This window comes from Castor canadensis, chromosome 10 (assembly GCF_047511655.1).
Source record: "Castor canadensis chromosome 10, mCasCan1.hap1v2, whole genome shotgun sequence".
Lineage (NCBI taxonomy): Eukaryota > Metazoa > Chordata > Mammalia > Rodentia > Castoridae > Castor > Castor canadensis.
Window position 1 is genome coordinate 77,894,562 of NC_133395.1, and position 144,179 is coordinate 78,038,740.

Sequence of the window (144,179 nt, forward strand, 5' to 3'; positions counted from 1 at the left end):
CTTCCTTATGTGGGGAAACTGAGGCATGGTAGTGAATGTAGAGGAGGGCTTGGAATCACGAGGGTCTGTGCTGTGCTTCACGGGGGCTTTTCCTCCCTGAGGCTCCTCTTCCCAGAGGTGCCTCCTGGATGCTCTTCTGCCAGCAAGTGCAAGTTTCCAGAATCCTGGCTCCATCACCTGCTCCTTGACCTTGGACCAGATTTGTGAACCCACCGAGCCTCAGCTTCCCCAACCAGGAAATGGGGTTGGTCGTTAGCCCATGTGATCATTAGTTGTCATTCCATAGCAGCCCAGAGCCTTTTGACCTGGTCTGGTTGATTTCAAAGCTTCCAGTGCTTTGCTGGCCGATTACTGGCTGTAACAGCCTCATTCTGCAAAAATCACACTGGCTTTTACAGGTCTTTACGGGAAGGAAATAGGCTAATGCACTGTTTCCCCATATATGTCAGTAGCCCAATCTCTCTCTAATGGGCACAAATTGCAGTTTTAAAACCTAAACCATGAACTTAAACTCTCTCACAGACATGTGCAGGAGAGGCGTCTACATCCTATGCTCCAGTGAAAATCAAGACAGAAAAAAATATCTGGCTCTGCCTCCCTCTGAATAGCAGACTGAAAAGCAGGGGTGTTGGGGTGACCATGACCCCAACTGAGCGTGTCCTGCCTAAAGGTGAGTGAAAGGGAGAATTTAGGAACACTTGGTTTCAGAATGTGTAGTAGCTCCTAACACAAGTCTACTACCCTTTGATACACTTTGCATTCCCCAGTTCTGCAAACCCAAGCTGGCTGCCATGGGACATGCATGGCAAGCCTTAGGTTCAGCCCAAAGGTCAGAGGACAGAACTCCAATGCCACAGACAACTGACCTCCCAGCCTGAACCACCTGTCCTCTTTCTCTAAGCCCTCTGTGGGCTGAGGTCAATGTTACTGTCTTTAATAAAGAGTTTCAAGTCAAGAACTCCTGGTGAGCTAACACCTCCCATGGACCCAGCATTGTGCATTGCTGTCATTTCACTGGAGGCACACAGAGTCCTATGAGGTATACACTATACCAATTCTACAACTGAGGAACAGGTGTCAATGTGATCACTCACCCAACATCACAATTGGTGAGTGGCAGGACGAGACTCTCAGCCAGGGTGTTCTGACTTTAAAATCACACTATTAATCTCTCTGTCATCCATGGCCATGACAAAGCACTTGTATATTGGCTAGACAATATAAGAAGGACATTTGGTGCCTAATCCAGTCACTATGGAGATTATCATTTTGCTTGCTCTCTGTGAGTCAAAATAAACCTTTCCTCTCTGACTTGATTGACTCAAGTATTTTGTTACAGTAATGTAAAGCTGCTTTCTGTCACTGAACTGTATACCCCATGGGGACAAGAAAAATACCCACGTTCCTCATTATTTACATTACAAGTGCCTGGCACAAAGAAGTAGTCAACTAAAAATCTGTGAAATAAATGAATGACTTAGTAAAGAGGTGAAAATCACTGATGGGGCACACCCATAGCGTCACGGATAGGCTTTTTGCATTTCTACTGGTATTTTTGAACATTGCCCCTGGAGTACATTGGTGAATGGCCTCCCTCCTTTTGGATGCTTTGTGGTCATTGGATGCTCCAGAATAGGCCACCTAGCACTTGATACTAGTGGTCCTCACTTTCTCCTAATAGCAGAAGAGGCCACACCTAGTTCCCATAAGAGCCTGTGAACAGGGTCCAGCTGGAGGGAGGATGGAACAATGTGCCCCTGGCCCTTCACACACTACAGCTTCCAAATGGTAACAAGAATTTTCTAAACACTTAAAAAAAATCAGTCACCTCCTGTGTTAGTCATTTTTCCATTACCTGAGATGATCAGCTACAAAGAGGACAAATGTATTCAGCTCATAGTTTCGGAGATTAAGCCTGTGGCTGGCTGGCCCCATTGTTTGGTGACAGCTTCCTCCCTGAAAGGCGGTTTCCCTCATAGCCAGGAAGGTGTCCCCTTCGAGGTCATGACTCTATGACTGAACTTCCTTCCTCTATGCCCCACCTCTTTTTTTTTTTTTCCTTTTTTCTCTTTTTATTTATTCATTTATCTGGCGGTACTGGGGTTTGAGCTCAGGGTCTCACGCTTTACTAGGTAGGCACTCTACCACTTGAGCCACTCCACCAGCCCTTGTTTGTCTTATTTGAGGCATGGTCTTGCTATGTAGCCCAGGCTGGCCTTGAACTCACAATCCTCCTACTTCAGCCTCCTGAGTGCTGGGATGCAGGTACATGCCACCATGCCAAGTTAGGCCTCACCTCAAAGTTTCCACCACCTCCCAACAGCATCACAGGCCAGGACTGAGCCTTTAACCCAGGGGTCTTTGGGGACACATCTGAACCATAGCAACTCCCAGTCACTCATGTCATGGAATGGAATGAAGCTTACACATCTCTTGACTCGTTTATAAAATGAGATGTGGTTCTCCATTTCCCTGCTTTCCCCAGTCCCATGAATTAAAAAGGCATCTCCAACAGATGTGCCAACCATACCTGGAAGAGCCCTGTATGGCCTGATGTGGGGAGCTAAGTCTACATTTAACAGCTTATTTTACTCCTAGGACATTTGCGCACCCCCAACCCCCACCAAAAACCTCATGTTGAAGTTTGACTTCCAAGTAGTGGTATTAAGAGCCAGTGAGTCCTAGTGGGAGGTGTTGGGTCATGGGGTGGAATCAACCTTTCTCTTGGGCGTTCTTGCTCTTACAGAACTGGATTGTTTACCTAGAGCAGGTGGTGATAAATCACCTTGTGCTGTCTTTCTTCTGCAGGTGTCTACATGCTCCTCCATTCTCTGACTTGCTGGAGGCAGCATAAAGCCAAGCAGATCCCAGCACCAGGCTTTTGGACTTCCCTGCCTCCAGAACCGTAAGTAAAAATAAACCTCTTTCCTTTATAAGTCACCTGGTTTCAGGTATACTGTTATAGCAACAGAAAACAGACCAAGACACTAGAATCCAGTCAAGCCTAAAGCAATATGCCAGGATGTCAAAGCCCAGGTCCCAGAAGCAAGTGCACTAAGGGACTAGCAAGAAAGAAAAGCAAGCAGCCAAATATCCTCTCCTTGGACCGCATGACCCCAGTCTCCCCTCTGCAGTTCAGGAACTGGTTCTGGGCCTGATCCTGCTTGAGCCAGTCCCCTCACCCCTCTAGGCCTGTTCTCATTTGAATGGTGGGCACTTGATAATTCCAAATTCCATTCCAGTTCTTAAGAACACTAACGAAAAGTCTGTGACTTCAGGCCCATACTAATTCTTGGCTATACTGGAATTTTGTGCTAGATTCAGAATGTATTTATCAGAATACAATGTCTGCTTAACTTAGTTTCTAATCATTATGGATTGAGGGGGGAAAAAACAGTTTACCTCTCTTCAAGAGCTATCACACAAAGACAAGCGGGGTAGGATGCATTTTGAGGACTGAGCAATTCCTGGGAGTACAGTGTAGACCTTCGAGAGACGTGATGGTGACCCTGAATGTGGCAGACACCCAGTGAGGCAGGAGTTGAACCAGGTACAGATAGGTGAGCCTATTCTTCATCACTTTTCCCACCCAATGGCAACAGTCATGGAGCAGTTCTCCATTTAATTCTTAAAAACTTAAGTCACACACCAAGGCATTTTTGTTTAACTGAATTTTCCGATTAATTTGGATCCAGCAAATAGACTTGGTAAATTGAGATTTTATTGTCAAAGATAATAGGCACAGTTAATTTTGATTTATTGCAATTGTTAAGGCTTATCGATCCAGAGCAGTTGACTTTTACGGTAGTTATGACTTCCCTAAAGGGGTTCACCAGCAAATGCTTGATAAATCCCAAGGAGAAAGCCACCTTGGGAGACCTGGAAATGTGTTTTTAAACACTTAGTCCTTTGTTCACCTGTTGTGAAGTAGAAAGAAAAACCTGACCCAGAAAGGAGAGGAAGCTCTGTTCCCTTAGCTCCCTGTCATTGCTGCTGTGTTTAAATGTCTGTCACCTGCTGCGAGCAAATTACATCCGATAGAAACGACTTTGGAATGTTACATTTCCTAGGAAGTGTTTTCTTTAAGACAGTGCATGGTGATCTCATGCGGACTGTGTGACAGCCCTTTTTGGCTGCTCAAAGAGAGAGAAAGAAGATGGAGGCACCTGGCCTGACTTTGGGATTAGAAGGGGAGAAATGAAGCCCACAGAAAGGGGACATTCCTCCCAGGCCTTAGGAGGGAAGGTCCTCCCATTTCAGGACAATGAGCCTGGGGACAGGAGAAGGAGGCTGGAGTCCTCACTGGGGAGAGATGAATAATACATGGAAAGAAACATGAGCATTCTTTCTGTTCTAATCGGAATCATGAGGCATTTTACAAATTAACCACTTTTCTCCAGCACTTACCATATTGAGTGGCGCTAGGTACCACCATCAGGGCCGACGCTGCCATCTGCATTTAGAAAATTGCCTATACATTTATTAAAGTGAAATTCACCCATTAATTAATGCTGTTCTCCCTGAAGACTCTCATTAGCACATTGAGCTAATTACTGAAACCACAGGCCCAAGGGTTGGTGGGTTTTTTTTTTCCCCCCATTGCACTAAAATTTGCTCCAGCCTTACCTATACAGGATTTAAAAAGAGATACAACAGAGTCAGAATAAGCTTTGGAAACAGGAATTAAATCATCTTTCAGACCACCGTTTCATGCTGCCCTTTCTCTCTGTGGGAGGCATAGGCAGCTGCTGTTTCAGTGAGAAATCTTTTTAGGGTGAGAGTCAGCTCTGTGGTCACTGGGCGTTCAGCTGCTGGGCTTGGATGGCCAGAAAATCAATTCAGAAGGACCACAGGCTTGTGTCTGTTCAGTGCATCCTCTTCTCCCCTCCATCCCTGTGGCTCCATTCATCCTTTTCATGCAGCAGAAATTGTGGAGATTTTAACTGATACAAATATTTCTAAGGCTTTCTGCTAAAAACATTTACAACATCTCAGGAAGGAGGCATCAGAAGGGTGGGACCTAGCATAAGAGGAAGAACTGCTGAGGAAATGCTCCTATTTGTTAGCCTTAGTGGTCCTTGGTGTTTTAAGAACCTTACTGACTCTAGCACACCAGAGGCCCTGGGTTCTATCCACAGCACACACAAAAAAAATAAAAGGGTGGTTTGTTCAGTTACCTCATCTAGCACCAAGGACTTTGCAGATGTGGCTAAGGATTTGAGATGGGAAAGCATTCAAGTGGCTCTGATGGTCACAAGTATCCTAAGAAGAAGACAGCACGAGATTAACCCAGAAAAGTGAAGTGGTGATGGAAGCCCGAGGTTGTGAGGAGGGGTCCCCAGCCCCCGGAATCTAGATGCGCTATAGAGGCTGGAAAAGGCAAGCAAACGGGATCTCCCCTACAGCCTCTAGAAAAGCCAGCCTGGAGTCTAGCTGAGAGAAACAGATTTTGAACTCTGGCCTCCAGAATGTGAGAGAATAAATGCATGCTGTTCTCAGCCAGTTAGAGTTCATTTGTCACAGCAGCTACACAGACTAATATCCCAGGTCACTGTCAGTGAGCAGAAAGGGAGCCACGTGTTGCCTTCAGCACCCATGCCACGTCCAGAAGACACTCCCAGAGCTGGCCTCTCTTGCCTTGACAGACGGGCTGGCAGTAGTATGGGAACTTTTTTCTATCCACAGCAATAGCTGCCTATAGCAGTCACTGAGCTTGGTGACAGGAATGACTGCAGTTACCTGAACTAAAACTTTCTATTACCTCTGAGCCGAACACACTGCAGCCTCTGTTTCCCCACCTGAAAAGTGGGGTACTTACCTAACTCTCACTGGGTAGTGTGTGGGAAAATGAGGCCATGCACATCAAACCTTCAGTGCATGGGGACATTCTGCATACCACCTGTCCCACTCCTATCCCCTGCCAGGACAGCTTTCCTTAGTAGCTCCGGGCCACCTGTGCCAGAGCCTGAGCTGCCAGCATAGGAGATCTCCACTCAGGTAGAGGCGTAGAGTCCCTGCCTAGCAGGCACAAGCCCTGAGTTCAAACCCAGTACTGCCAAAAAAACCTAACAAACAAAATACAAAAACCCACTCAAATCTATATAAGTCCCAAAGTTTCAAATAAGCTGGATTATAGTGGAGGGAACGGTGAATGTTCACCGGGATGAAAGCAGCCATCCACGCAGCTGTGCTGGGAGACAGTTTGGCAACTTTCCTCATTAATAACAGCAATCTCCCTAGGAATTTCTCCTAATAGAATAATCAGACACGCAATCAGCAATTTATGCACACAGCAAAAGAATCTTTTTTACAATTTTTTAAAAACTGAAAGTATATTTTGCTGAGATGAAAAAGTTCATATTTTTCCAGTGAGCAGTATGTTACTTTTATAACTAACAACTCATTAAATCTTTTGTTGCGGGGAGGCGAATCTGGGGTTTGAACTCAGGGCCTCGTGCTTGGTAGGCAGGCGCTCTACCACTTGAGCCACACTGTGACCCTCATTAAAAGTCTTTAAAACAATCTTAAGGGCAGAAAAATCAAAACTGTTTTCTCAGAAATAATAAGGTTCATTGTACATATTTATTCACAAATAGAAAAACAGGTATTTCCTACGTTTGCAGGGAGGTTTTTTAATTTTGTTTGTAGTTTAATAAATATATTTGAAAATGTATTTTCATCAACATCAGAAATTAATATGTGTAACTTCCCCAACTTCAAAAGAGGTGTGATATGTCGCAAGCTTTGTTTCCTTTCTGCCTTGTCCCATGAGTATTTTCAACCTCTGTTGAAGTAATCAAGATGTTTGGGCTTATGTTATTATTACTTTGTATGTTATGCCTTTTCTATTTTAAGAATGCTTTTTTAAATACACTAAATTTAGCAACCATACTATCAATAATTACTTACCTGCAGGTTCGATTGTCTCTCTTACCTCCTTTTCTGAATTATTTATTACAATGCAGTTACGTTGTCGTTGAGATTTTTACTGCCGTCCCCTTTTGTTTTTACATGTGGGCAGGAGGTTACACACACACGTGAGCTCCCTCTCCACTGTTTCCTCTTGGGACTCGAGGGACAATCTCCCAAACTTCTAGCATTTGATGTTGTAGATCAGAAGTGGGATTCTCTTTTCTACAAAGATATTGTTTTTCTGTCTTGAAGCTTATAAATTTTTCTACTTGACCTTGGAATTGAGAAATTTCATCTGTTTTTATCTGTATAGTTTTTTTTAATTCCTACTTGGCATTCAGTTGTTCTTTTTCACTAGAAAACTACTATATCTTTTCACTGATTTTTTTTCCTTCTATTCATTATATTCTCTCCTCGTGAAATGCTTGTTTTGCAAGTATTGGTTACTCGGGGTTTTCATTTCATCATTTCTCGTGCTTTCCATCTTTTTCCCCACCTCTAATCTACTGATTTAGCATTCAGCGGAATCACTAGTCAGTGTCCTTTAAGATGTTTTGTCGGGGCTAAGCATGGCAGTGCATGACTGTGGTTCCAGCTACTTGGGAGATGGAAGTAGGAGGATTGTGGTCTAAGGTTGACCTAGGAAAAGCACAAGAACCTATCCAAAAAAAACCTAAAAACAAGAGGCCTGGAGGTGCAACTCAAGGAGTAGAGTGCTTGCCTAGCAAGCAGGATGCCCTGATTTCAGTCCCCAGTAATGTATATATATAGTATGTATATACGCACCTACTTTATAACTTCCACTTGTTCTGCAGTCTGGAAGTAGTTTGTCCCCCAAGGAGTCATAGCTGGAAGCTTTGTCCCCTGTGTGGTGATGGTAAGAGGTGATGGGACCTTAAAGAGATGGTGGTGGTATAGGCTCATGTAGTCTCTGGTCAGAAGATTCCCAAATTCTTTCTGCCCCACGTGGAAGGACGCAAGCAGGACACTTGGGTATAGTAGGGAGGTAGTGGAGTTTATTAAGAGTTATGGAAAAAGTTACAAACATCCGTGATGAGCCAGATAGGAGGCAGAAGCGGAGAATGCATCTTTCTCTGTCCAGGTGCTTTTCAAACCTGCACTAACCAATGGGAAGGGAAGAATCTGGTGATAATGACCACCAATAAATGAGTGGGGAGGGGCACGATGGTCCCTGGGCTGAGTAGAGTGTGAGTAACCTACCCATATTTGCGATTGAAAAGAAGGCTCAGAAGAGAAGAATGTTCAACCAAAATACAATATCAGATCATGTATCTGATATTAGTCTGCCTCAGTGGGACCTTTTTGAGGTAGAACCTGGTGGAAGGTTATTATTAGGTCATTGGGGAATTGCCTTCAGAAGGCATTAAGGTTTTCTTGTGGGACCCTGGTTAGTTCTGTAGAGATGGTTATTACTAAAAAAAAAAAAAAAAAAAGACAAGACTGGCCCCTTTCCACTCCCTGGGTTCCTGTCTCGCCAGGTGATTTCTCCTTCTCTCACACACTTCCACCATGATGCTATCTGCCAAGATGTAATGCAGCCAGAGAACCCTTGAAAGAGCTGAAGTCATGCTTTGTGGACTTTTCACTTCCAAAATCATGAGCTAAATAAACCGCTTTTTTTATGCATTACCTAGTCTCAGGTATTTTGTTATAACAATGTAAAACAGACGAAACAACCTATTTATTTCACAGGGTTGTTCATATTAAATACACGATGTGTGTAAAGACATTCTTGCTGTGATAGCTACATAGTAAATTCACACATCTATTATTATTATTCTCATATCAGAATGTCTCAACATTTCTTTTCTACCAATGGTATGTTTTTCAGATATCTATTTCTGCCACAGATTTTCCAGCACCTGCAGAAAGAATCACATGAAACATGTTTTTCTGGATGGTTTAGCAAACGCTAACATACTTTCTGATTTGTAGAGCTGCTGCAGGAGGAAGTGGACAATCTAACTAAGAAGCCCAGAGGGCTCCAAATGGATCAACACTCCAACCACTGTTCCCTCAATTTAGAAATTTTGTACAAATCAAGGACAAAAGGGGGCTCAAATTGAGTAGAGGAAAGTGAAATAAAGTTTTTCTGAAAAAAGGGGGATTCAAGTCTCATGTGCCAAGTTCACAGCAGGGGCCTAAGCATTGGTGGACTTGACTTCAGAGCGGCATGTGGCTGATGGTGGCAGTAAGTCTTGCCCAGTGTCTGTGGCCTAGAGAGCAGTGGATAGGCATTCCTTCTCCTCCCCTCCCCTCTACACCTAGCCAAAGGGTATCCCTCCATGGGTTGTCCTGGCCTTAGGAGGGTACAGGACTACTCTTTAACAGCGACACCATGTGGCAACAAGAAGAAACTGCAGGGCTGGAGCTGGGGACTGCAGTTTTATTACCTTGTTATCTTGTCGTCTTGGAGCTGAGGGTTGATCAGGTCTTCTTGGACAATCTGCCCACTTCCGGGCAGGAAGGGAATTTTGAGAGGGACAAATTGGGCTTTCTGTTCAAAGGGTCTGGGTGCTCCAAATATTAATTTTTTAAAGAAGAATGTGGAAGAGGCATGATCATATTTTTACACTGTACTTATAAAGCAAGTCTGACAATTCACATCTAAAATTTTAGCCAACCACTTAGCAGATTGCTATAACCTACTGATACAGTATTTTGGAAGGATAATTAGAGATTTAAGCTATTTATAATATAATGTCTATTTTAAAAACCAGAGTATAAAACTGTACGTACGTATGGCTCAGTATGTCATATATTAATCTGTCAAAATAGGATCATATGAACAAGAGGTACCAGAGATGCTCTGGGTTGCGGGTCTGGGTGGTTTATGTCTTATCAGCATGCACCAGCTAGCAGCATTGGCCTTCCTTTCGCCCAAGCTGACTTCAGCTTCAACGCTGAGGCCCTCCCCTAATACCTCCAATTCTCTACAGCTGGGGGCAAGGGGAGGTCTCTCTCTTTGTTTTCTTTAATTCCTGCCTTGACTTATAAAAAAGTCTGCAGGCTACATGTTTACCACGCAGAAGAGTAGTATAAGGAGAGCTTCAGATGCTTCGCTCCTTTATCCTCCTCCTCAGGGGAGAAGTGGTTATCTGCCTGGCAGGGCCGTTTATTTGGGATCTTGGGAGAGGGGAAAGTCCACCTTGGCCAGGGACAGACTAGTTTTCAAGGCAGCTGACCCTGTGTGGCTGTCAGACTATAGCTGTTCTCAGGTGGTGACACTTGAAGGCAGGCCCTGAGTGGCTGGCAGCCTGAAGGAGCAGTGCCTCATTTATAAAGACACCTGCAGGATCCTTTTTAGCTGATGTAATGTTTTCATCTTTGCACTTTGGCAGGTTATGCAGATTAGAAAACAATTTACCTGGCATGACTCGAGTACACCGAACAGGCAGGACATTGGGAAGGAAGGAAGCAAGGGAGCTGGCAGCACACAGAGCCTTTGGCCTGAGGACAGAAAGTGTCAGGTCTGAGGCTTATTGGACTTCAGACCCCCTGTTCCTCTCACCCCTGCTCTGCTGGCCATCACTGGCCACAGGTCCACCGGGTTTGTCATGGGAGGCAGGCACTGGTGGAAGGTAATGGAGGATGGGAGAAGCTGAGCCATTCCTCCCCTTGCTCCACAGCCCCTCCACGGCTTGGACCCCCAAGAAAGTCCTGCCAGGGCTCCTGCTTCTTCTGGGGTCACGCACAGTTCACTGCCTTTGTTCCTGTAGGCTGGAACAAATAAGTGGCAGTGACTTCTAGTTATTGATTAGATCTCAGTGGCCTCATGGTGCCTCAGTGGCCTTCAGCTCTTTCTTTACTCTTGAAGTCAAATTCTTTTTGTTTGTTTGCTTGTTTTTGTTGTTGTTTTTGTTTTTGTGGTGTTGGGGCTTGAACTCAGGGCCTACACCTGGAGCCACACCACCAGCCCTTTTTTTTTGTGATGGGTTTTTTTGAGATAGGGTGTCGAAAACTATTTGCCTGATCTGGCTTCGAACAATGATCCTCCTGATCTCTGCCTCCTGAGTCACTAGGATTACAGGCTGAGTCACTAGCACCCTGCTCAAGTTCTTCTATTTATTTCTCTCTGTCTTAAATACTTGGAGACATTTCCATTTTCTTGGTTGGACTTTGAATGATAATATCTGCTGTGTTCTGAATGTGTCCTCCATTTCATGTATTGAAAACAATAGCCAGGGCTACACTGTGGGGAGGTGGGTACCTCTGGGAGGTGTACCATGTGAAGATGTAGCAAGAAGGCCTTCCCAGATGCCAACACCTTAGTCTAGAACTTTCCATCCCCCAAGACTGTAAGAAATAAACTGTCCTTTAGAAATTTCCCAGTCTCCAGAATTCTATTAGAGCTGAACAAAGTGAACCAAGACAGCCTCAGCTTGATTGTCGCTTAAAGCCTGAGCATGGCAGTCTTCAGCTGTTGGGTGGAAGGGTGGCCTGTGCTCTCACTGTCAGACCTAGGGTGTGATGAAGGGGGCTGAAGTATGTGAGAGGTCCAGATAAACATTCCTAAGAAAGTCACACCAGTGGCAATGCCATCCTCCACGACCACGGCCCTCCCTTCTTCCCTGTCACCACTCTTATCTCTCCTCCAACCTCAGGTATTAATGGCATATTTTATTTCTCCAGGGCCTTGCTCTAAGCTGGCAGTTAATTAATTCCTCTGGAAATGTCGTCCAATGACTACTTAAGAATTAACCAGTTTCAAGGGTATTTTTATAGAAGAAATAAAGTGTTTATATCTTTTCTGATTATAAAAGTAATAAAGGCTCTTATAGACAGACATCTGAGTTAAACATATATTAAAAAACTAAAAACAGTTATATTTCCAACTCCCCAGAAATAACCCCTTTTAACTTCATGGTTGTGAAGGTTTTTTTATTGTCTTTTTAATGTGTGAATGTTGGTGGTGTGGCATGTTTATAACTGAGATTCTGTCTCACACACTTCTGGACCCTTGCTTTTACCACTTAAGAAGCAAAGGCTCTTTGAAGCCAGAAAAGCCCTACTTCCCACCCCATAGCATGAAATTAATTCTGTTTAACAGACAAGGACCTGTGTCTCCCTCCCGAGTGCTGGAATCTGGTACAAAGAAAGGATGGATTTGGAGGCAGACTAACAAGCACCACATACAGAATCCAGGAGCAGTCCTGAGTGTGCACACAAATCAAGTGACAGTGACAATGTGGCTTTTGGGGGAAGTGGGCAGCTACAACTATACTACCTCTACTTTACCTGAAAGAGGAATGTGGGGGCTGGGGATATAGCTCAGTGGTTAAGTGTTTGTCTAGCATGCACGAGGCCCTGGGTTCAATCCCTCGTACCACAAAAAAAAAAAAAAAAAAAAAAATCACTCCCTCTTGGAGGTGGAGGTGGGGCTGCCGTGGTGAGTGCCATTTGCAATGGGCAATGGTGTGCACACAGGGAGAATTCAGAACCCCTTGAGAGTCTGGGGCTTCTGAATCCAGGAATAGTTCATCTGAGCTTTAGTTTGTAATTTATGGAGAAAAAAAAAAAAGCCTTTTGGATGTGATATTGCATATAATTACACATAGCACACAGAGGGACAGGACTAAAGTCTCCACCTCCTTCACAAAGATGCAGGTGTCTCCCCCCCTTGCTGAGCCTTTCTGGTCTATGGAATGTTCTGTCTAGGGTGATGGCCTAGGGGATATTATGCTAATAAAAAGCAAGAGAAATGCTGGAAATGATTTGCATAGGAGGCACCTGCCCCAGCAATGCTTGAAGAGGAAGTCCCCAGGGAGGCGCCCCACATAATGGGCCTTCCTTTGTCAGCCCTGGCTCTGAAAGAAGTGGCTGAGCCTAGAAAAAAACAACTTCCCAGTTTCTCTCTATCCCAGGGAGCGCTGGCAAGGCTTGGGACCAACGTTTGCACTTGAATGTTCTTGCCACAACTGTGTGTGAATTTGCATTGTACTCTGTGCTAGGAATTCTAGAACACCCCCCTGGACTCTGCCCCCAGCGACATCCAGTTGCCAAGGGTGGTGGGGTAGTGGGGGAGAAAAAGGTGTCCCCAGACACTGGTACGTTTACACAATCATGCTGAACCTTCATCCTGGTGGGGGGCGTTCCAATACCAAGCTACCAGCTACTGGGGATACTACCTTCCAGCCCCCATCTTTCATTAACGTCAGGGACTATGGCTGAAGGCAAGCTTACCTCGTTTTTATTGCTGATGGAGACAAAGAGGGTATGTGGGTCTTGCAAAGGGGTCTCTGAACCCCGGGTTCCAGAACCTTCCACCATCCTTTCTTCAAAGGAAATGCCACCTCACCTGTGAGCCAGTACAATTTGGGGTGTTTATGGGAGGGAATGTGTCCTGATCCAAAGCCTGCTTCGGACTGGAGCTGGGGAAAGAGGAAAGGACAGCATCATGGAGCATCTGCCAGGTTTTTTGTTCTGTAAATTCTCCCCACCCCACCCCCACACCTACCTGCTGGACAGCCGCCACTGTCCTGCCACTGCCCCTTGGACGCAGTGGAGGACGGAAGCTGAGCAAAGCTAGGAGCCTCTCTCAAGGTCAAGGAGGCTGAGGTCCACATCCAGGTCAGCCTGGCGTTCACGTTCCTCACGCGCCTGTCTGTTGAGCTGTCAGTCAGCATTTTGCTCAAGGCCAGGACTGCAGGGGAAACAAACACAGGGCTTGTGGTGGAAGCAGGTCTCCGAGAGATCCAGATGTGCAATGACAGGTACGGGTGGTGCTGTGAGGAAACCGAGAGAGGGACCTGCACTCCTGACCTGGGTGGGACCCCGGCTCTGGCTGAGCCTGCAAGGTGAGTTAGCCAGGCAAAGAGAGATGAGGGCAGCCATTCAGGGCCAAGCCCTGCAGACCTGGAGGGAAGGTGGAGAGACTGTGCAGAGGTGCACTGCCTGGCTAGCTTGGTAAAGACCTGGGTTTATCTCTGTTGCAGGGACATAATCAGATCAGTTTGTCAGTTCTTTTCATTTCTTCGGCTTACTGTTTGTTTGTTTTGAGACAGGATTTCAGTTTATAAGCCCAGGCTGCCTCAGCCTCTCAAGTGCGGGCATTACAGGCGTGTGGCATCACACCCAGCAGATTAGCATTTAAAAAATGTTAAAACAACCATGTCTGTCAACAGAAGACTGGATACACAGGGCTGACGTTGTGGCTGAAGCACTTGAGTGCCTGCCTAGCAAGCATGAGGCCCTGAGTTCAAGCCCCAGTACTGAAAGAAAAGGTGAGAAAAGAATGCATACACAAGCCGGGTGCCAGTGGCTCCTAGCTCCTCAGGAGGCAGAGATCAGGAGGATCTCGGTTCAAAGCCAGCTTGGGTAAATAGTTCATGAGACTCTATCGCAAAAAAAGTCCTGATGGAGTGGCTCAAGGTGTAGGCCCTGAGTTCAAACCCCAGTACTGCAAAAGAAAAAAAAAAAGAATGGATACACAAAATGTGAAATATTACTCAGCCTTAACAAGGAAGAAAATCTCGTCACAGGCTACAACTACATGATCTCTAAGGACATTATGCTGAGTGCAGTTAGCCAGTCACATAATGACTGATAATGGTGTGATTCCACCTACCAGAGCAGTCAAATTCATAAGACACACAGTAGAATAATGGTTGCCAGGGGATGGAGGAATGGGGAGTTGTCATCTGGCAAGATGAAGAGTTTTGGAGATGAGTTATGCCACTGAACTGTCCACTGAAAAATGAAGATGGTGACCTTTATACTATGTGTATTTCACCACAATAATGAAAGAACAGCCCAGCTGCCAAGCAGAGAGCGGGTGAGAGGGAAAGCAGAAGGGGAGACTTTTCAGCAGGCCAGGTGAGAGAAAATATTCTGTGCATCTGTCTCCTCAGAGGGAGATCTCTCTGCTTCAACCTTGGCATTTGTCACAGTGAGGGCTGCCTCCTTCCACAGTGAGCACCTGTACAAATTCATCAGAGGGCCACCTGTGGGCAGGAGGCTGTGGAGAAGTGGATTCTACCTTCAGGTGCATGCACTGGGCTGTCTACACAACAGGTAGGCTGGGCTGGGCCTCCAGCACCAGTCATCACAGAACTTTGAGGATGAAGCAATAAACTGCAGCCAGTGTCCCCAGGGAACCACCTGTGGCAAGTGCCTTCCAAAGTTTTCAGATTTAGGTTGTTTAATATAAAAATGACTAAGTGATGCTAGCCATGGGTAGGTCCCCAGCACATGGGGAGCCCATGGGAGATTTGGCTACCCCAAGCTCCACCAGACCTTCTTGGGTCTCCACACCAGGATGGAGGGGCCCTCCCCACGCAGCCCTGCAGTCCTCCTAGATGTTTTCCCTGGGTGTCCGAGGTTGGCCTCCTGGTAGTGAGGCAGTTTATTAACGAGAATAAATACTGGTTTTAAAAAACCTATGCGATAGTAACTCTTTATCCACAGTTTCACTATCCACAGTTTCAAGTACCTAAGGTCAACCATAGTCTGAAATTATCAAATGGAAAATTCTAGAAGAAAAAAATTCGTAAGCTTTAAATAACTTTTATTTCAGTGTATTGTTAGAATTGTTCTATTTTATTACCAAGTGTTGTTAATCTCTTACTTAACTAACTTATCAATTAAACTTTACCATAGGTGTGTATGGCTAGGAGATATATATGTATATATATATATATGATTTGGCACTGTCCAGGGTTCCAGCATCCTCTGGGCATCTCGGAGAGTACCTCCCAGAGCTAAGGGGGACTGCTGAATAAGCCTTGTTCTCATGGATGGACAGCGTTCTGACTCAAGAACAAAGATGATATGATTTTAGAGACTTCCCCAACAACAGAGCAACTCTTAGTTAGTGCATGCTATTAGCCTTTTCACCCTGCCTTCCTTTCCCATCCCAGCAGCACCACCTGGCTCTCTGGGTCTTGAGGATGAGTGAAGTGGTGGGAAAGAGAGGCCTGAGGCATGTGTGCCTCTATCACAGACAGGCACAGATACCAAGGTGACCAAAGGCTCAGACCCAATTTTCCAGGCTGTGAGGGACAGGACAACTGTGAGGTTACAACTTCTGTAACCATGGGCAGGTCATATTGCCAGCCTGGGCGTCAGTTTCTCCATCTCCACACAATTCCCTCCAATACTCAGGTCACATACCACCCAGAGGGCATGCAACAACCCCCAAATCCAGGGAGCACACACCAGCTACTCCAGCGAACTGATTGTCCTCGGATCCCAACACTGGAAAATCCTCAACTGAGTCATTTCTTCCAACTCTTCCATCTCCCAAATGACTTTCCCTCTGCATATTGGGGTCCAACTTTGCCTCTTTGCCAGAGGGCAGTGAGGCAGAGTGTGAGGAACGTGGTTTGGGAGTCAGACAGAGGTGAGTTTAGAATTCTGAGCCAATCCTTGTTAGCTGTGTGATATTGTGCAAACTATTAACTTCTCACCTGGAAAAAAATGAGGATGAAACAGTATCTGTCAGGACCATCGTAAGGATGAAAAATGACAGGAGAACCACTTAGCTCAGTCATTGGAAGTGGCATTGTAGCATGATGGCTAAAAGCCCACACTCTGAGGCAGGCAGACTTGGATTCAAATCCACTTCTGCTTCTAGCTAGAAGGCTGAAGATAGCATACACTAAATAAGAGTTGCTCTGTTGTTGGGGGAAGGCTTTAGCTGTGTGCAGGTTAAAAGAGGCTTTCATTTTCACATGGGTTTTGAGGACAGTAGCCACAAATCAGAGTGCATCTCAGTGCTCTGAGGTACAAAACCAGGGTGCAGGAAACGTGATCTGAAGGAGTGAGTTTCACCAAAATGTTCTGCAGGCAAACCTTCACATAAGATCAAAACTTTCATCCAGCCTAAATAATCTCAGTGTCTTCTTTAGGAAGTAGATGGTATCTGCAGTTGGATTCTGTGACCACAAAGCCACTTGAGAGGAACCATATTGTTTCCAATAAGGAAGCCAGTGTAGACATCTGGGACCTCTGTGGCTGTCCACAGGGCCTGAGGTTGCTATAGTAAACCCAGCTGGGATTACAGATGTGTACCACCACTCCTGGCCCTGGATTTCTTAACTGAAAAGCAAAAAAGGAATCCCAAAGAATTTAAGGGAAAAATGTGGGTGCTTGTTTGTTTGTTTGTAGTGCTAGGGATCAAGCTCAGGGCCTCTTGCATGTCAGGCAAGTGTTCTATCACTGAGCCCCCCTACATGGGAGGAAGTTCTACCTACCACTTATTTTTAAAAATAGAACAAACAAAAAACAACAGAATCCTAAGCTGAGTGCTAGTGGCTCCTGCCTGTAATCCTGGCTACTTAGGAGACTGATATTGAAGATCACAGTTCCAAGCCAGCCTTGGCAAACAAGTTCTCAAGACCCCCTAACAATGGAGAAACACTGGGTGCCATGGTGCACGCCTGTCATTTCAGCTATGGCAGGAAGTGTAAAAGGGAGGATTGCAAACCAGACTGGCTTAACCAGAGCAGAAAGGACTGCAGGCATGGCTCAAGTGGTAGAGTGGATGCCTTCCAAGGGTGAAGTCCTGGGTTCAAATTCCAGTACCACCAAAAAAATTAAAACACAAACAAAAAACAGTATACCATCCATTTCTGGTCTTTTTTGTTACTCCTGTCACCAGAAGAAACTGTAAGGTAAGAACTATGTACAGTCAAATTTGACTCTATGAGCCTGTTGAAGGCAAGCCTGTGACTTCTCCATTGTATGCCCAATTTTTTTCCAGTTCTTCTGTGCCCCTCCATCACCCAGGGGGTGGGGGTGAACTCTGTATTCAGACCTGACACTATCCATCCCTTTGTTGGCGACTGGTGAGTGCTTAGCTGAACTCAAATCTACATCAGTCCCCAGAGCAGGACTTCCTCCTTCAAAACCTTCTGTCTCATCTTCTTCTCTGATACATTAACTCTTTTGTTGAGTAATTATTTTGAGGACTTCCATATGTGATATGTGCATATATCACATATGGAATATATATACATATTTCTGTTTGTATATATATTTATTTATAACAGAAATGATAAACTCAGAAGGTTGCAACCAATTATTAAATTAGATTAAAGTTGTTCATTATAATTGAACTCCATAGCATTTCAAAAATCAGTATTTTGAAGAGCAGTTTTAGGCATCACACGCACAGCATTGCCACAACTGACGTCTTGCACAGCGTGACACCTTTGTTATACTCCATGACGCTACATCAACATTGTCACCTGGAGTTCATGGCTTACACTGGGGTTCACCCTTCGTGTATATTTGATGGGTTTGGACCAATCAACGTGGAATGATGTGTGTTCACCATGACTGAATCACGCAGCACGGTTTCACTGCCTTAAAAACTCTCTGTGTTCCACCCATTCATCCCTAACCACCAACCACCACTGGGCTCCCCAGTGTGGCATTTTCCAATATGTCACAGGACTGAAATCAATGGCACACTGGCTAATAATCTAACAGTTAGTCAGGAACTGAAGCAGAGTGGCAGGTCCGACGTGGTGTGACATGAAGCATCACTCATTCTCCTCATGCTTGTATCTTACTCTACAAAATGAGAGGGGGGAGCCAAATGCTGCCATGCCTCGGTATTCAGGTGGATAAAAATTCACTTGACTCTACGAGCCCCCTGAAGCAGGGCCTATGACATTCTTCTCCACTATGTGCCCAGCTTCTAGAACAATCTCTGAAACACAGTGAGTGCTCAGAACTGCGTGTCAAATACTTTCTTTTCACTTACGTTATTTTCATTTAATGGTCATAATTTATCAAACATTAAAGTCAATTAAAACACAATATCTTCTCAAGTCAAGCTATGTATTTTTTTTCTCTCATGGTGCTAGGGATCAAACCCAAGGCCTTGCATATGCTAGACACAAATATAAATTTCATGACTCTTCATCATGACCCTAGTACTTTCTCTTCTCTATCAAAAAGTGCAAAAGTGACCAAAAGGTACAAGTGTGTCAGGAACCATGTATGTGATTAATAACTCAGATAATGGGATGGCTGAAAAAGGGTAAAAATTTATTTAACAGCTACTGAACTGATACCATTTCACAAATACAGAAAACTGGAAAAACTCAAGTAGCACATCCCTTGACAATAGACATAGTTACATAATTAAATCCCACCACACTGTGTTTCAAAGAGTAAAGACTCACTAAGGAAGTAATTTCTACTTCCTTCCTGACTTATTTTTATAAATTTCTAACAGGCAAAGTTCTTAGTTCTATCTGAAGTTTTCTATGTTGTCACATGAAAATTAATTTAAGAAGGTGCTATGTAAATACAAAATCCTATCCATTAAGATTGGTTTATTTGTATAAGAACGATTTCACATATACAAGTGGTGAACTTCAGGTCTCAGCATGGCATTTGTGTGGTTGTCAACAGCAGCCCTTACTCCGTCAGTGACTGGGACTGGGTTGTTGAGAGAGCCATCATTCTTTGTCTGGTGGCCTTACTCCTTTTTTGCCCTCCTTTTTTACAGGATGCGTTCTGTAGTCGTCCACTGAACACTGCAGCAGGATGTGTACACATCATACATAACATTCATGTATAGGCAGATTTTTCTTTTTACTGACCTCCCCTTGACCAACCATACAGAGTAACCACTGGTCTTTGCGACCTCTGCTAAGCATAGTCTCCCTGATGTCCCCAGTGTGGGGCACCCTGAGCACCAAAGCCTGTACTCTGCATACACCTGCATACTTCTCTCACTGTGCATTATTCTCTGGCCAAAAGTCACTTGTGTTTGTCCCCAAATCCTTTCTTCCTAGTCATACTAGATATTAAAGGGCTTGTGGAGTGGCTCAAGTGGTAAGAGCACCTGCCTAGCAAGCATGAGGCCCTGAGTTCAAACCACAGTGCCAACAAAAAAAATAAATAGACACATACAAGATATTATAATTACACAATTTAATTAAGTACAGTCACATGTTGAAAATAATAGCTCTGTCATTGCTGGACTGCATATACCCTACCACGGTGGTCCTGTGAGATCACAATATAGCCAGGCTATACCATATAGGTTTGTGTCAGTATACCATAGAATGCAGGCACAATGACAAAATTGCCTCATGACTCATTTCTCAGAATGTCTTCCTGTGACTGAGGGATGCAGGACTGAATGACATGTGTCATTGAATTGTGAGGGCAGAAAGAAAAAAATAAAATAAGCCACAGATCTCAATAACAAGGGAGTTGCTAAAAATAAAGACTCCTGACGTAGACAGTCATGGTAGGGAGACGGTTAAGAACCTGGGGAGGGCACATGTCATCACTCTACATCCTTGTTTCCCAAGTGTCTCTGCTTCTCGCAGTGTTCACAGGCGTGATTATGCAAAAGACAAAGTGAAACTCCACGCAGCAAAACAAGTGTTGGCTGTACAACAAAGGGCAAGCAAATAAATGCAGCTGTGCATTCTCTAAGTAAAACCAAATATTTAAACGAGTATGCATTTTTTATCACTGGTTGAGTCACACAAGGAGGCTCGTACTGCTACCTTTTAAAAATGGGGTTACCATTCCCATGTGTTTGACGTATCACAATTCAGTAAGCTCATAATTAATTTTTGCTCTATTAGGTAGTGTAAGTTTAAAAAACACAGCTACAATGGACATTTGTTCATGCATTTTTGCTTGTAGAAAGGCTAGAAACACCTTTCTAGGGTTTGGTAAACGCTCCCTCTGGCTTTTCAATATCCTTCACATTTTCCATATCCTTCATATTAGTGGATTCCTGGGTAACCAGCTACCCCACAGCTTCGTGCCTTAAGCAAGCACGGATCTGAGGGCCGACCACGACTCAACACTACTCACACTCGGGGGGGTCCCACTCAGCTGCAGCAGAGCCTCTGGGCATGTCCCAAGAATTTGCTGTGAAATCTCCACATTTCCGACTGCTTTCTGCAAACAAACTGCGCAGGTAGAAATAGGGGGCAAAGCAGAGAATTCAAAACCATGTCGGCCTACACTATCTCCCCACCTCCTCCTTGCCCCAGTGCTATGTGAAGGACAAGGGATAAAAGCATCAGGGGTCCCAAGTCAGAACACTGCCCTGAAAAGTCAAGAGAGAGGTTCCGGGGCAGGCCAGGAACCCTGCTTTAGCTGGATGTGACTCGGCTCCCAGGTCCCCCCTAAAGCAGTGGGAGTAGAAAGCCTAGGAATAGCTTTTATTCTGTGCTCATCTGATCCCCACAGCTGGGTGTGCAGTTAATAATTACTGCTTTCTTTTTTAAACACTACTTGAGCAAAGCTGTGGTGTCACCAGGAGAGGAGGCGACTCTGAAAGGAAGACCAAGATGCATAAATAGACCCATCAGAGCACAACAAAGCCTGTGCTGCGACCTCCATAGAGGAATCAGTATTTCAAATGAGTCTCAGTGCCTCTGGGGACATAATGCCAGCCTAACCACCAGCCATCATCTCCCTCCTCCGCACTGCGTTCTCCACGGGCCACACCTCCTGCCACCAGCTCCCTCCTCCTCACCTTCAAACAAAAGAACAGTGCCAGAAAGTCCGGATATCACTGGAGAAGTTCTCCAGTAGCATTGCCACGTCATACTTGGCTCTTGGTTGAGAACTTCTAGAAGGAAAGCTGGTCTTGACAGAGGCTATGCAGCAACCCTGCACTAAGTTGGCAATAGCTTAGGAATGTCATTGGATGCCCTGTATAGCTATCCTTATCTCAACCAGCAAAAACCCTTGTTCCTTCCTATTATGGCTTATACTCTCTCTACAACAAAATTAGAAATAAGGGCAAAATAGTTTCTGCTGGGTATTGAGGGGGTGGGGGGAGAGGGAGGGGGCGGAGTGGGTGGTAAGGGAGGGGGTGGGGGCAGGGGGGAGAAATGACCCAAGCCTTGTATGCACATATGAATAATAAAAGAAAAAAAAAAAAGGAATGTCATTGGAGAGTCCCAAATGATCAACCCCTACAAAAGCCACTTCCCCCACCTGCAGAGCAGAGAGAAGAGAGGTGGAGACAGCCATGGGTGGAAAGTAGCATTAAGATACAGGAGTGAAGCCAGGCACGGGTGGCTCATGCCTGTAATCCTAGCTACTAGAGATCAGGAGGATAGAGGTTCAAAGCCAGCCTGAGCAAATAGTTTCGTGAGAACCTATCTCGTGAAAGTGAGGGTTTTTCCCTCACAAAAATAGGGCTGGTTGAGTGACTTGAGGTGTAGGCCCTGAGTTCAAGCCCAAATACCACACACACAAAAAACAAAGAAGAAAAAGAGAGTGAGCTGGGCACAGTGGCTTGCACCTGTAATCCAAGCTTCTTAAGAGGCTGAGATCAGAAGGATTGTGGTAGTTTTGAGGCCACCCATGAAAAAAGTTTGAGGGACCCCATCTTAACCAGTAGCTGGGTACAGTAGTACATGCCTGTCAGCCCAGCTACAACAGGAAGTGTAAAATACGGGGATCACAGTCCAGGCCTAGGCAAAAAACGCAGGCTCTATCTCAGGAAAATAAAAAAGAACCAAAAAGGGCTAGAGGTATGGCTCAAAAATGGTAGAGAGTCTGCCTTCTAAGCACAAAGCCCTGAGTTCAAGAACCAGTACCACTGGAAAAAAAATTTAAGAAAAAGGCATGGGAGTGGAAAGCCCTGCATAGGGAGGCAATTTCAGTCAGGAACATCAGACATGACTTTCTCGTGCCACTTAGTCTTGTCCGTTCGGGCTTCAGCTTCTTTATTTGTCCTGTGCTGTGTGGGTGACTCTTTCGTAGAGGTTCCCACGTCACCGGTTCATAGAAACGCTGAGCCTGCCCACCCTACAGCACAACCATAATTTTAACCTGACACAGTCTCTCTGTTCACATCACTAGCCTCAGTTTGCAGAAGTAGGAAGAGACAGAGACATTCAGTACTCTGCGCCAGGTGAGCACGAACAACGCCAAGACAGAGCCCGTGCTCCCGAGACCAGTCCAGAAGGGCTGCTCAGTGTTCCCACTCCCAATGTCCTGAGCAGCCCCATTGTTTCAGTTTGGTTTTCCCAAAGGACAGCAGCCACGACTATGGCCGCCTGCCTGGTAGTGTGCATAGGTGATGCACCATCAAAATCAAGCTTTTCAAACAATACTGTCACAGGAATGTCGCTTACCCATTTCCCCTGCTCTGTGCCCCCAATTCTAGATGCAGTCACCAGAGCTGCACCATCAATTTCAGTTATAGATTATTACCAATACTGAGCAGGGGCCTTCGTCCTTGCTCACGTTACAATAAAGAAAGCGTTGGTTGAGCGTTATTGGATGTCCTCTCACTCATTGTAGAGGCCACTGAATAGAATTTTATACCACAAACTGCAGTGACAAGCATTGCCCATTCGGACACTGCTTTTCTTTGTCACTGTCATTTCTCTTCTCAGGAAATCTGGGTGGAAAACCTTGCTACCTGGACTCAAAGAATGGCCCCTCTTTTGACTTGTCTTTGCCTTTCTTCTCCATCCAGTTCTGGGCCCCTCGCTCCCTACCTCTGCCCATCTGTTGCGCTGGGTTTCTCTGGAGTGTGACCTCTGGGGAAGCAGTGGTCACCACGCCAAACACAGGAACTTGGGCTTTGTTCTCTAACACAGAGCCTTGGTGGTCATGGAGTAAATATTTACTGAGTTTAATGTTTGCAGGCCAGTTCTACAGCATACATTGTGTCTTCCATCCGAAAGGCAAAATCCATCTTCTCAAGAGATGTACGGAGGAAAAAAAAAAGACAAATTCTAGCACAGCACTGTGTTTTTATGAGGACATCCCGACCCTCCATCTCGTCTCCTCCTCCTCCCTCCCTTATTTCATTCTTGACTTCTATCGATGGGGATTCAGGTGCCCTTACTCAGATATAGAAATAAAACACTAGTTTAGGAGCAAAACCAAATATAAGACATTTTACATTCCAACCTGAGAAGTTCGTAGTAGAGGCAGTGACAAAATGCTGAGAAGGGACCTCCATGTGGAGAGTGGGGGAAGGCTTCTCCTGTGCGATCTTGAAGGACATAGTGAAGAAGCAGGAAGGCTCCCAAGCAGAAAGGCCAATGGGCACAAAAACGTGACAGCCAGAGAGAACATTCTGCAAGAGCAATTCGGTGGGAATGGGCTGTGGATGGGAGGAAGAGTTCGGAGAACTGAAAATGTAGGTGGGTAACGGTGTCATGTTGGCCTTGGAGCAGGATTTTGAAGGGTGAAAAAGTTCCTTATGAAGGATACATTGTCACTGAGGACAGCAGCTGTGTCTTGGCCTCCCCATACTTTCCTATTTACGGAATGAATGAATGCACTGCATCCACATTGGTGCTTCTTGAACTTTAGCATGCATCCAAATCACCTGGGGCCCTCCAGTAGTCTCAGAAGCTGTAGGTCTGAGGAGGAGCCTGCCTCCACCGGGCCTTTCTAATAGCCTTCCCGGTGAAGCTGGTGCAGCTGGTCCCTGGACCATGCTTTGAGTAGCACTGGTTAACATAGCACATCTCCCCTTCAGTTTATGTGCAGAAGTCAGAAAATATTCCGAGTATTTTAAGGAGACTTTTGATCAGGAGATTAATGATATCTTATATTTGTATATTGCTTTAGAATTTCCAAACCATCTCATCCATTTTTGACTCGTGCAATTCTGTGACACTACGGTCTCATGTCACAGCTGAAGAAGCAGGGACTCCAGAGAGTCAAAATTGCTTGTGCAAGGATGGCACAGCAGGTAAAAGTGTAGAACTGGGAATTAAATCCAGATCCTTCAGCTCCACAATGAGCACAAATAATTTGAGAACAAAGAGAATACTGTCATAAATATTTCTTCACCCCTAACAAGTTCTGGAGTTTCAACTCACTTTAAGAAAGACCTGGGTATATATTCAGTTTAATAAAACGTTACTATGAGTACATAAATAATATAGTTCACCTGTCATTTGTAGTATAGTTAGGAGAGTATAGCCTCTGGAGACAAATCTCCTATATTCCAATCCCAGCTCTGCCACTTCTCCGTTGTACAGATGTGGATAGTGACTTAATTTAACCTTTCTTGCCTCAGTTTCTTATTTATGAAAATAAAAATAATGATAGTCTTAACCATATGGCTTCTTTTCATTTGTTTGTTTTTTTGAGACAGGATCACACTATGTAGCCCAAGCTGGCTTAGAACTGCACCTGCCCCAGCCTCCAGGGTGCTGGAATTACAGGCATGTGCCACCATGCCTGGCTATAGGGTTTTTTTTTCCATTTTTTTATGAGAGCTTAGAACAGGGCTGGAAAACATAGTCAGCTCTTTATATGTGTGTGTGTATGTATATTTATATATGTGCATATATGTGTGTGTGTGTGTGTGTGTGTGTGAGAGTATACAATATAACATTATTAATATGTTCCCTAAAGCCATTTCACCTTCAGCCTGGGGCTGGGTGGGATCTGTAGGAGGCCTGAATTCAGACAAAAGACTCCTGGGTGTTGCTGCTCAGGTTTCTGATCCAGAATTCACTTTCTCAAAAACAAGGTAGAATTCCTCCATCCAGAAGACCAGAAGTGTTCCTGAGAGGAACTGGCTGTCCTTGTCTTGTGGGCCTAAAAAGCCCAAAGTTTCCCAGGGCAGTGAGAGGCAGGTTCTGGGGTAACCAGGCAGTGCAGGGCACCGCAGTGGCTGCCATCCTCGCCCCGAGTATGTACCATTGCTGGTTGTGGGAGGTTTTGTCCGGTTATAGTATCATTTCCACAAAGGCACTGAAGCTGAAAATTAGACAGCTGGGGAGGGTGACACAGAGCATTCAATGCCACCACCTAGAGCACCGCCCAGAGCAGGGAAGTCAGGATGAGTGCCAACCTCCATTCTGGGGCTGAGGCTATCAGAGCCTCCTTCATTAGTCCTCTCTGTTGACAATTCCTCCGGGTACAGTGCTGCCCACCTCAGGAAACCTGAGAGTCATTCACCTGTGGTGAATTAGCGACAAAACTCACCAACCATTTATTTAGTTCTGTTCTCAGATGCCTGATTCCCAGTCAGTGCGATACCTTTGGGACACATAGGAAGTATGCTACGGTAGGACTGTGATGGAGACCTTTCGACTAGTGAGGCCACACTTTCACTCCAAAGTCTGCTGAAGGAACAGAAATTCTGGTGAAATCTGTAGGGCTGATCAAAGACGGCTCTGATGGAGCACGCAGGCTCTCTCACTCCTCGCCTAGGACCGACAGCATCAGCTCTGGTTCTGACCCTCGCATGAGAACATTTTTAACAGTTATTAAGAAGAAATCTGTCTTCCTGGGGGAGAGAATCCCCCTTCACTATCTTATGGGCTAATTTAGAAAAGGAATTCCATCTCTACTCAGGCTGAATTTATAAAACTTCTCTCAGTGAAACTGATTCCTATACAAACCTAAAGCAAAATTATAACTGTCAGTTTTCACTTGACCTAAAAACAGCAGGAACCAAGACACTTTAAAGTTATGGCATCCTTTTTTTTTTTTTTTTTTTACCATACATGACATGAAATTCTGCTGCAACTCATTTCTTTTTTAATTGCTAAGGCCAGGGATGAAAATGTGAGTACCCTCAGACCAATGGGCTAGGAACTCACTAGGGAAACATGCAGTCTTTAGATGAATGAAGCTGGAGCTGGGCACCAGTGACTCACACCTGTAATCCTAGCTACTCAGGATCAGGAGGCAGAGATCAGGAGGACTGCTGTTCAAGGCCAGCCAGAGCAAATAATTGGCAAGACTGTATCTCAAAAATACCCAACAGGAAAAAGGGCTGGTGGAGTGGTTCAAACAGTACAGCACCTGCCTGCCAAGCAGTAGACCCTGAGTTCAAACCCCAGTCCCACAAAAAAAAATTATCAAACCAGTGAAGCTGGGACCTGAGCACCTGGTTCCAAGGCTACAGCCCCATGTCATTTTGGCAGCCACACTGTACTTTGAATTCTCCATTTTCCTCTTTGCTACCTAACAGTATTAATGTGTTCGTCTACCCAGGCTTTGTTTTTGTTTTTTATGGTGCTGAGGATGAGGGAACCCAGGACCTCACACATGCAGGGCAAGCGCTCCACTGGAGAGCTGCACCCTCCAGTCCTTGGCCTGTTTTGTTCTCCCGGCTACTCCATGACCTTTCTTTGGGAAGCAGTTCCTACCCTCTGTGGACAGCCTCACTCATGTGTGAGTCTTCCTGCCATGCTCAGGGTGTGCAGGGAGCAGATGACAGACTTTCATAACCCTAACCAGGTTTAGGTGAGATGCCACCACCTGGGATGTCAAATGTGACTCAGTAGTTCTTTCTCTCACTCCAGGAGCGAGTGAGCTACAGGCCAGTCTCCACCCATTCTCACTTGGAACACACAAAACCACATCAGTAAAACCAGTAGGAACGTCTATGACGGCCAAGCCAGACATGAAATCTGCCAGTTATGTAGAGAAAATGAAACAAGTGGTTAGTCTGGATTTTCTACCGCATTGTGAACCAGATCTGATCTTTCTGGCTTGGGTGTAGCTACATTAACCCAAGTTAAACATAGGTGATCATTTAATTACCATTTGACAATTAACATGAGGATGTTCAATGTAGGTTGCAGATTATAGAGCCTATAATGTAGTAATTAAGGCAAGAAAATTCCAAGTCCTCATTGTTACTCCTCTGGGAGACACAGGCTTTCTCCGTGACTTTTCATTAGTTGTGTAGACTTTCTGTGCTTCTATCGCAATCGTTGTATGTGACTAGTTGTAAGCATACTTTGCTTAGAAGTTTGTTTCAGCAAAAGACCCTATCTCAGCAGACCTTCCCAAGAGACCTAAGTTTTCTCCTACAATCACTAGGCATTTACCTAAAGGTTTCTAGCTAAGCACCTCATCTCAAAGCCAGGAGAGGAAGGGGAATCTAGCTCAGATAAAAGCCTGTACCAGAGCACACATCTCACTCACACAGGTTATTTCAGGGACCATTTGAAAAGGCTTTGTTGACTGAGAGCAGGTGGTTCATGCCTGTAATCCTAGCTATGTGAGAGGATGAGATCAGCAGGATTGAGGTTTGAGGCCAGCCTCAATAGATCATGAGACTCCCCTATCTCCAAAATAACTAGGGCAAAATGTACTGGAGGTGGGGCTTGAGCAGTAGAGTGCCTGCTTTGCAAGTGCGAAGTCCTGAGTTCAGATCCCAGTTTTGCCAAAAAAAGAAAAAGAAAAGGCTTTGCTCTATATTTTACACCCTACAATGGTTTAATATTTACTGGTTGCAATGAACAGAAAGTTACCCACTTAGAGACAGGATATAAAGACTGGTGAACCCCACCGGGGCTGGAATTAAAAAGGTAGATTTGACTGCAGTAGAAAAGCACAATTCCTCTCTCATGTTTAAGAAACCTAGGGGTTCTGAACCTCAGAACCATGGTGTGCCATGGTGCCATGACCTACTTTTTTCTGTCAGTGCTTTGCTAGGCCTGATTTCCATCCCTTGGTGTTCCTGTCTGCTAAGCTCACACTGATCAGCCATCATGTCCTCTTTCCAATCAGCAGAAAGGAAGAAGGGGACAGGAAGAGCACTCTCTCCCCTTTCTGGGACTTTCTGGACACCAATCTCTGCTTATTTGGCCATATAATACACCACCTAAACTGGAATCCTTGTGAGAGTGAAACAATGCTATTACGAATTCTATCAGGACAACAGGCATAGACCAGGACTATCCAAGGACATATGAAGTGGCTCTCCCACTTCATATGTTCCATTGGCCAGAGTCTGAGCACATGCCACATCTTTCTGTAAGGGATTATTCTGGGCAACCATGGAAAGAGGAAAACATATCTGGTTAGTATCCGTGCACAAGTGCCATGTGACACCCAACTAATTTCCCAATTTCAATTGCAAGTTGTAAATAGTCTAGGGACTGGTATCCTTTGGGTCAGGCTTGTCTCCTGGTCTAACTGGCTATGACAGGACATTGGGGTGTTAGGCACCCCTTTCCCCTGAGTACAGGAGCACAGACTCTGAGAAAGGGGCCTGGGCAGGGCAGGCAGAAGGACTGACTAATCACTGCAATAGCTATAGATATATTGCAGAGGGTGATAAAGACATGAATGGAAAACCACATTCAATTCAGCAGACAAGTCAAGTGCCAATGGCTCACGCCTGTAATCCTAGCTACTCAGGAGGCAGAGGTCAGGAGGACCAGGGTTCAAAGCTAGCCCAAATAATTCCTGAGACCGTATTTCTAAAACAGCCAATACGAAAAAGGGCTGGCGAAGTGGCCCTCAAGTGGTAGAGCACTTGCCTAGCAAGCTTGATACCCTGAGTTCAAACCCCAGTACTGCAAAAATGAAAATAAATAAAAAATAACAGGAAGCCACCCAAGGTGTTTTTGTTTTGTTTTGGGATTGTTATTGTTGATTACTTGGTGTCTTGTTTTGTTTTGTTTTTTAGCAAGGAAATGATATGAATGAAGCTTTGCTATGACAAGCCTACCCCGGCAGCAGGGTGGGGGCTGGTTTGGAATAATAAGATGAAATGAAGATAAGAAGGGCCCTTAGACAATGGTTGCATCAGGCCAGGTAAGACTGAATTTAACTGTGAGCAGAAGGGGAGATACTGAAAAGCTAGCTAGACGTTATAGCAACAAGAAGGGGTGTAGCTGATAGCACAAGGGCAAAAGGGAAGTAGGAACAGCTAGAAAAAGTAGAATTACAAACTCAAAACCCACGAAACAATGGGTCATGGAGTTAGTGTAGTAGCATTTAACACAAGTGCGGCTGGATTATGTATCGCCCTTTATTAATATACAGTCATAATGATACCCCCAGTTCTTAAAAAAATCATTATACCTTCTTTCAGATGGTGAGAAAGTTTGCAACCTATTATGTAAGATACTTTAATTCAAAATGTCAAGAATAAAAAAGTTTTATATTCATTCATTCAAGAGGCAAGCTTACATGTCTGGAAGATTCTTTGACACAAAACAACTTATTTCCCAAATAATGAATTGAGTTCTCATGCTACCTGGAACAAACGTGTTTTCAAACACACATTACAGTTCAGCAGGTAGATGTGTCAATTACACTCACCTTGCTGACTGCAAGGTAGAAAGCATGGCTCTGGAGACACAATGTCAGCATGTTCAAACTTCTGCTAAATGAATGTCTAAAATTCAAACAAGTCAGGCCTCTTGTTTATCTGAGACATTCCACTAAATAATACATGAGGTCTTAGTGCGATGATCACTCAACAGGAGTTCAGGGTAACCAAATGTTTCAATTGAGAGGTGAGTATGTAGGTACATGACTCTCTTTTGGAAGACCACTTTCCATACCAGCTCAGTCTGCGAACAGAAAATGTGTGACAGATGAATCATGAGAGCACAAGAAGGAAATATTCAGAAATATATGGCCATCGTTTCTTGCTCACATAGAAATGCAACGAACAACTCATTCTGCTCAGTATTGCTAAATTTTTAGAGAAATACACCCATGGAGACTTAAGGCCTCTTTGGTCATTTGAATGACAACTGGGAAGTCTATTACTAGGACTGCTAAGAAAAACACACACAAAGAATCTTCTAGAAATCTGAACCTCTGCATCTGACTGATGAAGCGGCCCTCTATCTCTAATGGGGATTTTTTTCAATGTCCCTCACAGATTATTTTTGACTTAGCCAAGCAGGGAGTCTATTTTAAAGCTCCCAATTTGAAAATCAAGGAAGCTTTATAAAGCCCTCCACCTGCACCTCTTTTTAGGAACACAGTTCTTTATTCTCTAAAGGATGAAAACCTCCAGCATGTAAAAACTTTGTTAAGCTGTCACTATCAATAGGGTTAAGAAAAAAATAACGGTGGACAAAGAAGAAACAAATTGCATCTTCGAATAAGTTTTCGTGAAGCTCTTGTTAAAAGCTATAACCTCTGATGTTAACTAAATTTAACCCACTGTGACCCTTGAGGTGACCTTCACCTCGCCTTTCTTTTGCTTCCTGAGGCTGTTGGAGAAAACTGACCCCAGCATTGGAATAGCCTTCTCTGTAGAGCACAAAGGCCCAGCCTTCCTGCTACCCTGACAGGAGGCCCTGTGCCGACCGAGGGGTCAGCACCTGTGTTGAGAAGCAGGTGACAGTGGCCTGCCCGCATCCTTCTAGAGCAAGTTCTAAGAATGTCTACCCTTCAACTATCACGCTGCAGTTTCAGGCATTCAAGCCAATGAAGTTCAGTTTTCCTTTGTGAATGCAGACTTTACACAAATTAATCTATTGCTGTTCAACTGACTGTAAAATTAGTAGATTTACTGTTGCAAAAAAGAAGAAAAGAGGAAGAAAAACTGTGAGCTTTCATTTCCACTTTGGCAAGGTCACGGATGAGTCCTACGCTGCCAACAAAGCAGCCTTTAAAATCTTTGCAGAGGAACCTAGCAACTTTCAGGCGGAAAGCGGCCAAACAATGTCTCCAATGGACATTGGAAAGTCTCCCCTCCACAGTGGACAGGGAAACCCCACATCAGCACATGGGAGGAACTTTCCAAAATGGAATAATTGGCCTTGAGTTCCGTTTGCCTCAAAGGTGGCAAGCAGCGAGGAGTACAAATTTGCCCCATTGCTGACATTCTATTTGCTGTCCTTAGGTAGCTAGGCACTGGAAGATATCCATGTGGGCATTTAAAAATAGCACTGATTGTATACTCACTGTAAAATGTGAACTAATAACTTGGTCCTGTTTTGCTTTGATTTTCATAGTAGTAAACGCTGAACACTGAACATCTTAAAAGGTTTCACGCGTTAGTTTGTCATTGTTCTGCGTGATGTCCTATAATTGCAGTAAGAATTACTTTCATTAAATGTCTCAAGGAGACCCAAGTTAAGGGAAATACTCCCTTCAACACCTTCAACATGGCTCTGTTGTTTTTCCAAGGGAGACTTTTCAACCTATTTTCTGCTTCATTCAGTAGCAATGTGGTGAACTTAGGTTATGCAAAGGGAAAGATTCCCAAGATGTGAGCCGAGGAGCTAAGTGTCCTCACCTGGAGTTTCTGTTCTGTTTTGAAACTGTATGGATACTTACCTGTTTGGAGAGGATTAGCCATAGTCTGCCTGAGGATAAATGGTAGAGATTCCATACAAAGACCTCCAAATTTAATAGTTTATGGTAATAGACACATGCTATAGGGCTGAAATATCCTCAGGGAATTTATATGAGTTTCCTAATACTCAGCCAAAGTCCCTTGTGCGTCTTGCTTTCTGTGTCCTTTTGACAAGTTGATAAAGAAAAACTAAGCAGAGCATGGATCCCCTCAGCTGGAGCTGCTGCCATCCAAGATAACTGATCTCAGCTAGATGGAGCTGACGCTGCAGAGGATGGCACACATAACAGACTTCAATTCCCTCATTTTAGCAAAACTTCCCTGATAAAAGCTTATCATCTTATGGGAGGGTAGTAGATAAATTAACTGTAATTCATAAAGTTCTTGAAGAATATGCTGAGCTGGGCTGTGCTCAGTGGCTCACATCTGTAATCCCAGTCACTTGGGAGGATTTTGGTTTGAGACCAACCTAGGCAAAAAGTTAGTGAGACCCCCCATATCAACAAACAAGCTGGGTGTGGTGGCTCACAACTATAATCCTAGCTATGCAGGAAGCGTATGTGGAAGGATCAAGGTCTGAGGATGGCCCTGGGCAAAAAGTAGTTGGCGGGGAGAAGCTTCCTGGTGGTCTAGTGGTTAGGATTCATCCCTCTCACCACTGTGACCTGGGTTTGATTCCTGATCAAGGAAGCCTTTCCTCTTTCTGGGCACTGGTGGCTCACACCTGTAATCCTAGATACTTGGGAGGCTGAGATCAGGAGGATAGCAGTTGGAGGCCAGCCCTGGCAAACAGCTCATGAACCCCCATCTTCAAAATAACCACAGCAAAATGGACTGGAGGTATGGTTCAAGAAGTAGAGTGTCTGCTGCAAGAGCACCTGCTTTGCAAGAGCTAAGCTGAATTAAAATCTAGCACTACCAAGGAAAAAGGCAGGTACAATCTAAAGCAAAAAGGGCTGGGGTGTGGCTCCAGTGGTAGAGCACCTGCCTTGCAAGTGCAAGGCCCTGAGTTCAAACCCCAGCACTGTCCAAAAAGAAAAAAGAATATGCTGAATATGCGAACCCACACAGGCTTTGCAGCGTCTTCATAACTTCACAATCAATCCAGAAGTTTTACTAGTGTAAGATTTGCTCTTAAAATTAACCGTTACAGTCATTGTGGCAACATGAAGACACAGCCAGGTGTTACGAACTTTAAAGAAATGGCCCGTAGACTAATTCCTCTGTGGGAAGGATATACTGTACCTCAAGGACCAGAGCTAAGCAACGGAGTTGAACATGCCTCCCTGTTTTGGAAGGTTCCCTGTGTGTCAGTGGGGAAGAGATGGAATTCTGAAAGCTAACAAAGAGACAGTATTTCCATCAATCCTTCATCAGAAAAAACCCCCAATACATCCACTGAGAAAGTTCATAGACCTGCTATAGAAAGTGACATGGACATTACTCTGATGAACAACACAGAAGTTTTAGAGTCACCAGGACTTGGGGTCACTTGTGTTTGAACACAGGGCCTTGAGCTTGCAAGACAGGCACTCTACTGTTTGAACCACACCCCCAGCAGCCAGGATTAGAATATTACTGAGCTATGCATTTTTTTAAATCATCGGTAGAAACAGTGACAGCTGGGAAAGCTCTATACACGTCTGAGAGTCCTGTTCTACATACACAACGGATCAGTTTACAGATGTGTGACACTAGAAAGGTACCTAAGGAAGGACCGTAGTGCAGGAAGAGGGCCTGGAGGAGCCAGTGGCCTGCTGTCCACACTGTCTTCATTCAAGGACCTTCACAGTCTGAAACCACCACCCTGAGCTCAAGGCTCTCAATGACTCTTTCCACCTGGAAGCTAACGCAGAGTTCAAGAGATGAAAAGGTTAGGTTCTCTCTATCTGAGGGTATGTCTGTAATGTTCCTCCCTTTTCCACTGGTCTCCTCTCAGGGGCACTACCCCACCACTCTGAGGGGGATGGGACACCTGACAGTGGCAACAGCAAAGCTGCCCAAATCATCTCTGGACACATGGGACCTCCAAGGAGCTTCAGCTACCAGGGACAATTTGGTTTGAACATCTCCAATTCATAATTATACCAAATTGTAAACCCTTAGTCTAGCCATTAAATGCTTCCATTCCTTCCACAGATTTGACTTCCTATTTTTCAGGGAGGAGTAACTCCTTTGCTCAGTCACTACTTTAGTATATCAGCATAAGGGATATTTAGGGTGAAGAGCACCAACTCTGGCACCAGACTGCCTGGGTTCCTTTTTCTTCTCCTCCTCCCCCACCAACAGCAGGGCTGGGAGGTGAGGTCAGGGTCTCATACATGTTAAGCAAGTGCTCTACCACTGAGCTACATCTTCAACCTCTTTTTCTTTTTTGAAAAAATTCTTGGTTCTGCTATTGATTGTATGACCTTGGGTAAATCAAATTCCTCATCCTTCAATTCCCTCACCTCGAAATGAGTAGTAATAAGTGCAGTCACACATATAAACACAGGCACTTGTAAGTGTTGAGCATCTACCATTTGCCAAGGCACTGTACTACTGACTCATCCTTACATCTACTCTTACATCTTAGTACTAAAGAATTAAAATGAATCTCTAATTCTTCATTTAACTGGTTGACATGCAGAAGCATTAGCAAATCCTGGCCTTTGGGTCACATACAAGAATTGCTTTAAGGTTTACCACATCACAAATTATGAGTGTCTAATGTGCCAGGCGCTGTGATTTGATGAGGAAAAGAGATGAGTTCGTGCTAAAGAGAGGGCATTAATGGGAAGGGGAAGGAAAATGAAGAAAGAAGGTGATTATGGTTAACACTTTCTATACAATTTATGAATATGGAACATTCAAATCTGTTGAAATCACGGTAAGACCAGGACTAAGGCAGAAAGGAGAAAAATGGAGGTGATGAACCTCCATTTGGGTATACAACCTGTGTGTGTGTGTGTGTATGGAAATGTCACAATGAAACTCCCTGTATAACCATCATAAACAAAAAAAATGTCTGGTTTTAAAAAAAAAAAAAAAGTGAAGGACAGGAAAGCAAAACCAGTCTGTGGGAAGGTTGGTACCGGCAGGTATAAGGAAAGGGTGAGGAACGGAAAACGTGATGGAGGTACTTCTACTTACAAAAATAGAACAGTGAGACCTGTTGAAACTGTTCTAAGAAAGAGGGATAAAGGAGAAGATGGAGGGGTGAATCTAACTTAGATATAATGTAATCACTTTTGTAAATGTCACAATGTACCCCGGAAACAAATATAAAATGCTCATACATACATAAAAGAAAAAAGTTGGTCTTTGTTCTCAAATAGCTATTTCCTCATCTGCACCAACAGTATTACCTTGACATGAGTAATACTGCAGATTGCCCTAATTTAAGGAGTTTTTTGATGAGAATTAAACAAGGCGGCATGTTCCAGTGGACTACGCGTAGGCAATAAGCATTTCCCTTCAGAGTAGGGCCTTAACGGTTCCCACATTAGGTGGCTTCATTAGAGTCCCGACTGCAGATTTTCAGGCTGCCACTGAGGACTGTCCTGCCGACTTACGGAAGGGCGGGAACACAGGTATCCCAGTCAGGAGCTCAGTGCCACAAGGCAGGGCCCCAAAAGGGAGCAGGGGAGAAACCAGGGGCGTGGACTGCTCCCGGGGTTTAGGACTGGCTCTTCTGTGACTCTGGCAACTCAGCAAATCACCCTGCGCTAGTGACGCATTAGAACTTCTCCCAATTCTAACAGCACTGAATCTGACGCCCGGATCCGTCTCCTTTGGCGTCTCAGGAACCGCGGTCAGGAACCCAGAACTCGGTATGTGTTGGGGGAATCGAGCTTGCCCCTTGCTACCTGGAACCCAAGAGAAGCCTCTACTTTCCGAGTCTGTTTCCTCACCTGTAAATGGAGGGAGGGGGAGGAACGTGCTCCGTCACTCATGAGACCGTTATGAAACACAGTAGTAAATATTAAATAAAATTTTATTTAAAAAACATTAGGGTTAAGGTAACTAGTGGAATTATGCTCTGATTTCTGCAAAACTAGACATCTCACCTCTGGGCAGCAGAAGTCAGGTAAGCAGCAACTTCCCTGCAGTTCCTTCCCCACGTTTACTGCAGTTTTGGTCGGAGGAATTTATCCCACTAGGGCAGAGGCGCAGTTCCCCACGTCACCTTTCCTTTAAAGGACCCGGGAAGCCACGCCCACTACGGAAGGCGAAAGGGCCTCAAGGCCGAGCTCGTTCACGGGCTCCATCCAGACATTACCAATCGCCGACTCAGGTCCAGGTAATGTTAAAAAGTGAGGGGCTCGGGCTGCGAGGGGCCTGCGGCGGGTGAGGCGGCCTCAGGGGACGTGCGGAGGAAGCGGCGCTGCGCTCGGCCGCGACCCCGGAAGGTCAGAGCCACCCCGACCCGCCAAGCAGAGGGTGGGGAGTTCTCCCAGACCCTGCTGCGGCCCGGGGCTTCAGCCGGGCTCGAAGGCATTTTCGGGTCCTGGCTGGTGCCCAAGATCCCAGAGACGCCGAACGCGAATGAGACGGTGGCCTACGGTGCCCTCCCCGTTCCGCCCCGCTTCGCATTTCGGCCCCTTTTCTCGACCGCACGCTGCACGCCCCGTTCCTCTCCCGGGGCGGGCGTGGCCTCCGCTGCGGCTCGCGATCGTCCAGCCCCACCCGGAAGCGCTCGCGGCCGCGATCTAGCTGCGCGGAGGGCGCCTGCGCCTGCGCAGAAAGGCCGGCCGGTCCCTTTGCTGCCAGCTGTCAGTCACCGCGAATCCTCTGTGACACCCGTCGTGGGGTAACTGGGATTTCTTTTTCTTTTTAGTTCCACTTATCATTTAGTAGGTTCCATGACATAAGACTACTGAAAGAAATAAAATCAGTTTTCTTTTTTTTTTGCGGTACTGGGGCTCGAACCCAGAGCCTCATGCATGTTAGCCAAAAAATCAGTTTTCTTACTGAGAAGCCGCAATTCCTAGTTCGTGTTAGGAAAGGCGCCATTACACAGAAATGCAGAGGGTGGCCGCAGGAATATTGAGAGTCAACTACTTTTCACGTGCAATGTTAATGAGTGTATTACACTATCGTTCCCTGCTTCACGGCTGACGGTCCAGCCAGGGGACAGCAGCAATAAGATAATCACAAAATTGTCATTGGGAGTGCCGTAAGGCAAGGCTAAAACGAATTTATGGAAGCATTTAATCTTAAACTCAAAAACCCAGTGGAGGAAGGTGGCGGGAGATCTGGCTTGTTTGGGAGGTAATCTGGGTTTCCCAGCCGAACTGGGGAAAGTTATTTGAAGAGCGGAGTGTGCTCTAGGCAGAAAGCCCGGGGCGGGTGAGGGAGGAGACTTTTGGCCTGGTGAAGACCCCGGTCTTTACTCTCGGGGACTCAGGCAGGGGCTGGGGGTGGTGACCCAGTGCAGCGAGGAACACTGATGGCCCCGCCCGACTAGAGATAGACGACCTTAAACCAGACTGGTGGCAAAGGACATGGAGAGAGATTGGGTGGGTTCGAGTGGGATTTCGAAGTAAATGAGACTTCGTATTGGATTGTCTATGCAAGCGAGAGAGAGAGAGACAGAGAGAGAGAGACAGAGAGACAGAGAGAGACAGCGAGAGAGAGCGAGCAAGCAAACATACGTGATGGGGACGTTTGCCATTGGTAACAGTCATGCAGGTCCCTGAGATAGGGACCTGGAGTTCATGACCATTCAGAAGATTAACATACAGAAATAAGTCCAGCTTTTAGTGTCAGGTCTTTAGCTCTGGCTTTACAAGCCTTTATAAACATTTATAAACAAGCTTCTAAAACATTGCTGGATGGTTACTATTTCAACTTTATAGCCAAAGAAATGTGCTTAAAATTTACCAAAAATATATGTGGGCTTTTCCCAAGGTTCTAAGGTAGAGTTCTGGCTCTCCAACAGTTCAGCCTCATTATGGAGAGTGCTTTGTGCTCTCAGGAGCAAAACCAGAGCCAAGGGAGCCACGAAGGCTTTGTAACCACAGTGCAATCCTTTGGAATTAAGGCTTCACAACCCAGGCAGAGGGTGTAGTTTTTGAAACGCCTCTGAGAGGTGGGGGAGAAAGAATTCTTAGAGTCATAGAAGTTGCCAAAATTAATTTCACAATTATGTAGGCCAGCTAGAATCTCTGTAGCTTTGACCCATCCTCCCTGGAATGAATAGATATCAGTATGAGCTTGTGAATACCAACCGTACTGGGAAAGAACAGTAAGTGAGCAAATAACACAGATCATTTTCATTTCTTCAGTCTGCATAGCTTCAAAATGCAGGTGAGTGGCTTAACTTCTTACAGGATGGTATTCTGCACCCATTCACTCCTCGTATCTACTAAACCACATATTTAAGTCATGTTCCAGAAGTTACATTATTAGTACCTCATGAAAATATAAAATAATATGTCATAAGGACAATGCAAGTGTCCTGTAGAGCAATAATCATTTAGTCAGTTTTTTTTTAGGTTTAAAAAATGTTCCTGACAGCTTTATTCATAAGAGCCCCCAAAACAAGCAAACTAGGTATTTATAAATAGGAAACTAGATTTTTTTTTTTCATAGTGCTATTGGAGTTTGAACTCAGGGCCTCACGATTACCAGGCAGGCACTCTACCACTTGAGCCATTCCACCAACCCAGGAAACTAGATTTTGAAACTAGTATGTTCTTAACTGGGATACTTCAGAAATGAAACAAAACAAACTAATGGTACAGCAGCAGGGATGACTCTTAAAAGCATGCTGAAATGCCTTACAACAAAGACTGCCTACTATTTAATTCCATTTATATGAAGTCTTAGAATAGACATGAAAAATAAGAACAATGGTTGCCTTAGGGTGTATATGGAGGTTGACTTGGGAGAGGCCTGAGAGAATTTTCTGGGATGATGATGGGGATGTTGATAGGAGCTGGGTTACAAAGGTACTTGTCAAAACTAATTTTAGATGAAGTACTTAAGATTTGTACATCTGATTGTATGTAACTTTGCCTGAAAAGAAAAGAGAATTAAAAACAAACATTTAACTTGCATTATTCATATGCGTGGTAGTGTTTGAGGATGAAATGTGCTGATATCTTCAACTTCTCTTGAAATATATCAACACATAAACAAAATGAATAGAAAGAGGAATAAATACTTGGATCGCTTCGTGTTAATTGTGGATTCTAGGTGATAAGTACTGATTGTTCATTGTGAAGTCCCTCAGCTTTTCTGTATGTTTAAACATTTTCATGATGTAATGTTGAGGGAAATCATCCTCTGATGAATACTGTTCTTTTTAGACAACTAGACATTAATATGAAAATGTAAACAACACACTCAAATCTCCCCTGAAATACACAGACCATAGAGAGAGAGATGCATATTTGTTTCCTACTTTATGGCCTTATATTTAAATCACTTCAATTTCTTATTGAATGTGTGGACAAATATTAAAATAACTGTGTCATTTGCAATAAAGCAATTGACGTTTTATTCAGACATCATTATAGGAGATTAGTGAGATGCCTAATAGGCATCCTTATTCCTCTTCCTGGGGTGTTTCAGTGATTTCCTCTCAAGTAAATAAAGAAGAAATAAAAAGAAATCATGTGTTTCTTCAGTGCCGGGTCAGCTGCTGAATTTAAAGCAGACTTACTCCATGCATGACTTCAGTAAGGTCCGGGTAATCATCATATCAGAAATGGATACCCTACACTACAAAATGAAGTAAGTTGTAGGTAACTGTCAGTCATTGACTTTAAGATCTTTGGCTTTTAGAATATTATGGCTGGCTCAGACAGTATAGTCTTGGGAGTAAGTGGGAGCACATGCCACACTATCATCTTGAGAACATAAACATCTTTCTTTTGACTTATACTACTGGTCTGTTCAGCCTCATATTGATCTGATAGAGGAAGCAAAGACGATTCATGAGAGAACCTCTATTTTATATCAATCTTGAAAAGTGAAGTGTAATCTCAGACGCCCTAGTTTAGACTATCCTTGAGCCCATGTTATAATGTTTTATTACTCATTCTCTAAAATTTCATCTCTCTCTTTCTCGTTCTCCCTCTTTCTTCCACCCACCCACCCTCTTTTCTGTCCTAATGCAGTACTTCTTTATGGGAGGGGCAAGAAGAAACATTTATGTGTTGAAAGCATCCATATGATGCTGGCAGGTTTCTGAGAAACTCTGCTGTAATACAGACATGTTGACCTTTAACAGGTAATGTATACATTCTACTTCAAATTGCAATCACCATTTATAATGGTGAGACAGTTTTAGACTGTGATTTAATGAAAACTGCATAGAGAAATAAAAGGCAATATACAGAATAAAAAATTCAGAATTTTAAGTTTATAAACTCCTCATTTGTAGGTCACTTAGATCTAGGCTTGAAACTAATGAAGGGAATATATTTATAAGGAGCATGAAACCAGAATACCAATTTATTCAATTATAGAACTTACAGGTTGGAAGAGTCATATTGACATAACTGGCGAACTTTTTCCTCCCTCTAGGCATTTGATTCTTTCTCTTTAAAACTTTAATTATGAAAAAAATGGGCATACAAAAAAATTGAAAGACTAATATTTGAAGACCATGTAACCAGATTCGGCAAGTGTTGCCATTATCGCATTGTCTAACTTAATATTTCCTGCAGAACCGTCTCACAGTGATAGGTGTCATGATTCTACTTTCAGCATTCATTTTGTTGAAATTCCATTTTCACACTATGACAACTGATAGCACTTCTCTAATACCTAGTCCACATTCACATTTCCTCCTTATGCCCAGTATGTCTTTTCAGCTGCTTTTCTCTTCCAACACATTGCGTTTTATAATTATGTCTCCTTGATTTTTTGTTCAGGAATAGCCTCCCCTTTCCTTTTCATTCCTGTTGATACTGACTTTCTTTAAGATACCAAGCTAGTTGTCCCACAGTCTGGATTTGTGAGACTGTTTCCCTGTGGTGTCATCCTATTTGCTTCTCTCTGAGTCTGACCCTGGTTCTCCTGGATACTGGAAGCTAAGTCTAGAGACTGCATCAGGTTCAGGCGACACCTTTTTGGCAAGGCTGCTTCATGGAAGATGCTGAGATGCTGGATACTTGGTGGAGCTTCACATCAGGAGGGACACGAATGGTTGTCCCACCCTTAGTGATATAAGTCTGACCTTCAGTGACAGCTGTCTCCTCTGCAGAGTGTGTTTTTACCTTTTTTGATCTGGAAGTAGTCTGTGGCTTACCATGTGGCACCAGCTTTCTGCCTAGTGATTTTTGTAGCTGTGTTGCCTGAATCAGTGATTTCATTGGGTGTAGCAAAATGATAATTTTCTAATTACTTTTACTTTTCTTCTCCATTATTAGCTCTTGTTTTCCTTTAAAGAAGAGCTTTTCCTCATCAACAAGACACTAGTACAGTTTTTCCTAAAAAGGTAGGATAAATGCTTAGCTCTTATTAAATTACTGATTTGCCAGTTTTCAAAGTAAGGAGCCAGCATGTAATATTACACACAGTTATGACAAATTATCATTCCCATTGAATTTTTCATGTTCAAAGTGTTGAAATGAATTAATCATTTTTTCTTTAATGTTTAAATTATACCACATTTAACCAGTGGGAGTCCCTTTGTGCTGCCAAAGTATAAATGAAATATCAACAAACAAAATTATAATACTTTCAGAGATATCTGAAAACTAGGTATCTATGATAGAAAAGCAGGGTCATTCATTGGGATAATATTTTATAATTATTACAAAGGTAAAAAGCGTAGCTTGCTGCCAGTGGCTCATGCCTATAATTCTAGCTACTCATGAGGCAGAGATCAAGAGGATCATGGTTTGAGGCCAGCTCAGGCAAATAGTTTGTTAGACCCTTTCTTGAAAATAACCAACACACACACACACACACACACACACACACACACACACACACACACACAGCTGGCAGAGTGACTCACGTGGTAGATAGAGTATCTGCCTAGCAAGTGTGAGGCATTGAGTTCAAACCCTAGTACTACCAAAAAAAAATGTGGGTACCTCTTAGAGCTGCACACTGAAGTCTTTCGTTGATGGTTGTGGGGTGGCTATGAAATGAGTTTGGCCACTTGCCATTTATTATACACTGCTACTCCTTCTGTACATGTTTGAAATTTTCCTAATAAGGAATTCTAAAGTTATGAATTTATGTTATTTGTAATTCAAATTTAACATGGGTTTTCCTTAATTTTGTGTTTGTATTTTGAAGAAACATATACATCTTCAACTGTGCTAAACTAAAGCCAGAGTTTAGCTACAATTAAAACTTAGCCACAGTGACCTGCTTCATCAACTAAATCAAGGAAATGTAAAGCTTTTTAAATTTTAAATTAAAATTTGAATAATGGTAAAGAAGTTGGAGAAAACACACTATTTCTGAAATACTTCGTATTACAGGTATGAAACGAATACTTCCTCATAGAAAATTGGGAAATAATGATAATTAGGAAGAATGGGGGAAAATAACTCTTTATCTTCTACCTCAGATAACCAGGGTTTTCATAAATTTCTTTCCATCTTTTCCTTTGTATAGTTTTTTTAATTTGCTTACATAATGTGTGAAAAAAAAGTCCTACAATTTGAAATATTTTCTACTTTAATATGTTGGAAATTTGCTAAACAAGACACATTAGCTTTCATTCATTCCATTACTGCTTAGGCAAAAATGCACTTAATATTTAAATAATTGATACACATTTAGTAATATAACTACACGTGGCAATGTATAGATCCTTGTTGCTGATAAGAGTCTTTGGGAAGAAACAAAACTATAATTTTAGACATGAAGTTTACTGAGTTTATAAATTCCTTATAGTTCACTATTATCTAGTACTTCGGTGCTTAGTAAAATTGGGGACTTGATGTTGCTACCATTTTTTGCGATGATGAACGAGAACACATTCTTTTTTGATTGCTTTGGATTCTGCTTTTGGTTTGGGGGACTGCTGTAGTTTGGGTCTTGAACGGTCTACAATTTGGTGAAACCTTTAAGAGGTGAGACCTACTGAGAGACTATTAGGTCACTGAAGGTGTGCTTTCCAAGGGGATCATGCACTCCAGCCTTCCCCTTTCTCTTTGGTTCCTGGCCGTGGGGTGAGTGGTTTTGCTTCACTGTGTGCTCTGACCATGATGCCCTAGGCCTGGAAGCAATAGGGTCAACTGATCATGGACTGAAACCTCCAAAACTGAGAGTCAAAATAAACCTTTTCTCTTTATAAGTTGTGTCTCTGTGTATGTGTTGACAGACAGCTGACTGACATAGGGGTTTCTTCCACTAATAAAGATCTGACTTTTTAAATTATTATTATTAAATAGCAAGTATTTCAGTTCTTTAAAATCTAGCTTGCTCCCCGCTTAGACTTTTACAACATCTATAGCTGGAGTTCCCAGCTAAGCGACAACTATGTATTAACTTATCCCATTCACTGTACTGAATCCTCATTACAGTGACTGTGAATCCTCATGAAGGCTGGTGACATCAGAAATGCCAGCTAGGAATGTGAAAGGTGCAGCTTGTCAGTATGGTGTGTGCTGGTGGGGAGTGGTACATCTGAGGCTTAGAAGTCACATGTTGCAGGTACTGCCATGCCTCCATGGCTGTTTCCTTTGCCCATACGTCTGTTTAGCAAGGACATATTGAATGGGCCCTTGGCTCATTGGGGAGCACAGTAGTGAACAAAATAGCCAAATTCTGTTATCTCATGAAGCTTACATTACAGTGAGGAAAGATAATGAACATCTGTGCAAATACACAGGCAATGTGTCATGCAGGGGTAAACATGATGGAGTTGTTAAAAAGGCCAGGTAGTGGGCTTGAAAGTGATGGGGTATGAGAGGTCAGGGAAGCTCTTGCCAAATTTGAGCAGAGACCTGAAGTTTGTGAACCCTCCCCAGCTGCCTGAGGGAAGAGTGTTTCAGGGAAAGGGACCCAGAGAAGGGACATGTTTAGTGTTTCTAGGAAACAGTAGGAGGCAGCTGGGCTGCATTACAGAGGAACAGCAGGTCGTCACATGGACTTGGCTCTTACCTGGAGTGAGATGGGAGCCAGCAGGCAGGGTTGCGAGCACAGAAGGGACATGATATGATGTTTACCATCCTGTCCATCCATCCATTCATTCGTTTATTTTTGTGCAGCTGGTAATGGAACCCAAGGCCTCACACATGCTAGGCAAGTGTTCAGCCACTAAGCCACATCCTCAGCCCTGACATACACATTTTAAAAGGTTATTAATTCCAGAAGCACAGGCAGGAATAAAGAGATGTTGGTGGGGAGGGTAGAGGAACTCACACTGTGATCCAGGTGAGTGATGATGGTGGGTTTTGAGCCGGGTGATGGCAATGAGGAGGTGAGAAGGGCTGGATATAGGATACAATTTGCAGGTAGAACAGTAAAATTTGTTGGAGGGTCATTGAGAGAAAACAGAATCCAGAATGTCTTTGATGTCTTTGGCCTGAACAACCAGAAGGATGTGTCACTGTTCTGTGAAATAGGGAGGCTGGGGGTGGGGGGAGGGGAGCAAGTCGATCAAATAATCAAGAACTGAATCTTGGAAATATTGACTGGAAGATGACAGTTACTTATCTAAGTGGAAATGTTGGGTAGGCAGTTAAGTCTGGAACTTAGGTTTGGAACTGAGGAGAGAAAATGAAGGCAGAGCTGTAAATTTGGGTATTAGCAAGCAAGGTAAGGAGGAAGTGAAAATGTACACATCCATACTTTCAATTTACTATCCTGTTTATTGTTTTCATTTCACTCACTACCATGAGGGGTGAGGGATGATGGCAGAATGGGACAGGGGGTTGTACAGCCCAGTGGGACCAAAGCCAGGGCCAGAGGTTATTTCTAGTTTTAAACACCCCAGGCAATTCTCACGCGTGCGGCACAGGGGCCATGCTTTGAGAAGTGCCACCTCCTACTGGCCTCTGTCATCCTTCACAAGTCACACCTGTCCGAGGTCTCAAATTTCTAGCATTTCTCAGTGAGTCCTAAGTGAGATGGGTGGCTCCTCTCACTCCTTCAGTCTGTGTTTCTGTGATTTATCAAACATGAATGGAAGGTGAGAGACACTTATAAAGGCATAGAAGCGATTAAAAAATCAAATTCTTTTAAAGTGTTACACCATCAAGTAAAATCAATACCATCATAGATGCCTAATTTGCAGTCAACATTCGCCAGTGATACCTGCCTACCTGGTTAGTGATTTTTGTAGATTCTGAGGTTGGCACTTTGATTTGTGTCAGGGTCGTTCCTTTCTGACAGTGGGTCAGTTATCTTGTTGGAGAGTCTTCCCTTCTATAACAGTGTTATCTTTTATATACCATCAAATATACTGATGAATTATTAGAACCTTATGAATTGGCATTTATGAATCAGTAGGCATTTTATTTATTGCATCCTTGTAAAACCCTCAGAATGATCTTTGCTTTTGGAGTTGGCACTATAAGATTCATGGGAAAAATAGTAAATGAGATCATGAGTGGAAGAAAGTAAAAAACGAGAGCACTGTTCAATGCTGGTTTTCTCCTATAACCAGTTGCACTAGGGATGGTATCACCATGAGTTGGTTTGGTCACAGTCATTCAAAAGTCCTTTTCAGTGCTGTCAGCTTCCCACACATGAGTCTGGTCATCTTGAGAGCAGTATTTCCATAGCATTCACAGATGAGTCTTCACAGCTTTACACATGCCCTGCCGATGTACCATGATATTGGACAACAGGGAAAAATGAATTTTAATGAATGTTTTCATTACTTTCTTAGGATGGCTGCTTTTCTTCTAAAGAGGTTAATGCTACAAACTGTGAAAACTGAAAATAATTGTATCAGAAGATGTTTTAGTAAACACGTCATGCAGAAAACAACCCCAGTACATTTGACCCTGATTGCTTCTGCCCCAAGACTGACCTACCTAATTCACACAAAAGGTTTTAATCCTGCTGAAGACACCCAGGATGAAAAGAAAAAGAAAAAAAAGAATGATACCACTTTTACTAACATCGGAAGGAAAATTAGTGAGCGTATCATTCGTGTGATTGATGAGCAGGGCAGTGACTTGGGAGTCATGCACCGGGCAGACGCGATCAGACTCATGGATGAGCGAGGCCTGAGGCTGGTGCAGAGGAGTGCCACCTCAGAGCCCGCGGAATACCAGCTTATGACAGGAGTGCAAATCCATCGGGAACGGCTCAGGCTCAGAGACAGCAAAAAGGCCAGACCAAAAACTGGTAGGTTATTTTGTTGTTTGCTCCCTGGATCCTTTAGGACTACAAATTAGTTTAAATTCTGGCATTTCCCAAGGTACCTGAGACAATGGGAAATGAAAACTGGAAAAGCTCAATTTTCCAGAACCTGTTTCCTTTTTCATCCCTCACTTACATTCATTCCTTTTTTCCTTCACTTTCTCTTGATACCTGTCTCTACTATGTCTTCCTTTAAAAGTACATTAATGAGGGAGAAACAACATGAACAAACCAAAACGATGGAAACTTTCCCATCCTGTAGCCTTGGCTTCAAGTGCTATGGCAAGCACAGTGGCTGATGACTAATGAAATGAGATTTGGAAATGAGTTGGAACCCACTTCATTGTCCTATCCTATGCCTTTTGGTTTTTCAAGCACCTTTTAAATTCTGTAGGAATTCACAGAACATCTTTCATGCCACAGTGCTTTATTACAGTATTGGTAATAAGGCTCACTTGCATACTTGGCCAGTTACCTTCCCAGACACTTATCAGTGAAGACTCACAAAGGCCATGACTTGGATATTAAGTGAAGATGTGCTTGCTTTTCATGGTTCTCAGAAAACGTTCACCATTATGGAAGATTGCTTGGTGGGATGTGCACTGGAACAAGGGTGAGAGATTGGTCTCAGTGCAGCCATCATGAGGCTGTGTGCCTTGAGGAAAGAACATGTTATCTGTAGCTCTGTTTTATAATGCCACATAAGTATTTAGAAGGGCCAAACCAGAGGGGCTGGTGGAGTGGCTCAAGTGGTAGAGTGCCTGCCTAGCAAGCATGAGGCCCTGAGTTCAAATACACACACACACACACACACACACACACACACACACACACACACACACAAAGAAAAAATACTTTACAGACTAGAGAGGATAAGGACATCAAAATATCACTCTAAAAATGGTGATGGAGTAGAGAAGCTTGGAGGAGTTACAGTCAGTACTTTGTTCTGATGGAAACCCAGACCCAAATGGTAGGAGTTGTGAGGAAGCAGGGAGATATTTTGAAAATTTTATTTCAGAAACTTAAAAGTATACAGAAAAAAGGTAATATATTAAAACACTTGATACCCATCATCCAAAATGAACAAATCTGGCTGTTTTTTCAGATTTTTAAGCCAAACCATTACAGAAAAGTTGAACTTCCCTCCCCAGAGGTGATACTGCTCTTTCTCATGGATTTAGTGTTAGAGCCAGTGTTAAACTCATTGCACACAGATGTATTCATACACAGTAGTGTGTGAAAGTTATAGATGACACACTGCAGTTTGCAAGATCCATGCTCATGTAATTTATTGTAATCACCATGGCAGCTCATAAGAATATATGAAATTTGTTAATCTGTGTGCATGACACTGGGCTGGCACCCAGCTTTCCATTATTATAAACACTTGTGCATACTCTAGGTTCCATGAACCTAAATGGGTCAAGTTGCTCCCAGCAGCAGTATGTGAATTTTTTTTTCAGACATGAGTTGTCTTAAAGTATTAATAATGTAATTTTGTTCGTTTCTCATAATTTTCTATGAAATTTTTCTCTACACTGTCACCTACACTTGGTACTGTCACGCTGTAATTTTTGTGATGCTAAGAAACCATCAGCTATTGTGTTAATGTGTTTTCTTCCACCAGTTGAGCTTCTTCTCTGTAAACTGCCTATTCATGGCCCTTTATTTCTCTTGGTTATTCTTCTGGATTATAGTTCTGTTATATGTGATACAAAAACCTTATCAGATTTTAAATAACCTTTCTTGGTAGGCAGTTGGTGTGCTTATATCTACCTCTCCCACTTAAAAAAAGCATTTGCTGGCCAGTGAGGTTGAAAGTCAGATGAGGACCATTTAAAGCCCCTGTGGCAGCTTAAGATCTTACCAGGTATGTTGCCAGTTCAAGTTGACTAATCAACAGTCCTGCCACCAAATGTCTCTAACCAGGACCAACCCTGACAAAGGAAGTAACTTTTTCGTCAAATATTGGACAACATGATTTGGACACAAAGAGTAAACAGATTCAACAGTGGATTGAGAAAAAACATCAAGTTCAAATTACCATAAAGAAAAGAAAAAACACAGATGAGCCAGAAAATAAAATGGTAAGTAACAGCAGGTATGAGTAATTACTTGTGATTTTGTTTCCTGATGTAAAAATATAATTGTAGAAAATCTGGGAAAATTACTAAGTAATTCTACCTAGTAATGCTAACAGCTTTCCAGTTTTTCAAAATGCAAGCATACTATTTTTTTTATTAAACATCTTTTGCCATATGAGGAAACTATATACTACTTATTTTACAAAGTGTAGAGTATCTAACCTTTAAAATAAGAACAACTTCTTTGCAGGTTGTCTCTTAGTGCTTACAAGAAACAGCTGAACTGTTTTCTAGATAATGTTACAGTTTAAAATCCTAGGGAGTTTATGGGCTGTCTGTCCCACCTCTGAAGTTGATAACTTTATGACAGTGCAGCTGTGTTAGACTCACTTAGGCTGAGAGTACAGTCCAGCTGATTCAGAACTGCTGGAGCCCCAGGTCTCTATTTTTTTTAAATCACCCCAAGTAACTATGTGAGAATTAGGTGTTGGGAACTGTACTGGGCAGCAACTTTTAGAAGAGGCATAATGCCAAGGCCCAAATCCAGAGCTTGTGTTTTTGAGAGAGGGCAGGCTGCCGTCAAATGTAGCTGTGGCAGAGTGGTGGAACATCAAGCCTTTTCTTGTGTTAGTTACATGGACTTACTATACAGATTTCAATCAGTTAACCAGATATTTGAATTTAGTAGGAAATCATTTAAATAGCAGCAATTGAAGGATGCTGGATTTTGTGCATGTTTGAGTATCAACACTACAAAACATCAAAAGTGCTGATTTTAAATTAATCTTGGACTGTTTTCCTTTTTAGGAGGAGATACTTAACCAAATACTCCAGACAATGCCTGAAACAGCCACCTTCTCAACCAGGCCACAAGCCATTAAAGGAGGAACAGCCTTAACATGTGTTCTTCGTCATCTGAGCAAGAAAGAAGAGAAGACACATAGAGAGGCTCAAGAGACCCAGCAAAGAGACACTTTGAACAAAGAAAATGGAAATGACAGGGAATCAGATGTTCTCCATCAGTAATTTTAATAAAGAAAAATAGGTTTTTTAAGTTCTGGTTTTTTTGTTTGTTTTTTTTGGTGGGACTGGAGTTTGAACTCAGGGCTGCACACTTGCAAAGCAGATGCTCTACCTCTTGAGCCACACCTCCAGCCTTAGAAGAGGCCAGGTGATTCCTAGTGGAGAGTAAGTATTGCAACTGTGGAGAGCACTTTATCTTCCACACAATGCTGTGTGTCTCCATTGTTAGACAAAGATGAGTCTTGCTCCTGTTTCATTTTAGGAGGGATGTATCCACTGAGGCGAGATGCCAAACTCCGTTTTTCATGAGAACGTTTTACCTTTGGGAATAAGGAAGAGAGACAAGTAGAATTCAAAACCAAAATCATCTGTTTTACAATAGTTGTGCACAGCGACATTGGGGCAGACACATGCACAGCAAAGCAGTTGGGAATATTCTATAGACTGGACTAGCTGTTAATAGTGTTGGTTTTAAAGTTAAGAGCTTGCCTGAGTAAGTTTTGACTTACTTTGAGTTTCATTTTCTTCTTGTCAGGATCATGTACAATGGCATGTCTGGTGAGACTTTGCTACAATGAAGGAAAAAGAGAAATGCTGTTTTAAAGACCTCAACATTTGGTAGCTATTAACATGAAAATGCCATAAGACATTTAAATAAATCGTAAACCTTCTTTTTGTCATGTGTTGTTTGGATATTTGACTTCTACTCAATTCCCCAACCAGAGCTAAGGAGAGAATCTGCCTTCAGTCTTTGGCTTAGTGATTTTGACAACCCTTTCCAGGCTGCTCACCATGATGACAGTGCTGCCCATGTCAGTTCACAGGTGTTTCCTAATAGTCTGGGCTGTGCTGAGCAGCTGCAATTCTCTCCTCAGTCTCTATTATAATTCATGGCAAGAGCCTTAAAGACACCAACCAGCATGAGCCTGCAAATTGCACAAGCCCTTGCTGAGTGTCACATTCTCACCTGACCCTGACCTAGATGAGAGCCAAGAGTCCTGTGGTTGTTCAGTTGTTACCCATTTCCCAGTTCCTGGATGATGGCTCTCCCACTTAGCATACATCAAAAGTCCCTGGAGCACTTGTTAAAATAGTAGGCTTCCTGGGCTCTACCCCCAGGGCTTCTGACTCAACTGGGCCAGAGTGGGGCTTGAGGATCTGTATTTCTAATGAATTTCCAGCTGATGCTGATGCTTCTGCTCCAGGCAACACTTTGAGATCCACTGGCTTTGGCAAACCTAGAAGTTCTGTAATGAGTGAAGACCCTCCCCAGCAGAAACAAAGTGTGGCACCTGCTCACTGGTCTTCCCATACCTGCAGGCCACAGGACTTTCCCTGGAGCCCAGTGTGGAAGCAGTCTGGGCTGAATGAGGCAGGGGAGCACTTACTTTCATTGCAAACGTTTTGCCACAGCCAGCATGTTCACATACAAAAGGGCGCTTTTCCTCGTGGAAAGAAAGAATATGGCTCTGGAGATTGAACATAGTTGTGTAGGTCCTACCACAGCCTTCTCTTGGACACCGACAGACATCTCTTTCTGGAGCATGAGTTTTCATGTGTTGCTTAAGGTAATCTTTGCGCTTAAATGTTTTCTGGCATACTTCACATATTATTTCCTCTGGTAGAGTAGACAAAGTTTAAATGACTTCCCTAGCTATTACCATATAGGAAAAATTAATCTCAAAGCATAAATAACACATTCAATTACTAAAACCTATGAATACACACAAATCAGAAATTTCCAAGGATACTTTACTTTTTATTGCTAGGAGGTCTGTCTTGATCCTCCTAAATTCCTGTATCATTTCCAAGCTCCTTGGCTGTTCTACTTGTTAAGGAGCAGTGTTTTTCAGCATGGTAACTGGGCAGGTGAGGAAAATGGGATATTGTCCATACAGAGTCCTTCCTTGTCCCAAGCAGTCCCACAAGTACTAATGCCTCCCAAGACTGTTCACTGGAGACTTCCAGAACCTTTAAGCATGCTAAGTGCACAGCGGTACCAGCACGGTTCTGCTCTCCAGTCAAGAGAGTCAACACATCACAAAACACAATATAGTGTATTTCACTCTTTCAAAGCACTTACATCAGTCAAATACCATCATCAAATATTTCAACCATGCCTTTCATATGTCTGCCTTACCTTTATGGGTTTCTCTCACATGTTTCAGAAGTTCTGTCCATGTTTTTGCAACAAAAGAACATCCCTTTGGACATATATAGCCTGTTTTAAAAAATAAAAGATGGGTGCATTGCCTGTTCTGAATATGCAGTACAAAATAGGAACTTTTTATATATATATATACATACATATATATGTATGTATATATATATATAAAATCTTTCTCTCTCCCAATAATATTCTATTCTGTTGGACTCAAGAGGTGAGAATAAAAATGAGGAAAGGTTTATGTTACAGTGAAATACACAACTGCACAGGAAGGGGCACAGGAAGGAGGCCTTTCTCTCCTTGTCCAGCATGTATGGACTCCAGCTGCTCCCCGCTGGCCCCCTGTTTATGTTCCCTTCCCCTGCCTATTCTTAGGCTTGCCTCTTTTTCCCTTAGGAAGAGTGTCACCAGACTCTTTGTCCTTGGCAGACCACCAACACCAAATCTCAGGAGCTATAGTGCCTCCTTCCTACACTCCATCACCTCTAGTTTAGTTCCATACTGCAAAAGAGTAAGGTATAGCTACAGAAGAAAATAGATGAGGAGAACACAGAACAACTCTGACAGAAATGGACATGTGCAAAGCATCAGAATTGGGTTAATCAGTCAATGTAAAAGCCAGGCTGAATTTCAACCGCTAGGAACTAAAAAGAATGTGGTTTCCTCAAATTTTTGCTCACTGGTCTCCTGTTGAAAAAACAAGAATCACAAATTTTAGGGACTAGGCAATTGAAGTATAGATATCAGAAATTCCTTATGGAAACAGATAATAGATACAAGTAGCTAATGGAATCAAACGTTTGTTGTTGTTAAGTTAAATCTCACTACTTTGAAAACTTCAAACTATTATCCAAGCTTTCTGAATGGCTAACCAGGAAAATGGAACAGGTATGGAAGCGAAGTCTTGGCTAGAGTATAAACCCATTCCTAAGTATATAGCATAACCAGGCACTTGTGAACAACAGTAAGTTTGAACAGCATTGATGATGTAGAACAGATATAGGTGATGCCTCTTTGGACAAGAGAACAAGACTGAATAAGCATATGTCTTGCCTAACATAACTCCTACCTCCTCAACATGACCATGGAACAGATTAGAAAGCATGGAGTAGTCAAAACATTAAACACAACCTACCGGCAGCATGTTACTGACGGGCATACTGTGTGGGCACACACAGGACTGTCCATACATACCCTCATGGACCTTCCCATGTCGTTTCAGCCTGCTGGGTGAGGTGAAGTGCTTCCCGCATCCCTCCTGGGTACACCTGAATTACAACACATGAAGTATTAGCTGATCCATTTCCACAGAGGACTCTGGTTAGGGTAAACAGTACTCTGTCCCATTTCTCCCACCAAAGACTCGCCATTCCCATAACCAAGCCAGTTATATAAAAATAAGGTAAAAATGTAGACCAAATCAAGTTACTGGACCAGCTTTGGAGCAAAACAATTTGAAACAAAACAGCCATAGTATTTCTTTTGTTTATGTGACCAAAGTGAACACTTTTCATCTTCGTATCTCTGAAAATATACTCTGCTATCATGGCTACAGAATGGTACTTCAAGAGGTTGACTTGGCTTAGCTAAACACTTGAGCCATCCTGAACTGTGTCTAGCATGCCTAAAGATGCTGCACAGGGGTTGTGCAGATAAGAAACAGTGGCAGATGCAGGAGCCACAGATAAGCAATGAAAAGCACACGCTAGATTCCTAGCTCACCAAGAAAACACTCAAAAAATGTATGTATCCCTTCAGTGCTAAATCCACTGGCAGCACAAGGATAAGCCACAGACCAACAAAGGATAGCACTACCACTGCAGAAACACCAGGGCCAAGGGCAGTCTGTGCAAGCCAGGAGAGGGCATTGGCCAATCAAGCTGCATAGGGAGCCACCAGCACAAGGCAGTGAGGATCCCTCCTGGCCCTGCGTACCTCTATCCCATCATGTCCAGCCACCCTTTTGTGTCCTCAGCAAACCCTCTAGCTGCAGGCTGAGTCCAAGTACTTTTGGTCTATAGGAAAAGAACAAGTCATATCTTCACAATGACCATAAAACTGAATAGGTTCTATTTGAGTACATAGGTTCTTAGCCTTCCCATCAGGCTTAAGCACGACTGCAATAATCTCACACATTATTCTGAAACTCATTAAGTTTTCTTTATAGAAACAAAAACAAAATGCAACTTTTCAAATGCCCTAATACATAAACGGACATGCACCATACATCAGCGGGAAGGCCTTGGCTAGGAAGCTGTGTCAGGTCCCTTGCTCCCAATCTTTGCATTTTGATCTGAATTCTAGAATTTCAGTGATGTCCAGCCATGGGAAGCACCCACCTGAACAGTGGCTCATTTGTATGCTGGCTCTGATGGACTTTCAGCTGCTGGTGTTTCTTAAAGGCCTTCTCACAGCCTTCAAAACTGCACTGTTTAGAAAAGGTCTGTTAGTCTTGAGGAAAACCAAAGAATTAACAGTTCATAGAAATAGATAAAATTAATTGCTACTTTCACTCACTCACCTCTGTAAAATTCTATCTAATGTCAAGAAGTTTTAAAGATCAGTAACATTGAAAAATGCTTCCATTGGGGTAGTCATCCAATAATGCACTTTAATAGGACAATGGTTACTTATGAAATAAAACCTTTGATTGGGATAGCCAGTGCCAGGCTAAATTTCAGTATCTGACAACAAAATCTGGTTGATGAAAATTTTAGAAATGTAGGGAGTAAATGTAAAAATATTTAGAAGATTTAAGAATATAAAATCTTACTTACTACATACTGTTTTTGTTGGTTTTCATGTTTGCGTTCAAAGTGTTTTTTCAAGTTTGACTTTGTGTTGAATTTCTGATCGCAGCCACTAGCTGTACATCTGTAAGAAATTGTATAAGCCAAAATATTAACAAACCAAGGGAAGAGAAGTTTCAAGATGTGTTTATCCTAGTAGTTTATAAAAGCTAATTATTCCAAAGAATAGTATACAATAGTTTTTTGTGTGTTTGGTTTTTTGGGCAGTACTAGGGTTTGAACTCAGTCAGGGCTTTGCATGTGCTAGAGAGGTGCCCTACTACTTGAGCCACGCCTCCAGCCCTAAAAGAATTTTTAGTAAAGTCAAAGTGAACTGGGGGTGGAAAAGCATGTGCTTAGCATGTGCAAAGCCCTGGGTTCGATCCACAATGCCAAAATGTTAAGCCATACCATATACACCTCTCAACGTTGATTTGACTATCATATAACAAGATGCTTCTTCATCTTCAATCTCTGACATTAAACGCTGCATCAGACATCCTCTATACACTGGCAAAAGGAACAGTGAAAAGCACCAGTCCCAACGGCTAACCCCTGCTCAGGCTCCAATCACACTTAAGTTCAATTAGTCTCAGTTTAGAGTCTAATATCTTAATTTTGCATGAAATGTTACTATAAACTGCATTTGAAAAAAGATCTCAAGAAACTGGTTTCAGCCTGTCATTAGAGGTAAAACAGACACGTGGAGCAGAACCATAAACTATTATGCCCTTGGCATATCACCAAGTCATTGTAGTTCTCCTTGTGTTGCCATCTTGGCCTTGAATGACCGAAATCCTTTGTGAAGAACCTTCTCATAAGCCTGAGTGATGAAGCAGGACTTCCTTTCCAAGTTTCAGTCTCAGTTACTGTTCACTGGTGATGCTGAGCAACACTCCTAATCAGGCACTGTGCACCCCAGGGTAGGTGAGGGAAGCGAGAGACCAGCAGTTAGCGACAGTGGGAGGTGCAGACCAAGGCCCATGGGAACACATGGGAGGGATACTGTGGCAGAGACCACCAGAAGCCCTGACCGCAGGGATAGAGTACTAGTGTTGGCCGGACAGGTGGCCATGTGGATAAGTCCAGTGTATTCTGCACAGCTCCCACAGCGGCCACCTAAAAGAAGATAGCAGGCTTCTTACCCCTCCTTGCCAACAGGAATGCTGATGCAACTGTCTGGGCTACAGCAGGCAGCCTGGAAACTAATGTTGAAGCCCCAAGCTGAGCATGGCAGAGACCATACAGGAGGAGCCCAGGTCACTGAAGAGCTTGGAGCAGCCCAGCCCTTACACTTCTGACTTGTGCATTTCAGCTATACAGGACTAAAAAGAGCCTGTTTTGTTTAAGCCTCTTGTGCTGTTTCCTGTCATTCTTAACTCTAAACCTGATGAAGGCATCTAACTCAACACAAGTATGGGGCAGGAGAACAGGGTGAGGAAGTACTGACAGGAACCAAACAGCAGGTGCAAAGGCAAAAGGATCCTGGCAAATTAGGGTGAGGGTGGTATTAGGTAACCATGGCTGGACCACACCTTCTGTCTGAGTCAAGCACATGGGGCAAGAGAAGCAGAAAAAGGCCAAATCACACAGGCTACTGCATGACACACTAGGAACCTTCATGTAGCAGAGCTCAAAACCACCAGTTTTAAGAGAAACCACCTATGCATGATACAAGAAAAGGCCAGTCAGGCAGAGACAACTGTCCAGGCACTGAGTGAGGACTGATGGCCTGTAATAGGACAGCTGTGGAGGATTCGAGGGGTAAAATAAGAACCTGATGACCTCTGCACAACAGGGAACGGGAGAGAAGAATGAGGGAGTTGCCTTACCTTTATGTGGGTCCCTGCACAGACCACAATACCACTTACCCAGACAGGACAAGGGAGCAGAAGATCAAAGAGAGGGGAGCACAGTTTGAACTGTGAATAAATTTGGTTATGTGCAATTAGAGAAAACCCAGAGAACCAAGTCACACTGACCAGCGAGCCAGTGACCTGGAGCTAAAGAGGGAGGGCTAAGCTGGAGCAAGCTGGAAGAGACCACCACCGAGTGTTCCAGCGGCAATGACCCTCACGGATCCATGTCGTCCTGTGCATCTGGATCCAGCCCTGTTTTCCCTTTAAGGTTTAGTACAGTACAGTCACTTCATTCAGAACTCAACAAGCATAAAAAGGATCAAGCTGCACGGTGTTTCCTCCCATCCCAGCTCCCACCCAACCAGCACCCTCCACCTCAAGGCAGATGAAACATGTCTAGCTCGGTTATGTAACTTTTAGGTATACAAACAAGAGCAAACACAGATACGGTTTCTTCCCTGCTATTTTATACAGAAAGGCAGCCCTGTACAGAAGACCTTCTGCATGGTGGGATTTTTTACTTTTTTTTTTTTTTTTTTTTTGTAATTTTGGCAATGCTGGGGTTTAAACTCACGGCTTCATGCTTGCTAGGCAGGTGCTGTCCTGCTTGACCCATGCCTCCAGCTGCATGGTGGTTTTTCTTATGATCTTATAGAGACCATCTGCATTTGTTTTTGTAGCTGTATAGTGTTCTGTTTTGTCCATATAGTTTAACCTGTCCTTACTGATGAGCATTTGGGTTGAGTCTAACATTTTGCTACTAGTAACAGTGTACACAGACCTGTACTTATTTTTGCTGTGTACCCGTGAGTTCCCAAAGTGAAACCTCCAGGTCAAAAACCACATCTCAATGTGACTTTGCAAGCTATTTTGGTTACTCTTTGCAGGTCTAGGTAGACTATATTCCAAAATAAAAAATAAGTGTCACATAGGGTCATTGATTTTGACAAGTACTGTGTACTTGAACAGGGACTGAAACAGCCACCTTCAGTTATTCACCCCATTCCTGCTCACTAGTGTGCTGGTAGGATAGGCCTGACTGATTCGTCCTCCACAGAGCGGATAGCTCCCCAGTGGAAAATGACAGTGAAGTCTGATCTGTATCAAGAACTCACCTTTCTCAGGACCTTATGAGACATGAGACATTTCACATTCACCAGAAACATTGCTGACCAAAGAATTATCTCATAGAAGATTACAATATTAAATCTTAACATGTGAAATCCTGCTACACAACTGTTTCCTGTTAGTGTCCTACATATAGCTCTGGACAGCTATTAGGTCTGTTTCCTCGGGGAAAACTTTTATTATTTAGTGGTTCTCAAAGCCAGACCAACAGCATCACCTGGGAACCTGGTAGAAATGCTGGTTCTCAGGCCCCACCACACATCTACTGAGTAAAACTCTCGGCTGGGTCAGATCTGGAGATCAAAACCAAAGCCTCACTCATGCTAAGAACATGCTCTACTACTGAGCTCCCACCCACACCCTCTGAAGCTTGTGTCTAACAGGCTCTTTGGGTGATTCTGTGGCACCCTAAGTTTGAAATCCACTGCTTTTTAGTAGCAGATAGGAAGGCAGTAGCTCCACCTTTCAGAAATAGCCAGCAACTCCTATGAGAATGAAATTAAAACTCTTACAATGGAGGTGTGAGGCTTAGTTTTAGGAAATAAGGGCTAAATTACTAAAAGTTCTGTCTCTTCATGCTCATATTGCTTATAAAGGCTGGGCAGTTCATATAATTCCTGACAAAACGGAGGCAGGCATTTTCCAGGGAACTGCTTTCCATCTAGTATGTTTCTCACTTACTTTCTATGTATTTCTATTTTATTTTCATGTGTTATTATTGGGTGAGACAGAGTCTATTGTTAGAGTAGCCTCAAACTTATGATCCTCCTGCCTCAGCCTCCCGGGTGCTGGGATTACAGGTGCACCACCACGTCCAGCTTCTCATTTACTATGTATTTTAAAGGGAAAGGGAAGTATATACTCCAGAGAACTTCACAATAACTGAGTCCCAAATTTATTACACAAATGACCCACAGAACCCCTTCTCTCTTTTCACATTGAAAACCCCTTCTTTATGATGCAAGCAGCTTCACATCCTCGATCCTGTGACTTAGCACTCACCTCACCAGGTCTATACGCCAAACACAACCCCTCCAAAGACCTAGAGTCAGTCCTCTACTCACACAAACGGCTTTTCCCCAGTGTGAATCAGGACATGGCGACTCAGATGGTAGTCCCTGACGAAGGCCTTGCTACAGCCTTCATAGTCACAAGCAAACGGCCTCTAGCAGGAAGAAAAGAAAAAACATGTCAGTCCTGACCTGGAGAGTTAGTAACTCTGGTATTACTTAAAAGCCTATAATGTCTAACAGGCAAAACCATAACCCCCCTCTCCAGAAACAATTTCCACTCAGGAAGTTAAGTACCTGCTATACCTAGGCAAGATCCAGTTTTCCTACATGAACTTACACAATATAAATGTCACAACACACAAAGTCACTGTAGCAAAATTTTGGCCCAAGCATAACATCTGAAATAAGCAGGCAGCCTTCTCAGGAACAGCATTGCTAATCTGCTCCTAATAGCTGCAGGCTTCCCCAGTAAGCCCCGCTTCAAGATCACTTTGGCATGAGCCCAGCCTGTCTGCACACATCCCCACCACAGCACGGTTTCACAGTCCAAAGGCAGCCTAGGGCAGAGGAAGGAGCAGGTTCTGCTGCATCTGGACAAGTCCAGTATTTGTGCTAAGAAAATGTCAGGCACAGCTACAGGAAAATGTGTCATATCTGAAATGACAGGGTGTCAGGGAAAAGCAAAGAAAGCAACTCACAACTCTTAACTGCACCCTCCATTCCGGTCCAGGAGGTGGAAGGCCAGATTCCATCCTGAATCTTTAGAGAAAGCCATAACATGCCCCAAAACACCAGTTTGGTGTATCCATCTGGAAGGCATTTCCCCATGACACACAAGAGGTCAGAACCAACACCCCAGTCAGAGTGCTTGGAAGGAAGCCAGTGGACAAGAAGACACAGGTGAGCTGTATAACCAGGGGCAGAGCCACAGAACCTTCTCACTGCCAGTCACGGCGATAACAGTTGTCAAGTTAACCACTGTGTGAGGTCTGGGACAACAAAGATGACTCTAAGTTTTCCAACCTGTATGAAGAAGATGCCAGTGCCAATATCCAAATACAGTAGTGCAGTTCTAAAAACGAAGGTGAGCTCTACTTTGAACATACTGGTAACAGAGCCTGGAATGTGGAGGGACAGAATGGGCGAGAGGAAGAACAGGGAGGTAGGGCACACAGGATGTTAGGAGTGAAGGCAGTGAAAGAGTAGGACTGATGGGTGCATAAGCATGAGAACAGAAGAGGAGCTGGGGGAAAAACACCAAAAGGAAGCGCAAAAGAGCTAGAGGAGAGGGCCCAAGGAAAGGAATGCCAGCCTCCAAATGCTGGAGAGAGTGAGGATGGAGATCAAGAACACACACGGAGAAGGTGACACTTAAGTTAGGGTAAACATAAGGAGCAAGGGCAGTGACGCAGGCCCTGGCTTAAGAAATTATGAGCCTTCTAGAAAACTGGGAAACTGTTTTCAACAGATTCCTTGGCCAGTTGAGTCTTGTTTTCCTCACCTGCAACAGACTGCTACATCACATCACCTTATCTGCCATCCCCCAAGGCCTCCACTGCCCTCAAAATAAAATCCAAACGCTTATCCTGGTCCGTAGATGATCCCAGCGGGCCTTCCACTCAGGCCTCACCTAGTCCCATCTCCTCACCTAATCCCACCTGCTGCCTTCCCATCCCAAAGGCCACTGGCTCCCTTCACAGTTCTCTGCCTATTTGCGCGGCTAGATCCTTCCTTCCCACTGGTTCCTGGTCCTGTCTTGGCTCTACTTTTCTGCTTCTTCCTATCTAGTCCTTGGTCTGCGGCAGCAGAAGCCTGGCTGTGGTGTTCTCAGCTCCCTCGTAATGAGTTAGGAAAGAACACGTGCTTCTAGCACAGCCCCGGCACTGTGTTACCCTCTGTGCCAGCTGCAGGAGGCGGGTGCTTAGAGGGGGTGTCTGACTTTCAGCGCGTGTACAGATGCACAGATTATCGGGAGGTGTTTGACAGGGATTAAGACCAAAGAAGAGAAAGTTGTTTAGGAAGCCCTGAACCCATGACAAGAATATCGCGGTCCTACAACAGAGGTCCTATAACTTCTTGCCCACTTCTCAGCTCCATCCCTAAGCCAAGGCCGGGACTCCACGGCGGAACACGTCTGGCTAAACGGGCCCTGCACACCCGGCTCCAAGCAGCCTGCCCCAGGCCACTCCGGCAGAGGCAGCGGGCGGCCACCGCCCTCCCCAGTCCCGGGCGGGCGCCACGCCCCTCCACGGCCCGTTACCTCCCCCGTGTGCTTGCACAAGTGCGCGTCTAGCTTCCAGGCCTTGTTGTAATGGGCGCTGCAGTCGGGGAAGGAGCAGATGAACCTTCTAGGCAACTGGGGGGGAGGCGGGGGCGGGGCGGGGCTCTGGCCGGCCGCAATGAACGTGTCCGCGATGGTCAAGGACGACACAGTCTCCGCCACCGAGCCCGGCGGCTCCAGGGCGCCTGAGCCTTCAAGCCACCTGCCTGGTGTGCAATCACGTGCCGAGCCACTTGCCGTCCCTGGCACACTCTCCGCGCACTTCCGGGAGCGCGGCCGCGCCGGCATCAGGTCCCACCCCTACGCCGTGGCTGCGCATGCTCTGAAAGGCCCCGCAGGCGTGCCCTACCGCGCATGCGCTGGAAGGCTCGGCGGCAACGAGCCCCTTCCGCCCAGGGTGAGGCGACTGGAGTCCCGAGGCCCCAGCGACTGCGAAAGGGTCCAAGTCAACGTAATATCCAGAATAGTCTTTAAATCCGACTTGTTTCCTTATCCTCCACCACCCTCTAGAAAGTAGTTGCCTTGCATAATTTAAACTAGCCCGTCAGTTCGCCCTCCTTGTGGATTTGTTTTCTTGCATGCTGGCTGCATCTTCCTACTGCAAACTCCAGAAAAAAAAAAAAAACCCTGAACTCTCGTGCTCCTTACAATCTCTTGGAGATCTTTTCAAAATTCCAAAGCCCGGGCATACCAGGATCAATTAAACCACAATTTCTGGATGTCGGAAACAGGCATCCGTATTTTTGAAAACTCTCCTGATGATTCCAATGTGCAGGAAAGCTTTGCTGCTCAAGGTGGGCTATGGACCATCCACATCACTAGAGTTACTTGAATCAGAGACTCCAGGTGATTCGATGCATATTACATTTGGAGAGGCACTGTTGAGAGATTTACAGGAAGATGGAACACGTGGAACACGATGTTCCAGGGGTGAGCTATTTCTCATATTCTACAACGTTCCACATTATTAAGTTAGCAACTGTCTGAAGCTGATGAACAGTTCTCTGCACAGAAGTACAGTTTGGCAAACAAGCTGGGACTTAATCCTGAAATGGAATCCTCACTTTGTACTCACTCCTAGCCTCAGTCTCCTCATCTTTAAAATAGGAAAGATGATAGTGACACCTGTCTGAGAGAGCTCATGAAAACAGTGCAAAGAGAGGGTGTTTGTGATGGGGGTCCACTTATTGCTTATTTGCCACTCCAGCCCCTCCCCAAGGGATTTATCTATGCATATTCCATCTGCAGCTCCGGAAGCTAGACCAGGTTTCCCTTGTTCTGGCTCTGGCTTTCTCCTCCTACTGCTTCATAAACATGGTCTAGGCACATGGTGACTCTGAGACCCTCCTTTCTCTTGGTTGCCTGAGCCCATACTGCACAGCTATGGCTCTCCTGCTGCGTCCTTGACTTTTCCTGTCTCCTTAGTTTTTCCACCTTCTTGGCTTTTTACCCATGTGCTTCTGCTCAGCTATGACAGGAGAGCACCTGCTTACTCTTCAGTACCTGACTTGGATTCTAACTCTAAATTAACTATTGGACTTTGGATAAGGTTCTTTGAATTTCTTTTGTTACTCTTTTACTGGAATTGTTAGTAGCCACCTATTGGGTGGCTAACAATTTTTAGAATTCTAACAATTTTTAGAATTAGATATTAACTTGTTTCATTTATGTGTCACTCTCCTATACTAGCTGGCCACATGTACCATCAACCTCCAGTTCTCCCAACAACTGTCCATGTAAGCAAAGCAGCTAGTAGAATCTACACCCATGCCATGCACTCGACATATATTGGCCTTACTATTATTGTTATTTCTCTTTCCCGTGAACTGATCTGTGACCCCACCTCTTTTCTCTCTGCATTTTATTCTCCAGTGGGTCTTTCCAACACCCCGTGTTTCTAAAGTGGATTTTAAAAAACTTGAATATCCAGGGGTCACCTCAAACCCAAAAATTGTTAGAAGTCAATAGTCTCACTATCCCTGTCTAGCCACATCACCTTCTGCCCTTTTTACCACCACCAACAGTCCCCAGCCATGAAAACTTAGAACAGTGGTTCTCAAGCTTGGCTGCACATCAGAGTCCCTTGGGAGCATTTGAAAATGATGATACCTGGATCCCCACCCACACCAGTGAAAAGTGTCTCTGATTCAGGGTTGAAAGCATGCACAGTGTCATTTGATTTTTCCTTTGCCCTCCCCTCGCTGGCTTCTGCACCTTCCCTGTCCATTCTCCCTCTCAGCAGGTTCTCCTGCCTTCAATCTCTCCTGCATGGGTGGCCAGTGTCTTCTCCCTAAAACACCCGAGACTTTACAGATTTAACTTTGCAAGACTAGGATTTACAAAGCATTTTTATTCCTCAAAACTATTATTCCGGCTCAGGTGAGAAATGGGGTCTCCAGGCTCAGATCTCCTCCAAGCCCAGATCAAGTGCATCATCCTAGAGATAAGCAACACCTGACCACTGCAGCCCCACCCTTGCCTGCCCTTGGGGTTTTGCAAGCCTTACTTTGTGTAGCACTGCGTAGATGGTCCTCAAGTGTGTTGGGCTATTTTTAACCATTCAGACATATTATTTCCTCTTCCCCCACCCCCCCCCCCCGAGTTCAACTTGATCTCTGTAAGGGTAGAAACTGGAAGATTTTCGAGTCATCTTTAGCAAGGTGACATGTATATGAAAGGCTGACCTTATTTGTTAGTTGAATAATGAAATTGTAAAGGTTTTATGTGATTATCTTCATTGAGGAATCTTTGGTATGCAAGGAACATAACCCCACTCAAACTTATCCAATGAGAAGGGATTTAGTGGAAAGATCAAGGGGCTCTCACTAAACCAACTGCAGAAAGGCGTTGGGATAGAGAGTTGTCTGCAGACAGCCCTTTTCTCAGTCTGTCACTATTATGATCTGCTGTCCTCCTCAGTCTCACTTCTCCTTTGCCCCCCAGGCATTAGTGTCCTGTGTACCTGTATGTGTGTGCCTTGCTGGCTCTCTCAACTTGCTCCCCTACTCCTTTCCCTCCTGCTTCTTTCTGTTCCTACCCAGGCTTCAGGCCCTCCCAGGCATAGTCCTCTCCCCTGCCTGTCTCTCCACTCTTCTCTGCAGATCAGCTTCTATAAGACTCTGAGTTTCCTCCCCTGTGGCTGGTTTTCCAAAGGCTCTGGCTTCACCCAAGCAGCCTGGACCTCACATAATCTGTTCCTTTAACTGACTATGGATAAGGACCCCTGAAAGACAATTTGAGGCTCAGCTAGGATTCAAGCTTTTCCCCTGGCCCAGACTTCATTCTGGAGAGGATAGACCATGGATCATGAGAGTGAAGCCTAAGGGTTAATGTAGCCTGTCCTAGCTAGCAATTTCACTTACTAGCTGCTTCGCCGTGTGACTTTGTTCCCTCCATAAAGGGGGCCCAGCTTTGTGACTGCATTGGCCCTATAAGATAGAAGCAGCAGTGTGTAAGGTCTAAGCCTAGGCCTCAAGAGACTTGTCTGTGATTTCCTGTGCCTCTGCCATTGCCACGGAGGTGATATTTCTGCATTATCCTGTCCCAGGAAGAAGAGACATGAGGAGCAAAGTTGACCCATCCCAGTTGAGCCTAGCATGGGTCGGCCAGTCCACAGAACTATAAATGATAAAAGACTGTAAACTCTTGAGCTGTAGGGTGGTTTGTTATATAGCAATTTTGTGGCAGTAACTAACTGATACACTCTTTGATGGTATAAACACTCAACAAACATGCTCAAATCTGTTTCATCTTTTAAACAAACAAATCCTTTTTAAATCCCTGTGGTCTCCCTTTTGTTGCCTGACCACACTCCTTCCCCTCACAGCTAAGTTAACAAAAGACTAGACTATACTCTTCTTCCTCTATGCCTAGTCACACTTTCATCATCATCATCATAGAAATTTTAAGCATACACAAAATATCGATCAATAAAAAGAACCCCAGGGAATCTATCTCTCCAGCTCAATAGCCTTCACGTTTTTTTTTTTTTTTCCATTCTAGTTTCATCTAACTGCCTCCACTCCCAGCCAAAGAGTGGGAGTGAGCCAAATTGGCCCACTTTCATCCATGTGGAGAGAATTATGCTGTTCAGGAGCTATTCTTCCCTAAAACCACTCCAGATGTTCCCAATTCTCTTCTTATTTCATGAAGCCTTAGACCTTCTAACACCATCTCAACGGCTATAACTTTATTATAAGTACAGATATTGAAAACCAGGTAACTTCCCCTCTCAACATCTCCACCCAATAATTTAGAAAGAACTCACTTCAGAAAGAAGTTACATAAAATAAAAAGCCATTTTCCCTCCCAGCTCTAACATTCCATGACTCTTTGGCAGGAGAGAGGGAGATGGCAAGACACTTTTGAGCTAGAACCTGGCAACACCTCCAGCTCTAACTTTCTATGATTGCATGATAAAAAGGGAGATTATGATAATTTTTGAACCAGAGATTGACGTGATAAATATGGACAAATCAAGACAAAGAGAGTAGACAGTAGGATTAGAAGGGAGAGTCCTGGAGTAGGAAGGCATATTAAGAGTTGGAGGTTTGTTCTTGAGGGGGTGACCAAGTAACTAGAAAGAATGGAGCAAGTAGAAGACATTTGAGTGCTCAGGGACAATGACAAGTTGTGGTGGTTAGAAGCTTTGAAATTTGGCAGACCTGACTTTGAACCCTGGCTCTATTGTACATATTTGACCTTGAACCAGTTATTTAATCTCTGAAGTTCATGTTTTCTGTATAATGGACAATACCTATGTACATGACTTGTGAGAATTACATGAGATAATTAATTCATGCAAGATGCTTAATACAGGACCTGATATACAGCAGAAGGTCAAGACTTCCATCTTGTTAGTAAGTCTCCTCCTTGCCTTCCTTGAACTGCTTGGCTTCCACTCTTTAATGAAACAAGTTATCATGTTGGAGACATCTACATGGAAAGCATTGAGAGTCACCTCTGGCCAAAAACCAGCTAGGAACTGAGGCTGTCAGTCAGCAGCCCTTCAGGAACTAGGTCCTGCTGACAACCATGTTATCTACAAATGGATCCTACCCCAGTCAAATCTTCAGATGAGACACTAACCCTGACTCACTTCTTCCTTGTGGCCTGCGAGAGACCCTGCAACACAGAAATCAATTAAGCTCTGCCTCCTGACCCACAGAAACGTCAAGCTGGGCATGGTAGTATACACCTGTAATCCTAGCAGTCAGGAGGCTGGGTCAAGAGAATTGAGAGTTCAAGGCCAATACCACCCTGCATATGACCAGTTTTGTCTGATCTTAGAAGCTAGGCAGAGTCAGGCCTAGTTAGTACTTGGATTGGAGAGTTCAAGGCCAGCCTGGGCTATACAGTAAGACCATGTCTCGAAATGAAAGGAAGGAAGGAAGGAAAGGAAGGGAAGGAAAAAAGATTGAGATAATAAATATATGTTGGTTTAAGCCACTAAATTTGGGAAGAACTTGTTATGCAGCATAACTGGTACATAGTGTCAAAGATTTTTACTCCACAAAATAACTCTAGTCCTGATGACTCTGAACTCACATGAAGGAGAGAGCATTTAACAAAAAATGGGAAGGGGGCGCCAACACAGAACCCATTCATCTTCTGTTTCTTGTAACCAAAATGCATGCATAGTGTGACAAAATGAGTACGATGAGAGCTGGACCACAATATCTTTTCTCTCCTAGAAAATCTTCAATGGGTGATCCCTTTTATCTCAATTTTATTATTTTTTTTTGCAGTGCTGGAAATTGAACCCAGGGCCTTTAACATAAATATACCTATAATTTAAAGAAGCAGCAGCCCATACTCTCTTCTTTTATGGACTATATTATGTGATAGAAAGACCTTTAGATTGGTCCCTATTGTCACTAACTTCTTGAGTGTGACTCTGGGTAGCATTTCCCAACCTGTATTATCTCATCTCCAGAATGCAGGAGACAACCCTATCCTGCATCCCTCATGGAACTGTTCCAGGCATCATGGGATATCTTCTACCTCAGATTCCTCATGAGTCAATTGAGGATACTGGTGCCTACCTCACAGGCGGTGAGGATTAACCCACAAAGTGCTGTAAAGCACAAAGCAAAACACAGACTAAAGGCACTTGCTCAGTTAATGTTATCTCTTCTCTATCATTATCGACAATCACTTTTGTCAGTCATGAAATGATTTACGTTCACATACTATGACAATGGGTTCCTAAATACTGAGCCAGATAAAAAGTGCCTGAATGAACTGACACTATTAGATTTCCCAAGGTCATCCCAAAGTGACAGTGGTTCAAAAGGGTTCCCTCCACTTTGCTTCTGGATGAACCACATTCTGGCCCGCAGTTTCCTGGAAAACCTTGAGGGGTCACTGATTGTCTAATCACCCAGTTAGGACATACCCCAAGGTGTCACTTGCTCTGTCAGCAGATTCTTCACCTCTCTCAGCATCTGTTCTTTGAAAGCATTCCCCCATGACTTCACTAGGATGTCTGCTTATCTGGAATCATCTGGTGAACAGTGTTTACACACAGTTCCATTTTTTCTTCTTGGTTATCAGCTCATCACGCCATTCCCACCAGACTTCTCTAATTAGCCCTCCTCTCACTTGGTCAGCTCATCACATTTTCCTGCAGCTGTAATTGCCCTGTGAGGGTACCACAGGCCTATGCTTAATCACTCCCATCCACTTCAAATCCATTTTAGTCTGCAGGAGCCAGGTTCCATCTAGCAAGAGAGGCTTAATTGCTCTCTGATTACCTACAGGGTCAGGCGCTTGAGTGTGCACGGCTCCCATCTACAGCACATGCAAGACTTGTGTGCTTGCTAATTTTCTCTGACAGCTTTTTCTGCTGAGCCACCAGAAATGCCCCTGGCAGAGGTGAGCAGGTGCCATTAGAGAGTCATCGCCTCATTTCTGGATGGCTGTTTGGCTTACTTTTGGGGTAGAATCCATCTCTCTTTCCACCTCCACTGCTACCATTTTGATCCAGGCTACCACTGACCAGTGGTAATTGGGTTTCCCCTACCCAGTTGCCAAGGGATCCCTTCCAAATGCTAGCAGTTTCAGGAACATCCCACAGTCCTTAGGATAAGTCTCAGTTCCTTTCTAACATACGGTAAGGTCTTAGAGGACCCAGGCACCCTGCATGGAGCTTTCTCCATTACTCACCCCTGACCACCTCTCACTTCCCTTTACACCATACTGTGTACAGTTGTATTTGAGGGTTCTGCATTCACAAAATCAACCAACCCCAGGTTAAAAATAATTTGAAAAAAGATGTGTCCATACTGAACATGTGCAGACATTTTTCTTGTCATTGTTCCCTACACAATTTAGTGTAACAAGTACTTACACAGCATATACATCACATTAGGTATTATAAGTCATCTAGAGAGGAATTAAAGTAATGGGAGGATGTTGCAGGTTCTATGCAAATACTAAGCCATTTTATATAAGGAACTTGAGCATTCTCAAATTTGGGTATCCTTGGCGGTCCTGGGACCAATCCCTTGCAGATACAAGGGAACCACTGTACTACTCTCTTTGTTTGTGCCATTCTCTCCTTCTTGGCCCCTGCTAACTCTCAAACTTTACAAATGCTCCCTCACCCATCAGGTGGCACTTTAAGGGTCAGTTCCTCCAAAGAGCTTGTCAGATCTACCATTGGCCAGCTGGTCCTGCTCTATACCCCACAATTCTCTGTGCTTCCCTCTTCATAGCACTTAATCACTTCATTGCATTTTTTAAATTTAATTAATCTTTCCCAGCAGCAATGCAAACTCTGTACAGACATATCCATATATCTACTCACCAGTGTGTCCCCAGCCCTTAGCACAGGGTCTGGTATATGGCAGGGGCCAGTAAATGTTTTTTGACTGAATCAATAAATTTTCCACCACTGCCACATGAAGCAGCAGAAAAACTGTGGAAATGTTATGTACTCATGTATGAAAATGGAAAAATGAGACCTGTTGAAACTATTCCAGGAATGGAGGAAGGGTGGATAAAGGAGGATGATGGAGGGGGTGAATTCAACATGATATATTATAAGAACTTTGGTAAATATCACAACATAACTTTAAAAAGGATTTTTAAAAATAGCCCCTCTTGCCCCTACTCTCATTTTCTTCTTAATCATATTAGGTCAATTTTTGTCCAGTTTCTATAGTAAGTGTTTTAAACAGCAGCTCATTGAATCTCCCCATCATGGCTCGTCAGGCAGACATTACTCTTGGTACTCCTGGATGAGGAAGCTCCACCCTTGACCATGAGAGCTGCATCAGCTGAGCCTTTCTAACTGACCACGTGCCTGCTGTAAGATTCCAGTCCTCCATGACCCATGCTGGAGTCCCAGCAAGTTCTGTAAGTACTTCCCTTACAGTGGAGATGTTTACTTATCAATAACATCATCCCATTTTACCCTGTCTGAGGCTAGAGAGTCATTCGTACTGCTTTCGTTAGAGCACAGAGCAGAAGCATATCAATTTTTAAAATCTTTGACATAACTGTTTATTCCAAAAAAGCATCTATTAACCCTTCTTAGAAATCAAGGGCCTAGAGACTGAAGCAACCCCATATGGAAAAAAGGATCAGCTGCCTGACTTCAACAGCCAAGACCAGAAAGCACAACTACAGGCCAGGGCTGTCAGCCCAGTGCTTCAGGCTCTCTCGTGTTCTGAATTTGGGATTTTATGCTTCTGTTTCCTCTACTGTGTGGTCATGACTGTGACCTTTGGACTCACTGGGGCACATGAACAGTGACCTTAAGCTTGTCTAACCATTCACAAGTGCCACCAGCTCTTCGCCACAGGCAGGTGAATTGCATATACCTGCAAAAGCCCTCTTCCCTCTTAACTGCGGTCAATACCAAGTCCTTGCTGCTCAAAAAAATTCAAAGACAAATTATGCAGTCTAGTTTTGAAAAAGCACCAAGCAGGGCCTGTTGAATAGCCCTTTATAAATAGCTGCTAAATGAGTAGGTTAATTGCTGGAGGACCAATGAAGTCAGCCACCTGCATACAGGTGCTACACCCAGGAGGGCCCAAAATCATAAGTTGCAGATACAAGACATCTCCAGGATTCTCTCAGCAGCAGAAAGATGATAGAACAAGAAAGTTTGTCAAGTCAAGCCCTCCTAGAGAGCATGAGGAAGCCTGTTCTGCCAGTCCAGACTACCAGAGGTCTGGTGGCCTCTGGTCCCTGCAGCAGCAGTTTTGAACTTGAAGCAGGTACCCCCTCCTGCACCTTTCAAGCAGTGAGCTTGTCTTACTACAAAGTCTGTATTCAGGATTCCCAGCCTCTATTCCAGGCTGACCAGTGTGGGAGACCAAAGGAGACAGAAGTGCGGGAGCTTCTGGGACATTCCTTTCTTGCTGGACACTGGGCCGGCTTCAGAGACAGGAACCATCTTTCCTCAGGTGGAGGGCTGAATGGGGCAAGGAAGGAAAGGAAGAGCCTCTGTGCTGCTTGGGACATCCAGGGCCCTGTTTGAGAGTTTGAGTGCTGCATGCTGGAAAACTATGGTTCTGATTTGTGTGATGATATGAACTTGCCCCAGAATCCCAAAAGGGTCTCTATTAAGGGTCAGTTTACTTGTGGACAAAAGAAGTTCTTGAAGGTTCATCTACTGTTCTGTTCAATTTTTCTCCTTTCTAGGTCTTTCATCATCCCTTTCCCCCATCCTTTTGAACCAGGTGCAGTGGCTCATGCTTGTAATCCCAGCTATTTAAAAGGCAGAGATCAGGAGAACTGCAGTTTGAGGCCAGCCTGGACAAAATGTTAAGAAGACTTCATCTCAACAGACAAGCTGGATATTGTGGTACATGTCTGTAATTCCAGTTACTAGGGAGATATAAGTAGGAGGATCATGGTTAGACACTGGCCTGTGCAAAAAATGCAAGAGCCTATCTGAATGTTTTTTTTTTTTTGACAATACTGGGATTTGAACTCAGGGTCTCATGCTTGCTAGGCAGGCACTCTACCACTTGAGCCACTCCACTAGTGCAAGACCTTCTCTGAACAATAACTAAAATACAAGGAGCTAGCACTTACATAGCAAGTGCAAGGTCCTGAGTTCAAACCCCAGTACTTCTAAAGAGAAAAAACTACTATTTGAGTATAACAAGTGTACTAAAATTGTCTTTACTTAAACACTCTTCTTTTTACTTAAAGAAATTATGTAAAGGAGTGGCAATAAATAACTAGGATAAATTTCTTGGGTTTAGCGCTCACAATGTTAAGAGGCACCTGGAAGGAGCAGCTGTCTATGTGGGTGATTGCAAAGGTTCAGGAAAGTGCTCCATCCCATAGGGGTTCCTCTACTTTAAGCCTGAAGTCACACAAGGTAATTGGGTATCTGGAAAGGTGTATATGTCAGCACCTTCCAGTCCCTGACCTGGGAGGTGGAACAAGTGGAGACTCCTGCCCATCCTGTTGTCTAATCTGGACACAAATCTGGGAAGAATCTTGCTGGAGACGCAAGCTGGATAGTGCTGAAGGTGTTTTTATGACTTGTAGGTATTTAGAGGTCACCACTGAGATCATCTGGGGTCCATCACCAGCCTCCCTGCCAGGCTGTCCCCAGAGGTGTTCCCTGGGGCTGTAGGAGCCATCCACCTGCACAGGTGTGGACAGCCTCTGGTGACCTGGGGCCAAAGTCCAGCAACCTTGCCTGGAGCAGGAGCAGGTCTGAGCTGTGCTTCCCATCCCTCCCCTGTCCCCTGGGAGCATTTCTTTAATAAGCCACCTGCACCCAGATTCCTGTCTTAGGGTTTGCATCTGGGAAACTCAGAGTCAAGTCATTTTATAAGGCTGGGAATGGAAAACAACAGGCTCTTCCTTCCCTTTTGTCCCCCTCCCTTTTCTTCTGCTGTAGAAGCCACAATTTTATGCTTATCTTAGCCTTTCTCCCCTGTATGTTCTTTTACAGGTAGAAAGCATTCTACAGTGCTGCTTCCTGATTTTTCAGTTTAGAGATTGTCTACTAATTTTCCTCTGAAACATAATGATTAAACCCTACCCCAGTTCACTTCTCTCCCTCCATTTTTCTAATATGATATAAAATGTAAAATTTATTACATCCTATTTTCTAAGCATATTGCATGTATTAATTGACTTAATTCTCCCCCAAGTTCTATGCAATGTTTGATTGAGATGGGGGTCTTACTAACAATTTACCTGAGCTGGCCTCAAACCATGATTCTCTTGATCTGTACCTCCTGAGTAGTTGGGATTACAGGCATTATCCACTGTTCCCTCAGTTGACTCTTTAAAGAGGCCTCTGAGAAAAATTAAAAAGAAGAAAAAAGAAAAGAAAACAAAAGGAAAAAGAAAAACAAAATGAAGAGACCTCTGAGGGATGGGGCATGGGGCTCATACCTGTAGCCCTAGCTACTCAGGAAGCAAAGATTAGGAGGATCTCAGTTCAAGGTCAGCCTGGGCAAAAAGTTAATGAGACCACATCTCAATTAATGAAAAGCTGGGCATTATGGTGCATGCCTGTCACCCCAGCTATGCAGAAAGCATAAATATGAGAGCCAAGGTCCAGGCATAAACGCGAGATGCTATTCAAAAAATAACTAGAAACAAAAAGGGCTGGGAGAGTAACTCAAGTGGTAGAGCACCTGCTTAGTAAGCATAAGGTCCTGAGTTCAAACCCCAGTACCACCAGAAAGAACGAGAGAGAGAGAGAAAGAGAGAGAGAGACAGAAGGGGGAGGAAAAAGAGAGAGAGAGATGAAGAGAAGAAGGAAAAAAGAAAGAATGCCTCTGAAGGGCCGAGATGTAGTTGGGCTAGTGCTGTGCAAAAAGGGAAAAAACAGTCACCGACTTACTTTGTGGACAAAGGCCATTGCAGGGCATCCTAGCAGATGCGTCTGAAATCCTGAAAGACCCTGGAAATGCTTGGGTTTCATAACAGAGCAAGAAGACTTGGCATTTGTACCCTCTCCCACTCTTTATTGGAGGACACTGGCAAGTTTTCTATGCTCTTCGAGTCTGGGGTCTCTCATCTGGCAAATCCCTGCTGTGAGGATTGGTTGAGGGAATGGGAAAAGTGCTCAGTGCACAAAAACCACTCAGCAAATGACAAGGATCCAAGGTTCAAGTTCGAGTCCTGCCTCTCACCATCTATGACCAGCTCCATTCTCTTCCTCATTGCTGTGAACCTCGGTTTGCCATCCATGCATGAGTCTAAAGTGTCATTTTTTCATGATTGTTGGACTTATTTCATTTATTATTTGCTGATGTCCCCTTCAGAATAGGACCCAGATAAGCTTGCACAGCTTGGCCTCCTGATTACCACTGTTGTCATTCACCATAGGGTTTGGCAAAGATAGCAATACCAGTTAGTAGTGTAGAGAGTACAGGAAGTGTTTGCTAAGCAAGTGCTCTACCACTTGAACCACACCTCCAGCCCTTTTTGCTTTATGTTATTTTTTTCAGATAGGGTTTCATGCTTTTTTCTGAGTCTATCCTCGGACTGCAATTCTCCTACTTATCCCTCTGGAGTAGCTGGGATTGCAGGTATGAGCCATGACTCCTGGTCTGTTTGTTGAGATGGATCTTGCTGACTTTTTGTCTGGGCTGGCCTCCTCCTGATCTCTGTCTCCTGAGTAGCTGGGATTACAGACATTAACCCAGCCTTAGCTGCTGCTTTTGTTTTGTTTTATTGAGACAGGGTATTGCTATGTAACCCAGGCAGTCCTGGAACTAATCTCTGTAGTCCAGGCTAGCCTTGAACTCACAATTCTCCTGCCTTAGTCTTCCTAGTGTTGAAATTACTGGTGTGTACCACCACACCCAGATAACCTCTTCTTTCCCTCCTCCTCCTCCCTCTCCTCCTCCTTCTTCTCCTTCTTCATCTTCTTCTTCTCTTTCTCCTCCTCCTACTTCTTCTTCTTCCTCCTCTTCTTCTTTTTCTAACTTCTTAAACAGACTTTCAATCTGCTGCTCTATTTCTCATACCTCCCCTCTCCTAGAGGAAAGACACGATCAATACAGGGGCCAGATCACCTGGAGCTGGGCCCTAGCTCCATGCTACCTCCTGACTACGTGGACCAGGGCAAGCCATTCAAGTTTGCTGCACCTCAGTTTCTCCATCTAAATATGAGGATAATAGCAGCACTGAGTTATTATGAGGAGTAAACAAGATCCCACATGTGCAGGCTTGCTTTGGTTTTCTTAGTAATGATGGTGGGTTGAACACTTATTTCTGCTTCTTTCTGAAGCTCCAGTTAAATGACATTAAGGACCTTTTTCATAAAATCCAGAGACAGGATTGTAGCAACAAAACTGTGGGTGCTGGAAGAATTAGGCAATAACTGGTCCCGTGACTCAAGAAGCCTTAGGGAGAATTAAATAAGTAATACAAGTCAGGCAGTCAGAGCAGTGAGACGCGCTGAAACTACTGTGGAGAGTTGTTATGCTGGTGGAGAAAGAGAGCACTTTGGAGAGAATGAGATAAACCCACCAACTTCCTGAAAAAAGAGAGACGAGAGGGGCAGGGAAGGGACAGAGGGAGGGAAAAGGATTCAGCCATTGAAACAAACAAAATCCTGTCACTTGTGGCAACCTAGATGGAACTGAAAAACATTGTTTTAGGTGAAATAAGCCAGGTACAAAAAGGCAAATACCTCAAGATCTCACTCATTGGTTAGGGGGTGTGGTTCAAGTGGTAGAGCCCTGAACTCAAACCCCACTACTGCCAAGGAAGGAAAAAAGGAAGAGGAAGGAAAGAAAGAAGGGAGGGAGGGAGGGAGGGAGGAGGGAAGAAAGAACTTTTGTAGAAGTTGAAAAGTTACTCCTGTAGAAGGAGACAGAACTGTCACTAGAGGCTGAGAAGGGTGGGAGGGAGCAGGGAGAGAGAAGGGTTATAAAAGATGCCAAATTACCATGAGCTAGAAGGAAAAGTTCTAGGTTCTAAAGCATTGTAGGTTAACTCTAGACTACAGCAATTAATTATACATTTCATAATACCTAGAGAGGAGTCCGAAGGGTCCCAGCACATAGAAATGGTAAATATTTGAGGAAATGGAAATATGGAAATGCTAATTACCCTTATCTGATCATCACACATTTTATACATATGTCAAATGGTCACAGTGTACCCCATAAATAGGTACAGATATGATGTGTCAATTAAAAAAAAAAGAACTGATGGCAGTTAGTGTTGCCTAGGAATGGCAGGTGAAGGGACTGAGTGATGTTAACTTGCTTCTAACCAAAAGCAAATTTTGAATGACATAGGGTAGGGGGATTTGGAAAAGGAATTCTCTTTTTTATTAGAATATATTAATTGTACAAAGGGGTTTCATCGTGTTATCTCCATATATGCATATAACGTGCTTTGATCAAATTCATCCTCCCTTTTGTAATTTTTAATGTACATTTCATTATTTTCATACATGCATATAAAGTACCTCAATCATATTCACCCTCCATTCTCTTAATAGGACTAGCCAAAGGGCTAGCCATGTATTAAAATGATGCAAAACATGGTCAACCTTCCATTTGGGAGAATGCCAGGCAGTGAGCCCCAAATGGATGTAACCAGGAACAGACAGGCTCAGTGCTTGGTTTTCAGTTGACACCCATGGCTGCCACCAGCCCATAATGAAGCACACAGATTTCCCAGTACAACTGAATGCATGGCTCCAAGCCCTGGGAAGAGCAGTGAGCAACACGGTCAAGTTCCTGCCGAAGGTACAGCATTCAGTCCAGGTTTAACCTTGTGTGCAGGGTACCAAGGAGGCTGGGTGCTTGGGGAGAGCATGGGAAGGGGAGACGGTTTGCTCAGTAAGGAAGGAGGCTGAAGTCCCTGGTTCGAAACCACTGTTCTGTTTTGAAGATACACTTGTCCAGGGCTTGCACAGCTTCACAAATATGACTTTGCCCTTGAGCCCATGTTGCTTCTGAGAAGAAACCATACGGAGCCATCTTGTGGTGGGAAGAAGATGCACAGCTCCCAGCCTGAGTTCTTTATTGGATTTTATGTGACATTAGCAGGTGTAAATAAATCTGCATGCTATTACACCCTTCATTCCTCCCATATGGTCGGGCACACTTTAAAGTGGCCAGCGAATGTTGACAACAGTCTATACTTATCCCACTAACACATTTACCACAGGTAATTAACTTAACTACCTGATAAAAAAGTAAGTGACATGTTGTAATGCTAACTGTCATCTGAAGACTTTGGCTGACAGTTACTTACTATGACTTTTTGGTTATCTTTATAGACACGTAATCAGATCCAAATTTGACCATTATTTTGTGATTTGATTAAAGTAAACAGCCAAATTGGGTAATCATGATCCAGGAAGATTTATTATTTGCCTAAATGGTGGGGGTGGATTTTTATATTGCTATAACATAATAAGAAATATGCGTGATTGCTCTCTGACGTGGCCACACCTTCCGAGCGGAGGGTAAACCCAATGCATTAGAGATGATTCCACGGGACCATGGAATATCAATCATGTCACCTCTGCTGGGAGTGCCTGACATTTCATGCTAACCACAGAAACAACACACCCTGAGTTGTATGAGGCCACGAAAAGCATGCTCACCAAGCCTGGGGACAGACTTGCTCAGTGAATTACATAAGCATGGCTTGCTGTTTCTTCACACACCTGTGTCATCTGTGGTCCAGGGCTGCTGCACACAGCTTCTACAGTTGGGTTGCCTCGGCGGTGACAGTGATGCTCTTGTGCCTTTTCCACATACAAATTTCGCCTCTCAAATAAGCAAACTGTCTCCTGCGTAAGCTGGGTGCACGCTCCTATCTTGAACATTTTTATAAGATACTTCAAAAATGTGACACCTGATTAGGGTTTTTCTCACTATGCCTAGAGGGTGGTCAGGACCCAGCAGGCACCTCCACTGAGGTGGGCAGCCTGCCCAGTGTTGGGAGCACTGAGCCTTGGCTGTGTTGATCAAGGCCCAGTCTCAAGACTACAAACAAGGAATCAGAAGGGCCTTGGTGTTGTTTTCAGGCACTAACTAAACAGTCTCAAACCATGCCTTTGGCCATGCACTTGAAGTCATCTAAGACGGAATTCAGGACTGATGGAGTAGCTCAAGTGGTAAGGTGCCTGCCTAACAAGTGTGAAGCCCTGAGTTCAAACCCTGGTACCTCCAAAAAAAAAAGACAGAATTCAGATCAATTTCTCAAACTAGTTTCTCTTGGTTCCTCAGGGCAGAGTGGAATGTTTTGCCCTCCTCCACACCTGGCCAGTCTCCTCCACTGCACAGCCACATGCTCTTTGCCCAGCAGACTTGAAGGCGCCTGGCCAGCCTCAGCTCTGTGCCCACAAGGCTCTCAGAGCCTGCTGACGTGCCACGTGCTAACTCCTGGCTCTGTTGGTTTTATCTTGGTTTCCACATGTGTCACATACCACCTGCATCTCCCTGGTGACAGGAGAGTAGGCGCCACGGAGGCAGCAGGCAGCAAGCACAGAGGAGGCCGCTGGGCCTGTTTGTTTGCTTCACAAATGCCCACTGTGGGCTTGCCGCCATACCAGAAGGAAGACACTGGAAAAGCATCACTTTCTAGATGCAGACTGTCTGTGATCCCCAGGTCACCCAGGTCTGGGACTGAGATACAAGTAAAATGAGTCCTGGACACTGCAAGTCACTCATACTTCCAGCTTCCTGGCTCACTGTGCCTCGCTGAGAACGGATGTACGAGCCTTAGAGTGTTTGCTGACGCACACAGGCTCCAGGAAGTCATGTGGCTACTACCATCCAGAAATCCAGCACACTTTGTCTGACAGGGGTCTTGATTAAGGTGGGCATTGGGCTGGGCCAGGCTCTTTCTGGCTGCTTGATGTCCCCTGTAACACTCACCTCAGCGCAGGGCCCAGTGGCAGGAGGAAGTCAAGGAGGCCATTTGCACTGCCAACTTCAAATTACCCTTAGCAAATACAGTTCCCTTTATAGAGCAAACAGGAGTACCTAGTTCACTTATGGAGCAAGAGAGAAAGAACTTCACCCATCATTAATGTTTTACTACCTTTCTCAAAAAAGTGTCACCTTTCACCCCCAAGTCAACACTAAACCAAGGCTAAGAAGGGCAGCTTAGCTTTGGTTCCGGGTGCTGGCACTGGATCTCTGCCAATGCCATTTCCATCTGGAGAACCAAGCAGAAAGATGAACTCTTCAAACAATGCCATGAAGCAGACCCAGAATTTCCAAAGCCTGGTAGCCAGCATTCAGCCCTCATTTGGAATGATATCTGGCTATCTGTCCAAAGCCGCCTTGCCCTGGAGGCAGAGCGGGACCCCTCAGTACGGGTGGTAGGGGAGGCCCTGTCTTCCATTGCTGGAGGAAGGGGAGCCTCAGGTGGGTCCACTCAGAGCCACTGCGGAGATTCTGCTCCTGGCTCAGCCCCAGCAGCCCCTGACTAATGGAAGGATTTGATGGTTCCAGAAATATGTTAGGATTATTGCAATGACAAGTGCACACAAGGCTTGGCTTAAGTTAAACGTGGTGATGGTAGAAATGGCCTTAGTGAAGCTAAGCCCAGAAGACAGTGTGAGGCATCAGGGAGATGGTGGAATTCCCTAGAGCCTGTGCTACCTACCTGACACCCAGCCTGCCCCCAGCTAAGCAGGGAAAGGAGCCACGCAAATGAGCAGATCCTTTCTGAGGGCCTCCTGTACAAGTGACAGGCAGCTCTAATACTTTCACTTTTATAAATGACTAATACCTACTTATTTGTGACCTAAGAAGTGAGTCATTAGGAGACTGTACAGTTTACTATTCATACGCTAAAATTAACACAGGACTAGAATTTCCTGAGCGTTTGTCTCTGTGGTGGATACAACCACTATGTTGCACAGTTAGAATTCCTGTAATCTGAAGGAGGTAGCTTTGTTGTTAGTGCTGTCTGAGTTGGTCACCCTTTACGGTCACTGCAATTCTTGCTTTTTAGTTTAACTTAGGTTTCATTTCATGTTTTTATTGTCAATATACCCCGTTGGCTTGTTTGGCTAGTGTGTGGTGGTTTAATTTGGAATCTGCCTATCCTATTCCAGCAGATACACCTTAACTTATCGACGTATGAGGTTCATATAGGAACCACTTACGTGGCTACTCTTAAACCAGAAATGTACATAATTGTGCCAGGGGTGTGTGAGAGCTCCTTTTCTATGCCTTGTGGAAACTAAGATAGGCCACGAGGCTTTTGGCTTGTCAAAGGAGGATGCTGTCAAAAGGTTTTGTAGGTCACTGTCCTAGAAGTCTGGAACTGTATTTCACCAGTGCGTGGAGTGGTGTGGTGGTAGACAATAAGCCACCAGCTCTCAGGGTGAAAGTGTGTGTATGTTTAATATAATATATGCTTATTATCAATTCTAGTGATACAGAAGATGTGTGACACACAATTTATAAATAAACACACAATACTCTTAGTCATAAATCCCATGCAGGCCAATTGATTCTCACAGGACACTTTTGGTTGATTCTTGTTGAATTCTTGTATCTGTAACCAAACTACAGCTGCAGTGGGTGACCAAGCATAGTTCCAATATGAGTGAATGTTACTTGACATTTTTGTTTAAGAGTAAGAAAAAGTAAAACAATAATGTATCAAAAAACTGTTAGTCACTCATCAACAAAGCAAGTGACTTCTTTGCTAAATCACACAATGTTTTCAGAAACTGTTTTTGTTTTGGTTTGGTTTTTTTGGCGGTACTGGTGTTTGAACTCAGCACCTCAGTGCTAGGCAGGTGCTCTGTCACTTGATCCACTTTGCCAGCCCCCTGTTTTCAAAAACTGGAAGAATATGCTTCATTTTTAAGCTATGCACAAATCGACAGCTACATACATGACGTGCTGGTAAACTTAATCTGTATTGTTAACATTTCCTCCTCACTCTCTTAAGTCTAAGCAATCAAAATAATTAACCAAGTCCTGATTGGTGGTGTCAATCAGTTTTTCTGATGTAAATACTACAGTTTTGTCACTGCCGTTTTTAATCCACTGACAGGATGTTATGAATGTGCGGTTGGGAGAAACTGGGAAATAATACATTGTCATAGCCACCATACAGCTACGGTAGCCTAATGAAACACACGGACATAGATCATAATAAAATGCAGTAAAAGCAAATTAGGCAACGGTTAGTTTTCAGCATTATTACCTTATATTTTTATATTTCTACCTTTATATTTTTATATTTCATTTCATTGTAACTTTATATAGCTTAATTATTAATAATGGCTTGTTTAAAAACTGACTTGAAAGATTCCAGAAGATTCCTGAAGATTCTTGCCGTCCTGTACCAGCCAATGCTGGCACAACCATTGGATGTGATTGCTGTGTTTTGTGTTTCCTGTTCCAGCTGTCCTCAGTTTATAATCTGGCCGGCATCTGAACCCAGGCTCACAACCTCTCCAGTGTCAATCCCACCTCCTTTGACACAGTCACCACCCTGTACCATGCTTTGGGTCTGAACAGGGGCTTCGTGCAGCATGTGTGCAACAGAGATGGGCCAAGGCAGGTCTGTACTTCTGCTGGTGCTGGAAGCTCAGCCCTGCCATAAAGAGGTGCTGGAAGCAGCTCAAGAATTAGGAAGAGAGTGCCAGCCTGTGACGAAAGCCTACTGCAGCCATAAAACTCTGGCCCAGATGATGTCCTGAGAAACAAGGTGTTGGCTTTAAAAGTGCTTCATTTTCTCTCCCTGAAAAACTTAACTCCAAACTTTAATTACAGGCAGATCATAAAACTTGAATTCCAATAGCCAAGGACTTTCCCAAGGAAGTGAACATATGAGTTATACATTTCAGAATGTTTTACCCAACAACTAAAAAGTTCCCTTTTCCTGTGTAACTAACTGCATTGGTCTCTTTATTGGTCAAGTGTGGAATTTTTAAGTTTTCCATGGTATCAGAGTCTTAATGATAACAGCTCTTCATGGCTTTCAAAAAGGATCTATTTGTTTAAAAATATTACAAAACACTTCCTCCACCTCCCAGTTCTGCTTTTTGTTGAGAGGCACTGGGGTCCTGGAGGTGAGTGGGCACCGCCCTCTTGTCCTCCTTCCACTGGAGACTGTTCCAGACCTGTCCCCAATCTGCATCTCCTACCATACACTGTTCCAGCAAAGAGCTAGCACCTAGAAACTTCAGAAGAACTCTCACCCATGGTCTCCTTGGGAGTAAGTTTTTGTTTTTAAAATTTATTAATTTGGAACCCATCCTGGAGTTTTGAACACGAAAACTTATTTGTTGTAAGATAACTACAGGAAAACTATACTTAAATATCTACTCAAGGAGAAATTTAGTAACAGGCTGACCAATGACAACCACCAATAAACAGCCAATTTTTCTTGACATAAGAAGCTTGAAAAAAGCAGAAAGACTCAAAAAAAAAATGACTTCCTTTCTGTAAGCCAGGGGAAAATGGCCTCCTTGAGATCCAATAATCTGATTTCCAAGAGGGACTGGCGAGGTGAGAATGTGTGTTTTATGAGTATCCTAACAACACAGTTGCTTCTCTCCTGTCTCTAGGGAGGTTGTAAGCTCAGTAAGATGAGGCGTGCTTTTTCTAGAATATACGAGTGCTTCAGTTCTTGCTCCAGTTTTTCCCATCCAAGCCTAGGTGAAGAAAGAGTCCTACAAGAACATAACTGGGTGTTTGAACCAAGTGTCTTCCATGAGTTTATGCAGGTGTTTACCCAGTTCTGGGCCACAATCCATACATTTGTTTTAAACACTAGCAGTCTAAGTTCCCATCTAAAGCTGATGGGTGAGGAGCACAAGAGCTGACTCTTTCCTGTCCTCGCTTCCTGAATGGTCTCAAATAAAATGATGCCTCCATTGGCAGAATTTTGAGGAGACTAGCCATGAATCTAGAGTATCATTCATTTAACAGCAAAAGCTACTGACTAAATGCTTAACTCAAATGAGAAAATAATTTTCTGTCTGCTCAAAATATTGATTGGCAAATGACTAAAGTAGTTGAAATAGAATTCGTATTTAATATAGTCCATCTGCATTTCGGCCAGATTTCGTCTCCAAGGACAAAGTTACATACTATAGCTGTAGCAACCTAAATTAATAAAAGCTTAGGAAAACTCTTCATTAAAAACTGAAATTTGTGAAACCTTTGTCCAGTCCAGAAATTTTGGAGATACATCCACCAATTCAAGAGCCAAGGACATCCATCACAGGTGCAGTCAAATATGATTTAACTTCTGGTCACATAGCTCCTCATTTTTTTTTTGGTGGTACCGGGGTTTGAATTCAGGGCTTCATACTTGTTAGGTAAGTGCTCTACCACTTGAGCCACACCCCCAATCCACCTATTATTTTCAAAGACAAATAATTACCCTGCCTAGTGGACCCCACACTAATGCTAATGGTAGACATTTACATCTTTGTATCAGTATGGTAAAATACCAAGAAGCCTATAACGGCTATGAGATCACTAGTCAAGAGTCCAAAGAAAAGCAATACTTCAACATGTTTACAAAATCTACCACAAGGTTCTCACACTGTCTCTGTATGTGGATATGTACCATGCTTTTGTGCTTTTAAAATACAGCTTCATATACTAGAACTTGGCAAAAAAAAATCTGTAAGAAAATATGTTTCTATACCCAGTTGATAGATGAATAAATGAAGATATGGAAATTTTTTAAATGTTAAATGACTCTAGGGGAAGTGGTTTACCTAAAGTGATGAAGTTCTGTGGTTGAGCTGGAAGGATAAGCCATGCCACTATGCTCCTCGTTCACTGAACTGTCCTGTCTGCCACCTGGAGAACCTGGGACTCCTCCCAAGTGGTGTCTTGACAACCTTCACAGGCTGGCAGAGGCCTGAAAGAAATGTGGCACTGCCACCCGTACCTCTGTCTCATTCTTTGTCTGGCATCCTAGGCTTCAGAATCCAGGAGGGTTAAAAGACTTGATTGGAGAAGCCGTGTGGATTCCCCTAACTTCTTGGTAAGGGAAGCATAGCAACCATTGGTTTGATAATTGTAGGTGAGATAAGGAGAATTTTACCATTCTAGTCACTGAGGATCATTTGCGAATATTTGCATAGCACCTAACTAATAAGGAGGCAAGAGGAGGAATGTGCGGGAAGAAAGGAGGAAATGCTGTGTGGAGGCAGAACAAGAGGAGACAGGATAAGAAAACAAGCCAATAGCCTTTACTGATTCCCAGACATCGAAAGAGTGTAACTGGACACCAATTCTGTTATTCTTTCAGCATTGTCTGAAATCTCTTCTTATGTTCATCTTCACCAAATGAGATATGCTAGTGGTGCTCTTATAAGAGCAAATTTTAATTTAATAAGTATTAGCCAACAATAACAACTACAACAATTCAAACTGCAGTAATGATGCAATTCGTTGACAATGACTTTCTATTGTGGGGTCCTATGCCTGGCACTATACGTAATGATGCAAGCACTCTTGGGCCCTCTCTTTGCCTTCTCCATGCCCACAGTGTTCCTGGAAGACAAGCATATGGGCATCTAACTCACAATTAAGCAGAAAGAAGTGCAAGCACATGCAGAAGTGTGCTGGAAGGAGCATCTGGTAAGCAAGAGCCCCCAGTGCATTTTTTCCCAACTCCAAGTGCACAGTGTCATGGTGCGGACTTGAGATCAGCCATGGTGGAAGTATTTACTCCACAGGAATGGCCAACACCACAAATCGAGCTGGTCATTAAACATTGGCCATTACTCTTTTGCAGGTGAGAAGACATTTGAGCTGGTGGAGGCTGAGTTTGTGCTTTTTCATGGACTCTGCCCTCTCTTGCCATTTTTTTTGTCAATCTTGAGTTTGTGACTCACCTGCCAGCTCTAAAGGAGAGAAATGACCATGGGGCAAGTCTTCTGCGCACCCAGGCATCCCTCCCAAGTCCAGCACATCACTGGCCCTGTGTGCTGGCATGAAATTGAGTGGGTAAAAGTTTTATCACACTATCTCTGAAGCTAGAGTTAGCCAAGCCAAAAGCTGGGAAAGTTCAGCATCATAGCCAGGAGAGTTCTCCCTGTCCTGTTTGACTCAATCTGAATTAGCAAAATCACTAAAATCAAATTTGTCCTTCAGAGATAACTGGATGTATTGATTTGCATTAAGAGAAAAGAAGTGGGGGGTCCACATTCTCCATGAGCGTCCTTCTCTTGCTGTAATTATATAAATTGCCTTTAAAACAATTATCAAACCATTAAGGGTTATGGAAAGACATTCATTGTCCAACGACACTATTGCTTTTTGTAGGTACATGCACAGTCTTACACGTAAACCTGAGGAAACCATAGTTATATCCATGAGATGGGGAAGGGATGTTTTCTTATTATAAATCCTCTGATGAGGATTTTAAGCCAGCTGGAAGTGTCCAGTGAGATTACTAAAACATTTTCAGTAACTACCTATATTTGACTTTAGCACCTTTTAAAAGTCAAAAAAGACATTTGCAAGGAGTCATAAAAAGTCATTACATAAGCAGAACAATTGGAGCTGCTCAGCATCTGGGGAAGGCAGCACATCTGTCTTCTGTCTATTTCTTCCCTAAGTGTCTCCCTGAATCAGCTTTTATGGGGTAGGGGAGGCAGGAGGTGTCGTAAATATCCCATTCTATTTGAATCCCGGAGTTAACAATGCCCCTGTGACTATAAACACACGATGCTGCATTCAGGAGAGAGGTGCACTCAAGGAAGCAGACATCTTTGTGATGGTGGTCTCAGTGTAGGCCACAGGCCAGCTAATCCCATTACCATGAGAGCCAAGAGGTGGCCTGCAGACAGTAAAATAAAGAGGGGCGAAAAGCACGACTAATCTCGTTAAAAGGAAAGCCTGATGGAACGGACGCTTCTTTTACACAGCTGCTTAAGACGCTGCTTTTCCCAGGACTGCATCACCTGGGCGGCCTGGGGCTCCACGCTTTTCTCTGAGCCTTGTGTCGTCCCTCCAAATGCCAGAGTTTCCTGTGCACCAACAGACCTAGTCTACTTTTTAAGGAAAAAAATGAGCATCCTCACTCTCCACCCCCCCGCAAAAGCCATCTGGAAATGCTGTTTTCCCTTCATTGTGCCCTAAATTTTCCAGATTGACCCATTCCTGCCAAGAACTGAACAAAAAGTCCAGCTTCAGTGTCTTCTACAACATTGAAGGGAAAAGAAGCCAAACTAAACCTGAGGAAAATCACAAGATTGACAGTTCTCAAAGTTTGGTCCTACGACCCTTGGGGGGCCTGAGACACTTTCAGAAGATCCCCAAGGTCCTCCCTCTTCCAACTGCACATCTGTGTGATGCTGGCTTTTCCTATCTACATGCACACACATGCCTCAATACCAAACACCTTTACTCACAGACTGAAGCAGGTGTGAGAACCAGCTGTTAAAGAGATTTGCAAAGAAGAAAGCAAGACATTTCAGAGATTTGCAAAATCTCACTGTTTTCTTATTTTGGAAAATACAATTATCTTTGATAAAAGATGTTATGTACGTGAACATGTGAAGGATTTATTAGCATTCCTATTTTTGCAGTGCCCTTGCAAATGCTTGGCAAGTGCTCTGAACCATACCCCCAGCCTATTAGCATTATTTTAAAATGAATTAATAAATCGATATTTTAAAACTACTCCATTTTTGTTTCCAAAATGGCAAATATGGGTAGAAGTAACCAGGCAAACATTAAGGGTTATCAGTAACTTTTAGGAGGATAGAAGAGGCCCTAAGTCCAAAACCTTTCAACATACCTACGTTAGAACGACACAAAGATGTTCCTTTGTAGACATTGCTTGTTGCCGTAGACCTTAATTTTGAAGACCAGTGGCCTACTTGAACCTTTGGACAATAATATGAGTTTTGTTCAAACTTCTCTTTAGGCCTTCTAAGGCCAAAGCCTTAGCCTTTGATGGAAGAAACGTGAGGTTCAAAAAATGAACTGTAGAATGCCAATGAGGCCAGGAAAATAGCCAAAAGGCATGACAAGTCATTTACCAAAGACCACATTTTATAGCCACAACCACTACCCTCCAGCCCCAGATCTCCATCATCCTTAGCAACCATTAATCTGTTCTCCATAGAATTTGGTCGTTTCAGAACTGTTATGTGAACAGAACCCTGTAGTATGTAACTTTTGGAGATAGATTCTTTCACTCAGTATAATTCACTGAAGTTTCATCCAAGTTGTTGCATATTTCAATAGTTTATTCCTTTTGATTGCTGAGTACTGTTCCAGAGTATAGATGTACCCCAGTTTCACACACTCACTTACTGAGGATATTTCCACTAGTTGTAATTATTTTGCTGTTACAAAAAAAAAAAAGCTATAATTAATGTCCACCTACTAAGTATTAAGTGAGCATAGATCACTATAGTACTGGGATTTGAACTCAGGGCCTCATGCTTGTTAGGCAGGTGCTCTACCACTTGAGCCACTCCATCAGCTCTGTCTTATGTTGGATATTTCCAAGATAAGGTCTCCTAAAATATTTGCCTGCACTGGCTTTGAACTGTAATCCTCCAGACATGAGCCTCTGATGCCAAGCTGAGTTTTTTTTTTTTTAACCATCTCAGTCACTTCCTGTGAGCTCTTTTCTCCATTTTATGTTTTCCCCTTACAAAAATTATTTGACCTGGACTCCCAGATGTGTTTTTCCTAACTGGCAATTCAGCAAAAACCACTACTCTGAGCACATATAGATGTTTTACTTCCCTGATGTCTGGTTCTCTAATACCCAGTAAGCAAGCAGGAGCTATGTGATTCAGCAGGATAGTGACTTCACAATTGCGTTCACAGTGGCTGTTTTACAAGTGATGTATTTTTACTTATAGGTAATACAAGGGGACATATGTTTCCCATAGATATTTAAAAGCTCTTTTTACATCTTAACTCTTTAAATTGAGAAATGTGAAACATATCCATAAAAGTAGGTATTAAACCAGACAAAGTTCATTGTGTACCTGTGTATTCATAAACCAGGTCAATAAACAAGACATGTCAGACCCCAGATGTCTCTGTGTCTTTCTTCAGCCAGTTTCCCTCCTGCCACGACAACCACCTCCCTGCCTTTTCTAGTGATCACGCCCTTTATAGCTGATTGCAGAGTTTAGCACTTTTCTATTTTTCTTTGCAACTATTATAATTTTATTTTCACATCCTCGTATACGTCCTTTAGCAAATCTTTCTAAATACCACGCATACATTCTTCCTGTCCTGCTTTGTTCACGAACGTCACTTTTGTAACCCTCATCAACATTACCAGATGGAGCCCGGCTCGTTCATCTCCATGGCATGATTCATCAATATTCAGCACTGGTGATCATTTAGCTAACTGAACCTTCGTATCAACTCCAGCATCAGGCTCATGTGTGCAGTCTCGCTGACACTCATTTGTTCTTGGATTCAGATGTACTTGTACACGTTTTCCTAAGACCTTTGTCCCATCTATAACTTTGCCTTCCTTCAATGTAGGCTTCTTTTTTTTCAAAACAGTGGTATCTATTAATATTTAACAGGGAATGCATGTACCCAATATTGAATTTAAAAGTAATCCAAAGGTGTGTATTTGTTTCTCTCCTTCCCTAACCCCAGCTACCCACTTCCATCTGGACTTTTTTCCTACACACAACCTCTTACATTTGGAAAGGAACTGAGAGAAGCTGGCTTCTAATAAGTTGAGGCCTTTCCCTTCCCCAAACTACACCAAAAGAGGCACCAAGCTGCAGGACTCAGTGCTGGTTTTAAATACTGAACAAAATTCTTCTTCCTAAGTGCTGGAGTGTGGACAGGGCACATTAAGAGATCTGTTGTCTGCAATCTCCAATATTTCTTTATTCCTAAAAAGCACATTGCCTATATTGAAAAGAAACTTCTTTTCATGACATCTGATTTAGTTTAACCTTTTGAAACACGTAAGAAATTTCAAGGATCACTGGACTCAAACACTGAGCAACGTGCTAGGCCAGCAGTTTCAAAATAAAAAATTGAATCCCAACCTTTGGGGAAGTCACCTGGCTTATAAATCTGAGCACATATATTAGACTTTTAACTCTCGTGACAGAATATAGTTCAGTTCCAGGTAAATGTTTAATGGAGAAAATGATAGGCGAATTCCCCTGGCCTCCAGCCAAGCTAGTGCTCTGTGACCACTTCGAGTGTTTTCTTCCACTGCACCCTCTTCTGGCAGCAAATTTCCTCGAGAAAAGTGTCCCCTCCTTGCTAAACCTGATAACAAGTCTTGTTGCTTCTTTCAAAACCTTTAAAACTTGAATTCTCTTTTCTTTTGTGTATTTTGTGCGTGTGCATGCGCACGCGTGTGCGTGTGTGTGTGTGTGTGTGTGTGTGTGTGTATGGTACTGGGGTTTGAACTCAGGGCCTCACACTTGCTATCAGGTGCTCTACACTTGAGCCACTCTACCAGCCCCTTCCCCTTTTCCTTTTAAAGCTTTATATTATGGGAAATTGTAGACATACATAAAATAAATAGAAGGTGACATGAACCCCAGGAAGCTTTTACCCAGCTTCACTGACGATCAATTCATGGGCTAGTTGTTTCATCTATAGCTTTCCCTTCACCCACACCAGGATTAATTGGAAAAAATTGTAAATCATGGCTTAATCTGTGGTCTTCCCTTCTCTCTTCCTGCTCCTCACTCCAGTCTGCAGCTGGTACAATCCCATTACTAATCTTCAGAAAAGCAGACTGGAAAGTTGATCTCAAGTGCTTCACAGACAAGCATCAAACTGCCAGCTCTGAAGACCCAGACCTTGTTCCTCTGTGGCCTCCTGTGGCCCCATGTGTCCCTCTGGCTGGACCAGAGGGGAGCCAACCAGCCTAGAGGGGTCATGAAATAGCACCCAACTCTCTTCTTTCCCCTCACTCTCTTCCCCTAACTTGCAGATGGTCACCCCCTGGTAGGTGCAACAGCAGAGCTGATAGCTAACACAGGACCTAGAAGCTAATCATGAAGCAAGCCAATAGAATTGCATACAGTTTAGGTGAAATAAAATGAGAAGTTTGTAAATGTGTCTAGCTCCCCTTCCCCCATCCCTCCCCTGTGCTATTGGCCTAGTACCTTTCTCTAGGACTGGAAGGCACAGCCAGCCTGCAGAGTGCTGCACTCCATTGCAAGAAAATTCAACAGACCTGGACTCAATGAGTGGTTCGAGTGCCTACCTAGCAAGCACAAGGCCTTCAGGTCAAATCCTAGAACTGCCAAGAAGAAGGAGGAGGGGGAGAGGAGAGAGAAGAAGGAGGAGGAGGTGGAAGAGAAGTGGAGGGAGAGGAGGAGGAGGAGGAAGGCGAAGAGGAAGAGGAAGGAGGGTCAACATTCTACAGCTTAGGTGCCAATTATGAGTGAGAAAGCCAAGGCATTGTGAGGTCGTTGACATTCCAAGATCACCCAGCTAGAAAATAATTGTGCTATAATTTGACCCTGGCTGTGTGTTCTGGAGTTCCTGTTCCTGGCTCCTCCCCCTGGCAGGGTCATAGCTCCCACTGCTTCCCTGTGAGATCCTTCCCACTTCTGAGTTCTGCCATGAGTGGTCTGTCTCCTTCCCTGGGCCTCTCTCCAGTCTGGCTCCCATTGTCCTCCTATAGGACACAGGACTCTCAGGACTCCCCACCCTAGCTCCCATCCACACCTGTCTCCCCCTAAAGCCCTGATGTATTTCTAATGCTAATCACAGCGCTCAGCACTTGATTAAAACCTGTCCCATGTCTGTGTGTGTGTCCTCTGCTGCCCAGGGCACGCTGACTTGATGGGCTAGTGGCTGTGACTCAGAGCTCCTACAGCGAGCGATGCAGCCTGAGATGGGTTGAAACAAACTGATGCTGTCTTTGAAGGTCATGTCTCATGTGTAACAGCCACATACGTGTTACACTGTACTGCATGGTTTGTACGTGTTTGATTGAATATAAAACTGAAGTTTCTAAGCGTCATGTGTCCTAATGAAAAGAAATGGATGGACATCTACTCCTCGTTTGCCAGCTGGATTCTTCATCCCCAGCACTGCATGTCACCACCACCCCCCGCATTCACTGCCAGGCACACGCCCAAAGGAGAGCAAAGCGCCCTGGCTTAGGAGGCACTGGTACATGGAGCGGAGTGCATGCTGGTGCAGCCTGGCCTTGACTCCTGGCTCCTGGGCCCTTTCCCTGCACTGTGTGTTTTCCTCTCACAAAACACTGATTTTGCAGGTCTGAGAGGCACAACAATTTCCTCAGCTGGGCGATCTGGGTCTCCTAAATGTGGCTTTTTTCTCCTCTGGAGCTGTCTGTCAGAGCCACCTGGGGCAGCAACTCAGCGCAGTGGCTGAAGGATAAGTGTTCCTGCCTCACAATTACAACAGGAAGACAAGTAGCACCCATGCCAGCGAAGGCAGCAAGACATCAGCCATCAGGGAAGAAGCCTGCTGGCACCCTTGGGACCTCACGGTGCACAGGAAGGCATCTCCCCAGGGAGACAGTGATGGCGGATCCATTTGCATCAAGCAAAGAGAGAGACCAAAGCTTTCTATACCAGGCCCCAAAATAGGGAATATTACCAAATGCTGGGGAGGGGGTGGTGAGAAATGCTTCCTAAAAGTGGGTAAAACGTCATTCCTACCAGTTCAATTGATCAGGCCACTTTGTTACTCAGAAACTTTTTTTTTTGCTTTTCTTGGTGGGACTGGGATTTGAACCCAGGCCTTTACACCTGCAATGCATGTGCCTTCCCACTTGAGCCACATCTCCAGTCTATTTCGCTGTGGTTATTTTTGGAGATGGGGGTCTCTGAAACTATTTGGCTGAGCTGGCCTCGAACCCCCATCCTCCTGATCTCAGCCTCCCAAGCAGCTAGGATTACAGGGGTGAGCTACAGTTGCCCATCTTATTACTTAGAATCTTACTTGCTTTGTTGTTAGCTAAGCAGGAACTTTGAGCTCATAAATTAGCCAGTTTTACAAATATGGAAACTGTCCTAGGGAGGTCATCAGAATGACTGAGCTTGGACCAGAATGTGCTTGAAATCAAATATAGAAAACAGCACTGTAAGGACAGAACAGGCGTCTTGGCTGTGCCCTGCCCTGCTCTCTCGCTGAGGAAACACTGGTTGTGATAGACAAATCTCATCCTTTGGCTGGCAAGGCAGATCCAAGACTCGAGTATGTGACTGTCACGAGAGACGTTTCTAACTGGACTTTGTCTTCAGGAGGCCCCACTGACAAATATTGCAGACTAAAGAGCCACACGAATGTTTGAAGTGCAAAAGGGACTGTGCGTTTCTATGTGGCTCTGATTACTCATTCTCCTTATTACAATTAATGTAACCTGAGAGAGATTTTTTTTTTTTGCAAAAAATGTCTGCCAACCTTTCCTGTGAGCACTAATGGCAAGTTGCTCTCTGATGGCGTCATCAGCACCCCGTGCCTGAGAATCGTGGTAGCTTTATTTATTTGGCATTGCCATTCTTCAAAGGTGTCATGCTACAAGGACACATATATTCTTGGGGAGAATTAATTTTTCTTTTGGCAGTACTGGGATTTGAACTCAGGGCCTCACACTGACAGCAACTCCTCCAGCCCAGAATTAATCATTTTTAAAAAATGGATATATATGCATACATATGTCTTAAAAATACTATCCCTAGCCATTCACAAATTGCCCTGCTTTTAGGACAGGGACTGTGTCCTGTATCTCTATAGCCCCTGCCATGTGAACCAAAATAGGTGCCTGTTGAGTTTGTTGAATGAAGGAATGACTGTGGGCGGCTTACGCATCCAGCAGTGTTAATGCAGAGGAAGGTGTGTAGCACCACTCAGCTGTCAGTCTTCCGGGCATCTCAGAAATAATCACCTTCTGCTTACTGTCACAAACATCTGCCTTCCTCCTCATCACCCCTAGCCTGCAAGCAACAACCCTGAGGAATGTCTTTACTTCAAGTAAAAGTCCCCTCCTTACACCTTCTCAGTTAAGTGAGACCTAAGAAGCACTTCTTAGAAAACCACTGTCTTCAAACCTCTTATTAGCGAGCCACCCTCAAGTCCATTATGAAGAAATTTGCAGAGCAGGGAAGCTGGCTGTAAGATCCTGTGGCCTGGGCCTCTGGGGATGACTCCCTGGAAGTCCCAAGGCTGGGAACCCTGCCTTCTCACCCCCACCCCCACCTCCCAGGTTGGAATGTGGGTTTGTCCCTGGAAGCCTAGAGTGGGCCTGTGATGTTGGGAACTGTGCAAAGAAGAAGCCCATTCTCACTCCAGGCCACCACTCCCCCTGTTGATCCTGGCCAAACCAATCCCCACAGCACCTGGGTCGCCCTTGTTGTAAACACTTTTATTTTCCTTGGGTTTATGACCTCCTCTTCCAAAGCATCTCAACTTGTTTAAACGTGCTCTAAACAAAGAGCTCTGGTGATTACAGACATGCTGCTGGTTTTATGGTGGTCTTCCTTTGTCTAATTTTCTCCCACTCTCTTCCTGCCTCCCCACCTCCCACCGCCAGGGACTGGGCCTTTTAAGAAAGGCCTTCAAGCCAATTGCTGGGGCTTCCGACTCAACATCTGGTTCCCCTCAGCTGTAGGTCGGCTCTTCTGACAGGAGGTGGGGGATCTGAGTATCCCTGGGTCAGGTTTTAGCAAGTCTCTACAATCCCAGGAGGGAGAAGGGGAGACTGGGATGTCCCCAGGGGTGACATCTCTACCACACTCTCTCAGAGAGGCCAGCCCTGGGATAAAGAAAAAACAAACAAACAAACAAAAAACCCTGGACTATTTTGTAGCTTCAGCCACCCTGGCAAGCCTGTAAGTCCACTCAGCTAATGTCCACAGGACGGCCATTCAGGGACTTGTGAGGCCAGGTAGGACACCTGACCCTCCATCTTACTCCTGCCTGCTGGAGGGACACACAGACTCTGCTGCAGATGCTAAGGCCCACTTCCCAGGCACCCATCCAAGCAGGCTCTGAGCTATTACCCTTCCAGGGGGTGGCTGCCTTGCCGCTGTTCTCAGGCTCCTTCCTGTCTCTTCCTGGAGAGCTGGAATGGGAGGCAGTGCTGCTGAGCCAACCTGAGAGGCCTGAGAAATCTCAGAGCATATCTGGCCTCCATCTTACACCATATCCCCAAAAATCAGTTGCAGATAGATTGATGATCTAAATGTGAAATAAAACGTAAAGTTTCTAGAAGAAAACAGAAAAATACCTTCTGGGCCTCAAGATAGGCTAGGACGTTTTCCAACTTTTCTTAACTAGCATGCCAAAATGATTAACCACAATAAAATAGATAAATTGAACTATTATTAACATAAGAACTCTTAGAGGAGTAGCTCAAGTGGTAGAGTGCCTACTTTGCAAGACTGCAGCCCTGTGTTCAAACCCCAGTTCCACAAAAAAAAAAAAAAAAAGAACTTCTTTCATCAAAACAAAATTAAGAGAGTAAAAAGGCAAGGCACAGAGTGTGAGATAATATTTGTAATACATATAACAGATAAAAAAGCTTGTATCCATCATATATAAAGAGCCCCCACAGATCAATAAGAAAAAAGACCACTCTCTTGCCCCTAGCATTGGATGGTGTTGCTCTGAGCACAGGCATTTTGGGCATCCTACCAGGGGGAAGTTAAGTAGAAATACATTTCATTTGGGTTGCTAGATGTGTATGTGTAGATGTCATCACTATTTGTCATTGTGCAAGCATAGCTTCCAGAAATGTGGTCACCACTACCACTATACGATTTTCCCATCATCGAGGTAAAGGTGGAGCATTTTCTAATCATCAAGTGTACAAAATTTTTTTTATCAGAATCAGGCACTTGTCAGAATTTCTGGGTTTTGTGGACTATTCTTCTGTAGCAGTACTAGTCTTGTTGAATATGTCTGCATGAAATCACAGATTTCATTAATCTAAACCATCGGTGCTATAGGGAAACACTCGATGTCTTTCTATTGAACATATTGCAAAGTTATTGACTTATAAAGAGAATGAAAGGATCAAAAAGTATGAAATAAAACCATGTAGGAACTACTTTACACACATTAGGATGAATAATACATTTTTTTAAAAGTGCAGAAAATTACAGCGATTAGTGAGGATATGGGAAAGTTAGAACACTTTTCCCCTATATGTAGGACAGTTAAATGGTGCCCCAGTGTGGAAAACAGTATGGCAGTCCTGCAACAAATTAAACCTAAAATTCCTCTATGGTCTAGCAATGGCCGACTGGATTTTGACTTTGGGGCATACACCCCAAAGAAGTGACAGCAGAGGCTCAGATATTTCTACACCCACATTCACAACAGCCAAAGAGAAAGCAAGTCTAGTTCCATCGATGAAAGAATAGATTATCAGTTGTGACATGGGACATTGTTCAGCCTTTTAAAAAGGAAGATAACACTGGCTCACACTACACCTTGAAGACGTTGCTAGAGAAATCAGCCAGTCACAAAACAGCAAACGCTCTGTGGTTTCAGTTTACACTTGGTGCCTAGATTGTGAAAGTCAGAGGGAAGGAAGGCAGCCCGGTGCTCACCTGGGGCTGGGGCGGGTGACACTGGGAAGTCACTGTTCTGTGGGTTCAGAGCTTCAGTGTATGATGATGAAAATTTTCTGGAGATGGATGGTGGTGATAGTCACACCACCGTGAACTGACTTAATACCATGGAGCTACACACTTGACAACTGTTAAAATACATTACAGAAAATGGCAACATTTGTGTAATATATATGCTATCACAATTTTTCATGTAGAAAAAGTTTTTTTGGAGCTACATTAGGTAGTTAATTCATTTAAATATATTTTCCTGGGTTTTGAGATGTTTATATTCATTAACGTTTCGAATTTGCAATTTTTATGATTTCTTGTCTTTCTTTCTTTCTTTTTTGGGGGGATGACACTGGGGCTTGAACTCAGGGCCTACACCTTGAGTTGCCCAGCCAGCCCTTTTTTGTGATGGGTTTTTTCAAGATAGGGTCTCACAAACTATTTGTCTGAGCTGGCTCTGAACAGTGATCCTCCTGATCTCTGCCTCCTGAGTAGCTAGGATTACATGTGTGAGCCATGAGTGCCCGACTAATTTATTTTCTTGTCATAAATAAATATCCACTCCCACATCTCATGGTTTTCCACGTCATGAAAGTTTAGTTTCCTTACCTGAAAATGAGGCCAATGCTATATCACTTACAGAGACAGTAAGAACATGGAGTAAGTTAAAAGATACATGTGGAATACAAGACATATATTATTATTTTCAAATAGATTTGAAAAATTGTAAGAGGCATGACTTATTGGCCGTGTTTCTTTGTTTCAGGAGAAAGGGAAAAGAAAGTTATATAAATTTCTTTCAAAGTGATGTCAAACCTGGCAGCTCAGCCCCTCTCCTGTGACTATTAAATTATTCCAAGTCATCAGCAGTGGGTTCTTTTTTTCTTTCTCTTTTGTTTTTTTTTTTGAGACAGGGTCCCACTATGTAAGCCAGGCAGGCCTCCCTCCCAGCGCTGGGTTACGGCTGTGCTCTCCCCGACCCCCAGCCAGCAGTATTACTAATGTGTCATTCAGTCACCCATATCACATTTTGGAGGGGTGGGGGGTCCCACTGCAGCTGAGGTGATGTCTTCTGAAAGTCTGGGACTCACCTCCCTGTGCTAGGCCACAGCCACAAAAAGTTCCAGTGCGGTGGGGTTGCTGTGTGTGCATCCTTCCTCTGTGGTCCCCAGCCTTAAAGGCTGCATCATGGACCCTGGACCAAGGCCAGGGAAGCATTTGTAGGAGGACAACCAAGCAGGGGAGCTGCAGGTCCCAGGAAGCCAGGAGTCTGGGGGAGAGAATCCCAGCAGGAAAGGGTGGAGCCCCTGGTGGGAGGAGGTGGTAGGAGCTATCAGGGGCTGCCTAGCTGCCTAGCTGAAGTACATGTTAATTATGTTAACTTAATTATGTTAATTATGCCTTATGCAAAATGCTCGGGACTACAAGGGTTTTGGATTTCAGAGCGTCTCTGATTTTGGGATATTTGCACAGATTTTACAGACTGATGTTGATGTTTTGAATTTTCAGACTTTTGGATTTTTTTTCCTCTAACCTTCATCTTACATATTGTTTCCCTCAAGGGTGAGCACGCCTGTAATTCCAGCTACTTCGGAGGTGGAGATTGGGAGGGTTGAAGTTTGAGGCCAACCCAGTTAAGAAATTACAGAAACCCCACCTCAACAAAGAATCTGGGTGTGGGATGCACGCCTGTAATTCCAGCTATGCCAGAGGCATAAGATGACCAAGGTCCAGGTTGCCTGGGCAAAAAACACAACACCCTATTCAAAAAATAACTAAAAGCAAAAAGGGCTGGGGTCATGGCTCACGCGGTGAAGTGTTTTCCCAAGCCAACGAAAGAAAAATGTGTTTCACCCACCCCTCTGTCTCCTGGCCCGACTGTGGAAATTTATGGTCTGCACAGCCCTTTCCCACAAACATGAATCTCTGAGTTCAAATCCCAGTCGCACCAAAAAAAAAAAAAAGAGTTGATGGTGATATCATTCAGTGATTCAACCCAAATGAACAAGTTGTCACTCCAAAGAAATGACCATGGATCGTTTCAGCCAGAAAAGATTTTGCCACGTGTGCAGCTCTGCCTTTGAGAAGAGGTGCTGTTACACAGAATTGCCCCAGGAGTGCTGATCCAGGTGGGAGGCAGGTGGAGGGTGGTCCCGAAATCTGCCGGGAAGCAGAGGGCCCCTACGGTTGACCTTCCATCTCCACGGGTTCTGAATCCTCGGACTCAACCAACCGCGGATAGAAAATATTCAGTAAATTTTTAAAAAGTCGTATTAAAGTGTACTGAACACGTACAGATGTTTTTCTTGTCATTCTCTAAACTATACAGTATGAATTTACATATCAGTGACATTGTTTTCGCTGTTACAAGTAACCTAGGGATGACTTAAAAGTGTGGGGGGACATGCGTGGGTTCTGTAAGTTTTGCACAAGGGATTTGAGCATCTGTAGGGGGTCCGAGACCAATCCTCCAGGTAGGCGAGGGACCCTGGACCTCAGGCCTTGCCAGGGTGCTTTGTGGTTACACAGCGCCACCTACTGGAGTAAAGAAAGCCTAGCGCTAAATCGGGAGGCTGCTGATTGCTGAATTTAAGAGAAAGAGCTAAGGCATTGGGGCGTTGCTTTTTTTTTTTTTTTTTTTTTCCTGCAAAGGATACACTGAATCTCTAAATATCTGTCAAATGGAAGCCATCAAATAAAAAGGGAGGCTCACAGCAGACGCTGGCTCAAGGACAATATTCTGTCACTTGCTAGGCTGGGCATGTGTTTGCTGTATGAGTCAGAAGCTGATTGGATCTGTGATGGCAGGTAGGAGTTGACCCTTTCTTCACCTTTGCCAGGAAACGACACTTCTAGGCACCAGAATGTCTAGGGCTGGGCCTGGGGACTGGGGCTGGGATGTGGCAAGTCTATGACTCACTGGTCACTCCTCACCCAGCACTCCTTCCCAAAGAAGAGTCATCAGGGACGTTTCAAATTCTCCTCCCTTGCCTGGCCCCTGTTGCAAAGTCAGGACTTTGCAGGGTGCCTCAGAGTAGGTGTGGCAGCTGGGTGGCTAAGGGAAAGAGGGCAGTGTGACCTGCAAAGGCGGAGTCTGCAGGATGCTCTCCTTACTCTGCAGGCAATGCTATCCCAAGAAGGGGCTCATGACCAGGGTCCTTAGTGAATGACACTTTATCTCACTGTGATTTGTTTTTTGGGGGGTGGTTCTGGGGCTTGAACTCAGGGCCTCATGCTTGCTAGGCAGATGCTCTACCACTTGAGCCACTCTGCCAGCCCTATTTTGTGATTTTTTTTTTTTCCTGAGATAAGGCCTCCCAAACTATTTGCCCCAGCTGACTTCAACCATGACCCTTCTGATCTCTGCCTCCGGAGTAGCTAGGATTAGAGGCATGAGCCACTGGCACCTGGCTATTTCACTGATGATTACAGCTGTGCTTCTGAAAAGACATTACCTGTTGTTCAAACTGAAGGCCTCGGAGGACCCAGGGACACCTAATTAGCACTAAATCTGTCTAGCATTTGCAAGATGGAACCAAATAATGAATGAGGGGAACTTTTGAGCAGCACAGATGCAAGGCTAGTGAGATATACAGACAAATGCTCTCTTTCTGGGATGCAGTGGGAACATCAGGGCGGGAATAATGGGACAGCAGTGACAGTGGAACAGAGGCTGTCTGGGTCAGGACTGTGTCTGCTTGTGCCGTGATTAAGTAGTCATGGCGCACATTCATGCTGCCAGTTTGCTGTTTGGAAGGATCCCTCATGACACTCCCGCACCAACATCAGCTCAGAACTCAGTGCTCTTAGCCAGCAGGACACAAACGTGTCTTAGGACAATTTGACCTAAGATTGTACCCTTGTGACTGTGTGAAATGATGCACATTGTTGAATCTTTCTCCAGCTAGGGATGGGCAGACCGAGCCTCTCTCTTGATCCTGGACAGTGGTGGTGAATGCAGTCCCCAGGCAGCCCTGTGTCACAAGAGGACACAGCCAGCGTGCCAAGGCGTGCTGTGCTGCCAAGCTGTGAGGTCCCCAGGCTGTGATGAACTGAGTCGATTGAGGACAGCCGGGGCACCTCCCGCATGCCTGCTGCTCCAGGCCGGGCAGCGAAGTGCTCTTGGTGGCTTGCTCAGGGCGGACTGTTTGCCCACCACATACAGTGCAAACAAGGGCCCTGCTGGGGACGTCAGGGGAGCAGCTGCTCAGTGTCTAGGAAAGCTCATGTGCAGTTTGCAAAGTAAACGGACTCTAATTTGGACAAATACTGCTGGGGCCTGGGACATGGGACAGATAAAGCTGCAAGGAAGTGTTGATGTGGACATCTCCACAGGCCCAAGTGAGGAAATGGGAGTGGCCGGGGAACATAGATCCCCAAACCCACCACCTTGCTCTAAGACTTGAGCCACACCTCCCAGCCCTTTTTTGCCTCAGTTTATTTTTCACATAGGGTTTTGTGGTTTTGCCTGGCGTAGATCTCTGACTGTGATCATCCATCCTCTGCTACCACATATGGCTTTTTTCCTTCAGTTTTTTGGGAGACAGAGTGTTACTAACTTTTTTCCTGAGCTGGACTTGAACCTCGATCTCACTATCTCCACCTTCCATGTAGCTGGGACCACAGGTGTGGCCCACTGCGCCCAGCTTGATCAAAGTGTTGATTAAATGTGTTTACCAGTTTAATAACCCTGCAGGTTAGCACAGGCTCAAACCTCACAAAAATAAGCTGGGAGAATGACACAGCACAAGCGATAATTGAAAGATGGAAGGAGAGAAAAAAATCCCAGTGTACTTTGCTAGTCCATCACTTCTCAGTCCAACGTGCATCACCTGGGAAGTCGACTTAAGGTTGAGCCTTGCCACTGCCACCCTGAATGGTCATCTCTTAGCTTGCTGGACATCAGTTTCTTCATTCATACAATCAGCACTGCCCTCACAGGTTGTAGACACAGGTGAAATTCTGCAGCTGAGTGGCCCAGAGTACAGTGCCTATCACAGATGTTCATCAAATGTCAGCTAGATTTTGTTTTCATCCTTATTATCAACATATACAATGCTGGAGCCAAGTTGTGCTTCCCTGCCCGTGCCCAGGTGCATGAGGACCTCCTGCTAGCCCAGCTGCAGCCTTTTCCAGCTGCAGCCTGCCCCCCCCGCCCCCACTGAGCAGCATGCAGCACCTGGAAATGTCTGAAGGTGGCACCCAGTGACTGACTGACTCATCTAGGTACAAAAGCCTGGTGCACTGTCTGAGGTGCATTTGTGTTCTGCTACTCTCTGGGGGCCAAGGTCAGACTGGAGTTGAAGCCAAGTTTTGCCTGGCTTCCACTGCCTAACTTGCTGGCCTCTCTGCAGATTCCACCTGAGTGCACTGCCTCCGTCCATCACTTGGACCAGGGTCCCAGCTCAGCTTCTCCCTTGAGGGACCTGACCTAATACAGGTGTGCACCATTGCCAAGTTCTGGGCATGACCAATGATAACCTACAGGAGTTTCTTTCTACTTTCGGGGGGAGCGGAGATTGACCAGTAAAGGTACAATTAATCATAAGGATTTCCACAAAGGTTATTGGATGGTGGCACAAAAGCTCCCAGGATGGTCCCTATGGCAGGTAACAACACCAAAACTAGGACTTGCTGGGTAAAAAGGAGCCATCAGCCAGCAAGTGGGGGTGAAGTGTGTCAGGCAGGGGGTCACCTGTAAAACCCAGGATGGGTTTGTGTGTTTGAAGGGGCCTTGTGACTAAGAAAGGATTCTTTAGCTCTGGAGTTATTCTGTCTGCTTCCCTTCAGTGGACCTCAAAGGTGACCCTGGGCAGAATCACCATGGCAACATGGCCTACACCTGCCTTCTAAGCTCACACTGTCAGAACAAGGAAGGCACAGGGGTCTTCACACTGAAATAATTCTTCCCCGTGGATGGCTTGGTCTTCCATCTGACTACATAGTCACTCTAGTGGTTGGGACTGAGGACAATCTCAGCATCCCATGGGAACCTGTGTCACAGGTTTACCCAGCACGACAAACACTGTGTCACTCCATTCTTCTGAGGCACCTAGAATGGTCAAATCCTAGAGACAGGATATAAAAAAGAGGTGGCTAGGGTCTGTGGGAGGGCAACAGGCAGTTACTGTTTAGTGGGTCCAGAGCTTCCATTTAGAAAGAAGGAAAAGTTCCAAAGATGATAGTGGAGATGTTTGCACAGTGATGCAGATGTACCAACCGCCACTTAAAAATGGCTAAGATGATCATAAAAGAAAGAATAAGGCTATTACCTAAATCTACACTCAGGCAGTGATTGGTGTTGTGTCTTACAGTAGAAGATTAAGCAATCATCCAATACACAATGTTAAAACAGGGCTGACGGAATGGCTCAAGTGGTAGAGCGCCTGCTTGGCAAGTGCAAGACCTTGAGTTCAAACCCCAGTACTGAAAAAAAAAAGAAAAGGTTAAAATAACATTCAGTACCAGCAAGCTGATGACAGGCTGTCAGGTCATGGCTGTCACACCTACAGGTGCCATCTACAGGTGGCACCAATGATCTCTTCTGGCCATGGCCACCATGGTGGCCTCTCCCATCAGCCCTTAACTTGTCAGGACAGAAATACTATTAAGGAGTTTGTTCCCAACTTCTAATCACATAGAATAGATTCCTCTGCCCTTTTTTTGCATCTCTCTCTTGATCCTCATCTACCTTTGTAGAACAGAGCTGAAAGCCATAAGAAAAGCATTAATGTGACTGGTTCTGGTTTGAGGTTGCAGAACACCTGTCATTTGGGGCGCTTCGTTGGCTGGAACACAGCACTCCACTGTCTTTTCTTACTGCTCTCAGTTTCCCTAGTGCCTGGCACAGGACTTGCTGCCCAGGTATGCTCTGGAAGGAGGAAAGAGAAGGAGGGAGAGAGGAGGACTGGACCCTCCACTCCCCATCACTAACCCTCCTTACCCTAACGAAGGGACAGGGATGTTTGCCCAAGCCAAAGAGGTTAAGTCCAAAGCCACATGCTTTTGTAAGTGTGACCCTGGCTGGGGTCAGAACAGACCTCTTGGTTCCTAATTCAAGTCTGCTACAACTGAGTTATCCAAAAACCTGACAGTCTAGGCACGTTTGCTGACTTAGGTCAGTCTAGTGACTGCCACCTGGAATGACCCAGCTTCTGGGTCTTTCTTCTTTGTTTCTTTGATACCTCGTGTTTACGCAGGTAAAGTAAACTTTTCAAAGATACAGAGCAGGGCTGGAGGCCTGGCTTTCTGCACACCGATAAGGACAGCAGGGTGCCCCTGTCCCACAGGCTCATTTCGCTAACAAATTGGAGTTTCATGAGTCTGGGATATTCTCCCAAAACTGTCTCCCTTGTGTTGGGGCCCCAAAAGAAACAGAAATGATTGAGCACTGCTAATCGCTGGCCCTCCTTCTTGGAAGCATGCAGGTGACACTGTCTACCTGTTATGTTATATGCGAGGTAGCAAAGATAGGGCATTTAAGAAACTACTCATGGGTACATTTAGGTGAGTGGCACAGCTGATGTGTAGGCCATGCATAGACATTTAACAGGCTGAAGGCCTGTTGAATGAATAAATGAACTCATATCCATCTCTCTACGTGTTGACACTCTTGCTCCTTTAACTTGTCCATTGTCATTATTTAGAACCCCCTTTTTTATTCAGTGCTGGTGATCAAACCCAGGGCCTCATGCATGCTAGGTAAGAGCTCTACCACTGAGCTTCACCTCCAGCCTCTAGTGTCATTATTTGGAAGGTGCCATATGTACCTTAGAGATTATGTCATCCCAAGCACAGGGTGACAACATAGTCAGCTAGGAGACAAAAGCTCCTGAAAGAGGAAAATAAACGAGGTTATTCTTGCTTCAATAAAAATGTTGTCTTTTTATTGTAACAGATTGCCTTAATGTGATACCTGGCACACAGTAGGCACTTTCCTTCCTTTCAGTTCTATTCCCTTGCCATCTCCTTCCTGGTTGTTTCTGCCACCAACTTCTTCCTTCGCCACCTTCTGTCTCCTTTCCTCATTTTCTTCTGCTAAATCAACCCTCTAACATCCACCCTCTCATCACTGGCCTCCATCTCTCTTCTTCCCTCTCCTGCTCTCATTAAGTAGGCAGCACAGTGGTGACACTAGGGCAAGGCCCTGACTTGGCAGCAAGTTACATGCACACAGAGCACAGTTCCTTTTTTTTAGGGGGGGAGGGCAACTAAGGTTTGAACTCAGGGCCTTGCTCTTGCCAGACAGGCGCTGTACCACTTGAGCCACACTACCAGCTCTTCTTGCTTTATTAATTGGGTTTTATTGATCCTATAAACTGATGGAGTGAGGGAAAGGAGCCTGTACAGTAGCCAGTTAATTCAAACTTTGAAGCAATGAAGAGATAGAGGAAAACCATGAGTACCTGTTACCAAGCAGTCACTGTTTCCATCATGACAGGTAAAGACCAAAGATAGTTTTTGGTTTTTTGTTTTTCCCAGGTCAGCAGAACAGCATAACCAGGGGTGTAGACTGTTGAGAAAGGATCCCCCTGACACAGCTCCATAGGGTTTTCTTGCTTTTTCCTCCACACAGAACAAGGTGTAAACTAAAAAGAAGCTTAATGAAGACATAGCCTCTGTATCAAGAGAGGCTGTCACAAGCAGGAGTGTACCGCACCCTGGGGGGATCCAGCCTCTCCTCACAGTTAGCCAGGAAGTGATGCACCAGGAAGAGCTACTCAGAGTACCCAGGTCCATCCCAGTGTCCCTCTCCCTGCCACCCTTCTCCAGAATCCAGGAAGTCTCAGAAAAGTTATTTCAGCTGAAGGAAGCAACAAGCTATTTCAGCAAAACCTAACCAGGACCCCATGATGTGGGAGCTTGGTGATGACCAATGATTGCAGTGTAAACATTCAGAAGTGGGGGCCAGGAGGAGGCAGTGAAGTCAGTGGTTCAGTTTGTCCTGGTCCCATGGCATGGAATGTGTGCTTCCTTTCCAGCCTGGATGTTATAGAGGCTGTTTATCAAAAGGCTAGGCAAATATGGTTAGCCAGCTCCAGGGTCACTAATAATCCGTAGGACAGAGCCAGCTCCAGTCCAATTGATTTTTGAAGTTTTGAAAATGTCAAATTTCTTGGAGAAGGAGTGAAAGTCCCAGAAGGGCTGATATCAGAGGGTGAGATCTTTGCCTCTACTGGGGCTAATGGCTTGGAGTCAGAGGATGGAAACCCCCCCCCCCCACCCACTGCCCTATAGCTACTGGTTCTCCCATACGAATGAACCAAGGTTCCTGCACAGCTCTGAAGAGGGAGGAGATGTCACAATGAAATGCTCCTGTGGCTTCTCAGGTTTCAACAGACCTGGGGTAACTGCCACTGTCAGAGGACTGAGGGAGACCCAAAATCAATGGGACCTGAGGATAGCCAAAATGGGTGTGAGATAAGCCTCACACACCTCAAACTCTCCCCACCATCCTGTCCTTCCAAAAGCTATTAGCTCAAGCATCTTGAGGCGTGTCACAATGAAAACTCTAAGAGCACACGTGAATGGTGGCCAGTGCAGAAAACATGGGTTTCTATCCCATGGGATAAACGAGCAATTAATCTCTTTGGTGTCCTATTGTAGTAACTATGAGGTGAGAGTCCATTATGACAAATCTCTTCTTTCAGAAAAAAAAAAGTATTTTCTCTGAGCCTCGTCCATTTAAGATCTCAAATTCTAAACATTCAGACCATCAGAGCCAAGCTCCCTACAGCTCCATACCTACCATCAGAAATTCCCAGACCACCTGTAAAAAAAAACACATGCATATCTAAGGCCAGACCATGCTTCCTCACAACTGTCTGCTCTGACTAAAAGCCCCCCAAGTTTGTTTCAACTGAGCCCAAACCTTCTGATGGCTACCCTGAAGAGTTTATCAAAGTCCTATCAATTAGTCAAAACAAGTTTGGATTTGATAGTTTTGTGTACAGCAAACAATTATAAGGGAAGTGGTTTCTAGGGAATATTTTTCAGCTTTGTTCATAAATATGAGGCAGGTATTAATATGAGGCAATTTAAAAATGTTAACAAATTCCAAAAAGAAGACAGAATTGATGAGTTACTTGACAAGTTTACTTGTTTTCTCTCTTCAAGGAGAAAATGAACACAAACGGGTTAAGAATGGAACAAACATGGTGCAGAAAGACTTGAAATTGGAAAGGGGCTGGGGCAGGAGAATGTGTGCTTCCCACTCTCGCCCAGTTGCACCTATCCTATCCCACCCTAAAAATAATGGAAAGGGAGATTTTCATGGAAAATCTGGGAGAGGTCACTGCTGTCAGTTTTCTGTTCTCTCTACATAAGCTGTGCAAGCTCATCCAGGTCCTTTTCTGAATGGGAAACCAGCAGGACATTTAGACAAAATAAATCCAAGAATCATGAAAAAATGACACTTTAGACTCATGCATAGATGGCAAACCGAGGTTCATAGCAATGAGGAAGAGAATGGATCTGGTCATAGATGGTGAGAGGCAGGACTCGAACTTGAACTTCGGATCCTCGTCATTTGCTGAGTGGTTTCTGTGCACTGAGCACTTTTCCCATTCCCTCAACCAATCCTCACAGCAGGGATTTGCCAGATCAGAGACTCCAGACTCGAAGGGCATAGAAAACTTGCCGGTGTCTTCCAATAAAGAGTGGGAGAGGGTACAAATGCCAAGTCTTCTTGCTCTGTTATGAAACCCAAGCATTTCCAGGGTCTTTCAGGATTTCAGACGCATCTGCTAGGATGCCCTGCAATGGCCTTTGTCCACAAAGTAAGTCGGTGACTGTTTTTTCCCCGTTCTGTATGATACTGGCACTATCAGCATCTCGGCCCTTCAGTGGGCATTTTAAAGAGACTCAATTGATAAAGAGAACTTTTGAAAGGCCTTGCTCTTCCAAGAGGCATAAGAAATCTGCCCCGATCTTACACCATCCTGAGCAGATGTGGTGGGTGATGTGTTAAACTTTCACCACCTTACCTTCAAAGTTGTGGACAGTCATGGTATATAATTAAGTCATTTTCTTTGTTGCTTTGTTTTGAAGAAACTTTCCAAGTCAGAGACATAGGCTTTTGAAGGGAGCCAGGAGCTAGAAAAATATTTGGACCGTTGTGAAATGCTTCCCTACGACCAGTCCATTCATCATGGAGGTGAGGGGGACCCACCCCTACCCTAAGCAATTTATCTGGGAATGGACAGCTGACCTCCCAGGACCAGTGAGAGCTCAGGGGCCAGGAAACCTCAGCTCTTAGAGTGCTGCCTGCCCAGCTTCCCCTATCTGCCTTCCCCAGAGTCCCACCCTGGCAGAAGTGAGTACAAGCTCACCTTGTAGGTGGAAATGGAACCAGGTAAGTGTCAGTGGTTACGGCTCAGGACTGGGGAGGGAAGCCAGGACAGACATAGAAGTGTCAGGGATTTGAGATGGTCTGAGATGGGGTTGTGGGGGCTAGGCATGGTGAGCTGGTCTGCCTCCCTCCACTGGCCTGAGCTCTGCAGCTGGGCCTACAGGCACCCACACCTACCTCTCCCAGGGACACGTGGTCAGTGAGATCTGTGTGTGCTGTATATAATAAAGGCAGGCCAGAGTTGCCCACTGTAGGGATTTAGCTGCCTGCCAGACCAGCAGCAAAGCCAATTCCAGTGAACGGTACCACAAAGGACAGCTTGTAAGTGAGTCACAAGCCATCCTTCAAGGAAGATGTCACAGGGGACATGAGGCATGCCTCTTCAGATGAATGTCCAAATTCCCAACCAGAGCAGTGAGAGAGACTCAGGGGCAATCTGACCTAAGAAATTCAGGACAGTTACAGACCCTGTGACTGCCACCATTGGCACCATCACGACACCGTTGGCAGGGTAGGGTCTGGGGAAAATTCAACCCTAGAACCCGAAATCAGTACCCACATCTTCTGGAGTTTGATCATCAATGGAGAAATGGCTGACAAATGACACAATCCCTCCTTCCCCCCCTGCTCCCCGCCCTGGCAATGAAACAGGCTAAGGAAGCAGACTAAATGGTGAATCCTGAGTGCCAGAAAGAAAGCAGAGAAGACAGAGACGCAGGCTGATTTCCTCAAGCAAGCGCCAGGATCTGAATGACTCCAGAGAGATCACTAGCTCACCTTCTGAACTGGGACCAGCCTCTTCCTGTGACATCCCTTCCTCCAAGGACAAGGTTCACTTGCCACCTGGCACTTCATGCCTTGGGGGCTGGTGACATCTGCTGGCAGTTGCTGTTACTGCATAAATGATCTTTCTCATTTAAATGTTCTATGAGCACAGACAGCACACACACAACAGTGAGGCTGTTCCTCACAATCTCCACAATTCCCACTGCCTTAGGGCAGTTTTAGTCTCCAAAACAGTAAGACTTAGCTAAGAAGTGTCTGTACCAAATACCCTTCCTTGAGCTGGGGAAGTAGCTCAGGGGTGCTTACCTAGCACAGGTGAGTTCATGTTCCATTCCCGGCACCACACAGGTGCTGAACACATGAAGGGGGTCAGGGCAAGGCATGCATTATCTCTCCTTTTCTCTCTCTTACACCCCTTTTCTCTCTCTTACACCCACCCCCACACACCTTTACATCAGAGCCCAGAAAGGACCAGCAATGGCTGACAGCCTTGGAAAAGGTGATCAGAAAAGGATGTCGGTCTGTTTTCCCACAAAGTGGAGACCCAGCCTCCGTGAAGACCCATTCAGTAAGCTGAATGCATGTACCAATGGTCCCACTACCTCTGCAAAACACCCATGGAAAAATGGGCATTCGCATCCATGCCATTCCTCTTCTTCCTTGGTCCCCAGGCCAGCACAGTGCAAGGATGGCAGACAAGCCCAGTGTTGGAATATGAAATTAATTGATTCATTCAGCAAATAGGCACTGAGTGCCTCCATGGTCTGGGCACTATGTGGAGCCAATAAAGCAGAGAACACTAAAAAAGTAAATGTGTCGTGGAAATGGTGTGCACATAGTTGAGACACAGACTATAACTCAGAAGATGAGATGCTTTCTGGTGAGTGTAGCTGCTAGCAAGGAGGTGAACAGTGTTGAGATGGTTTTACAGTCAGAGAGTGGGACTAGAGAGCTCTCCCGGATGGGCTCTGAGTGACCCTAAGGGCCAGGTGGACTGAATAGGGAAGTGCCCAAGGGAGTAACCTTGAGGCAGGAACGAGGTCAGCCACAGCCACTGGGTATTTGCAGGGGGGCGGCGGGTGGGACGTGAGTTGTGCAGGCTACCTGTGCAGGTAACTTTCTAGGACATGAATTTGGGAGACACATCCATTCACTATGGTGGAGTACCAGGTGTGTTGCTGAAATGGAATTTTAAACCAATGTCTTCCCCATCAGAAAAGAATGTTTTTCCCACTGGGTGCTGGTGGCTCAAGCCTGTAATTCTAGCTACTTGGGAGGCCAAGATAAGGAGGATCACAATTCAAGGCCACCTGGGCAAATAGTTTGTAAGACTCCATCTCCAAAATAACTACAGCAAAATGGACCTGAGTTCCAAATAGTAGAGTCCTGCTTTACAGCACGAAGCCCAGAAAAGAAAAAAAAAAGAATACTTTTCCCCAGACAAAAATCTAATTAAGAAAGAATGGATATAACTTCCCAAGTGTACTTCAGAGGAGGTAAATCGGAGATTGCCTTTAGCTTTGAAATTATACACTTTTTTTTTTAGTAAGGTGACAATGATTATCTGGGCTACTGCAACGTAGGTGAGTGTCAAGCAAAGCCACAAGGTGGCACTGTAGATTCAAAAGAGTGAGACTTTCTCTTAAACCCACAGAAAAGGTGCATGGAATTCTTGTTTTCTTCTTTCTCTAGACCTAAAAAGGGTAGCTTTTAAGCATTTTCATCTTAAATATTCACAAAGGCTTGTTTTTTGCTTTTCTTTGAAGAGAACTCTATTCTCTCCCTTTCACACTGTGTGTGTCCTGTGGTCTCCTCCAGCCCCAACACCCGCCACACAGCCCCTCCCAAGAGTGCCAGGCAATGGCAGAAATGTGGAGGTGTATGAGCTCAGCTCTTCCCATTGCCCTGAAAGACACATAGGGTCACGCTTGTTGGGAACAGCGATTGAAGAGATGACATGACGGTGCAAACTCTGGGGTGGAAGAAATATCACCTTATTATTTATGAGCAGGAGAAAAAGCTGCTAGCATTTGAGCACTCAACACCTGCCAGGCCAGTGTCAAAAGCTTTGCATACATTACACGGATTTATCTTCACAACTCTGAGAGGAAGGTGCAAGAGGATAAGGCAGCGACCCAAAGTCATGCATCTGAACCAGTCACGCAGACTCCAGAGCAAAGGAAATCAGCTACCACAAGTAGATGGGCATGCACGACTTTGGCTATGAAACCAGCAAGTGCAATCCTGCAGGGAGTGTCCCGAAAAAGAGGCACACTGTGTTTGGCTTGAAGCAGTTGGTAATGTGTATGGCTTCCCAATTTACTGAGCAAACCATCTTGTTCATTTCGGTATCTCCAGCAGTTAAAATATCCCAAGATATTATATCAGTGTATCTCACCTAATTAATATAACTTTTAAAGTTTTAGTTTTATTATAGACAATTTCAAACATACAAAATCAAAATAAACTTTAATAATCCCACATGCACACACCACTCTGTTTCACTAGTTGTCTACCTTTTGTTTTACATATTTTTAGGCAGAAAGAGCAAGTATCTCCTGAACGCTGATTGGATGTGACACTGTTTGCAGCACTATTATGTTCAGTAGCTCACTTGGGGCTCAGAGTGATGCTCCATGGAAAGTGCTTCGTTATCCATGGCCTTGGATGAGAAAACAGAAGGCCAATGTTGTAGGCTGGTGGAGGCAGGTCTGACCCTCAGCAGCTTCACTCCTGAACGTAAACTCAAAATTATCTTGACGTACTGCTTTTCTCTTAGTGGGCCCCAGGAAGGTACTTTGAGCAGAATTTGTTGGAGAGTTGCACTTTAGGAAGGACTGTGACAAGTTAAAGGAGGTAATCATGTGACCCTCACCTAAAAGAGGAGGAAGTAGGGAGGGAGGGCACAGGTGTCCAGAAGAGGGCTGAGACATCTTCTGTGGCCAAGGAGAGGACTGGGAGAGCCTGGGGAGATGGGTTGTCACTTCACATAAAGACTTCTGAGCAATTAGAAGAGATTGAAAATCAATCTGGCAGGGTCAGAGCTGTTCTTAAGGAGACTTCTGGGGGCCGTGGCAGGAAGGCCAGGTAAGATCCACCCCTTCCTCCTGCAGTGTGCAGTTCAGTGCTTTGTTAGAAGGGTCATGGGCCAGAGAGTCCAGCCTTCTCCTCTCTCAGTTCCTGGAGGCAGGAGCTGGCTTTCACAAGGACAAAATTGTTTGGGTGACAACCAGAGGAGGATCTCTGTTTCTTATAGTATTTAAGGACATCTCCATGGGTTCAGGATGGGTAGGAAGGGGGGTGTCCAGTCTGGGCAAGGACGTGGAGGGAGGACTAAGCTTCGTACAGGCCCAGGACAGCCCTACAAGTCAGCTTCTGCTGTCACAGGCATCCTCCTGTCCGGACTTGGCCACCTCCACCTCCACAGTGCCTGTGGTCCTGAGCCCTTGGGTTTCCGGCTCCAGCTGAGCATTTTTGGGGGCCTGCAATGGTTAAGGTGGAAGCTCACTGAAGGGAAGCTGTGCCACGCCACTGCCACTGGGGTTTTATCCTAAGCCACAGAACAGCTTAAGCAGGAAACAGAAATTGTTTCAGGAGGAAGCAGCCTCGGAGTGAATTCAGGCTTGATCCTCAGTGGGCGAGACAGCCTGGGGCTAAAGGCTTAGGATTTCCTTCTGTGCAGTTGTCACTACTTCTCCACCAGAATGAAATGCTCCTCTCCTGCCCTCCACCCCAACCTCCACCTGTTCTTCCTTCTGTCTCTATCTGAAAGCTCTGCTTCTGCAAAAGCCTGGAGGTGGAAGTGTTGTGGGCCCAGCCTGGCTCCCAGGCTTGCTACTCCATGGTCTGGCCCCTGGCACTGCACCTTTAAAAAAAACAAAACAAAAAAAACCAGGCCTGCCTCCTTCTTAGGCAGTCAGCGATTTGAAGTCAGGCGTTGTGTTTTATTCATTTTTATAACCCCAGGGCTCAGCATGACAGACAATAAATGCTCTGTAAATGACAAGATGGGACAGTAATGAACACATTCTGTGGTGACATCGCTGAGTAGAGCCATATAAAGGTGTTAGGGAAATAGAGTGGAGCGTAAGTGCTGCTCCTTTCCCTCTCTGGCCATCCTCAAAAGAGCATCAGTCTGGGCTTAGTGGTACATGCTTGTAATCCCAGCTAGTCAGAAGTCAGAGGCAGGAGAATCACAAGTTCCAAGTCAGCCTGGCAAAGTTAGAGAGACTTTATGTTAAAAAAAAAAAAAGAAAGAAAGAAAGAAAGAAAAGAAAACCAAGGAGATAGCTTTTACCTAGCATTTACCTAATAAGCATTTACCTAGCATGCTTAAAGCCCGGGGTTCCATCAGAATGTTCTCTGGACACAGAGGAGCCCACAGTGGCAAGAAGGTAGGATGCCAAACTGTCCTGAGTCTGCAGTAGCTGGCAAAGACCCCTCCCCTCAGTGACTGGGATTAAACTGGCTCTACTTTGTCAACTTTATGCTACTTAATGGGGCATGGGAGATTTTGTCCTCTGGACTGGTGATTTTTTTTTTAGGAGACAAATATAAGTGGCTCTTTCTGCATCACCTCATCTGTGCTTCTCATATAAATCCTCATTTAGACACTGGGTCACCCTTATGTTTGTGATATTGACTTGTCCCTATCTGTCCGTCCTCTATCTGTGACACTGGTCTGCACTTACTGGTACCTTTGTTCAGCCCAGTGGATTTGGTTTGAGCCCTGGAAATGATAAACAAGGGTTGGTCATTTCTTTCTCTGGGAAGAAGCAGAATGCGAAAAAAGAAAACTCCAGAATTGGAGATGGGCTTTACTTGCACAGATCCAGATTGTGTTCCTGAATTACTTGTTCCTCCAATTGCCTAGCTTTGAAGGCTCCCTACTTGGGAGAGGCCAGAGGGTGGAGTGGTCAGACACTTGTATCCCGGGTCTAGTCATCTGTGGTGTAGCCTTGAACAAGTTACTTAAGCCACAGCACTGTCATCAGTCAGACTGACAGATTTTCAGTACTTGCAAGGAGGCGATGTTTATCATGCACTTGGAGTGCTTCACATGGAGTGCTCTCAGCACAGGCACCATCTTCGTCTTCCTTCTGTGTCACCATGTTTGGTGCCTGCCTCAGAACGTGCTGTGGTCTCTAGTCAGCAGCTGAGACCAGGCTGTTCTGGACACTGTGGATTGATGACTGAAAAGAACTGAGAATTACAAAATCTCCATCATCCTGAACATAAACATTTCAGGTATAACACAGTGAGGTTTTTAAGCTCATCTGCAAGTGTTTTCTTTTTCCTTCTTGTCAAGTGTGAACTGTGGGATCTAGGAGTGCCTTGCAGAGACTCGGCTTTCCTTCATTCAGCCCATGGCTCCCCTGAGGTCACAAAAGACCTCTCTGTGACATTGTCCCTAAAGCTGGATTTATGCCACCTTAACCTACATCTTGAGAAATCTGTCCTTCATGTTCTTCTCAACCCCCCTGAGTTTCCCAACCCAAGGCCTGTCTGTCTGTCTGTAGTCCCTGAGCTGTGCATTTGTCACTCACATCACTCTTTGGCCTCCTCACCTCCACGCACAGGAGAACATGGCTCAAGCCTTCCTCGTCACCACTGTATCTTGTCTTCCTGACTGCAGAATCCTTCTCTGACCAAGGCTTTGCCAGACCATGCCATGCCAGGGCAGCATACAGCACCAGCTCTGCAAAACCAGCTCCACAGACTCACAATTCCTGCACCACTCTTCCTGGGATCTTTAGTTCAAGGCCAGCCTTCCCCCTCCACCAAGTTCTTTCCTGGTAGCTGGCCATATCCCAGCAGGGACCCTGTATCCCCGAGAATCCCATCTGCAGCCTGAAGTTTGCCATGCACCTCACCTTGGCCTTCTTGGGTGGAGTGGGAAGACAAGGCCATTGATGCTGGCCGCAAGCCTCCAAGAAGGATCAAACAGAAGTCACGGGAGAAACCCAAAGCCCAGTGCTGTCGAGAACCATCCTGTACCCCACAGTGGCTGTAGTTGCTGGCCTCCTGAAGCCTGTGGAAACTGTTCCTGAATTCTCCCCACTCCCACAGCTGGTTCATGATGCTTAGGCTGCATTCCAGACAGGCAGGAAGGCAACAAAGGTGATAGATCCTAGCCTTTTCAGAATACCATGGTCTCCTCCCTGGCCCACGCACGTCCACTCCTTCAGTGTCTGTGGAGGATTGGCTCCAGGACCCTACCTTGTACACTGAACTCCACAGATGCCAAGTTTCTTATGTAAAATGAACCCACACACCTCCTCCCATACTTTCTCTCATCTCTAGATGACTTCAAATAAAATACAATGTAAGTGCCTTGCAAATAGTTGTTGCACTCTCTTGTTTAGGGAATCTGGAGAAGAAAATGCCTGCAGGTAGTCAATACAGATGTAACCATTGTAGGTAACCAGCAACATTGTAACTTTTTCCAGATGCTTTCTCTCCTGCTGGTTGTTGAATGTGTAACCTTGGCTGGGTGGAGCCCAGCTGTACTGAGCAGGCATTGTGCTCTGCCCCAGGGAGCTAATGGTTAGCTGGCAGGGATGGTTACCACCCTGCAGGTAGGTGCTGTGCTGGGGCTCACAGGCTGCCGTCTTAGAGTACTGACCATCCGCTATGTACTGACCATCCGCTATGTGGAGGATAGCTTCCCAGAGTCTCTAAACTCTGGCAGCAAACGTGAGCAGATTCTCCTACCTTTAGGGAGCACTTTCTCAAAAGTCCCCCACCAACAGACCCCTGCGGGGTGCTCCAGGAGGAGCTGCAGCAGGGCAGTTTCTAGACCTGAGCCTGGGATACCTGATACCCAAGGCAAGTGGCTGGCACACCCTGAGGCAGCACACCCTGAGGAAGGGCCTGTTGCAGAGGGTGCTGCGCTCAGCTTAGAGAGAAGCTTGAAGACAAAGGCTGAGAAGACAAGCCATGTATCAGGGGACTCAGGAGACCGAGTTCAGCCCCAACAGCACGGACACACTTCCTCTGTGGCACTGGGGTTCCCAGGAAAGTTGATGAATCCTTCTTCACCCATTCCTAAAACTGACAAAATGTTGACCATGGGAATTTCTTACAATTCTATTTTTCTGATAGAAAACACTAAATTGCCTTTTCTACAGAAAGAAGTGTTTTTTTTCCTCTTCTCTCTCTTATTCACCTCTTTTTTCCTGTCCCCTGACACCCTCTCCTTTCCTTCTCAGAAGTAAAGCAGATTAAATGGCATGGAAATCCTCATGGTGGAGAGGCTTCCTAAGACACCAGCTCTGCACAAGGGAAATTTGCATCTTTTCAATTCCACCTAATTATTCATTTCCTTCCTCTCTTTCCCATCTTGACAATAATTGCTGCCTGAGGAGTCTGTTCCTGCTGGAGAACTTGAAGCAGGGAGACTGCCTGCCTCGATGACTCAGCTTTGCCCAGGAATTTTGGCCTAGTGTTCCTGGGAAGTATGGCCTCTGAGTGAAGAAGGACCACAGAGGAGAGAGGACAGGAAGGACGCACAGCAGTGTTCCTTCACTAGGGTGACTTTCTTTGCATAGCTACAGTTTTTATATTTAATATTAATTACCCACTTGTAGTACATTTGCTGTTAGGTGAAACCTTAAAAGTCCAAAGTCAATAATAATAGTAATAATAATAATAAAATAATAATAATAATAGTAATAATAAGCCCCCCCCCCTATTCTCAGTGACTGAAATGGGAGCCTGTTACTTGAGGAACTGCCAGGCTTGTGAGAATGGACTCACTGTCGGCAAGCTTGTGCACAGGGTCTGGGGAAAGATGGAGAAAAACAGAAGACGTCCAGAACAGAAGCAGCTGGTCCCAAAGTAATCTGCTCACAGTGGCCTCAGTGCCTGCTTCCTGTCTACTCTGCTGACCTCTGCCTGTCCCCTTGCAGACTTTTGTTTTGCTTATTTGTATGTTTGGTTTGCTTTTGAGACAAGCTCACACTACATAGCCCAGGATAGCCTCAAACTCCTAATTCAGTCTCCCAAGTGCTGGATTGCATGTGCATACCACTACCCTGGCTCCCTCCGGCTCTGGGCAGTCTCTCTCAGGACCTCAGAAGCACCTCTGCATCTGTGACCGACCCCAGTCAGACTGTGATTCTGAGCCAAATGCTTTCTGTCCCTCTTGGGTCTGCTTGATTACATTTCATCTACTCAATTCTCACCTCACTGAGTGAATGCCCTTCTCACAGGGAATGCTTTCATTTACTGACCCTGGTAATTGCTTTTCCTAGTAGCTTTGCCCTCCAAAAACAATGTGTTTATAGAGAAGCACAGAATATCCACAGGACAGCACCCCTCAGGTCTCAGATCTCAAAGCCAGATACCTCTAGCTTCTAGCATCTTCACTACCAAAGGGGGAGGTTTCTTTGATTTGCTCAGAGGAGCGCTGCTGGACTGGGGCACATCCGAATTCCCAGGAGGCCTCAGACAGCAAGGAAGAGGGGTTATCAGCTCCTCCACCCACTTCTCCCACTGCCTTTCCCGCCTGGCCCAGTGCAGGCTGGAACCCACAGACTGCACTCCCCACTCCTTTGTCTCCGAGACTGTGAGAAGGATCCGAGTTTCAGCAACCTGTTTGGAGAGTGTGAGGCTGAGTCTGCTCTCAGCTGCCCTGCTCTGCCAGTTGATGGAGGCACTGGGCTTGTCCTAGCAGTGGGAGCAGAGGTGTCAGTGATGATGGTGCAGAAAATGGAGGATGCCATGTGATTTTGGAACCAGTTGCTATTTTTAAAAAGTACTTAAAATTTTTAAAAACTGACAAATACATATTTGGGAGGTACAGTGTGATTTTTCAATAAAGTATACAATACATGATGATTGGATCAGCATAATTGGGCTATCAACCATTTACCATTTCTTTGTTTTCAAAAAATTTAAAATCCTCTCTTTTGAAATATGCAATTAAATATTATTAACCATGGTTATCCCACCATGTGTAGAACACTATAAGTCATTCTGTCAGTCCTGTCAGCATCCTGTCAGCCCACCTCTCCATGCTCCCCAGCCTCTAGGAACTACTGTTGTATGCTCCGTTTCCTTGGGATCAACTTTTTTACTTCCACTTATATGCTTGAACATGTGGTATTTGTCTTTCTGGACCTGGAACCCAGAAAAGGAAGTGGAGAGTAACCAAGTTACTTAGAAGGTCCTTCATTTCCAGCCATGTGCACGACAAGAGAATTTCTTGACTGTGATTCTAATGCTGGAGACCATCTGCTCTTAGAAGACTGGACTGGCCAGCCCTAAGGTGTGACAATACTTGTAACCCATTTCTTCAGTTGTTGAAGACATTTCATAAGCAAGTTAGTATCCTTTATTAAATCTCTCTCTGCTGAACTCATGACAAGGTAGTCACTCAGACAGAGAGGTTGACTTTTCCATCAGGCCTAATGCTAAAGTCCCATACGTGGAGACTGGCTCTTTGTATTCCTGTTCCTTCACCCTCCCATCCCCCCCAAAAGCTTAGGCTAATCAGCCTTGTGGGGAGAAGGGCATTACACTGTTAAAATCATGGCAGTCTCCGTGGATGGAAGGATGGATAGATGGATGGACAGGTGGTTGGATAGATGGATGGACAGGTGGTTGGATAGATAGACGGATGGATGGATGGATGGATGGATGGATGGATGGATGGATGGATGGGTGGATGGGTGGATGGAGTTGGGGGGTATTAATCCTAAAAATCAGCACTGGGAAGACCACCTGCTACATTTTGTCCCCCTGAATTCATGCTGGACTTTAATCCCCAAAGTTATCTGTCAATGGTATTAAAGGGATAGAAATTTAATCCAACAATGGTGTTTGGAGGAGGAGCCTGTAAGAGGTAATTAGGATTAGATAAAGTCATTAGGGTGGAACCTTAGTGGCTTATAAGGAAAGCGAGACACATACACACATATTCCTTGACTCTTGCCATGTGATGTTTTCACTGCCTGGGTTCTCTGTGCACAAGAAGGCCCTCACTAGATGAGGCCCCCTACACCTTGCACACAAAACCATGAGCCAAAATAAACTGCTTTTCCTTATAAAGTCTGCCTACTTCCAGTATTTTGTGGTAGTAATCAAAAGCCCCACCAGAAGGTAGTCTGGCTGGAGTTGGCCAAAACAGACTTGCTCATGGAAAAGCTGCAGAATTAGCAGACATATTTATGTGTTTCTGCTTAAGGTTTGCTTCTTTGAGCTATTTTGGCAAAGCCCAAGACTGGTTGTCGCTGTGCATGTGATTAATAAGGTCTGCTTAAAGATCAAAGTCTCCAAGCAAGATAAGCTGTGAAGCGAAGGGCGAGGAAAGGTGCTCCTTAGCGTCCTTGCCCGGGCGGATTCGTTAGAGGTGATGTTTCTCCATCCACTTCCTCGCTCCAGCCTGCAGTGCGCAGAACTGTCTGGCACACTCCTGGAAGAGACGGGCTGGGGAGAACTTCCCTTCCGGTGATGGAAACCAGCCAGAAGCAGATGGTGGTGAGGTCTGGTGGGGTGTGAGGATTGGAGAGAAAACAGGGACTCAAGGAAGGATGGAGAAGAGTGGTCTTAGCATGGCCTCAGATGGCACAGATTAGGGTCAGGGAGGCCCTTGCCCCCTAGAGCCGAGTCCTGAGAAGGTTCCAGCTCTTGTAAGTGTTGGAAGGTCTGAATGTTGGAAGGGGGAGAAAAGCACAGGAAGAGAGGACGTATCAGGTGAGCTGCACCCTTGTGACCAGCTTTGTCCATCACACACTGTCCCCAGGTCACATCTCTACTTTCTGAGGAGCAAATCACAGGGCTTGATAGGCAGACATTCACTTATTGTTTAATTAATATTTATTAAATGTGTGACATAAATCACTCTCTGTGCTATAGAGGATTCTGCAATGACATCAGGAGAAGAGACAGACACAGGAGACATAATGTGATCAATTCCTTTTTTTTTTTTTGTGGTACTGAGGTTTGAACTCAGGGCTTTGTGTTCGAGGCAGGTGCTCTACCATGTGAGCCATACCTCCAGCCCTAATGTAATCAATTCTTTAAGGTAAATATGAACAAAGGTGCCAGGAAGCAGTGACTGAGGACAGCTTCATGGAGAAAAAATTTCCAGCTGGGTTGGGAAAGATGGGTTTAAAACAATCCACAAAGGGTGACAGGGCACCTCTCTTGTTCTTGTTCTCCCAGCCCAGCCTGGGCTCTGTGCCTAGCAATGTCATCTCAGTAACACTTGGCCTCAGATTCTTCACAGGCAGGGCAGTGGACCAAGAAGGTGACATGGGGACACCTCTCTCAAAGGCCCTGGGATGACCCTCCTTGGGTGTCTTTTCCAGACATGACTGAGCAGCCTCCAGTGTGCACATAAGAGCAGAGGAAACTCCCTGAAGCCCAGCCCAGGCCCCAGGGCAGGAGTAAGGATTCAGTTTTCTTTCATCTCCTCCACTTTCCTGTTTGTGTGGAACCTTAGATGGCTTGCTCCAATTTAGCTGGGAAGCTGAAGTTATTGCATTGCCCTTTTATGGTGAAGAGATTCAATTTCTAATAAGGTTTAAATGAGGAATGAGCTTTCTAAGTACCCAGCTGAGTAGCTCCGCACTGTAACTGAGGGAAAAGGAGCCTGAAAAATCATTAAATACTGTGCTTCAGGAAAGAAAGATGAGCCAGCCAGTGAGTCAGTCTGCAAGATTACTGGCATGCCGGGAGTTTTGAGTCCCTCCTGCCAAGCTGAAGAGGAAGTAACTACTTGGAGCCATCTTTAGCAATTGAATGTTGTCCAAGTTAGCTGCCACTGGCTCTGCAGGACTGTGATCCCTATCTGACTGAGCACCAGACACCCCATTCCACATCCCCATAGCACCCCAGCCTCAACAAAATGTGTCATCGCTTCCACACATTCCCTGATACCACACCTGCCTTGGACCACCTAGCCTGCTACAGAAGACTTGGGCATCACTGGAAGTTTTAGACAATTCCATGTCATTCAGTGCAACCTCAGTTGCCTAACTCTTGGGTTCCACCTGCTTAGGCTTTTGTGAGCTATCCTGGCTTCTCTGTCTTCTCCCTGAACTCAAAGGCAGGAGCCCTCACCTCCCCCTCTTCCTCTTCAGGCCAGCTCTTCCCAGGTAGCCCTCCAGATTGACACTTTTGGATTTTATTGTGAAAAAACATCCCCTGTATGTTAGAAATTCAACTCCAGAGTTAAGAAACAGAACATTAGCTGGGGACATGGCTCAAGTGGCAGGGCACCTGCCTAGACAGCGTGAAAGCTTTCACATCCCAGGGCTACCTAAAAGGAGAAAAAGAAACAGAAAGAAAGAGAGGGAGGGAGGGAGAGGGAGGGAGGAAATAAAGAAGGAAAGGAGGGAGGGAGGAAAGAGAGAGAGAAAGAAAGAAAGAAAGAAAAAAAGAAAGAAAGAAAGAAAAATTGTTTTTTGTCTTGGTTTTCCACTGACATAACAGGATACCACAGACACAGTAATTTATAAACAATAGTCATTTACTTGGTTCACTGCTCTGGAGTCCAGGAAGTCTAAGAGTAGTGTGAGGGCCTCATAGTGCTGCATCATAACATGGCAGAGAGAACAGACCCAACCCATCCTTCCATCAGGAGCCCACTCCAGGGATATTGCCTTAAGCCATTCGTGAAAGTGGAGCCTTCTGAACATAACTACCTGTTATAAGTTCTACTTCAAGCCCGATGTGACAGTACACGTCTGTAATCCCAGCACTCTGCAGGCTGAGACAAAAGCCCCACCTCTCAACACTATTGCAATAGCAATTGAATTTCAGCAAGGGTCTGAAAGGGTCATTCCGTCTTTGTACACTTTCCTTCAAGCAGCTGTGTGGGAGGACAGGGAGGACACTGCAAGCAGGAAGTCAGCAAAAGGTCCCTGGGGATGAATGAGCTCCCAAGGAACACAGACTGCACCAAGACAACAACATCTTTTATCACCCTCAAAATATTTCACGGTGAGAAAAAAAACACTGGTGGAGAGGTGATTGACAGGCAGCTGCACACCACCTCTCAGTGGGTGGGATTCGCCAGTTGCCCAGGACCTGGGGAAGATGGGGACCCTGGCAGGGAGAGCTGGATGGTGCAGCCCTTGCCCCTGAGAGAGGCAGAGCCGTATGAGTCAATCAACCAAGACTGCAGTCCCCATGTGACCACCTCGGAGCACCCACAGTGTGCTGGTCAGAACAGTGGGAATTCTGACCTTCACAGTGACACTATGGGCTGATAGGACAAGGAAAGTGACGCTCCAGGAAATTAAGTTACTTGTCCAAGGTAAGCCAATGCATTCAGTGGTAGAATCGGTGTGCAAACCCGGGGTTGTGTCATACAGTGTTCTTCTACAATATTAAGTCAGCATAAGAAAGGACGGTGAAGAAAATAAAGTTCACAGTGCTTTAAACACACATAGCTTCTGTTGTTGTTATTGTAGTTTTCATTTTTTTGAGAAAGGGTCTCATTATGTGGCCCAGGCTGGCCCCAAACTCCTGCCTCAGCCATCCCAATGCTGGGATTATAGGAGTGTACCACCACACCCAGCTCAAGGCACTTAACTTTCTTGATGATCAGTATAATAATAAAACTATCTTCAAGATGGACTCTTCTCTGGTGCAAATACTGTGTACACATGTATGTAAATGGAAAAATGAGACCTGTTGAAATGATTCCAGGAATGGGGAGAGGGAGGATAAAGGAGAATGATGGTGGGGGTGAATTCAAGTATGATATTTTTGATATATTATAAGAACTTTTGTAAATACCTCCGTGTACCCCCAGCACAAAAAAAAAATCACACACACAAAATGGTGAACTCTCCTCCTCTAGCCAGGACACCCACTATGATGGTATCCTCTTGTTTACAGCTGGAGAATAGCACACACTGGAGAGTACAGGTGCTCACCAGAAGTCAAGACATTGAGCTGGCTTTAGGAAGGTATTATAAAAACTTGAGAATGTAGAAGTGAGGGATAGCTACACTTGGTGGTGCGTGCCTGTAATCCCTGCTACTCAGGAAACAGAGGCAGGAAGATCTCAAGTTCAAGGCCAGCCCAGGCAAAGTTATCAAGAGACCTTATCTAAAAAACAAAATACAAGCAAGAGGACTGAGGACTCAAGTGGAAGAGTGCTTTTGAGGTTCTGAGTTCAATCCCCAATACCGAAAAAAAACAAAAAAGGTGTTGGGGTGTGTGTGTGTGTGTGTGTGTGTGATATGTTATATGTGTGTTGTGTGGTATTTACATGGTGTGTAATTGTGTGTATGTGTGCTGTGTGAGTGGAGGGTAGATGGTGTGTAGTATGCATGTGTTTGTGCAAAGCATAGTGTGTAGACTGGGATCAGAGTGAGCAGTGAGTGGCCTTGACTGCTTCTGGACAAAGATAGCTCCCAATCTACAGGTCATCCTCCCCACATCCAGGACCAATTATATGATCTGAAAGATGGTAGTGAAGGAGCGAAACTCCATCCCATGTGCCCACGGGGTCTCTGAGATGCATGCAGCCTGTGCGCCTCACAGTGTCAGTTCTGGGCTGATCAGAACTCAGGGGCGCAAGCTGAGGTTCAGTGACCCAGAGGCTGAGCTCCCGCCAGGAGGAACAGCGCTCTCTAGAAGGGCAGCCAGGGCAGGCAGGCAGCTTGCCCACACGTGGCCTGAGCTCCAGGGACACCAGAAAAAAGAAACTGGGTCAGGCACCGCTGGTTCGGGCACTTGTGACAGGTTCCTGGGAAAAAAGAGACCGGCCTCAATGCAGCCAGTGACCTGTCAGCACTTTCTCAAGGCTAATTATAAATTAGAAATCAGAACATGGACAATTCTGGAATCTCCTCAAAGGACAGCAAAAGATGACAGAGGGTAGCTTTCCGTGTAGCTCTGGGCAAATGGTCCACCATGCCGTGGCCTGGATTCCTCAGCTATAAATTAAGAATATCAAACTAAATGTTTAAAACTGGGCCATAATAATACTTGTGTGTGTGTGTGCACTTGGTGACAGTGGGAGTGAAGGGGAAGGGTTGAGGGGAGTGGAGGATATGGTATGGAGCCAAGGGCCTCATGCCTACTACCATCGAGCCACAGTCCCAGCCCAGGCAATAATAGTCTGGGAGGGGCTGTTAGCCTCTATTGATATCAGTTTGTTAAAAATTTCTTCCCACTTTGTCTCAATTGCCACATTCTACACCCACTGAACTTGTCCTAGAGTCCCTGGTACCCTGGTTGACCCCCTGAGCTGCAAGAAGGACCCATCTGCTCTGGAGAGATGAGACAATCCTAAGACTTCCGATGACAAGAGACAAGCTGGGGAAGATGTCACGGTCATGTGGGAGGGGGGAAGGGCAGCTCTGGTCCTCAGGGCTGTAATCCCTCAGATCTGGACCTTGAAGGCTCTCTCCTTGCTTAAAGAACCCCAGGTGTAGGAGTTACAAAAGGGCTGTCCGGGGCTCGTCCATGAGGCATCCATAGGAGGGACCTCAAGACAGGCAGGAGACCATAAGTTGCGTGTCACTAGACGGGCCTTATCATCCCCCAAGTTCCACTCCCATCCCCCTGGGCTAACCATTCCCTTCATCCTCTCTTAGGAGGCATATTTGGGTGGAAATTTTGAATAGCACCACACTATAGCACTTCTTTTGTGAAGAATGCATGCTCATAGAAGAATTTTTTCTGTTCTATTCTTCTTGTTGCTCCAATGTTTCCTGGGTTCTCTCCAGTCTCTTCCCTCAGTCAGCGAATATTTATTGAGCACCTACAGTATACTGAGTACTGAGGATCTACCTGTCAGCATGACATACCTGGTGCCTGTCATGTCCAGTGTCATTGACAGGCTGCAGAGTTCTGACTCCCTGCTGTGTGCCACTGGGCTCCCACCATGTTGTGCTCTGCCTCCCTCTGCGATGTGAGCCTGCTGACCAGGAGAATTATCCCCTCCCTGGACTCCCCCCTGTTGCTCACCATCAGACTTTCTAAATGAATCCAAATGCTGGAGGACTCCCAGCAAAGATGACTCTGCTCCACCAGCCAAGTGATGTTAGGAATGCATGGGGTCCAGGGATGGAGGGACCAACAAACCTCTGTCAAAACTGGGCAACTCCTGGGTCAAAGATGACCTGCTTCAAGACTGGCCTGACTCACAACTCTGAACTGATGCAGGAAACCCACTTGGCTACTATTAAAGCAGCCAGATGCCCACTCTCATGCCCCCAGCACCGAGTCATGGAATTCCCAGATTTTAATGACCTAACAAATCTTGATGAAAGCCCTGGTACCAGGAAGAGTGAGTGGTCAGATCAGAGACCCATGTAATAGGACTGGACTTTCTGGCACCACTTGAAACTTGTCCCAAATGACTGTCATGGGGAGGCCACCATCACCAGGCTGTCACCCCAATCCCTGCGCGGAGCATCCTCCAGCAAAGGAGGGATGAAAGATAAACAGACCACAATGGGACAGAACAAGGTCAAGGGTCATTGATGAGATGCCCACATAAGCTTTTTGCTCAGAATCTCGCTGGAGCAGCCTATGAAGAGTGTTGGGCATATCCCCAGACACCATCCCCAAGTCTGTAGTACTCCATGCCTCAAGAGAAGATACAAAGGAGTCTGATTACTGAAAGAGAAATGCTGATTGCTTTGCTTTACACTTACCTATTTCTTAAGAAATCAAATTCTTAAAAATATATAATGCACTGAGCCACTTATGCCTTGGAACCAGCACCTCTGGAACAGTAAGCCTGATAAAGGATCCTATTTAACTCTGACTAGCCAATGCCAGGGCACAGGTCCAGAGTGAAGCAACAGAGTTTCTCTGGTGAACTCTTAGGTCATGGCATCTGCTTTGTGTGCCTGATCTGAGCCCTGGGGAAAGCTAGAATTGCTTCAGGTTTTACTTGGATCCCTTCCAAGCCACACAAGAAGCAATGAGTGATAGGACACCATTCAATTTTTATGCAGGTAAAATGAACGTGCACTCAATGCTTAACAATTACACCCCTGCCTGGATAATCCACCTGCTGGCTTCACAGCCCGCTAGGTGTCCTCAGAAGCAGCTGCTGCTTTCCACAACAGCTCTTGGTGATCTCATGAAAATGCACCTCCTGATTTGATTTCCACTTATACCTCACTTCCTCATCATGCCAGTAAAGGAGGAAGAGACAGTTGTCACCCTCAGTGTCACCTTGGGCTTAGTCACCCCAAGTGATTTGTATATGCATAACCACAAGTGAAATAAGATAAGAAACCCGAAGTTTATTGTTGCAGTGTCTGCTTGTGGCCCCACATGTAAGATCCTTTTTTTTTCTTCATTCTTTTCCTTCCACTCAGAAATGTCTGCATTCATACTTCTTTCATAGTTTCCAATAAAAACCATACATATTTTCCAGAATGACATTTCTCCATTTGTGTGCCCTAAAGCCTGACAATTCAATGAAGTCAGAAGTAGTTCTACGTTGCAGAACAAAAGATTTCTGGTTTTAATGGAAACCGGAGGCTAAGAGGATTCTGAGCTGCAGTGTTAATTTCACCAGTCCAACTGTTTGTGCTGCTTTGTTACTGCTCTAAGGAGTTTTATACCAAGGAATGAGTGTGATCCCTTTGGCACCTGTCCTCAGGGTGACTTTTTTTTAAATAAAAAAGAGAAAATGTCTCTTCTGGGCGTGTTCACTTGAGTGCACCCATTTGGTTTCAAAGTCAGAACACTTTCCCTCTGCCCTCCTCCCACTCCCCGACTAAAGCAAGGAACATAGGGAGTACGTGTTCAATGTATGTACCAGATGAAGACTTTAAGTAACTCAAAACCTGAGCAAGCAACTATCCCAATTCATAAAACTTTGCATTAGACTATTTTCAAGGCTTTTTATTGCATATCCAAAAAAGTAAAATTAATCATGGCTTTTAATTTGTTCAGTATTTTACTCCCAATTACAATTTCTCCCCTTCCTTCCTTTCTTCCTTCCTTCCTTTCTTCCTTCCTTCCTTCCTTCCTTCCTTCCTTCCTTCCTTCCTTCCTTCCTTCCTTCCTTCCTTCCTTCCTCCCTTCCCTCCCTCATCCTGCTCCTCCTCTCTCCTTTCCCTCTATCCTCTCTCTCTCTTTTCACCCACTAATTGTCATTAAGGGGAAACATCAACATTTACTATTTTTGTAGGAGCAGCACATCCTTTTCAGCTCATGAAGAAATGATTTTTTACCAAAGAATTCCAACGAATAAAAGTAGGAGAAATGCTAGAATTAGAAAGCGTGGTTTTGTAACCCTGTGAAATAATTTGATTCAGGTAAGACCCATCAATGAAATACAGCCATTGGCTAAGAGGTTGTAAGGAAATAGGATCTTTGAACCCAAGTATAGTAGCTCTACCACTTTTCCAGAGGAATTTTTTCTACAACATGTTTCAGATGGCTGAAACCAAGGTCAGAAACTGTAGATAGCATGAGATCCTACATATATACTGTTTTTTCCCAATACACATATAGCTATCATAAAGCTTAATTTATAAATAAGGCACAGTAAGAGATTAAAAATAATAAAATATAAGAAACATTACTATAATAAATGATATTTAAAATGCATTAGCTGTTGATTTCTGGAGCTTTCTATTTAATATTTTTGGCCATGGTTACAGTTGCCTACAGGTGACTAAAACCTGAGTCCCAGGCTTGCCATACAACAGGCCAATTAAGTGGAGGGAGACTGAGTTGAGACAAGGAAACCGACTTTATTTGAAAAGCTGACTGGTCAAGCCATTTCAAAGTTTTTCTTGCATATACAAAAGAAAATTAGGACTCTTGTCACAAAGCCCATCCTGCCAGGAAGCTGATTTCAGAGTGGTTTATACAAGCAGGTGACGGGGGTCCTGACTGAGGAGCACTTCTCACAGAGGGTGGGCCAGATGCACACTGCTCTTAATTGTCTAGTCACAAGATGTAAACAGTGATTCTTTTGTTTACAGAATCTTTCACTACATGCGGCTCCTGACATGTTACAAGTGGACGGGCTAGAAGGAAATGCGCTGAAAGGAGAAAGACAGTGGTCAGGAGAAATTAAATATGGAGTCCTTAGTTCTTGGCTTCAAAACTGCAGAAAGTTGAATCCTGGCTAAGGGAGGCTACTTGAAATGGCTTGCTCATTTCAAGAGAAGAATGACTTTCACAAAGAAAAGCCCTGGCAGTCAACAGCTCAACCAAGGAAGCAAACTTGTCATCCCTACTGATGGTGCACCCTGGCAGGCTGTGCCTCCTGATGTAAGATGGGAAGGGTTAGCCACCACGTATGAAGTCTTTGTTTAACCTTTCTTTAGTCACACTGTTATCCCTGACTTCCAGTGCACAGGAAATACAATAGCTAGAGTGTCAAGTTAATGACACCACAAGCGATCAATTAGATGGGGGACAGTCTACAAGACAAACTGCTCGGTCTCTTCAGAAAACCAATACGATAAAGGAAAGCAGATCAATGACTGAGAGGGACTGCAGAGAGCCACCCATGAGCCTTCAGGGTAACAGAAATCTCTATCTTGATGGAGGTGATGGTTACATGGGTGCATGCATTCTTCAAAACTTACACATGCTACCCTTGAAATGACTGCATTTTATTAGAGTTTACCACAACACAGTTGGATGGATTGTTTGTTTGTTTGTTTGTTTGTTTTGAGACAGAGTCTATGTAGCCCTGGCTGGCCTCGAACTTTTTATCCTCCTGCCCCAGTCCCTGAGTACTGAGATTACAGACCATGTACCACCAGCTGATTTTTAAAACAAAAAGTTAATGTCGCACTCAAAAAAGTAAAGCAACTATGACATGTCTTAATGTTTAGATATAAGAGAAACTAGATTAGATCAAATAAATGAACAACTAAGAAAGACATTTTGGGGGTAGCTGTGGGAATTTATAGATGGACTGGATCCTAGGTCATGTTGAGGAGTTTTAAAGTTTTCTTAGAGTTACACGGGACAATTATTGTTAGGAGACTTTTGTTGAGATATTTAGGAGAGAAGTATCATGATGTCTGTGAGTTAATTTCTATACCTAAAGATATCTGTATAGGTAGAAAAATAAAGCAAGTATAGAAAAGGCAACAATGGGATAAGTGGGAGTACAGGTATTTTCTGCACTGGTCCTTCAATGATTCTGTACTTGTGAAGGTTTTTAAAGAGCATTCTTTAGAGAAGTTTCAGGCACACAGCAAAACTGAAAGAAAGGCACAGAGGTTCGCCATATACCTCCTTCCCAGTTACCAACGTACCCCCCCCAGGGGTACATTTGTTACAACCAATGAACCTACAAGAATGCATCACTATTGCCCTGACTCCACAGTTAGCATTAGGATTCACTCTTGGTGTTGCACATAAGGTTTGGGCAAAGGAATAATGGCATCCACCATAATAGAGTATTTTCATTGCCCTAAAAATCCTCTGTGCTCTGCCTATTCCTCCCTTTTTACACCTTCCCCAACCTTGACAACCACTGATCTTTTTAGTGATCTCTTCCCATAGTCTTGCCTATGTTGAAATCATGCAGCCTTCTCAGATCCACTTCTTTCACTATGCATTGAAGGTTCTTCCATGTCATTTGTGACTTGATCAATCATTTTTTTTAGTATTGAACAGTATTTCATTCTCTAGATGTACTTTCACTCATTTAATCAACTATAGAAGGACATCTTAGTTGCTTCTAAGTTTTGGGAATCATTAAAGCAGGACCTACATTTTTCAATACCTTTGGGTAAATCCCAAAGGATGCCGGTGCTGGGAAGATGGTAAGAGTACATCTAGTTTTTTAGAATCTGCCAAACTGTCTTCCACAATGGCTGCTCCACTCTGCATTTCAGCAGCCATGAATGGGAGTTCCTATTGCTCCACATCCTCGGTGGTGGTGTCAGTGTTAGGGATTTTGGCTGTTCAGACACAAGTAGTGGTATCTCATTGCTTTAATTTGCATTTCCCTGACACTATATTCCATGGGCCATCTTTTATTTGTCCTCTGTACATCTTCTTTGGTGAAGAGTCTTTGGCTAAGGTCCTTGGTTCATTTTTTAATTGGGTTGTTTCTTTTCTAATTAGTAAGAGCCTTTGCATACTTTAGATAGCAGTCCTTTAGCAGATATGTGTTGTGCAAGTATCTTATCCCTATCTATGGCTTTGCCTTTTATTCTCTTAGATGTTTGAAATTTTTAATAATGAATACATGGGATTTGAGCATGCCTCTTATGTGATGATGGACCCTGTGGTGTGTAGCCAGTCTTCAGAAATTCTGCCCTCTTGGTGGGTGTCTTTATATTAGGGAGCTACTTCTTCTAAAGGAGAAAGGACTGTGGCCATCCCTAGGGAGCCTTGTCCTTGGTACTCTGCAACCTAGAGGATGTTGGGCTCCTGCGATAATCTTTCACTCTTAACAAGACACAACATTGTAGGGAAAAATAAGTGAATGGTGTGCTAATGTTTGAAAAAAAAAGTCCCAAAAAGACTAAAGGAAAAGACAAATTCTTCATTAGAGAGAAGACCAAAAATCACAGGCTAAGAGCTTTTACTAAATAATAAAGTTGAATGGAAACATGTAATGTCTCCTTAAAGTTCTTTTTAAAGTCCAAAGAAACTGATGTTGTTCATAGGAAGAGGATGTCAGAGTTCTGTTTAATATGGGGATGTCTGTGAAGTCACTTTTGCTCAGGCAGGTGGCACCGGTTCAAATCCTCCTCCTTCCAGAAGGCAAACTCAAGTTGCTTCTCCTATATAGTCTTCCCATACTAATCCAACCCAAGGCCGTCACTCCATTTCTTAGATGTCACTGGCTCTTGTCATCTCTCTAACCCTCTCTGCTCCTTAATCATTGCTAAGGTTTGAATATACCCCTCACCCACAAAATTCATGTGCTGAAGTCTAGTCACCATTGTGAATGGTATCAAGAGGGTGGGGAATCCAAACAACATTCATCTGCTGATGGATTTGGGGTGGGACTTTGGAAGGTAGTCAGAGTTAGATGAAGTCATGGGGATGGAGCCCTCTATGATGAGATCAGAGGCTTTATAAGTAGAGGAAGAGACCTGAGTTTGTACTTACTCTCTCTTGCCGTATGACACAACATGAAAGCCCTCACCAGATACAGCCCCTCCACCCTGGATCTCAAGCCTGCAGAGCTGTAAGAAATAAGTTTCTTTTCTTTGTAAGTTACACAGTCTGTAGTATTATGTTACAGCAATGGAAAGTAGACTAAGAGGTTGGCAGAGTGGCTCAAGACTTGCAAGTGTAAGGCCCTGAGTTCAAACTCTAGTACTACCACCACCAAAAAAAAAAAAAAAGTGGACTTAGAAGACAGTCATCTACTAGATTCCTTAAACGCTTGCATTCTTGCCTCCCCCAAACCAGGGTTGGCCTTAATCGTGCCCTGGCTCCTTCCAGCACCCCTGCCTGCTTCTACCTGCACAGACCCATCACACAATAAATGTTTAAGGGCAGGGGCCACAGCAAAATACCTGTTACCCAGTGTCCTGAACAAGGTCAGGCCCATAAAGATGTGACAAGTGAATAATTTTGAAAGTTGTCAGGAGATAGATTGAACTCTCCAGGAGTGAGTGTAGATGAGGAAGAGGTCTAGAGTGGAACCTAGACCACCCTAAGGTTGCTAGAATTAGCAAGCAAAATTGAGAACACCGGGTTGAATTTGAACCTCAGGCAATAAATGCGTTTCTGGGGGAGGGGGTTGAACTCAGGGCTTCACATTTATGAGGCAGGCACTCTACTACATGAGCCACTCCACCAACCCTTTTTTTTTTTTAGTGTGTTGGATATTTTCAAAACAGGGTCTCACAAATGATTTTCAGGAGCAGACCTTGAACTGAGATCCTTCTGATCTCTGCCTCCTGAATAACTAGGAATTGTCCTGACGCCTTAGATAAAACTCTGTTCCCTGTGACTTGATCTATATGCACAAACACAATCTGTTTTCCACTTGCTTATTTGGTCAGGTCCCTGAAAAAAAAATTAACAAGCAGTTTTCAAATGACATTTGTTAGATGAGAATTTATTTTCCTCTAGGTTGGTGTTCAGGGAGGAGAGAGAACCAAGGAACCCATAGCATTTCCTATTTATCCTACAAACTCACAAATGAAACAAAAATAGTAGGTGCTGAGTATTGTCATCATATAGGGAAGAGTCCATCAGCCTAAAACAGCACATCGTGGTTTCCCTGATGTTCTGATCACCATGAATGTTTCTAAAGGGTGCTGGTTGCTATGGTGACCAGAGAGCCCATATCCCTACCCTCCAGCCAGGGCCATTTTGTACTTGGTCCGCCCTCCCTCCACATGTCAAGGCTTCCTCATGTTCGCTCCCTTCTTTAGATTGTATTTTTCAGAAAGAACCTTGAATTTGAGTCACAAATAGCATTAGAGGATAAATTATACAGCAAAACACACCAGCCAACATTGGAAATTACTTCTCAAGGGCCATAGGAAGAAAAACATGCTGCCCAGCCTTAGGTTTGGGGACAGTTTTTTTGTTTTTTATTTTTTTTTAAGATAAAGGAAAACGCATGGGACATTCAGGGTGCCTTTTCTCTTTCAGTGCCATAGAATGTTAACTTTACTCATCTTAAAAGTATTTCCTTAGTATAATTATCTGAAGGCCCACAGCATGCATTTCAGACACTTCTGAGCTTACGTTTTTCCTTATTGCTCACCAAGGCTCTTCCTTCTCTGTCCTTTGGTCACCATCCACACAGCTCCCACACTGGCCCACTCACCATTCACGATTTCATCTCTCCCCTCCCTGCTTACCCAACCACAACAGGTGCAATTACTCTCCTTGTTTCTCTCCCCTCTTTCCAAGCCCAGCACACACACACACACCCACTACCATCCCACCCACCCTCTCCCAGCCTCCCCTCTCACCCCACATGCTGCGTGGAGCACACACAAGTCCACTCGCACCTCCTCACCTTGGTTCCACTCCCTCCTTGAAACAGGGTCTTCTCCTAGTGTTCATTCTTCTGGCTTCCTCCTAAGTCATGGACATCTGAGGCAGAGTGGGTTGCACCTCGATCTTGGGTATAATTCATGGGTGAGCAATTCTGGTTTGTAGTTCTAATGCCTCCGTGGTTTTGTTTTGCTTTGTTTTGTTTTTGTGGTGCTGACAGTCAAACCTAGAGCTGAACAGGCGCTTACAACTGAGCTCTACCTCCAGCCCCTCCTCTTTTCTTCTTCGATGGCCACAATGGTACACATTTCCACCTGACATCCTGTTTCATTGTGCCAGTTTTTCTAGTTTATACCGCTTGAAACTATATATTTATACTGCTGTGGCTTAATTTTTCATTCAACATTATGCTTTTGAAACACAACTGTGTGGATTTATGCATCACTAGCTCATTTATTTTTTAACTACTATATAGCATTTCATTATACAAATAGATTAGAAAATGAATATTTATGTAGTAATGAGTAAGTAAATGGATACATCCATCTTACACACGGCCCCATTTCTGACAACTGAATTTTGCTCTGGGCATCAATTTTTGTCCTGTCAACGTGTCCCTTTTCCAACCATCAGCTCTAACACTCTTCCTCCTCTATCATGTCCCAGTCCTGTCCTTCAACTGCAGCCTGATCTATTTTGTCTCCACTGTATCAAACCCTGGGGGATTTCTTCATTCCTCAGCTAAGATGCTCATCTTTGAGAAATCTGTGATGAATCTAACAATTAGTCAATTGCTTTTAGAAGTTGAAAAGACTTGAAAGTGCTTGTAACTAGTTGTCCATCTAGTAGGGGATGTCCTGTCAGGTGAACACCCATGTGTCCAAGGACAGTAAGGGTTAAGGAGCTTGTGCTTCACAGTAAAGCTTTTGCCTGGAACATTCTTTCTTCTGTTAAGCTGAAACTTATTCCCTATAACTGCCACCTACGGGTCATTGTCCTAGATTCTGGAGACACAAAAGAAAGCTACCTCCCATTCCACAGCACCTCCTCAAATGCCTGCAGGGTATTAGCTGGTCCCCTTTGTCCCATTTCCTATCTCTCAACCCCCTCACTCCAAGTTTCTCTGTCTTCCAAGTTCACCGTTCTCCATTCTGTTGGTCATTTTCTATTTACAATGATGCCCAGTTTCTTTTAGGAGACTGATCACTATTTTCTGGTCTCCCTCTCCTGTATTAACACAAGGTATAAAATGGTCATAGATAACGTCTCCCCACCCTCAGAGAAGTCTCTATGTTCAGCATTTATATCCTGTACTGATGCCTTGTCACTTTTTGGTATGGTAGAATATGTCTGATGTTAACATACATAAGAAACATTAAAACACCAAATAGTCACTCTGTAATCAAACCTTGGACATCCTATTCTGGGCATAGGATTAAATGTTTTTTCTTCCCCACAGACATAGGGGGAAAAAATCACAAGAGCTCTATGCTGGATAACTACATGAAATTCAGGCTTCTTGTTTTAGGTGAACTTGCATGAAATAATTGATTGTTTCATTTATATTTAATGTGTCTATATCATTACTCCACCAGAATTACAGGTCATAGTAGGTTGAGACTGCTTTCCTCACAGTTATAATCTCTTTTTTATACTAAATAATTTTGTAGACTGTTTTTAGAGCATTTTTTAAGTTAACAGCAAAATTGAGTGAAATGTGCAGAGATTTCCTATATGCCCTCTTCTATACATGCATAGGCTCCCCTATTATCAACACCCCCCCAACACCAGAGTGACACAATTATTACAGTTGATGAATCTGTATCATTATCACCAAAGCCATAGTTTACATGAGGATTCAATCTTGCTGTTGTTCATTCTGTGAGTTTAGACAAGTGTATCACAGAGTGTAGTTTCACTGTCCTAAAAATTCTCAAGTCCCACTTACTCATCCTTCCCTCTCCCTTAGCTCCTGACAACCACCAATCTTTTTATTCTCCATAGTTCTGTCTTTCCTGATGTCTTATAATTTGAATAAAACAGTAGGTGCTCTTTTGAGATTGACTACTTTTACTTAGTGATATGCATTTAAGTTACCTCCACACTTTCACACCTTGGCAGCTCATTTCTTCTTTTATTATTAGTATATATTAATTGTACAAAATAATGGGTGTCATTATGACATTTTCATATAGGTATAATTCAATCATACTTAACCTCCCTATCATAGCTCTCATGTCTCCCTTCCTCCCCCTTCAGTCCTGCTTTCCTCCAACAGTCCCCTTTCTACTTCATGTTTTTTTTTTAAACATCTGGACTCCATATATGAGAGAAAACATACAATATTTGTCTTTCTGAGTTTGGATCATTTCTCTTAGCATAATAATCTCTAGTTCCATCTATGTTCCTGAAAATGGCATAATTTCATGCTTCTTGATGGGTACCAAATTGATTCCATAGCTTGGCTATTGTGAGCATTGCTGCTATGAGCACGGGTGTGCAGCTGTCTCTATTGTATGCTGGCTTAGATTTTTTTGAGTACATATTCAGGAATGGTGTTGCAGGATATACTAAATAAGGTCAGTCTATATTTAGTTATTTGATGAACCTCCAGACAGATTTCCATCCTGACTGCACTAACTTACATATTTATTCCCACCAATGGTATAGAAGATAAGGATTCAGGAATCCCCTGAATCCTTGCCAGCCATGGTGGTTGGTTTTTCTTGTTGCTATTGTTTTCCTTGATAGTGGACAATGACTGGGGTGAGGTGAAATCTCAGTATAATTTTGTTTTGTATTTCCCTTATAGCTAAGGATGTTAGAATGTTTTTTCATATATTTATTAGCCATCACTACTTCTTTGGAAACTGTTCAATCCATTTGTCCATTTATTAATTGGATTATTTATACTTTTGGTGTTTAACTTTTGAGTTATTCATATATTCTAGATATTAATACCCTATCAGATTAATGGTTGGCAAAAATTTTCTCCCATGTCCTAGACTGTTTCTTCACTTTGGTAATTGTTTCCTTTACTGAGAAGAAGTTTAGAAACTTGATGCAATCCCATTTGTCAATTCTTCCGATTATTTCCTGAGCTATTGGAGTCCTATTTAGAAAGCCATTGCCTATATCTTATACTGTTCTCCCTGTTTTCTTCTAGTAGTTTCAACATTTCAAGTTTTATGTTAAGGTCTTGATCCATCTTGAGTTGATTTTTGTACAAGGTGAGAGATAGGAATCTAGTTTCAGTCTTCTACGTGTGAATATCCAGTTTTCCCAACATCATTTGTTGAAGAGGCTGTCTTGTCTCCGATGTATGTCTTGGTTCCTTTGTTAAAAACCTCATGTAGCTGCAGGAGTTTATTTATGGGTCCTATATTCTACTCCATTGGTCTATATGTCTGGTTTTGTGCCAATACCATGCTGCTTTTGTTCCTGTAGCTCTGTAGTATAATTTGAAATCAGGTATTGTGATCCCTCCAGCATTGCCCTTTTTGCTCAGGACTTCATTATCTATTTGGGGCCATGATACTTTCATATGAATTTGGGGATTCTTTTACCTGTATCTGTGAAGAATATCATTGGATTTTTGATGGATTACATTGACTCTGTTGCTTGTTTTCAGTAATATAACCATTTTAACAATAATTCTGGTAATTTATGAACATGGGAGTTCTTTCCATCTTCTAGTGTCTTTGGTATTTTATAGTTTTCATTGTAGAGTTCTTTCACCTCCTTGGTTTGGTTTATTTGTAACCAAGGACCAATATTTAGGGTATTGTGCAGGGGATTGGTTTTCCTAATATCTCGGCATGTTCATTATTGGTATATAGAAAATCTGATTTTGTATCTTGATTTCATAGGTTACTACTTTTCTGAAAGGTGTTTATCAGATCTAAGAGGTTTTTGGTGGGGTTTTTAGGAGCTTTTCAGTACAGGATAGTTTGGCTTCTTCCTTTCGTATTTACAACTCTTTATTTCTTTCTCTCTATGGCTCTGGCCAAGAATTCAAGCACTTTATTGAGTAATAGTGGAGAGAGTGGACACCCTTGTCTCATTCCTGATTTTTAGAGGAAATGGTTTCAGTTTTTCCCCATTTAGTATGATGTTGGCTATAGGTTTATTGTATACAGCCTTCATTATGCTAAGGTATGATCCTTCTATTCCTAGTTTCTTCATGTTTTTTTCTTTCTCTTTTGAAGTCATTTATGGTCTTGTAAAGGAATGAGTGGGACTTGCAGGTACTTTCCAAAATAAGAAATTATTTTTAAAAAATGATGAGCTGTGGTAGCAATATGAATAAGAAGGGTTTTATGTTATACTTTTCAAAAATTTGTTCTTTTAGATATTATGATTTTGATTTACTATTGGTTTTATTAAAATATATTTTACCACTTTATGACATTCCAAGGACCATGGACACTCTACCTCAGTTTACCTTATGTAGTAGTGATTTTTTTATAAATTTTTTATATGGGGGATGGGGATTCATAGTGACAATTCTGATTAGACTTATACTGTACATTAGTTACATTGCCCCCATCGTCTCTCCCCCTCAACCCCCTCCCCTCCAACTTAAAGCAATTGCAAGAGATTTCTTAGTCTGTTTCATATAGGTATATGAAGTCCATCTACCATATACTATTGCCTTAATCTCCTTTATTCACCCTCGTCCCTCCACTAGTACCCCCATACATACACAGTGTACCTATTTTATAGTTCCATTTTTTGCTATTAATATTTAAGTTGATGTTCAAAGGGGTGTCTCAGTGTATGCCTACTGTGGGTGTACTTTACTTTGGTCTGCTCAATTCCTTCCATTACTCTCCCTTACCCCTTTACCTCCCACCCATCCACCCCCCCTATTTTTCAACAGTTTTCAACACACATCTTTATATCCTCTACCTTCACATCTTTCATCAAGGCTTTTTCTGCATCTTTTGAGATGATCATGTGATTTTTGTCCTTTATTCTGTTTATGTCCTTTACTACATTTAATTTGTGTATATTTAATCATTCTTGCATCCCTGGAATGAAAGCAACTTGATCATGGTATATGATCTTTTCAATCTGCTGTTGAATTTGGCTTTCAAGAATTTCATTGAGAATTCTTGTGTTTATGTTCATGAAGGTTTTGTCATTATTAGGTTTTGGTATTAAATACTAGGACTTCATAGAATGAATTTGGAAGCATTCTTTCCCATTCCATTTTATGGAAAAGTTTTGGAGCATTGGCGCTAGTCCTTCTTTAAAGGCCTGGTAGAATTCGACAGTGAATCTGCCCAGTCCTGGGCTTTTATTTGTTGGGAGACTCTTCATTATTGCTTTAATCTCATTGCTCATTAGAGGTCTGTTTAAATTATGTCCTCTTGGTTCAATTTTGGTAGGTCATATGTGCCTAGAAATTTATTCATTTCCAATAGATTTTCTAACTTATTAGAACATAAGTTTTCAAAGTATCCCTTAATTAACCTCTGAATTTCACTAGTATCTGTTATAATATCCTCTTTTCCTCTCTAATTTTATTAATTTGGGTCTTATCTTTCTTTTGATTAGTTTGGCTAAGGGCTTGTCAACCTTATTTATCTTTTCAAAGAATAAACTGTTTCACTGATTCACTGCATTGTTCTTTTAGTCTGCTTTTCATTAATTTCTACCCTTCTCTTTATTCTTTCCATCTACTAAGTTTTTGACTTGTTCTTGCTTTTTTAAGGCCTTCAAGTACACCATTAAGTTATTTAGTTGAGATCTCTCTAACTTTTTTAATGTAGGCACTCACAGCAATAAACTTTCCTCTTACAACTGCCTTTGCTGTATCCCAAATATTCTGCTATATTGTGTTTTCATTTTCATTTGACTCTAGGAATCTTTGATTTTTCCTTACTAATTTCTTCCATGAACAATTGATCATTAAACAGTGTATTATTAAATTTTCATACATTTGTAACATTGCTGGAGTTTCTTTTGCTATTGGTTTGTAATTTTATTAATTATGTGATAAGATAAAAGAAAATATTGCAAACTGGGTGTCAGTGGCTCACACCTGGAATCCTAGCTACTTGGGTGACTGAGATTGGGAGAATCATGACTTGAGGCCAACCCAGGCAAATAGTTCATGAGACCCCATTTCCAAAATAACCAGAGCAAAATAGAGTAGAGGTGTGGCTCAAGTGGTAGAACACCTGCTTTGCAAGGGCAAATCCCTGAGTTCAAATCCCAGTCCCACAAAAAAAAAACTATTTCAAATTTTTTTTGTTAAGATTTGCTTCATGATATATTTTGGAAAAAAAGTCCCATGTACCACTGAGAAGAATGTGCATTCCATAGCTTCTGGATGGATTATTCTGTAAATACCTGTTGGGTACATTTGATGTTTGGAATAGTTTAACTCTGAAGTTTATTTGTTGGGTTTTTTTTTTTTTTGTCTGGGTCATCTATCTATTGATGAAAATGGGATATTGTGCTTTACTATTATTGTACTTGGGCCTATCTGTCCCCTTATTTCCAGTACTGCTTGTTTTATGAATTGGGTATAACAATTTTCAGTACATAAATATTTACAATCATTGCATCTTCTTGATGGGTTGTTCCCTTTATTAGCCTATAGAAACCTTCTTTATCTTTTCTGACTAATTTTGGCTTAAAGTCTATTCTTTCAGATATGATTATAGTTATTGCTGCTTGCTTTTGGCTTCCACTTGCTTGGAATATAATTTTCTATCCTTTCACTTTCAGTCTGGGTATGTCTTTTCCAGTGAGATGTGTCTGTCTCTTGCAGACAACAAACATTTGAATTTTGTTTTTTAATCCAAGCAGCCAGTTTTCATCTTTTAATTGAAGAGTTAAGACCATTTACATTTAGAGTTATTATTGAGAGGGATTTGTTGATTCCTGTCATTTTGGTTTTTTTCCTGGCTGACTCCATACTATTTGTTCTTTTCTTTCTCCCGTATTATCTTGGGAGTTTGCTGGCTTAATGAATTGGATGTTTGCTTCTTCCCTAATACATACAGTTCCCTAGTTCTTCTACTCCTCTTATGAAATTTATTCTTCCTTGAACTCTCATGTTTGTGACTGTTTTTCTTCCTCATCTGCAGGTAGGATTCCTTCAAGTATCTTCTGCAGTGCTGGCTTAGTGATCATGAATTGCTTTAATTTGTGCTCATCTTGGAAGGTCTTTATTTCTCTGGTGATTTTAAAAGATAACTTTGCTGGATCTAGTAATTTTGGTTGGCAGTTATTTACTCTCAGGGCTTTAAATATATCATTCTGTGCTTTTCTGGATTTTGAAGGTTTTGCCAAGAGTTCTGATGTGATTCTGATGAATTTGTCTTTGTAGGTAAGTTGAAGCTGGTGTTTTTTTATGGAAGCTTTCCATTTTCTTCATTTATTTGGTCCTCTTGGCATTTTAACTATAATGTGATGTGAAGGGGTTCTTTCTGGCCATGTCTTTTTGGGGTTCTAAAGTCCTCCCCTATTTTGATGTTTACTTTTCCCTAGATTTGGGGAAAATTTGCTATAATTTCATTTAATAATTATGACTTTTGTTTATATTTCAGCTTCTTCTATCGCAAGGATTCTTAAGTTTGGTCTCTTTATCATGTCTCTTGAAAGTTGTGGTCATGGTTGTTTTCACTCTTTATTGCTATCTTAATATAATATTTCCTCAACCTTGTCTTCAATCCTGACATTCTTTTTTTACTTGGTCTAATCTATTGGTGATGCTTTCCACTGTATTTTTTTAAGTGAATTTATTGAGTTTCACATTTCAAATATTTCTAATTTGCCTTTATTTTTTAGATTCTCAATTTTCTTACTGAGTTTCTCATCTATGTCACTGACATTCTTGCCCAGGTTTTGAATTAATCTCATTACTTCATTCATCTAATTTTTAAAATCCTCTTTGAGTTTCCTGATCATTTTTAAAACTAAAAACTTTTGAATTATCTGGCATTTCAACCATTTCAGTATTATTTGATTCAGTTACTGAAGAGTTATAAGCTTTTTGGAGGTGTCATATTGACTTGCTTTTTCATATTATATTTCTACATGGTGATTTGTGCATCTATTAGGGTAGATAGTTCCTTCCATTTATTTTTTCTTTTTTCCTTCTTTTTTTTATTTTATGGGAGTTTTCTTAATGGTACACTTCTTTTGGGGTTATGATCCCTTCTACCACTCATAGGAAAGAAAGAAGACATTAACAGCAAAAACAATTTAAAAACACACCAGATATTTAAATGTACTAAAAATAATTTAGAAACATTAACTATACCCCCAATAAGGTTAGAAAAGAATAGATAAATATTTATAGGATAAACTAGGATTTTAAAAATTATTAAAATTGAGTTTGGTGTGGTGTTGCATGCCTATAATCCCAGGACTCAGGAAGCAGAGGTAGGAGGAGTTCAAGGCCAGCTGGGGCCACATAGTGAGACCTTGTCTCAAAAAAGCATTAAAGCTAATGTTATTAATATTCAAATAATAAAAAGAAAGTGGGATGGAGGAAAAGTAAGAAGACAGAACAAGCAAGCTACAAAAGAGAGAAAAAGCTTATGAGGTCAAAGTACAAGAAATAATATTGAGAGAGCACTACAAAATAAGTACAGAGAAAGACAAAACAAAAAAGAAAACAACAGCAACAAAAAGAACCCAAAACAACAACAACATAAAAACCCATCAATCAATATTTCTTCCTTGCTGATGAGCAAAGAATATGTATTTCTTCCCCAGGCTTGTCTTTTTCAGGTTTTTTGGAGGGAGAGGGGGCAGCTGTTCTTCCCTCTAAAGTCCAAAGGAGTTAGACAAAAAAAAAAGGCTGTTTTCAGGCTGTGCCCCATCCTGTCTTCACTGCTGGTTTGAATTCCTCATATTCACACACAGCTGGTCTGTCCTCTTACCAGAGCCAGGCTGCAGCTTCACCAATATTTTTCATCATTGGCTTCCCTCTGGAGCATGGCTGTGGTTCACACTTCCTACCCAGGCAGAGCTGTTTTAGGTATAATCTCTTATAACCCTTGAGTGAGGAACATGTCTGTTAACAGTGTTCCAATATGAGGGCACTCTGACAACAAACTCTATTGGCCTATTGATCATTAATTTCTAATAATAGCAGCTTATACTATTTGAATTAATGTTGCATTAGTTTGATGATAGCGAAATATAGTAGCTCTAAAAACATACCACATCTCCATAGTTAGCTATGTGTGCCATTTTGACATTAGATATTCTTAAAGTGAAAGAAAATGTTTTGAACTAAGACCAGTGTTATCAGATATCTGATAACAAGATACTCTGAAAATTAAACATTTAAAATGCTTGACAAAGCCAAATGATCAATTTAAGAACCATCTGACATGAGTGAGTGGCTCAATTAACTTACATACTGGTTAAAAACATACTCAGACAATCTTGGGGAAAAAAAAGGAACACTATCAAATATCAATAAGAACTATTGAAAATTATAATAAGGAATGTCTGTTTACCAAATGGGTCTAGGGCATGTGAAGAAGCACACCTTGTCCCCTGTTTCATATGACATATGAAGAAGTACACATGGTACCAGACCTGTGAAAGGAAAAGCAATAAAATATTCTTGAGGGGAGCTTCTTTATGATCTTGAAGGAGACAAAGATTTCTTAATTAGAGAACAAAAAGAGTAATAATAAAGAAAAGATGATCAGAGTTCTGTACATCAAAAGATGAACAGACAGAGTGAGCCCTAGGCATGATGGTGTATGCCTATAATTCCAGCATTTGGGAGGCTGAGGCTGGAGAATCAAAAGTTTGAGGCCTGCCTGGGCTATATAGTAAGAGTCTGCCTGAAGAAACAAACAAAAGGCCAGGTGCCAGTGGCCTCCTTGCACAGGAGGTAGAGATCAGGAGGATCAAGTTTCGAAGCCAGCCCTAGGGAACTAGTTTGCAAGGAAGTAGAGGTAGGGTCTTAAAAATATACAACACAATACTTACCTGGCAGGGGAGATACCATGATCAAGAAGCTGGTTTTCCCAGGGTGAGGCTTATCCATTGCACTCCAGATGTGCTGAACCCTGCTATTTCCCCAAATGTGGGAAACTCGACTGCATAATTTGTGGTAGTGGGGGGACTGCATTTGTGCTCTCCCCTGAGAAAAAATAAAAATAAATATATATATACAACACACACACACACACACAAAACCAGAGCTGTTGGAGTGGCTCAAGTGGTAGAGTGCCTGCCCAGCAAGCATGAAACCTTGAGTTCAAAACCCCACTACTGCAAAAAAAAAAAAAAATATATATATATATATATATATATATATCAAATTTTTAAAAATCACTTTCATTAGTCACCAGGAAAAAGCAAACTAAAATAGTAATGTCATGCCATTATATACCTACAAAAACAGCCAAAAGGAAAAATACCAAATATTTTGAGTATAGAGACTTATAAGAATTCACATATTTCTGGGGGAGGTGTAAATTTGCAAAACTATTTTAGAAAATTAACTATAAACTGAACTAAAGCTAAACATATGCATACACTACAATTTACCAATTTTACTACTCGACATAGACTTAACATAAACAAAAACTTACTGTATTCAATGCAATCCCAGGAAAAATTTCCAAAAGTCATTTGATGGATATCAACAAACTAATTCTAAAGTTTATATGGACAGGAAGAAGATCACGAATAGACAACACGGTGGAACTGTCATAATGAAATTCTATGTATAGCTATCTTAAACAAACAAACAACAATGCAATACTGAAGGAGAAGCATAAATCTCTGTGCTGACTTTACCCAACTTTGAGACTTATATAAGCTAACAGGAGTCAAGACAGACTAGGACTGGGGAAAGCACAGACAAATAGGAAATAAATCCACATCAGCATAATCAACTTATCTTTGACAAAGGAGCAAAGGCAGCACAATGGAGCAAAGACAGCCTTTTCAGTAACAGTGCTGGAACAAGTGGTCTCCCAGTTGGAAATAATTTACTTTAGGTGCAAGCTTTACCCACTTTATAAAAACTCACAATGAATCATAGGCCCAAATGCAAAACTGGGAAACTCCTAGAAAATAATATAGGAAGAAACCTAGATGACCTTGGGTTTGTCAATGACTCTTTAAATACAACACCAAAGGCACAACCCATGAAAGAAGTAATTGATAAGATGAGAGATAATAAGAAGAGAAGCCACAGCTGAAGAAAATAACTGCAAAACACATAACTGATAAAGGACTGGTATCCAAAACACACAAAAAACACTTAAAACTCAACAGTGAGAAACAAAAATAACCCAATTAGAAGTGGGGCAAGAGATATGTATACAGACAGTTCACCAAAGATACATACAAATGGAAGTAAATATATGAAAAGATGATCAATATTATATGTCATTAAGGATATGCAAATTATAGCAATAATGAACTACCATTGGACACCTGTTGGAACTGCCAAAATCCAAAACATTGACAAATGCTGCAGAAGAAATGAAGCAACAGGAATTCTCCTTCATGACTGGTGAAGTCATGGTACAGCCACCTTGCAAGACAGTTAGCAGTTCCTTACAAAACCATACATAATTTTACTGTACATCAGGCCGTTGTGTTCCTTGGTATACACCCAGTGAGTTAAACACCTATGTCCACACAAAAATGTATTGCCATTTTTTTTCATCATTGCTGAAACTTGGAAGCAACCAAGATGTCTTTCAATAGGTGAATGGGTAGAGAACCCATGGTACAGTCAGACAATGGAATATCATCCAGCAATAAAAAGAAATAATCCATGGAGCCACGAAACAATGTGGAGGAAACTTGGATGCACATTGCCTAGGGAAAGAAGCCGATCTGAAAAAGCTACATCCTGTAGATTCCAACTGCATGACATTCTGGAAAAGACAAAAATAAGGAGACAGTAAAACAGTCTGTGGTTGCAAAGAGGTAGCAGCGGGATGGGGGGTGGGGGGATCACTTGAAGCACAGAAGATGTTTAGGGCAAAGACACTATTCTGCATCATTCTATAATGGAGGATACATGTCCTTCTGCAAAACCTATAGAACGCATGTCTGAAGTAAACCTTGATATCAACTGTGGACCTTGGGTGATAATTACACATAAAAGTAGGTTCTTCATCAATTGTACACAAAAGTGCCATTCTGGTATAGTGGTGCACACCTGTAATCCTAGCACTCAGGAAAGAGGCAGGAGAATCACAAGTTCTAGGTCACACTGTGCTACGTAGCAAGACCCTGTCTCAAAAAGAAAAAATGCCATGCAGGATGGTGACAGTGTGGGAAGCTGTATGTGTAGGGGCAGGGAATAATGGGAATCCTATGTTCTGTGAAATTAAAACTGTTCTGAAAATAGTCTATTTTAAAATACTTTTTAAATAAATGTAAAAGTTTGTTTTAATCATCAAGGATAGATAGTACCCTTGTCCAAGACTGACTAGGAAAGTCATCCTAAAGAACCGTTATCCTCATGTAAACCTCCAAAAGAAACATGACATGTAGCTTCCTGTGCTTGCTAAGTGGAAACAGATAGAACCTGCTGTCCAACCTGTGTTTGTGATGATCAGTGCATGATAAAAACGACAACTTGGAGCATCACAGAGGGAGATAATGTCACTAAGAAAATGCTGACTGCCGTGACTGTTTTGACAGCTAGTACAATTACGATGTGATCTTCCAATGCATTTCTCGTTCATCTCAACATGTCCTTCTATTCTTTTTCCCCTCTCTCTGCAGGATGTTGTAAAGCGTTCCAATTGTGACGAGATCCTTAAATAATTCAAAGGGAATGCCACTTGTGCCACTTTGCCATTGTCATCTGTATCTGTCTCCCCTGCCTCTGGAAAGATAAACACCATTCAGGGACAAGTCGACGCTTACTCATTTCCAAAGAGGACGGCACAGCACAGCCTGCCCACGAGCCTCCTGGCTTACTGCTGCCCAAGCCTAAGCCCTCAAAGTCTTCTAGAAGATTCTATGCATAGATAAAACGTCATAACCAGAAGCATATGTGTGTGTATGTAGAATGGGGAGAACTTGGAAGAGACAAACACTCTTTTGCAGAAACTGAGATGTGAAGTGTTTATCTTTCATACCTGGCTGGGAGTCCCTCTGGCAGGGAAGGAGGGGGGGCAGAGGTGCCACAGGCTGTGCCTGGGGAGGTAGGCAGCTGGACCCTAGAGAGAAGTGGCAGATGGCCCCACACTCTTTCATGAACATGGCATTTATAGGCTGGCCAGGACTCCAGAGGCCAGGCTGCCTATGATGGCAGATGTCTCAGCAGTACCCAGGATGGACAGGTCATTGGTGATCAGATGAGGCAAATCCCAACTCCCTTTTCATTTTCCTCACTTGCTAGCAAAACAGCTCAGTGCTGGGCACACTGTAGGTACTCACTCATGTTGCATGCAGAGAAAGGAACAGCATACTGCAGTGTCTTTCCCTAATGGCTGCCTTTCTACCAAATGACTTTAGGCTTTCTCTCATCTGATACTTAAACACAAAATAGCTGCAAGGAAACTCAAACTGGTCACTTGCTAATTTCCTCTGGTCTCCTTCAGTTTTCAAATCTTGGATTTTAGCAGAAATGCTCTTCTAAGGGGCACTGACCCCTTCCCTCATGTGGTATTTAAGCAGGAGTATGATGGTTTCAGACAGTGAAGAAAAAAAATTGCGCCTCAGTCCTCTGGTATCTGGTTCACATAGTCAAAAGAGAATCCAGCTATCTGGTCAGCAGTGGGGAGGGCAGAGGGGCAGGTCCTGCATTTGCTGGATGCTGGGCTTTGTTGTGTGTTCACGTCCAGAAGCTCTTTCAGGAGTGCTGTGGTTCCAGTGCTGACAAGCTGGTGCTGGGAAGTTATAGATGTCCTAGCACCAGAGGGAGGACAGATGTACGTAACACACACATCAGGAGTTGACTCTGACCCAGTCTCCCAAGGACAGCCATCCACTCATCTTTCCTTGTCACCGCCTCACCTGCTTCTCTGTCATAGTGTCATGTAATCATCTAAAGTCACTAGCAAAGCACAGATCAACGAGTGAGGCATCAAACAGGAACTGCCTGTGATCTGCTGGTGTCTGCCCACCCTGTACTGGGAAGGCCCCAGCCTTGGAAGCATTTACTGTT

At 43.9% G+C, this 144,179-nt stretch overlaps 2 protein-coding genes, 1 long non-coding RNA gene and 1 other non-coding gene across 6 annotated transcripts; 2 read left to right on the forward strand and 2 right to left on the reverse strand.

Moving 5' to 3' along the window:
* Positions 1–8,373: 8,373 nt before the first annotated feature.
* On the reverse strand, positions 8,374–36,095 carry LOC141411488 (uncharacterized). The gene is made up of 3 exons (XR_012436279.1): positions 35,974–36,095; positions 13,391–13,576; positions 8,374–13,304 (listed from the first exon to the last, which is right to left on the reverse strand). It is a non-coding gene; the product is annotated as an uncharacterized lncRNA (long non-coding RNA).
* Mtif3 (mitochondrial translational initiation factor 3) lies at positions 35,611–49,339 on the forward strand. 3 transcript variants are annotated; one of them, XM_074043646.1, is made up of 4 exons: positions 35,611–35,736; positions 45,720–46,183; positions 48,131–48,288; positions 49,093–49,339. In XM_074043646.1, the coding sequence occupies exons 2-4, from the start codon at positions 45,721–45,723 to the stop codon at positions 49,309–49,311; spliced, it is 840 nt and encodes a 279-aa protein (XP_073899747.1). In that variant the 5' UTR covers positions 35,611–35,736; position 45,720; the 3' UTR covers positions 49,312–49,339. The 3 variants fall into 3 exon arrangements, with proteins under 3 accessions (XP_073899747.1, XP_020032400.1, XP_020032401.1); XM_020176811.2 differs by lacking the exon at positions 35,611–35,736 and adding an exon at positions 36,100–36,206; XM_020176812.2 differs by lacking the exon at positions 35,611–35,736 and adding an exon at positions 36,576–36,716.
* On the reverse strand, positions 49,291–60,844 carry Gtf3a (general transcription factor IIIA). The gene is made up of 9 exons (XM_020176830.2): positions 60,525–60,844; positions 58,316–58,416; positions 54,253–54,349; positions 53,815–53,903; positions 52,670–52,743; positions 51,449–51,529; positions 50,697–50,926; positions 49,818–49,877; positions 49,291–49,628 (listed from the first exon to the last, which is right to left on the reverse strand). The coding sequence occupies exons 1-9, from the start codon at positions 60,831–60,833 to the stop codon at positions 49,464–49,466; spliced, it is 1,206 nt and encodes a 401-aa protein (XP_020032419.2). The 5' UTR covers positions 60,834–60,844; the 3' UTR covers positions 49,291–49,463.
* Positions 60,845–140,012: 79,168 nt separating this feature from the next.
* LOC141413040 (U1 spliceosomal RNA) lies at positions 140,013–140,177 on the forward strand. Its single transcript, XR_012437878.1, has one exon. It is a non-coding gene; the product is annotated as a U1 spliceosomal RNA (small nuclear RNA).
* Positions 140,178–144,179: the final 4,002 nt, after the last annotated feature.

What these genes read in the sequence shown, in the direction of transcription:
- Mtif3 (XM_074043646.1), top strand. Translation starts at nt 45,721, where the DNA reads ATGGCTGCTTTTCTTCTAAAGAGGTTAATGCTACAAACTGTGAAAACT. An exon ending in AAAGGCCAGACCAAAAACTG is followed by an intron (nt 46,184 to 48,130) that starts GTAGGTTATTTT and finishes GTCTCTAACCAG; the next exon opens with GACCAACCCTGACAAAGGAA. An exon ending in ATGAGCCAGAAAATAAAATG is followed by an intron (nt 48,289 to 49,092) that starts GTAAGTAACAGC and finishes TTTCCTTTTTAG; the next exon opens with GAGGAGATACTTAACCAAAT.
- Gtf3a (XM_020176830.2), bottom strand. Translation starts at nt 60,833, where the DNA reads ATGCCGGCGCGGCCGCGCTCCCGGAAGTGCGCGGAGAGTGTGCCAGGG. An exon ending in TGTGAGAGAAACCCATAAAG is followed by an intron (nt 50,927 to 51,448) that starts GTAAGGCAGACA and finishes CTACTCTACCAG; the next exon opens with AGGAAATAATATGTGAAGTA. An exon ending in AGAAGAAAATGAAACTCAAA is followed by an intron (nt 49,629 to 49,817) that starts GTAAGTCAAAAC and finishes TTATTCCCAAAG; the next exon opens with GTAAAACGTTCTCATGAAAA.